General features: G+C 51.8%; 5 protein-coding genes across 7 annotated transcripts; all 5 read right to left on the reverse strand.

Annotated features, from left to right (window-relative positions):
* Positions 1-2,642: 2,642 nt before the first annotated feature.
* Positions 2,643-26,530, reverse strand: LOC309601549 (transitional endoplasmic reticulum ATPase-like). 3 transcript variants are annotated; one of them, XM_082334610.1, is made up of 17 exons: positions 26,403-26,530; positions 19,578-19,689; positions 19,024-19,196; positions 16,683-16,825; positions 15,567-15,697; positions 13,702-13,833; positions 13,190-13,292; positions 11,241-11,374; positions 10,836-10,971; positions 9,658-9,770; positions 8,848-9,012; positions 8,615-8,737; positions 7,326-7,538; positions 5,656-5,964; positions 4,013-4,168; positions 3,491-3,645; positions 2,643-3,073 (listed from the first exon to the last, which is right to left on the reverse strand). In XM_082334610.1, exons 1-17 carry the CDS (start codon positions 26,417-26,419, stop codon positions 2,968-2,970), a joined length of 2,421 nt encoding a protein of 806 aa, XP_082190736.1. In that variant the 5' UTR covers positions 26,420-26,530; the 3' UTR covers positions 2,643-2,967. The 3 variants fall into 3 exon arrangements, with proteins under 3 accessions (XP_082190736.1, XP_082190738.1, XP_082190737.1); XM_082334612.1 differs by lacking the exon at positions 26,403-26,530 and adding an exon at positions 22,950-22,970; XM_082334611.1 differs by lacking the exons at positions 16,683-16,825; positions 19,578-19,689; positions 26,403-26,530 and having other exon boundaries at positions 19,024-19,150.
* Positions 26,531-43,094: 16,564 nt separating this feature from the next.
* Positions 43,095-52,544, reverse strand: LOC309601710 (Fanconi anemia group G protein-like; the record flags this gene model as incomplete). The annotated part of the gene is given in 6 exon segments (XM_082334875.1): positions 43,095-43,414; positions 45,488-45,641; positions 46,725-46,892; positions 46,898-46,917; positions 47,592-47,723; positions 52,340-52,544. Coding segments are annotated over 6 exon segments (999 nt in total).
* Positions 52,545-52,897: 353 nt separating this feature from the next.
* Positions 52,898-69,879, reverse strand: LOC309601712 (GPI ethanolamine phosphate transferase 3-like; the record flags this gene model as incomplete). Its single annotated transcript, XM_082334876.1, is given in 11 exon segments — positions 52,898-52,904; positions 60,911-61,027; positions 61,109-61,185; positions 61,187-61,450; positions 64,416-64,589; positions 65,044-65,200; positions 67,792-67,834; positions 67,837-67,914; positions 68,283-68,492; positions 69,446-69,484; positions 69,487-69,879. Coding segments are annotated over 11 exon segments (1,506 nt in total). The 5' UTR covers positions 69,827-69,879.
* A 1,578-nt stretch (positions 69,880-71,457) lies between these two features.
* Positions 71,458-78,314, reverse strand: LOC309601553 (stomatin-like protein 2, mitochondrial). The gene is made up of 9 exons (XM_082334615.1): positions 78,171-78,314; positions 77,731-77,830; positions 76,992-77,050; positions 76,488-76,589; positions 75,720-75,854; positions 75,027-75,171; positions 74,622-74,701; positions 74,250-74,378; positions 71,458-71,676 (listed from the first exon to the last, which is right to left on the reverse strand). Exons 1-9 carry the CDS (start codon positions 78,198-78,200, stop codon positions 71,545-71,547), a joined length of 912 nt encoding a protein of 303 aa, XP_082190741.1. The 5' UTR covers positions 78,201-78,314; the 3' UTR covers positions 71,458-71,544.
* A 2,946-nt stretch (positions 78,315-81,260) lies between these two features.
* LOC309601538 (atos homolog protein B-like) lies at positions 81,261-86,751 on the reverse strand (the record flags this gene model as incomplete). The annotated part of the gene is made up of 7 exons (XM_082334587.1): positions 81,261-81,414; positions 81,759-81,964; positions 82,434-82,502; positions 82,929-83,087; positions 83,580-83,676; positions 84,017-84,075; positions 85,681-86,751. The coding sequence occupies 7 exons, from the start codon at positions 86,749-86,751 to the stop codon at positions 81,261-81,263; spliced, it is 1,815 nt and encodes a 604-aa protein (XP_082190713.1).
* Positions 86,752-141,866: the final 55,115 nt, after the last annotated feature.

Raw genomic sequence — 141,866 nt, forward strand, 5'->3', positions numbered from 1 at the left:
ACTGGGATAGGGGACATACTGAGCATGGCTACTGCCTTGCCCTCTGCCCAGAGAGTTTTGGGGTGCTGCAGGGCCCCAATCTCTTGGGTCAGGGACCAGCCTCTAATGCCAATGCCATGGCTAGGCTGCACACGGTCCTCTGTGGGGCCTGGCTGTAGGGCTGGGGGCACATGGCTCTGGGGCCACATGGGGAACCCCAGGGGGGCACAAGATCCCAACTGTGGCAGCAATGAAAGGGCTGGCCACCTCGCTAATCCTGCTCCATCCAGGGCAAACCCTAGCTGACAGCACCTTCCTCCCACCAGCACCTTTAGAGCTGCCCAGTCCCCCCAGCAAGGTGCTGGACAGGGGAGGAGTGTACTGCAGGAAGGCTCTTGCCCATGCAGCTACCAGAGGTCTCTGCTGCGGGAGAAGCCCCTGGAAAAGGGCGGGGGCCAAACCCAGTCCCTGGTGGTGCCTGCTCTCCTGGGGCTGCTGGGGGTGGAGGTTCATGGGGTTGGAAGGGGCCCAGCCAAGCTGCTTCAGGTGCTGATGTGGGGGATACCCTCAGCCCCCCCAGCAGGTTTACACAGCTCCAGCACAGGGCAGATGCTCTTAGCACTCCCTTGGGTGCTGTCCCCACCAGGAACCACATCCCAGAGGCGGCAGGGAAAAGAGATGAGGGTTTCCAGCCCTCGTGATGGATTTAATTAGCATTTGCAATTAGGAGAGGTGGCAGGGAAGACTTTGGGCTGCTGGGACACACACACACACCCTACCATCCCCTTCCCTGCTTGCCCCAGCCTCCACAGCACACAGAGACACCAGGGTGGACGCGCTGGGGGCTTGCTGAGTGGCCACAGCCCCAAACTGGCCAGGAGGAAGAAATCCAGAGCTGGGGAAGGCTTTTAGGAGTACTGGAGAGCTCCCAGCATGGGTGCAGAACCTTCCTGGGTGGCTGAAAGTAGCTGGTTCCTGGTTTCCTCGCTGGCTGGAGCTGCCTCTCTCAGGATTGCACTGATGAACAGGTAAGACATGATGAAAGCAAAGCCAGCATCTGCATCCACCCTGCTTAGAGGAGCACAGAGCAGCAGGGAGAAGTGCAGGCAGGGAAGCAGCCCTGGAGTAAAAGGTTTCCAGTTGCCGGTTATCCCCAAAAAGGGCTGGTGTCAGGCAGGGGAAGTGTCAGCCCTCCCTGCTTGGCTCTCCTGGCCCCTGGAAGTCTGCCTACAAGAGGGACAGGCCATCCTCCACCCTGCTGCCATAGGAGGAGACAATGGCCAGCATTTTCTCTGCAGCACAGAACAGAGGTGGCACAAGGACAGGGCAAGAGCGGTGCTAGCAGGCAGACGGCTCTGAAGTAGGACAGAGCACCTGAGCAGGTGCTACCCACCCTCCCCAGGGGCTTACATGGCCTCCTACCACAGCAGGAGGTTGTGCTATTTAAACACAGTGCTCCTAATTTCAGTGTTTTTCTCCCCATTGCTATGCACAAGCCCCCCTCTCATGGATAGTCCCACCTTCTGCCATTTTGAGATGAGACTCACCTCACCTGTCTCTCCTCTCCCCTTAAATCTAGCCAGGTTGATGGATCCCTCCTAGATCTACCAGGCTTTGGGGCTGAAACTCCCACCACCCAGGCCCCGCACAACGGCCGCAGGAGAGGTTGCCCTCTCCAGCATGGCTCAGCCCCAAAGGCCTGGGGCACCCTTGTGCCACACAATCTACATTTAAGCATCTTTCTTTGCAGAAATCCTTAGTTCCTGCACCCTCTCCTAAAAGCCAATAGCACGTGGCCACTCTGCATTCTATGGCCATTGCCTCAAACAGGCTCTCCCCTTCAGTTCAGGGCTGGGCCATATCCAGCCTGACACACCGCTCCTGTGTGCATGATAGGACCAGACCCAGGGCTTCTCTCATATAAAACACTGAAGTACAGCAGTAGCACATTTTTCAGTTCAGAGAAGGGAAAATAAACCAAGGAGCAAGGCAGCAACCTGTAAGTGGAAAGGAAGGATAAGAACCATGATCAGAACCCAACTACTGAGTATGAGGCACAACAAGGGGCAGGCTGGCAGCAGAGAGCCAAGCCTGTTGTCAGAAACCTAAAGGGATGCATGAAACATTGCAGGGGAAGGGGAAAATCTCTCCACAGAGCCTGATGAACAGTGCTGCTGCAGCACCAGAAGAGGAAGTTCCCCTCTCCCCTAATCATAGTGGGGTCACACCGTACCACAAACTCCAGAGACAGCCCAAGAGCCCCCTTGTGCCTGCCTTCAGGCAGAGCAGATGAAACAGGGATTACTGGAGAAGTCCTTTGCTGCAGAGGAGCCAGAGCAGCAGGAGACCCAACAGCTCAGGGCCAGCATGGGAGAAGTAAGAGATACCTGCTACCAGGCTCTCTTACTTGGTGCTTCCTGCCAAACTAGGGCAGGGGAGAGAGACTGCCAAAACAATTTCTGCTGTTAACTTGGGCTAAGAGGCATAAGAATGAAGAGCAACCTCGAACAGACCAGGGAAGCATGCATACAGATGGGCTCCACCAGACTGAGTGCTCAAGATAGCATGTGAGACACAGGGTTTACAGAGACAGCACAAGCTACGCTGCCCCAGTCCCACACAAAGGAATTGCCAGGGCCTGGCTAGAGTTTTGTGGGATTTTTATTAATTTTTTTTATTATTTTTGTGGGATATTTTTTATACAGGCTAGCATTGTACTCTTTGCTAAAGCTGCTGATTCTGCCACATAAACTAGAACAGAAATTTCTCAGAAATTAAGTCAGTTCCCCTCCTTGTTAATTCACGGTCTGCCTCTCAACTGAATAGCGGTCTGGATTTGTGTTTGCAGAAAACATTCCCTGTACAAAGTCTGACGTGCAGCTACACTGTTCTGACTGAGGACTAAAGAAGCTGAGAGTCCATTGAACATTGGATTTTTCCCTGTACAATGTGGCCTGATTTGGAGTTTGGTCCACAGAGGACAGTGAGTTAACCATAGAGATCATCGTCATTGTCTTCACTGTACACATTGCCCCCGCTGCCACCTCCTGTGCCTTGACTCGGACTGGCGCCGCTCTGGTTACCCGATGGGAACCTGCATGCAGTGGTGCAGAAGGGGAGAGAAGAGATGCTGTTCAAATGCCTCCTCACAGCTCAGCATGATCCCCTCCCTCCACACCAACACCCTGGTGCCAAGTAGGACACACAGGAGAAATGGGATGAAGCCTTACAGCAGGTAATGCAAAAGGCTTATACAACTGCTGGATGTCACTTGTGTTAAAGGAAAAAAGGGTTGATGGAATTCAGGAGCACTAACAGAGCAGCTACAACTGACCTGCAGCACAGCCTACACCCGCCACATGCTCAGCTGGCTGCTATACACACTGGGGAGAATGGGAAAATGTGGTGGAAGAGGGAATTTGTTACCCAGAATCCAGCAGAAAGCTGCCTCGGTGATCTGTTCTGGGGCTGGCTGAGCCACGCTGCCCTCCCCCCACTCCCCCACAGTTACCTGAAGCTGCCAAAGCCACGGCTCTGCTGTAGAGTCTGTGCAAACATCTCGTATTTCCTGATGTCATTGTCACTGACAGAGCGTCGAGCAAAGCGCATGGCCTCCTCAAAGTGATCCCTGCGTATCTCGGGAACTGGGTCGTCCTCCTCCACTTCCTGCAGCAGGACAGAGGGCCCAGGTGAGCTGTGTGCCCAAGCTCCACGGCCTGACAGCTGCCCATGGCCTCCCTCTAGGCCAGGATGCTCCAATGCCTGCCAAAGTAGGGGCTGGAGAGGGACACTGTGGCAGACTGTGAGTTACAGCTGCAGCAGGGGCCTTCTGAGCAATGCTGACAATGAGGCACCCCAGGAGGGCCTCGGCCTCCCACAAGATGAGAACAAAGTGCTCCAGCTCCACGCTCTGTGCTGAGAGCCCACTCATCCCCATCCAAGGATTATGGAGAGGAACGCATCCCGCCTCACCCACGGGCAGAGGCGGGCTGCCCATCTCACAAGCGGGGAAAGCTCAGAGTGCCCCACTCACCATAGCGGAAGGGTTGGTCTGCCTCTCACGTTCTCGCCTGATCTCACTCTCGATGGACTCACGGATGGCCAGTTTGCAGGCACGCTGGCAAATTTCTGTCAGGTCAGCCCCCGAAAAGCCATTGGTCATCTTAGCTAGGAAATCCAGGTCGACATCCTAGTGAAAAAACAAACAAACAAACCAACCAACCAACCAAGAGAGGCCTGTCCTTTACACCTTACACCCTCAGGTGACAAAGATGTGTCTTTAGATCCCATGGTATCAAGGTGCTGCCTTAACTTTGGCCAATTTTGAAAAGATGAGCTGTTAAGGTTCTTGTTTTTGGGAAAAGTTAACCACATACAAAGGCAGGCCACACTCCCCACACACCCAGCAAGACCCTGCAAAGCAGCTGTAAATCATAGAATGGTTTGGGTTGGAAGGGACCTTAAAGATCATCTGGTTCCAACCCCCCTGCCACAGGCAGGGATCAGGTTGCTCAAAGCCCCATCCAACCTGGCCTTGAACACTTCCAGTGAGGAGGCATCCACAACTTCTCTGTTCCAGTGTCTCACCACCCTCATCATAAAGAATTTCTTCCTAATAGCTAATCTAAATCTACCCTCTTTCAGTTTAAAACCGTTATCCCTTGTCCTATCACTACACTCCCTGATAAAGAGTCCCTCCCCATCTTTCCTGTAGTCCCCCCTTAAGTACTGGAAGGCTGCAATAAGGTCTCCCTGGAGCCTTCTATTCTCCAGGCTGAACAACCCCAACTCTCTCAGCCTGTCCTCATAGGAGAGGTGCTCCAGCCCCCTGATCATCTTCATGGCCCTCCTCTGGACCCGCTCCAACAGGTCCATGTCTGTCTTATGCTGGAGGCCCCAGAGCTAAACACAGTACTCCAGGTGGGGCCTCACGAGAGCGGAATAGAGGGGGAGAATGCCTCTGCACTGTTCACCCTCAAGAAGAGGCAGGTTGACTTGTAGATTTAGGATATGTTTTGCTCAGGTCTCAGCATTAGGAGTCAAATGAAACACTGTCAGACTGGAAATGGAGATGGGGCACAGGCAGACCAAGACAACCAACCTCCTCCTCCCTCTCAACTGAGGGAGCAGTACTGCAACCTCCTTTGAAGCTTTCCTTCCCAACAGCACCTAAAAAGGTAAGCTTGGCATAAAATAGCTTGAGCTCTCACTTGACATCTGCTTTTCTCTGATTAACTATCAATCAATCAGTTGCATTATTGCCTGCTCCCCAGGCAAGGGGCATAGCTCTTGCCTATGATAGAGTTCAGCAACAATTAACTGCAGTAGTTCCTCTTCAGTTTCCATTTCCCACCCCTGTTTTCTACATTTACTTTTCTTTCAGAGTATAAGAATCTTTTCCATCTTGCCATAACAGGCTTTCCTGGTCTCACGCAGTGGGCAGAACTCCACTATGTGATAAAGACCTGCTATGCTTACACACCAACACCTAGCTTCGTTGATACCTAGTCTCAAGCCTCCCCCTACCTCTTCATTTCAATCCTTCAGGGACTGAAGGTTTCCCAGCTCTGTACTGCATGGAGCAGTCACCAGCCCTCTGCTCTATCCCCAGCTTGTGAGGAGCACATGCAGCACATAGCAAACCCAAGTCAGACACAGTCAGGGTGCAGATCCTACCTTGGCAACTGGTGATTTCCTCAAGTTGGCCTTAAGAATAGCAACCCGGGACTTCTCATCAGGCAGGGGGATGTAGATGAGTTGATCCAGGCGGCCGGGGCGCAAGATGGCTGGGTCGATGATGTCTGGCCTGTTGGTGGCACCGATGATGAAGACGTTTTTCTTGGTGGACATGCCATCCATCTCTGTCAGGATCTGGTTGATGACACGGTCTGCAGCACCACCACCATCACCGATATTCCCACCTCGAGCCTTTGCAATGGAGTCCAGCTCATCAAAGAAGAGCACGCAAGGGGCTGCTTGGCGGGCCTTCAAAAAGCAAATGGGAACAATTACTCCATGTTAATACCACCAGGCGAGGAGCACGCCAATTTCGCACTAAGCCTACCCTACAATTAAAGCAGCTCAGAGGAGTACCAGAGCACTGCTGCTGCAAGGAGAGCTTGGAGGAGCTGCTCCGGAACAGTCTCCTGCCACACAAACCCTCAATTAAATTCTCCTGAACAACAAGCTGAATTTCCCCAAAGCTAGGAGCACTGTGAACCAAGCAGAAGGGTGGTAACTCCAGTGCCTAGAGGAAAAGCTGGAGCCAATTTGCCAGGACCAGAACTCTCCCTGCAAGATCTGGGGATGTCAATTGGTTTTTTAGGCACTCAAGTATCAGTAGGCAAGATATATCAAATGGAAGGGAGAAATCCAATCACTGTCTTCAGCTACCTAATGGGTAGTTATAGGGAAAAGGGAGCCAGATCCTTCTTTGAGGTATGCAGTGAAAGGATGAAAGACCACAGGCACAAATGGCTGCAAAGAAAATTCCAGTTAGAAATAAGGAAAAAAATATTTCTTCACAATGAGAGAGCTCAAACACTAGCACAATGCCCAGAGAGGTCAGGTATTCTCCATCCTTAGCACATGTTCAGAACACGAGGCCCTGAGCAACCTGGTTGAATTTCTAAGTTATCTCCCTACTCTGGACAAACAGCTGGCCTCTGAGGTTCCCTCTCAACCTAAATTTTTCTCTCTCACTCTCCTTCCAACTTTGCTCTTTCAGCACCTTCCCTGACCACAGGAGTGAGGATTCCCAAGATAATCCATGCAGATACCTCCTGTCCCAGGAGGTCACGCTATCTACAGGGGAACTAGGTAGTAGGAGTGAGCTCCTTTCTAAGCCATATATATTGCAGGACAAGAATAGAATAGAATAGAATAGAATAGAATAGAATAGAATAGAATAGAATAGAATAGAATAGAATAGAATAGAATATTTCAGTTGGAAGGGACCTACAATGATCATCTAGTCCAACTGCAGAAGAAAAATCCGTAGCATGTTTTGAAAATCTGTAGAAGGTGATGGCTAATGAGGTATCAAAGTAAATTTTGCAGAGAATATCTATGCCATCCTAATGCTAGCCTCACTGCTAAGACACTGGGGCATTTATCATCCTGTAACAACAGATACAAATTGCAGCAGGAGAAAACCATTTAAATAACTATGTTGCCAAAGAGAATTAATTCCCTAACATCAGGAAAGCAGCCTCTGCTCTCAGTGCAAGTGGGGAAAACACAAAACACACAAACAAGAACCAGGCCAGTAAGACAAGTGCAGTGAAGACAATGTTTTGGGGGTATCTCAGCACAAACATAGCACAAGGAGTAGAAGATACACTTACCTTGTCAAAGATCTCACGCACGTTAGCTTCAGACTCACCAAACCACATGGTGAGCAATTCTGGCCCCTTAATGGAAATGAAGTTTGCCTGGCATTCATTGGCAATGGCTTTGGCCAACAGTGTCTTACCACAACCGGGTGGCCCATAGAACAGAACCCCTTTCGATGGGGTCATGCCAAATTTGAGGAACTTGTCTGGGTGCTCCACAGGATACTGAAGGAGAACAAAACAAACAAAAACCTCTCGTGATGACCCAGAACAGGTCTGTACCTTAGAATCACAGAACGGTTTGGGTTGGAAGGGACCTTCAAAGATCATCTAATCCAACCTCCCTGCCATGGACAGGGACATCTTTCACTAGATCAGTTTTTGTTCTGCTCCTACCAGAAACACTACCTGAAACTTCTGGTGGGTTAAACACAAGATTCTGCCTGCTTGGCGCCACTGGAGTTTTTAAATGGGTGCTGGTTTGAAAAGCACCACAGCTAAATTGTAAAGCTGCCTTAAACAGTCTATTTCTACCTATGAACTAAGTACCAGTTCAGGTAGTTTTCCAGCACACTTAACCCCAGCTTCACTCTGCCCTGCAGAAGCAAAAGGGAACAGCTCATTATCTAACCTATTTGCTCTGCCCTCCAGAGACAGGCAAGGTGTCCGATGTGAGCATTTATCCTCCACAACAAGGTCATAGGTGATGATTTTAACGCCAGAAAATTAGACTGAAAAGTAGATTCTTTTATTCAGACAAGCTGTTTCTACAGTGCCAACTGAAAGCAGGGACATATCAAACCCAAACCACCCCAACGCAGGCAGGCACCAGAAGTTTCCAGAGACCATTCATGACTTTGTTCCAGCCTCTCCTTTCATAGAAGGCTTCACAATTACTTCTCACCTATCCCTATGCTAATGCTTCAGAGGCTCTCTGTATGAGAATCTTCATCCACTTTCTGTCATATAAAGCCACCACGTAACAGGATTCTCAGCAGTGATCCCACTGCTGGTCTCCACTTAAGAGAAGCAGAACTGCTGCTGTTTCTGTATGTAGCAAAACATTCACCCAAGATGTCACTGTAGACTCAGCTAAGGAAAGCCTGATGCTGCTTCCCAGCATCTTCCTCTCCCTAAGTTCACTAAGATGGAACAGCATGGTATTTTCAGTCCATTGCAAGAAAATACCATAAAAACTCTGCATTTACCCTGTTCACAGCCCAAACAGGAATGTGAAGAGGTTCTGGATTTTATTATTATTTTTCAAGCTGACTAGGCAAAAATCTGTTGGAAACCTTTACCTGTACAAGCTCCTGGAGTTCTCTCTTTACATCTTCTAGACCACCAATATCTTCCCAGGTAACTTGTGGCACCTCCACCACAGTCTCCCGAAGAGCAGAAGGATTGCTCTGGCTCAGAGCCCACTATCGTTAGAAGAAACAGCATTATATGAATTCTAACATGTTATGTTCACATGCTTCAGATAAGCAATTAGACATTGCACCCAAAAGAAAGAGGGACACTCCTGCATTACCCTGAAGTCATCCATGGTCACAGCCAGTGAGTTCATCACTTCAGCATCAATGGTTTCATCTTCTAGGTCTATGAGATCCATCTTCTTTCTGATAGCCTGAAGAGCAGCTTCTGAGCAAAGAGCAGCCAAGTCAGCACCAACATGGCCATGGGTCTCGTTTGCCACCTGAAAGCAGAGCACTGACTATGACTCACAGGGATATAAGCAAGCACTCTGCAAGGGCAATGCATGCTCTGGTCACTCACTCAGAGGTGCAACAAAACTCTGCAGGACAAGAACATCAGTGCTCTGCTGCAAATTCAAGATGAGTGCTATCACATATTTAACAGATAAAGACACTGCTGTTCCACCTCCTACTTGAGATCAAAGCTGCAACTGGAATTCAGATGGTGTGCAGAAAGATAACTCTGAGGACTGCAGTTCTTCATTCAGGACAGAGATTACAGTAACCATCCAGTATCACCACAACGTTCACCCAGCTCTGTGAGCACTGTTTCAGGCTTGCTTTATTTTTAAAGAGAATACCACAGCAAACAAACCCAGGAGGACAGTGGCAAGGCACTTCCAGACTGGACTGATACACGTTTGTTTCATTTAGTCATGCCATTCTTCACTAGCGAGTGAAGATTTTTGGTCACTGGTAAACTAGTTAGAAGGAAGCCCAGAGATCACACATTCGCCCAGTTTCATGCTGTCCTAAACGAGCAACTACATTTACACAATCAAGCCATAACAACTCTTCCACTACAAAACAGAGCATCAGGAACGTATGCCTGCAGAGACAAGCTTTCCTAATAGCATGCTACTCACCTGTTCCAGATCCACATCATCAGCCAGTTTCATATTTTTTGTGTGGATCTGCAGGATCTCCAGGCGCCCAGTGGCATCTGGGATACCAATATCTACCTCTCTGTCAAAACGACCTGGGGAGTACAAAACATACGTTGAGCTGCTGATTCTGTGAACTAAAGGAGCTGCAGTTGCCACCTTCCTCTGACAGAGGAACATGATGATGAGCCACAAACACATACAATTTCAGAAAATGCCAGAGCTTTGGGTTTCTCTGCAGCATCTATCAGCACAGTAGTAGAGTCAGATCAGAGAAGGAGGAAAGGCTTTAGCCATTTAGGGAAATTGAGACTACTGTATTAACTAGAGTTCAAGATTATATAAACACAGAGGATTTCTGTTTTTTTTTTTCCAAGCCTCATTTATAGGAAAATATGCTTCCCCTAACCGACACACCATAAGACATTTTTGCTTATTCCTACCTTTATGTCCTCAGCACAGGAGTCCACAAATACCGAAAGATTTAATTTTTCAGAACTTTCATAGCAGTACCCAAGTGGTGAAAAACATGAACTGCCCCAATATCTGGAGAGGCAGGAAACCTACGTATTACTGCAATATTAACTAAGGTATGTATACTATCATTTTCCTCTAGCCATAGCTGTGCATTCAAATGCCTCACCACACATTTAAGAGGCCGTTTTTTCCTGCAAACTTGACTGGTTTGCTATTATAGACTTTACCAACTGGTCATACAACAGACATTCATTCACACTGCAAAGTTTTGAAAACCTGAATCTCAGAAACTATCAGACTTCTCATCAATAAAAGTAAGAGAAATTGGACAATTCAGAGCCTTCTGCAACCTGAGGCATGAACAACCCCTTAAGTGTTTAGTCCTGAAATAGCCTCACCTAACTGATGAAGTGAAAAAGCGTGCTACCCTTTAAGTATTTCATTATTTCTACAAGTTCTAACCTAATAAAGCACAGAAAGTGATACCAAAGGCTGGAAGCCTAGAAATGAATTTCAAACAAGTAGCTGGAGACAAGTTAATAGTTTATGTAACACACAGATGTCCAATATTAATTTCTGCTCAATCTTTCCAAGGCCCCTGAAGCATAGCCCATAACAAAGTATCTGATACACACACACACACACAAAAAAAAAAAAAAAAAAAAGATAGCAATCATGGTTACCAAATCGCCTGAGTGCTGGGTCAATGCTATTAGGTCTGTTGGTAGCTGCCATAACGATCACATGTGCTCTCTGTTTCAGTCCATCCATAAGAGTCAACAGCTGAGACACTATGCGACGTTCCACCTCTCCATGTGTCTATGGAGAGAGAAAGTAATGATTAGACCAAAAGCTCTACAACACAGCACAGGAGCTAGTACTGCACCAGAGCAGACAGATACAACAGATGCGAGCTGTTAAGAAACATCGTGAACTATACTGGATTCTTCTGATATCCAACTTCTGACATCCAACTGAATTCAAGCATTAAGTTAAATGCTGCTTTACCCTGTAGTCAAATGCAGATATTCACACCAGCTGCTACCAAAAAAAGATGTACTCCTTTACCTTCTACAGGCTTTCTTTACCTTCTCTCTCTTAGGAGCAATGGCATCCAGTTCATCAATGAAGATGATGGCAGGAGCATTCTTCTCTGCTTCTTCAAAGGCTTTCCTCAGGTTGCTCTCAGACTCACCAGCCAGCTTGCTCATGATCTCAGGACCTGAAAAAATAATGGCACTGTGGCACCCAGAAGAGAGGCAGCTAGCCCCAAGGCATGCAGCTGAATTCTTTTAGTACAATGTTCACATGGGAGTATCTATATTTCAAGCCAAAGCAAATACCACCAACCAAGTTCATTAAATTTGCAGCTGAACAGGCAAGAACAGCATGCAGAATTACTTTCTATCATTATTCTGGTGTTTTCAGTTTACTCTAACAGAATGCAGCATTAGTCAATGAGCTACCTTTAGCTGCCTCTTTCCTTACCCTATTTCACATTTGGTGAGCTTCTCTGTAATGTGCCACCACACACAGTTAATGCCAGTCCTAGCTTGCAAGAGAAGCAATCAAATTATATGGTGATGAATTATCAGGGTAGGGAAGGAAAAAGCTGTAAGATATTGAAGCTGTCTTTAGCTTGCATTACACAGGTATACATTTACCTCTGTAAGATCCTATAAATGAGTTCCAAAAAACAAAACAAAACAAAAACACCAACACCCCAAAATCCCCAAAATCTATCTCCTCTCAAAGAATAAATAAATAAATGTGTAAGCACATCAATCCCAGAAGGAAGGACAGCATTCCCCTGAGATCTCCTACAATTGCTGAACGCTAGCGCAGGCTCACAAATTTATTCTGTTTTTACAGATTTTTCCATCATGCTGATGGGAGTGGTAATGAAGAGAAAAGTATGCTTCTAAGAGATCCAAGAAAAAGAAACCTGACCCTCAGGAGTGCAAAGCTGCTAGCTGACTGAAGTGCACCAGCTGCAGAGCCACTGGTGCAGGCAGGTACTAAGAGTGTTTCATTACAAGTAACTCATCAATTCATACCAGCTCTGTCTACAACACTGCCTGCAGCTCCAGGCTTGGGACTAGCAGACAGAGAATGCATCACTAATTCTGACAATGTTATTTTTATTACGCAATAGAAGTACAAGTGTCTAAAGAAACGTCTGGCTTATTAGCATGCAGTGACACCTTCCACACACTTAGGAAGTATATGACAAGGGTGACATATGGTTAAAAACAGTCAATTTACAGCTGATATCTTGAGATACAAAGCTAGTCACTTCCCTACCGCTGCTCACTGCTATGCTGTGCTATACGCTCACTCCTTTGCTTTCACCTTCATGGGTCTAAGTGATTGAAATCAGAAAAGAAAAGCAGCACTCCTTAAGTACAAATGTTCAGTTATTCCAGCACTGACTGTAAAATGGGACAGAAGAACAGTGAGGAAAATCTGGTCCATAAACCAGTATCCATCTCAACTGCTACAGGTAAAGAGTGATCAATAGGAGGTTCTGTCACTTGTAGCTAAGTTCCAAGGTACTCATTATAACTTCAGGACAGTTCCTCTCAGTTAATGTTATGTGAAACAGAACAGGTCTTGTGCTTTACTTGGGGGGGGGGGGGGGGGGGGAAGATCTACAGCAGACCAGCTTCTTTTCTGAATGGAACATGCTGGCAGCAACAGAAACAAGTGTCCCATATACATAGAATAATCTCACCACTCCCAGCTCTACCCTCACCAACATAAATTAACACTCAGCCAGATAGACTCCAAGTCCCTGCATTGCAAAGCTGTCTTTCCAACCATCCTGCTACAAAACAATGAAGCTTAAGGGAAGTGCCACTACAGACGCTTCCACACAAATGGCCTCTAAGCGTCCCCAGAGGCACACTTCAAAGAGGTAAGGAGGGATGTCAGGGAGACAACATGGCTCTATAAGCCCTATTAATACCATTCATTATCATGAGATGGACGAATGAGCACACAGCAGATCTGGGGCCAAAGCAGCCACAAAACTTACCATTGATCAGAAAGAAGAAAGCCCCTGTTTCATTGGCCACCGCTCGGGCAATCAGTGTTTTACCAGTGCCAGGAGGACCGTACAGCAGGATCCCACGTGGAGGCTGAGGACAAAGGCAAGGGACTTAGGTGGTGAGCTAGTATCCGAATGCCTAAGTAGCTTCACAGTGAAGCTGTAAGCATTTGATAAAGCCAGTCCGAAGTTGTGATGCAAACTCATGCAACAGCTGCCATTCCAGCATTGCTATCAACACCCTTACTACTTTGCATGACACACAAACAAAAACCTTGCTAGTAACTGACAGTGCTGATTCAAAGCATCCTCCTGCTTTGCAAGTTGCCAATACTTTAATCTGTGTCCAAAACATGTAAGGAAATACTTTCTTAACACCAGCATTAAAAAAAAAACCCACAAATTACTTATTCCCCTCCCAATACCTCATAAACCTCTGACATCAAGAGTCATCCGCAAGGGCAAGCCCACTCATCCACCTGGTGCACTCGGAGACTTACCTTCACTCCTATGGCCTTGAAGAGCGCAGGATGTCGGAGAGGAAGTTCCACCATCTCCTTGATTTGAGCCAGCTGCTTCCGGCAGCCACCAATGTCATCATAACCCACTTCATTCAGTGACTCTTCTTCATCCTACCCAAAAGGAAATACATTAAACATTTGAGTGAAAACAATAGTTCAACAATCCCTCCCGGTCTACAGAACCCAGGAATCCAGGTTTTTGCTCGTTGCCATTTTCTGCTGTCTTAAGGCTCTCACTTTCAAGTCTTCCTGGTGTCTTCTACAATTGTTAGCTCTCTCTTCCCAGACATGCAAAGGGAAATGCCTGCACATACCTAGACATCACTGAAGCCCACCCTCTTGAATGACAGCCTCTGCTGCCAGGACCCCTACAGACTCTAGCGCAAAACAAGTTGCGTGACCCTCTGATGTGGCTAACAAAGATAACAATAAACAATGAAGCCCAGTATAAAATATACTTATTCCTTAAACTGTAAGTGATATTTCTAACTACTTGACATACCCTAGCTACCATACAGTTCTCCAATATAGTGTTTTCTTTTGGGATTGACTCAAATTAACAGAGAATGTTAAGATCCAGATGTGCAGATAAGACCAACCGTAACCAACTCTTTCAGTATAGCTCTACAGCATCCATTCATTTGGCTGTCCAAATCTCTACTGGCCTTAGTTATCTGTAACATTAGGCCACACTAAAATAATAACATAACACAGCCTGGAATCTCAGAGGGGCTCAGTCCAAGCCCTACAAACAGGAACTTCAAGCACTGAAGGTCTCCAGGTCTGGAGATTTCTGCCCTCTCCGGGCCTTGCTCCAGGGTTTGGGGAAACCTTTTTCCTAATATCTATTGGGAATTTTCCTTGATCCAGCTTGTGCCATTGCCTCTAGTCCTGTCCCTGGGTGCAGCTCTCAGAAGAACCTGGTTATCCACCCCTTCCCATCAGGCAGTTGCCAGCAAGCCTGCCTCTTTGCCTTCCCTTCTCCATGCTACATCAACCCACTCTCCCAGCTGCTCCTCATTCATTCTGACCTCCAGCTCCTCATCATTTTGGTGGCCTTGGCTGAACTTGCTCCTACCTGTCTCTGCTGTGTCCTGAAGAGCCCAAACTGGACTCATCCAGTGCCCAGACAGAGTCTCACAAGTGTCAAATAGAGGTGAATTTTTCAGAAGGCAGCTAACTACAAACCAGCACTCACCCTGATTTGCAGATAGTAAAAAGGCACTTACTTTATGAAGTATACAACCACCTTAGCTCATTTCTCTGAGATTTCCTACTCTGTAACAGTAAGGTGGCCAAGACCTGACAGGCAATCCACTCAGGCTGCCTCAAGCTTGGGACGCTCAAGGCTAGATACCTTAAGGGACTGGGGAACAAAAAAATAATAATAAAAAAAAAAAAAAAAAAATCAACCATTTGGAGATTTCAAATTTCTCACTGAAAAAGCACTAATTGCTTTCTTTTCATGTGGCATGAAATTTAGCAACATTGTAAGCCCTCCCTGCTATGGATCAAGGGAACTTTGGACTTAGATGCATCTTTTAAGTCCAGCATGAGATATCTGGAAGCAGATGCAAAAACAGCTGCTGCCAAAGTATGGCACCTCATCAGCAAACCTAAGCATTGGTGCTATCTCAGCATCTGAGGAAGGATACTGGAAGCACATTTTTCTGACTACCTTCAGCAGCAGCTCATCTCCTGAAACCAGAGGTTTTAATCATTACATTCAATACACAAAATGTCAAAACAGGAACTGCAAACACTGCTTGCTCTCAAGGACTGTCACCAAAACAGATTTTGGACAGAGGGGATTCAGTAGAACCGCATGGCAGGATTCTGCTCACCTCTCGTTTGATGGGCTCTCCTTCACAATGGATCACTGTGTCCGGAGCCACTATGCAGTAAGGACTTGGATCTGTCTCCACCACTTTGAACTCCACTGCACGCATCCCTCCACGCACCAAGAAGATGTCACCTGTAAAACCCCACATTTCAGTAGCCTGCTGCAACAGATGTCTGCAAAATGTCAACCCTTGTACTACCAGCAGCCCCAGAGGACAAGGAAGTGGGTTACATAGGCATACACTGTTGGCATTTTTAACACTGCTCTGCATTTTAAACTCAAGAAGTGCATGTACTGTGACTACCCAAGCACCATTTAGATCTGTAGCAGTTGAAGTTCTCCAATTTCATCTAGAAACAAACAGCAAACAAAACCAGCAAACAACAGAAAAGAATACTCTGCCTAAATACAAAACACAAAGAATCACATTTCTTTTCCATTCAGTTTCAATTTAACATTTCTAAAACAGGCAAAAAGCCCTAACTTAATAAAAATTCATTTTGAAGTTGTTATAACTAGTTGTTACTAGTTATAACTGGTTGTCTCCAGAAGGAGAATAATATATAATACTGCACTATGACTCCTGGCTAAACTGGGCTACAGAAGCTGGATAACTTCAACTTGTGTTTATACTGTATTAGGACCTATTTGTTCCAGCAGAAGTGCTACTAGCACAACTCTAAAAGTATATTTGTGTTTTATGCACTCTCCCAGTTATTAATTAAATTACTTGGAAAAAGTGAATTTAGTCAGGGTGCCAGCTAGTATATCCAACCGATTAATATGCGGGCAACTCCCCAATCCCATCAAGTGGTAGCAACTCAGGAGAAAATCTCATTAAACTGAGTTCTACCTGAGCCTTTTCTGATGCTCTCCCATCCCATATAGCAAAAAACCACAGGAGAACTATCAAGCTGCTCTGCCAACCAGCAAGAGATATCACCCTTTCTTCTGAAGATTAGGAAAAAATTAAATCAGCACCAGCAAAATCTCACTCTACAGATGTCAGTCTAATGCTTCGTGGAGATCCGTGCAAGCTTCTAGAAATTCTCTTTATTCAGTCTCAGGACTAGCTCACACTTGCTGCCATCAGGACTTCAATAACAGGTGCTATTACCTTTCCTGATGGGTCTGTATGCTTCCAGGAAGTACGGCTTGAGATAGACCTCAAACAGATTCCCTGTTATCCCTTCTACCGTGTCATCAATTGGCAGCACATGGATACGTTTGCCATATTTCACATCTGGGCAAGGCTGGATGCTGCAACAGAAGAAAACTCCAGTTAGCCATATCATCCTGGACTTACACCCAAGTCCGGAAAAGGCAGTGATGTCCCTTCCCAGGCCAGTACAAATGCCAGAAAGGACCCTCCAAAGCCCTGGTGAGACTTCCCACCTGCATAAGAATGCTGACAAGGCAAAAATCATGCCCATCAGAGAGCTAGTCTTCACAACACATGCTTTCCTTCACTCCTCTCAGCCCTATCCAAAACTGCTGGGGAGTTTCATACTTTCTTCCTACCCCCTGCTCTTCTGTAGCCCCCCTTACCATCCCCAATGCACATTCACAAGTTACTAATGCAGCCTAAAGACCTGCGAGAGTCACGAGCTAACTTTTGTTTCAACAAGGAGCTACTGCTGAACCAACTGTAAGGGAAAGAGAGCTGGGGGAAACTCTTTGTTTCTTTCTCTCTCTCATAACTTACTACAGAGAATAGAGCTCCTGTTGCTGATAACCCTGATTCTGAGCAAAGGCTCTCACAGTACCAACCAGGGGTAGCCAGGTGTCTGTCAATCCTCCTTTGTGGAGACTGACATTTAGGTTAAAGTCTGAAGGCCCCTTCCCCCTTTTTAAATAAACATTTCAGCTATTATTTTACAGTGTAGGCCAACAGCCTACTGTAGCGACAGCTCAGAGTATCAAGCTGTGGCAGAGAGGCAGAAAGCTCAAATTGGCTTTGCCAGCTAAGAAAAGCCTATGTGGAACTGCAGCTGAGCATGCAACTTTTCATACGCTGCTCTGTTAGAGACTCTTAATAGATTCTTTTACCACGTGCTTTACAGAGAGGATATAGCAGAAGGGTAAAGGAAAAGACAGACTGTGCCAGAAGGAAAACAGTTGACAGACTACAAGCAGGAAGTGATTAGTGCATGAATCTGGATTTTGGCAGAAACCAGGCCACAGAAAGTAACACAATAAGTACTTAAAGATCAGCAAGAGGAACTTTGAGAGCAAGAGGTGTGAAAATTCTCTGACCCTTGCAACAAAGCTAAGACAATCAGTAACACATCTGGAAGGCTGAGAACCACTACAGACACAGTCCCAGCAGAGAAGGGGAGAGCACAGGCTGAACTGTCACACTAGAAATTACTCCAACAGTAACCTCACATCAGGTTAAAGTAAGGATTCACCTTTATTTTAAACCCACAGACTGGCTCAAAGCACTGTTCTGTTCCAACTACAGTCGTGTTTAAAACTTGCGTTTTCTAGTGGTAGAGAGATGGGTGGAACAGACTCATTCCTCTCCTCTACAAAGTTCGTATGAAACACATTTTGCATTTAAAGATTATTCCAGATATCACTCCAGGAAGTCTAGTGTCAGAAACCAGGCTCCAATTTTCCCAGAACATGCACGATATTCCAGATTAGGAAGATACTCAGAAGGAAGAGCTGTCAACCCTCACATATTTAAGCCTGCAAATTAGCATTTTTATGTTTAAGAAATGCTCACACGTTTTTCCCCCCACTCCCATCATAGAATGGAACCTGCCTCCTGTAAGCCAAGATGTATACATGTATACATTCAATGCTTTCCCACTGCCTTCTGCAAGTGGTGTACAAAATTCCTGCAACACTGTTAAAGCATTCCTAATTTTAAAATTATGTTATAACAAAAATCGGAACATAAACAACCTTTGAGGATTTTTAATTTTGCTATCTGGCTGCTTCATGGTTTTTTTCACTCATTTCTAGCAAGTTTTAACTTCTGTTTGTCATAGGGCAGCTCAGTGCTTGAGCTAGCCATACTATGAGATCAATTACAATGTTGCTTACTGCTTTCCACAGTTAACTTTGTAGACATTAAAAATTTAGACAGGAAAGACTCGTGAATTCATCTGACTGTAAATTTGGGAAGAAGACTATGACAACAGTGGGGTAATTGAACTACTTAATGACAGGACCTGGGCTTGTGAAGGTCCTGAAGAGACTTCAAGAATCTTTAGCATCATTTTTTAGTATTAATCTGAATATGCATACAGCCAGAAATACATGCAAAAGCAAACGGAGATCCCTGATGTAGGGGACACACTTGAAAACATTTCTGTGATCTCCTCTGGAAGATGTAAGAATACTTCCTGCAGACTCTGTCTCTGCTACAGACTGAATCAATTCAGAGCCAGTGCACAAGTTATTTAGGCGACCCAGGGATATGCAACAGTTCGCAAACTAGTCCTCACCTGATCACGTCACCCAGGCGCACTCTCAGGTTGTTGCGAACAACCCTATTCATGCGAATCTTCTCATCTGAGCAGGTATCATCTGACAGAACAATGCAGACCGCTTCTCTCCTCTTCTTTCCTTTTAGCAGAACAGTGTCTCCTCTGAACAGTTGCAATTCATCCATTTTTGCCTGTAAACAATAACAGCATTAGAACAAGCTTTTGACAAAACAAGAATTCAAGTGTTTGAAGGAGAGTTACTTGACTTAGGAGAATTACATCTTGGAAGCAATATACTAGATCTACAAAGACTCCCACTACACCGGTCAAGAGCTAATCCTGAAGCCAGACTAAGGGCACAAGCTCAACTGAATCCTAGAAGCTGAGAATCAAAATATATTTTATCATGGAAGAGCATTAGAAAACAAGACAACCCACCTCCCTCACTTGTAACTGCTGCAGCTTCTGACACAAATACTTAGATTCATGTTGCAAAGTTACATTTCAAGTTAATAGACAGCAACAGCTTGCATATTACCAGATTAAATGCTTTGCTTTTATAGATGACGCACCTGGGACAGTGACACAACACTGTTGTCTTCATTGATGGCTTCATCAACAATTAACCGATTGGGCCTGTTCTTCTGCTTCAGAATAGCAGTCGATAAGTCATCCACTTTAGAACTGGCAAAGAAAACAGAAGTTAATGAGTCCAAGCGATATTGCTCCCCCTTTTCCAGCCACCCCCCTGTTTTGGTCTCCATTTTCTACAGGTTTCTTTGTTGCCTTGTCTTTTAGAAACCATACTTGTTTATAAGACAAAGGAGAATATTATTCCTAGGCACCAGTTTCAGGAGTTCAAAGCAGAATGTATTCTGTCACTAAATATAACTACTTTACTAGCCTCAAATGGAAATAGCTATGAAGCTATCTATGAAAAGAAGTGATCAGTGAGATGTTGCTGACTGTAAGATGTTTTGCCTAAAAGAATTAGTCAGACTCATCTGAAATCATATGTAACCACTGCCACCGAAACAAAAGTTCAAGTCTATTTGGTGTCAAATCCCAGATAAATAGGGGAATTAAAGGACAATGCTGCAGCTCCCCTGACAGGAAGAGTTGCAAGAGTTTAGCCTGTCAAGGCCTATTAGTTAAATCTAGCAAACCAGTAGAAATATTCAAGTGCTCATGAAAAATGGGTTGGTTTGTTTGGGTTTTTTTTAGGATATAAGCACCTTTCCATAATACCTTCACAGGAGTCACGGCAGCTCTAGCCCACTACACCACAAGAAATATGACAGATAATTCATTTGCCTTGACAAAATGGAGCACATAAAACAGCAAGGAAACAGAAGAAAGGCAGATGAAATTATTTCCTTCAATATCTAATACAGCAAATAATTCACTTCACGAAAGAAATATGAACTTGAACCAACTGATTCCCGAGGAGCTCTTGGAAGCTGTACATTAGCCAGCCACAACAGTAGCAGACCATTGTAACTCCCCTTGGTGGGCATCTGACTACTCTCTCAAAGTAGTCCAGATGTGACAGTGACTAAGGTCGGAATAGAAAACTGTGCACAGTTTGGTTTGATTCTCACCAAAAAGAAAAAATAAAGTCTTCCTTTGTCCTAAGCAAGTGGCAAGCACCAGCAAAGAGTAGGAAGCTTTGTAGACAACTGTGTTGGCCATACACTTTGGCTCCATTTCACTGTTTTAAGGACAAAATAACCAGAAGAAATCAAACCTTGAGGGGAAGTGGCAGAGCAAGCAGCTATACAGCACAAAAACAGACCATGGCAGCAGTGCATCACTTGGCATACTCACTGCATTTTTAAAAGTACATCAGAGAGAGGTGACATACCCGAGGTCCCCCCACCCCTCAAGATAGAGGTTTTTCCAAGACAGACTATGTGGTATTGGCTCCTTTCTCTGACATGTAAAAGGGGGAACACCACCAAGCAAGCCTATGAGGGCAGCCAGATTGTTTCCAAAAGGTTTTAAAGCTTTGCATAAGCCCTGGTAGCATAGGAAACATGTTGGAAATGAGAGGCAACATTATTTTAAGTGAACAAAAGGAGGAGTTGCAAAACATGTCTTTCCTGGACTGCTAGCACTGGGAAAGTCGCCTTTTTCCTCTCTTCATTAAAGAATGCAAGAGGTAAGAAATCGACATCCATCCCTTTCAATGATCTTCTCCCACAGTATCCTCCTGGACAAAATGTCCAGCATACAGCTGGATAAACACATAATGCAATGGGCGTGCAATTGGCTGACAGGTTGGGCTCAAAGGGTTATAGTAAATGGGGTTACATCAGGCTGGCAACCAGTCACTAGCAGGATTCTGCACGGATCCATCTTGGGGCCAGTGCTCTTCAATACCTTCATAAACGACTTGGATGCAGGACTGGATGGTTTGTTATCAAAGTTTGCTGATGACACAAAATTGGGAGGAGCCGTTGACACTCTTGAGGGCAGAGAGGCCCTGCAGAGAGATCTGGACAAATCAGAGAGCTGGGCAATCACCAACCGTATGAAGTTTAACAAGGGCAAGTGCCGGATTTTGCACCTGGGACAGGGCAACCCTGGATGTACATACAGACTGGGGAACGAGAGGCTGGAGAGCAGCCCCGCGGAGAGGGATCTGGGGGTTCTGGTCGACGGCAAGTTGAACATGAGCCAACAGTGTGCCCTGGCAGCCAGGAGGGCCAACCGTGTCCTGGGGTGCATCAAGCACTGTATGGCCAGCCGGTCGAGGGAGGGGATTGTCCCGCTCTACTCTGCACTGGTGCGGCCTCACCTTGAGCTCTGTGTGCAGTTTTGGGCCCCACAGTACAAAAAGGGTACAAAGCTACTAGAGAGTGTCCAGAGGAGAGCCACGAAGATGGTGAAGGGTTTAGAGGGGAAGCCGGATGAGGAGCAGCTGAAGTCACTTGGTCTGTTCAGCCTGGAGAAGAGGGGACTGAGGGGAGACCTCGTTGCGGTCTACAGCTTCCTCACAAGGGAAGGAGGAGGGGCAGGCGCTGATCTCTTCTCCCTGACGACCAATGATAGGACCCAAGGGAACGGCAGGAAGATCTGCTGGGGGAGGTTTAGGCTGGACATTAGGAAAAGGTTCTTCACCCAGAGGGTGGTGGAGCACTGGAACAGCCTCCCCCGGGAGGCAGTCACGGTGCCAAGCCTGACAACATTCAAGAAGCATTTGGACAATGCCCTCAGACATATGGTGTGAATTTTGGGGTTGTCCTATGCAGGGACAGGAGTTGGACTCGATGATCCTTGTGGGTCCCTTCCAACTCAGGACATTCTATGATTCTATGATCAGGTGAGATGTTACAGATCCATTCTCTAAACCCAAAAAGACACAAGAAAGGCTGCTGGATACATCCAGGAAGGGGCTCATGAATTCCATCTTCAGACTAAAATGTGGTCTTGGTAGAGTCCTAAAAGGTCTGGGATTTCCAGGAAAACTGAGAGCACAATAAGAAAACTGAAATCAATACATCATCAGGCCAGACAGGATCATGTGGTTAAAACAGTGAATAAAAACAACCACCTACTTGTAAGGACCTTGCCTCAGCATTAGTTCCTGGACACTGGAAATTAATTTAGCAAGTAGATTTTAAAACTTGAGCTAAGGGACACCAGAAAGAAACAATTTTAGCCTGTTCAAAGTGTGAATTTAAATCATACCCCTCTGCACATGAGATGTGGATCCAAAGGCCTTTTGATAAGAAACCACTGCCAGACTTTGACTACATAAACTGTCACTGAAACTGAGTGGCTGTCCCTCAGGATGCAGAGACTGCTGTGCAGCCTAAAAAATAGTCTGGGATATGAGATAAAAATAAATGGAAGAGGAACTGGGCAGCAAGTGGAAGCTTTTGAACCAAACCTTTCAATAAAACAAAAGCTGTATCAATCTGGAAAAAAAGTTCAGATACCTTCCGACACGCAGCAGTGCTGAACAGCACAGCAGGAGGTCCACTTAGTTCTGCTAAATGTGAGAAAAAAAAGTTTTAGTACTAAAGAACTGAATCTGCACTTTCCTAAGTAAGAAACGAGAGCTGGATCAATGTTGTCAGTACATTACTGCACTTAAAGCAATTTAAAAGCTTGGAGGCATTAAAAATGGAATAAAGATCTCCAAGAAACAGCATGCAGACATCTAAACGCATGGGGTCAGCTTTAGTTATCTGACCTGACAGTTCTGCAGACAAAGAAACAAAAGTGTTAAGAAATTACATGACAGCTACACAGGAGAGTGATGTTATTTCTCCTACAGACAGGGGTAAGGACTTTGACAGACAAGCACTACCCATCTTCCAGTAGCAATTCAGAATATTATTATCACCATTTGCCCTCATTGCATCTCTCCTGGGGGTTCCTCATGCTGTAACTGAGATGACGGATGCACTTCAACCACGATCAGACAATCCCCGACATCTATGCATCAGGGAAGGAGAGCCTGAACTGAAAATACTAAGCAGGAAAGCCTAAGGCATGGGTTGGGGTTCTCTCCTGCCAACTTTCCTACGTGTGCTGGCAAAATTCAGCAAAGGGCAGGACAGACAGCTAACCTAGGTAATTTTTAAAGCTCCTCAATGAGTTTCCCATCAGAGAGAGCCTGGTGCAAATCCTCTAGATCATCTCCCCTACTCACCCCTTTTGTCAGCTTCCTCACACACTTTCCCTCTCGCTCCTTTCTTTCACTAACTCAACAAAGAGATAAACTGAACACAAAATGTAGCTTTAGAGCTGTTTTGGAATTAAAAGGAAATTCAAAGCCTGCATCAAGCCTGCCCCTAGACAGAGGCCAGAAGCAGGACATAAAGGCACAGCTAATGGCCAAACTTGCATATAAAGTGCAAGACATCAATAAAATTGAAGCAAATATGTACTAGCCCTAATGACCAACAATAATGGGTACCCAGTTTCCATCCTTAGCCCCCTTTTCTCTCTCAGTAAAGCAGTCCAGTAGCCCCATTTGACACAGGGAAGAGGTGGGGGGGGAACACGGACAACTTTTTATAACTTACTTCACTTGATCCTTTTTCTCTGTGTCAGAGCTCCCCTTGTTCAGCATGTGATAACGCCCAGAGGCTATGCATTGTGGTGGACAGTATGAAGAGTGAGAGCAGAAAGTAATTACTGATTACTGATTCTTCTGAAAATGACTACTAATCTCCAAAGCTCCACATAAAGTAGGGAACTAAGGTGTTCCTGCAAGTCTGTGATAAATATACAACGAAAAGTCACTGACTCAAAGCGATTCCAGCTTCAGTAATGAAAGTGAACACAGTCATGCCTTCTGTATGCTGGTGTGCCTTTTTATCAATGCCCTCATGAACTTGCTTCCAAGATAAAACCTGTCAGCAGTTTCTTACCACCTTGAACCTGAACATCCATGTTACAGACTGAACTACTTTTCCCAGGTAAGTATAAAAAAAAAAAAAAAAAAAAAAAAAAATCCATAAAACATTTTATCCATTGAAGCAAATGAGTGAAATATCTGATGAATTGTTTATTTTCTGTAAGAGGCTATAAATATGAATGTTTTTAAGAGTAAATTATTTAAATCTCTATTTTGATATCAGTATTCAACCCACAAATTTTCTTCTAACTGCTACTCAAAAGGATTGGAGTCCTAGACAATTTGCACAATGTGCGGTATTGCCAGTTCTGAGAAAGACATCTGTACGTTCTCCATACTACTATAGGAGTCCCAGTGTATGGTAGCAGTTGTGAAACCGCATTTTTGTAGTGAATTTGTAGTGAATCATGAAAATTTTGTATTTTTTTGTAGTGAATTATGAAAATACATTGAATTGCAAGTCTGCAAAAACGTGCGTATTTTTAATATACACAAATATTGCCAGACAGATCATCCCAGATTGACTATCATTGCCAGACAGATCAAGGCAAGAAAACACCTGAGGCTTAGTTTTGAGGGTATGTGGGGGATGAAAGGGATGGGAAGGATTGGTTTAGTATTGTGATGCACCATCAGTGAGCGTGACGGTAGGAGGCTGCTGATCGCATGGTGTCAGGGAGGCAGGAGCTGGGCACAGGGAAGCTGATATCCAGCCACTTACTGGAACAGCACATGACAACCAAGCAGGGAGTTCATACCCATGCTCAAGATGCCAAGTTCTCAAATACTGTTTCAGACAGGTATGCACACGAAAAACAAGAATCTCTATTAGCTCTTGCAATGCTACTTTCTGTGCTAAAGCTCAGTTCAGCAAGATGGCTGCCAACAGCATTGACCCAAAAATTGCAACTAAAAAGTAACTGTTTCCCAGTTGCAGAGTAACTTTTGTTGATTCCTATGTGGAGAGAACAACTTTGCAAAAGTAGAAATTTCTTTTTAAAGATGCCGTTCACCTCACTCAGACTCAAAATATGCCTTTGAGACCATCACTTCCATCACAAGCTCTACCACGGACACTAAATTCTTGGTACACCTTGCTGGAACTGATTTAGTAGGACCAAGTAGGTCTAAATTGCAGGAGTTGCAAAAGAAAAGAAGAAGATAAACCATGGACACTAAAGGGACTGAAAGTACCTCTGGCAAGGCCATCACTTAAAGTATTCTTGGATTTGGGAAATTATCTTTAGGTTCTATTTTTACTCCTCTCAAGGGGCAATGAAGTGGCTTGCACACGTGGGCTGGGAGCTGAGAGACCAGTATTACTCAACTCATTTTTGAGGAGCACAAAAGATGACCCTCAGCCTTGAACCAAAACCAGAGTGAGGCAAGACACCAGAGATGAAAATATAGCCGATTGCCTCAGCTGCTACAGAGGCCAGCCCGGCACAACATATCTGCCCCTTCTACTCCCAAGTTACTTCTAGTCCCGACCCGAGGGCCGCTGCGGGCCTGCGGGAGGAGGCCGGAACATGCCTCTCCCCGCTCGCTGCCCCGCCAGCCGCTCCACTGCTTTCCCCGGCGCTCCAGGGCCTGGAAGACAAAGCCCTCCCTGGCTGAGGCCTAGCCCAGGCGGGACGGCCCCGGGCGGGGGCACGGCCAGAGCCCAGCGGGAGGCCCAGCCTGGCCAGGCCTCGCCTCGCCTCGCCCCTCCATGACTCGACACTTCCCGGGGAGGCCCAGCTGGGAGGAGGCTGGGGAGAGGGGCGGCGGCGCGCGGGGCCCCCCTGCGGGCACGCGCCTGGCCGGGCGCGCGCGAGGAGCGGCCCATCCCCTTCCCAGCCCCGCCCCCACCTCCTCAGAGCCTGCATGACACAGCGGGATCGGGGGCCGGATCGGGCCCGCCGCCGGGCCCGGCCCGGGCAGTGCCGCGCGGAGGCGAAGTAAGGAGAGGTAGGCCGAGCCGGGCCCAGCACCGCCGCGGCCAGAGCTAGGCCACGGCCCGCCGCGGGCGGCTCACACTTACTCTGATCCTGAGGCCATGGCGCTAAGGGGGGGGAAAGGGGCGAGGGGAAGCGGCCGGCGGCGGCTCCTCAAGACGGGCGGCGACGGCGGGTCTCGGACAAGCTAGCGGCAGGTCGGGACGCTTCACGCTGACTGAACCTCAGAGCCGACTCATCGGAAGGAAAAGCTCCGCCCCGTGCTGCCTCGCCTGCCTAGCAACAGCGCGCGCTGACCAATCGAAAACTCTACCCGGTCAGCGCCTCAGCCAATCGGGAAGGCGGAAACGAGGGGACGAAGAAAAAAAAGAACGAGCGCTCTCCCTCCTCCGCCCCGCCCTCTCCTTTCCCTTCCCAATCGTCACGAGCCAAGCGCAACACCCGTCAGCCAATCGCAGCACCGCCCCTGCCGTCGCTGTTCTACAGGGCAACACGGGTCGGGCAGCCAATGGCAAAAATCCACCAATGGGAAAATCCAGGCGGAAAGTCCCACCACGACGGCCATCCAGGCTAGCCTCGCCTCGCGATTGGCTAGCGCCCGAGGAAAGGGAAACGCGCGGGGAAAGTTGCAGCCAATCAGGAGGGTGAGGGAGGCGGGTGCTAGGGGAGCAGTCGGGAGTGCGCTGAGCGCACCTGGGCTTAGCCGACGGGGTCGCACGCGTGGGCGCGGGCAGCGGGGTGGGTTTGGTCCTGTTGGGGGTGGTCCCGGGACGGCCTCGGCGAGGCTTTAGGGGGACGCGCTCCAGAGGCTTCATTTCCCCCCGGGTGAAAAGGTGTGTGTAGGGGTCTGATTTTTCCTCTCTGCCCAAAGGTACCCGCGGGGCTCCTTTCCCCGTTTTTTTTTTTTTTTTTTGCAGGTTTTCTTTTCCCTGATTATGTTTTTTGGCGGGGCTGGACTGCCCCGCCAGGTCCCACTGCCACTCATCCCAGCGCAGACCCTGCCCCATCAGGGGTTTGAAGCTCTAGCTCCCCTTGAACCACCCAAAACAGCCCTCCCGCAGCTCTTTCACCATCACTGGCCACCCCTCCATGACCCGCTGCCCTCCAAGTACCACTTCCCTGTCCGTTTGGGCACTCACATCCCCACCTGGGTGGTGTTTCCTTAGAGCCAGAAACATTGCTGGAGCCAAGTGGCATTGCACCCACAGCCCTGGCCCTGCTCACATCAGGGGGGAATCAGATGTGTCCAATGCCTGTTCTCAACCATCCAGTGCTGGCAGGCACTCCCTTGTTTTCTCCTAGTGTTATCCCAAAAGCAGGGTCATTAGCCTGGTGTGCAGATGCCAAGTAACACACAGAGCCAAGGTATTTTATTCCCTTCATATTTGCACAAAGATGGGTGCTAGGTGGCAGTTCCACAAATCTAGCACACCTTTGTACAAAACTACAGCATATTTATCCTGCTACATGATTAGTATAAACCTGCCCAAATTTACACTTATTGGTTAGTGATTAACATTTCATCCACTATTGGTTTACTGTATTTAAATTAGCCTTGTTTGCTATGTAATTTAGCATGCATGCTCCTTTCAGGTGTGTGTGGGGGGGGGTGGGCCGTGTAAGTCTTTTTGGTCTTGAATTGAGTCAGTGGTTGCGATCTCCCCTCGCCGCATTTACCTTTCACCCAGTTTCTGCAGTTTTATCAGACTTCATGCTTCTCTGGCCCACCGTCCAGTCTTTGGCGACAAAATGTTCCCTTTTATCAGCTTGTTAGCTCTTCTTCAAGGTTAGAGCTGTTAGTTTTCCACTGTTCGTTAATTAAACAAATATTTTTTTATCTTTTAGCTCCTTCCTAGATTCCTTTCTCAGAGCACAGGTGGTTTGTAGTTTTGCTCAGTGGAAAATTCCACTTTCTGCAGGATAGCACTAGGTGCTTATGAATAATTTAATTACTTGGTGCTCTGTTCCAAGGAGCCAACTAGTACTTAATCCCTGCCTCCTCTCTTCTGCCCTCCTTTTTTTAAAGCCCAGGCAGTAAGGTGAGACTGAAGAAGAGCAGCTGTGGGGCTCTCCCAGCCCGGAGGAGTCTGGCTCTGCTGAATTTAACCTCTCCCAGCAAAGTGGTGTCCCCCAACATCTGTGTTTTCAATCCCCTCTGTTCATCCCTCGCTTTCCAAGATATTTTTTTCTGAAGGAACTGCAGGGCAAAGCTCACTCAAGACCCCTCCAGCATTCAGAGGAGGCCGCAGCAGCTCCTACCTCATGCTTTGCCTGAGCTTTTTCAGGTCCTGTTTCTTCTTCCTCAACTCACCCGTTGCCTTGCAGTTCCCAACCATTTCTTCCCTCTTGTGGGAGGCAAGGATTGCCAAAAGCTTGGCTAATGTGGTTGTGGGACTTTCCTCACCCAAAATTAGCTGCACCAAACAAACACCAGGCAGGAGCCCCTTCACCCCTGCTCACTGTCACACAAAGGGGCCCAGAGCCACTTAGTGCGGTTGGCACAGACTCCCCCCCAGGGATGCAGGGGACGCACAGGCACGAGTCTCAACACTGCCACCTTCCCTGGCTAGTGCAGGATGGTAGAAGTCAGACCTAGAGCTGCATGCTTCAGCCAAAACTACTTCTCTGGGCTCCAAACTATGGTGACTGAGTAAAGCGCCAGTATACAAAGCACAGGTAGGACAGACGATCTGACAAACCCGTTGCCTTATGAGACTGTCTGGCTCTGACACCACTTCCCCGGAACAGGGAGTGCAGAGCTGGCCCCGCTGTGTACAGCAGCACAGCCGATGCCAACTTCAAAGGAATGAGGAGATATCTTCCATTGATCTCCCACAAACCCAGGGCATAGCCCACAGGCTGACAGCAGCTCCAGGCAGCATCAAGGCCATGACTGCAAAGGTTCACTCTGGAAAAAGGACACAGTGAAACTTCTTAAACTAAATAAAAGCCTCAGCTCTATTAGAAAAGGAGATCTATTCTGTTTCAGTCCTTTGGGAATCCAGCTTTATCCAAGAGTAATTTTGAGTCTTGGAGGAGTCCTTAAAGGCCTCATGCCAGCCTGGTGCAGGGAGACTTCAGCAGGTGGGGATGGGGAGACTACTGGGTTAGCTTGAGGGGTCCCGTCTTGTAATCCCGAGGTAATCCTGTATGCTTCTGGCAAGAGATTCACTGTGTGGGAAGGTCGCCTGCTTCAGACACGAAACCAGGTACAAAGGGAAGGGCCTGAAAGAGAAGAGAGTGTTGCAGCATTAAGGACTGCAGCATTCCCTTGCCATGGTCTGACTAGGAAGTTCATTCTCCATGCACTACACAGAGCCCCTAGCTCTGCCCCCAGCTTCTGCCGTCCCATTCGCCATCACAGAACCAGGCTTTGGCTCCATGTCAGCTCTTTTGTGCCCTGGGGAGTCCTGCAGAGACACAGCCTGTGGTCTCTCAGAGCAGACATGGGGGAAGCTCCTCAGACACATTTGAGCTGTGGGTGCAGGCTAGTAAGAGCTGAGCTAAACTGTCCACACAGCTTGAAACACGTGCTATGCTGCTGGATCTCTCGTGTGTGGCCAGCTGAGATCCCACCCATCCCTCTACACACCTTCCCTGCCCTTCCTGCTGCCCGTCCTCCCCAGCAGGGCTCTGGGAGAACTTCTGCCAGTGAGCAGCTGCCTCCTACTTTCAGTTCAGTTTCCACAGGGCCTGTACCAGGTAGGAGACAGCAGCTGGATCACTTGCAAGACACAAAGAGGGATTCAGCCCTTAGCAGGGGAGGAGCAGGTCCCCAGCACTGCTGTGGATTGCAGGGTGTTGCAAAAGAAGCTTAGAAGCTAGATGAGGGAGCTGAGCATGAGGAGAGGTGGTGTAATGGGGAGGAGACCATCCCAGCTGTGTCACAGGCTCTAAGGCAGCCAAGGCAGATGGCATCAGCCCTGCAGCACAGCCAGCCACGCCTCTGTTTGGACACAGGTTGGGGTTTTCCTTGCAGGCAGGTCCTCACTCCTGAAGGGAGGGAGCCTCGGTCAGGACTGGGACCAGCAGGTTTGGCAGATCCTGGCAAAGCTCACACCCCTACAGTGTGTCAGCACAGCTGGAGCACTGAACAGGGGAGGCTGGCCCAAGTGCCCAGGGGTCACCCCTGGGAGCAGCACTAGCCATGCCTGGGCTGTGCTCAGGATACATACAGCCCTCCACTCTACTCCCCTCTCCCCTGACAGGCCTCCGTACTTGGCCTCTGGACTGCTAGGTATGGACATACCACTCCCTGGGATGAAGCAAGACTCCATCTCTCCAGCACCTCTGTTCTGGGAAAGTAGACCCTCTTTGTGAAAAAGCTGGCTATACCAGGCTTGAGTTTGGGCAGGAAGAAGAGAAACCTCCAAGATGTCTCAGGGCACGGGTTGTGGGCAGGGTTCTGATATACTCCTCTGACAATAGTTTTGATCTGCTTCTCCAGGGCAGTGAGTTGACCAGGCCCCAGAGGAACATCTCAAGTATGTGACATTGCTAGTAGCCCTACTGTACTCCTTGGCATTCAAATAAGCGTGGTCTAAAACATGAGACCTTTCTGCTGAAGAGAGCAAAGCAACCCAGGAAAAAGTTGTGGAAATCCTCTCTATTCCTGTTATGGGTTTACGCATGCTGGCCACCATAACAGGGTCCGACCCTAGGATCCCGCTGATTAATGTAAGGTCTGAGTGAAGGTTTCTGATTCCTCTTTTATTAGTTCTCAGGTTACAGCTCGAGCTGGGTGCCTCCAGAGAGGGACCCCTACCCCAGATCGTGCCCCCCAATTATACCTGTACCACCCAGCACCTGATCCCCAAGTCCAATCACTTAATTCTGGTCGGCGGTCTCTTGATTTCTTATTGGTTTTCTTTGTCGCTGGGCCGGCCGCCTTCTGAAGTTACCTCATTCTCTTGGAATTGTTTCCTTGGTCTTTATCTTCTTCATTCTGCTTGCATCTGCTGGATTCAGCTAGTTCTGTGTTAGCAGCATTAGTTTTATCAAAAAGTTTACTCTTGGTCAGCTCTTGCGGCCTAAGGCTTCAACTACTTTAGCTACTAGTGCTAAGCTACTAATGCTAAACAAGACTATTCAGAGAGAAGAGTACAGTTAATCAAACGCCTCCCTTTGTTTTTTTCGGGCATCCCTGCTCATCTATAGTTGGTCTTGTATGAGGACTCTTCGATACCCTTGTATAGATTTCATAAGCATATTCTGTAAGCAATCCCGAATACAAGTAAAAGCACAGCAGGCTATCAGAAGCATAACAACCACAGGTAAAAGACTTCTTAGCAATGAACTAAAACTACTAAACCACAATGATAATCCCCATCCAGAGAACAAGCTTTGTAACCGCTTTCAGGGGGGTTGTATGCACTTTGGGGTCCTTTGTGGATAGTTAGGTTGGCCACATGATGGGCCAACGACACAAAGGAATTGTGTTCCTTATAACTAAGAGTGGGGGGTATTAGTAAAAGCAGTAAAGGTATTGTACTAACACAGTTTTGAGAATAACTCTCACAGAATGGGGTTGTCGACGGATGGTTGAGCCCATTTTGGCGATGGTTTGCCCACTGTTTTCAACCAAATGTATAAAAGAAAAAGAACCAAAACACCTATACAAAGAAGGGTTAATACCAGAACTAGGGTAATCCACTCTACTCCTATCTTAAGAGGGTATAGAAGATAATCTTAATCCAATAATAAAACATTGAGTCTCACGGCTAACTCTTCTTCATTGGGCAGTTGGTGCCACCTGCATGCACAGCACCAATTTATGTATCCGGCTGCACCTTTTAATCATAGAATCATAGAATCGTTAAGGTTGGAAAAGACCCTTAAGATCATCGAGTCCAACCGTTAACCCAGCACTGCCAAGTCCATCACTATACCATGTCCTCGAGCACCGTATCTATCCGTTCTTTAAATACCTCCAGGGATGGGGACTCAACCACCTCCCTGGGCAGCCTGTGCCAATGCTTGACCACCCTTTCGGTGAAGAAGTTTTTCCTAATGTCTAACCTAAACCTCCCCTGGCGCAGCTTGAGGCCCTTTCCTCTCGTCCTATCGCTTGTTACTTGGGAGAAGAGACCAACCCCCACCTCACTACAACCTCCTTTCAGGGAGTTGTAGAGAGCAATGAGGTCTCCCCTCAGCCTCCTCTTCTCCAGACTAAACAACCCCAGCTCCCTCAGCCGCTCCTCACCAGACTTGTGCTCCAGACCCTTCCCCAGCTTCGTTGCCCTTCTCTGGACACGCTCCAGCACCTCCATGTCCTTCTTGTAGTGAGGGGCCCAAAACCGAACACAGGACTCGAGGTGCGGCCTCACCAGTGCCAAGTACAGGGGCACTGTCACTTCCCTGGTCCTGCTGGCCACACTATTCCTGATACAAGCCAGGATGCCATTGGCCCTCTTGGCCACCTGGGCACACTGCTGGCTCATGTTCAGGTGGCTGTCAACCAACACCCCCAGGTCCTTTTCTGCCAGGCAGCTCTCCAGCCACTCCTCCCCCAGCCTGTAGCGTTGCATGGGGTTGTTGTGACCTAAGTGCAGGACCCGGCACTGAGCCTTGTTGAATCTCATGCAGTTGGCCCCGGCCCAACAATCCTTTTCTGGTTATATTTCCCCAGCCCCAACCTCGATGATGATTTTCCCAACAACCTTTATAACAGTTATTAATACACTACCCAGGATGACACAGGCCACAATTATTGCAGGATAACTAAAGCCAACTGTGCTGATGCCATCTCAAACCTTCCCCTCTTGGAACTGAGCCTGGAGTGACTGCCACTCTATAAGGATGGTGAATACACTAAATAGGACACTGTCCTTGATTTACAGTCTCTGATGGTCCACTTGGCCAAGCAGCGGGTGACTCCCTGGTCCAGGTGGCTCTAGAAAGAAAACAAAAACGACATGGTTCTGGGATTCCTTCAGCCTTTGTAAGCTCAAACAGTCCCTATTTCAATCTCCAAGGTAGGATTGACAGAGTCCCGCAAGGTCGACAGTGGTTCATCTAACTGATGTTCTTTGGGCAGTCGTTTAACGAGAGTGGTGAATCCAGTTATCCTTTTCTGCAACCTTTACAGCAAAGTAAGAAGTTAATAACACATTATACAGACCCTCCCATTTAGGGTCCAACTTTGTTTTGCGAGAGTGGACTTTTATCATTACTGCATCTCCAAACTGGATATCATGTACTTGCATTCCAGCTGGTACTGGTTGAAACCATCTGGCTTGTGCCCTATTTTCTAGTAGATGTTTTTGTATCCCCAATACAAATTTGGTAACTTATTCATCTCTATCTAAGAGGCTGGTCCTAGTGGGGACAAAGGTCCCAGGTACAGCTAAGTGCCTGCCAAACACCATTTCTGCTGGTGACAACCCTAGAGGTTGGCGAGGGGTATTTCTAATATCCCATAGCACTAATCCTAAAACTTCAGGTCATTTCAAACCTACCTGACTACAAGTTTGAGCAATTTTAAGAGTCCTATTCATTCTTTCCACCTATCCTGAGGACTGCGGATGATATGAAACATGTAGCTGTCACTGTATTCCTAAACTTTTAGAGATATTGTTTAGCATTCCCGCTGAAAAATGAGAACCCTTATCAGATTCTATGGTTTCAGGTATTCTGTATCTGGGAATGATTTTCCACAAGAGTGCTTTGACCACTCCCACAGTATCAGCTTTCCTGGTAGGAAAAGCTTCTACCCATCCTGAGAGCTGATCCATGATTACCAGCAGGTGCTTAAGTCCACACATGGGAGGCATGTCAGCATAATCAATTTGCAGTCTTTGGAATGGGAAGTACACCCATGGTAGTCCTCCAACCTCCTGTTTGGGTTTTGCATCAGAAAACTTCCATCATGTGGGACAAGAACTCACAATCCTTTTTACTGACATACGTATTCCAGGGGCTGCCCACATTTTCTCAATCTGGTTAACAACTGCTGTCATCCCTCCATGTGTTTTATCGTGAAACCGCCTTGCCAAAGTCATTAAATATTTTCTTGGTAAAATGGGTTTGCCCCCAATAGTCCAAATTCCAGTTTCATCTTTCACAGCCTCCCAACTTTCCCATCGATTAACATTCTTCCTGAGTAACCTCTGCATATATTTTGGCTGGATTATTGATATCTGGCCAATCATCAGCAGAGGGATTTGTTATGGCGGTACACTCATGTATAGGTTGGCGGGCAGCAGCTTTAGCTGCTTTATCTGCCAATTCATTATTTCTTTCAATTTCACTGGATCCTTTGGTATGAGCTGGACAGTGTACTACAGCAATTTCCCTTGGAAGCTTAATAGCTTCCAACAGCATTTGGATTTCAGTTCCATTAGAAATATTTTTTCCTGACGAGGTAAGGAACCCTTGTTCTTTCCATAGCATACCCATTGCATGACACACGCCAAAAGCATATTTAGAATCAGTATAAATAGTTACCCACTGATTATGTCCCCACCAGGCTGCTCTTGCTAATGCAGTTAATTCAGCCCCTTGGGCACCCACTGAGGGTTGTAGAGGTTCTGCTTCAAGTACTTCTAAGTTTCTCACCACTGCATAGCCTGTGTGTCATTTTCCATTCACACAGTACAAAGATCCATCAGTGAAAAGGGTTAGATCAGAGTTCTCTAGAGGTTGATTCTGCAGATCTTTACGCAGGTGGCTGGAGTGAAACACTACCTTAGCACAATCATGATGCAGCTCACCATTGGAGGGAACAAGCAGTAAAGCTGCTGGATTCAAAACGTTACATCTTTTTAAAGTAATATTACCCGCATTTAAAATCGTTAATTTGTAGCGATGCGCTCTTTGTGGGGACAATGCTTGTGTAGCATGTTGCTTAAGAATCAGTTCTACTTCATGCGGGACATGCACGGTTGTTGGGTGACCTAGGACTATTGGTCTGCTGCTTTCTATGATAGTCGTTATCGCTTTAACACAGGAATTATTCCCTGCCACTACAGGATCCAGCTGAGTTGAGTAATAAGCCACAGTGTTGAGGGTTGAGTTAGTGAAAGAAAGGAGCGAGAGGGAAAGTGTGTGAGGAAGCTGACAAAAGGGGTGAGTAGGGGAGATGATCTAGAGGATTTGCACCAGGCTCTCTCTGATGGGAAACTCATTGAGGAGCTTTAAAAATTACCTAGGTTAGCTGTCTGTCCTGCCCTTTGCTGAATTTTGCCAGCACACGTAGGAAAGTTGGCAGGAGAGAACCCCAACCCATGCCTTAGGCTTTCCTGCTTAGTATTTTCAGTTCAGGCTCTCCTTCCCTGATGCATAGATGTCGGGGATTGTCTGATCGTGGTTGAAGTGCATCCGTCATCTCAGTTACAGCATGAGGAACCCCCAGGAGAGATGCAATGAGGGCAAATGGTGATAATAATATTCTGAATTGCTACTGGAAGATGGGTAGTGCTTGTCTGTCAAAGTCCTTACCCCTGTCTGTAGGAGAAATAACATCACTCTCCTGTGTAGCTGTCATGTAATTTCTTAACACTTTTGTTTCTTTGTCTGCAGAACTGTCAGGTCAGATAACTAAAGCTGACCCCATGCGTTTAGATGTCTGCATGCTGTTTCTTGGAGATCTTTATTCCATTTTTAATGCCTCCAAGCTTTTAAATTGCTTTAAGTGCAGTAATGTACTGACAACATTGATCCAGCTCTCGTTTCTTACTTAGGAAAGTGCAGATTCAGTTCTTTAGTACTAAAACTTTTTTTTCTCACATTTAGCAGAACTAAGTGGACCTCCTGCTGTGCTGTTCAGCACTGCTGCGTGTCGGAAGGTATCTGAACTTTTTTTCCAGATTGATACAGCTTTTGTTTTATTGAAAGGTTTGGTTCAAAAGCTTCCACTTGCTGCCCAGTTCCTCTTCCATTTATTTTTATCTCATATCCCAGACTATTTTTTAGGCTGCACAGCAGTCTCTGCATCCTGAGGGACAGCCACTCAGTTTCAGTGACAGTTTATGTAGTCAAAGTCTGGCAGTGGTTTCTTATCAAAAGGCCTTTGGATCCACATCTCATGTGCAGAGGGGTATGATTTAAATTCACACTTTGAACAGGCTAAAATTGTTTCTTTCTGGTGTCCCTTAGCTCAAGTTTTAAAATCTACTTGCTAAATTAATTTCCAGTGTCCAGGAACTAATGCTGAGGCAAGGTCCTTACAAGTAGGTGGTTGTTTTTATTCACTGTTTTAACCACATGATCCTGTCTGGCCTGATGATGTATTGATTTCAGTTTTCTTATTGTGCTCTCAGTTTTCCTGGAAATCCCAGACCTTTTAGGACTCTACCAAGACCACATTTTAGTCTGAAGATGGAATTCATGAGCCCCTTCCTGGATGTATCCAGCAGCCTTTCTTGTGTCTTTTTGGGTTTAGAGAATGGATCTGTAACATCTCACCTGATCATAGAATCATAGAATGTCCTGAGTTGGAAGGGACCCACAAGGATCATCGAGTCCAACTCCTGTCCCTGCATAGGACAACCCCAAAATTCACACCATATGTCTGAGGGCATTGTCCAAATGCTTCTTGAATGTTGTCAGGCTTGGCACCGTGACTGCCTCCCGGGGGAGGCTGTTCCAGTGCTCCACCACCCTCTGGGTGAAGAACCTTTTCCTAATGTCCAGCCTAAACCTCCCCCAGCAGATCTTCCTGCCGTTCCCTTGGGTCCTATCATTGGTCGTCAGGGAGAAGAGATCAGCGCCTGCCCCTCCTCCTTCCCTTGTGAGGAAGCTGTAGACCGCAACGAGGTCTCCCCTCAGTCCCCTCTTCTCCAGGCTGAACAGACCAAGTGACTTCAGCTGCTCCTCATCCGGCTTCCCCTCTAAACCCTTCACCATCTTCGTGGCTCTCCTCTGGACACTCTCTAGTAGCTTTGTACCCTTTTTGTACTGTGGGGCCCAAAACTGCACACAGAGCTCAAGGTGAGGCCGCACCAGTGCAGAGTAGAGCGGGACAATCCCCTCCCTCGACCGGCTGGCCATACAGTGCTTGATGCACCCCAGGACACGGTTGGCCCTCCTGGCTGCCAGGGCACACTGTTGGCTCATGTTCAACTTGCCGTCGACCAGAACCCCCAGATCCCTCTCCGCGGGGCTGCTCTCCAGCCTCTCGTTCCCCAGTCTGTATGTACATCCAGGGTTGCCCTGTCCCAGGTGCAAAATCCGGCACTTGCCCTTGTTAAACTTCATACGGTTGGTGATTGCCCAGCTCTCTGATTTGTCCAGATCTCTCTGCAGGGCCTCTCTGCCCTCAAGAGTGTCAACGGCTCCTCTCAATTTTGTGTCATCAGCAAACTTTGATAACAAACCATCCAGTCCTGCATCCAAGTCGTTTATGAAGGTATTGAAGAGCACTGGCCCCAAGATGGATCCCTGCAGAATCCCGCTAGTGACTGGTCGCCAGCCCGATGTAACCCCATTTACTATAACCCTTTGAGCCCAACCCGTCAGCCAATTGCACGCCCATTGCATTATGTGTTTATCCAGCTGTATGCTGGACATTTTGTCCAGGAGGATACTGCGAGAGACAGTATCGAAGGCTTTACTGAAGTCCAAAAAGATTACATCGACTGGCTTCCCTTGGTCAACTAGGTGGGTAACCTTGTCATAGAAGGAAATCAAGTTGGTCAAGCAGGACTTTCCCCTCGTGAACCCGTGCTGGCTGGGGCCAATGACTGCATTGTCTTTCAGGTGTTTTTCAGTAACTCCCAGAATAATCTTCTCCATAATTTTGCCAGGCACAGAGGTGAGACTGACAGGCCTGTAGTTACCAGGGTCATCCCTGTTGCCCTTCTTGAAGATTGGGACAACGTTTGCCAGCTTCCAGTCAACTGGGACCTCCCCAGATTCCCAAGGGCATTGAAAAATCATTGAGAGAGGTCTCGCTATGACATCAGCCAGCTCTTTCAGTACCCTCGGATGAATCCCATCGGGCCCCATTGACTTATAAGGATCCAGCTGGAGCAGCAAATCCCGCACAAGTTCGGGGTTGGTTGGGAGTTTGTCGTTCTCGCAGTCATGGTTCTCTAGCCCAGGGCTCTGGGGGTCCCAGAGCCCATCATCGGTGTTTAAGACCAAGGCGAAGAAAGCATTAAACGTCTTTGTCTATGTCCCTGTTTGTGAGGTGACCATGCTCATCAAGTAATGGGCCAATGTTATTTCTCGCCTGCCTTTTGCTATTAACATATTTAAAAAAGCCCTTTTTATTGTCCTTCACAGTACTGGCCAGCTTCAGCTCCAGTTGAGCTTTGGCCATGCGTATTTCCTCCCTACAGTGGTGAACAGCATCTCTGTAGTCCTCCCATGTCGCCTGACCTTGCTTCCACTGCTCATACATTTTCTTTTTTTGTCTTAGTTCTAGCATAAGATCCCTACTCAGCCAAGCCGGCCTTCTACCTCGCCTGCTTGACTTCCGACATTCTGGAATTGCCTGTTCCTGTGCTCTTAGGAGGTGGTACTTAAAAAGTGACCAGCACTGATGGACCCCAGCACCTTCAAAAGCTTTTTCCTACAGGACCTTACTAAGTAGTTCCCTGAGCAGCCTGAAGTCAGCTCTCCTCATATCCAGAGTTGAGGTCCTGCTGGCAGTTTTCCTCCTGTTACCACAGATTTTAAACTTCACTGCTTCGTGGTCGCTGTGGCCAAGGCAGCCACCAATCGCCACGTCACCCACAAGACCCTCTCTGTTAATAAGCAGCAAGTCGAGGAAGGCACCTTTCCTGGTCGGTTCTCTTAGTACTTGGACCAAGAAGGTATCATCCAGATGCTTTAAGAATCTTCTGGACCTGCTTGTACCAGCTGTGTGGTATTCCCAGTTGACATCTGGCAAGTTGAAGTCCCCCATAAGGGCAAGGGCAGATGACTTGGAAGCATCCCTTAGTTCCTTAAAGAATAACTCATCCGTGTCGTCATCCTGGCTGGGTGGCCTATAGTAGACTCCCACAACGACATCCGCTTTATTTGTCTGTCCCTTAATCCTTACCCAGAGGATCTCAGCTGTGCCATCGCCAACTGCTAGCTCCATGCATTCCAGCCCCTCCACTACATACGCTGCCACCCCCCCCACCTCGCCTGCCCTGCCTGTCCCTCCTGAAGAGCCTGTAACCATCCATCATGGCACACCAGTCACAGGACTCATCCCACCAGGTTTTGCGTATAACTATGACGTCATATCTCAGGGACTGGGCCAAGGCATCTAGCTCCTCTTGCTTGTTCCTCAGGCTGCGTGCATTTGTGTAAAAACACTTCAAGTGTGGTTCATTGTGCCCGTTGCCTCATGGAGCAGCCTGAGGAATCTCACTAGCACTTAGCTCCTTGAACTTTGGCGTGCCATCCCATTGCTCATCGCTGACTAGCCAGGTATTGTCCCTTTCCCCCTTCCAATCTAGTTTAAAGCTCTATCAATCAGCCCTGCTAGCTCCTGGGGAAAAACCCTTTCCCCCCTCTGAGAGAGGTGCATCCCATCGGATGTCAGTAGACTTGGGGATGAATAGACCATCCCATGATCGAAGAACCCAAAGTTCTGCTGATGACACCAGCCTCGTAGCCACGTGTTGATCAGCTGGGTCTGCCTGTTCCATTTGTTGTTCTTCCCTGCTACCCGAAGGATCGAAGAGAACACCACCTGAACACCTGATCCTTCAACTAACCACCCCAAGTCTCTGAAATCCCTTTTGATTGACTTAGGATTTTTCTTTGTTATCTCTTTGCTGCTGACATGGAGAACTAATAGCGGGTAGTAGTCTGAGGACCTTACCAGACTGGGGAGTTTTCTAGTGACGTCTCTTATCCTTGCCCCGGGGAGGCAGCAGACTTCCCTGTGGGTTGGGTCCAGTCAGCATATGGGACCCTCCGTTCCCCTCAGAAGGGAGTCACCTATGACAACTACCTTTCTTTTTTTCTTGACACGGGTGGTTGTGATGCAGGGGGGAGGCTGCCTAGACGACCCCTCCATCCCAGAAGGACCTACATCTGCATCATCGCTTGTCTGCCCATCCAATTCCAGGGCCTCATACCTGTTGTGTACGGGCACCTGGGAAGGTGAGGCAGGCTGAGAGCAGATTCGCCTGCCACCCCGAGCAGTAACCTGCTTCCATTCTTGCCCGTCACCTGGGTCTCCTTCTTCTGCCTGGTGGCAGGGGTCCTTTGCCTCTTGTGCTGCAGCTGGCTGGTGCATCTGTCTCAGGGATGGTAGAGTATGATTCCACCAGTCAATCTCCTTCTCTGACTCCCTGATACTCCTCAGCCTGGACACCTCCTCTCGAAGCTCCGTCACCAGGCTGAGCAGCTCCTTTACTTGGGCACATCTCTCGCAGGTGAGCTCACTGCTGCCATCACCTACCGACCTGAAACTCGGGCACTCCCTGCAACCCGGGACCTGGATGGCTGCATGTTCCCTCGAAGGCTCTGTTTGGGTGGCTGCATCAGTTCTTGCAGCTGGAGGGGCTGCGAGGGACCCTGAGAGTGCAGCTTTTTGCCAGGTGGATACCATGGCTTCTGCTGTTCTTAGCTCCTTATAAGTGGGTTGCAGCCTCCGTTTGAAGTGGCAGGGCCCTGCCTGCTTGCCCTCCCTGCGCGAACTGCCATGCCCTATTTGCCCGTCCTGATCGCTCGCGCTCCTTAGGGGCCCTTTAAATCTCCCGCGGTTGCTCCTGGCAACGCCTCCTCCGCGTCACCCCCGCGGGTTTCCCTGGCTCCAGGAACCCCCCTTTCCTCCTCAACACGAGCTGGGCCACGGAACTTACCGTTGCCGCCGCCATGCTCCTTGCCGACTAAAGGAGCTAAAGCTCCTTTCATAGCTTGGAAAGCCTTTTCTTTCTCTGGATCCCAACCTATAGGTTCCACTTCCTCTGCCTTGGTAGCTTCTGTCAATGGCTTACTTAACTCCCCTAGCTCCGGTACCCAGGGTCTGCGGTATCCTATTGCGCCTAAAAATCCTCGCAATTGTTTTCTTTGTTACCGGTCGAGGTATTTCTACAATAGCCTGGACCTGTTCTGGGTCTACTAATCTTTGTCCTTCTTTTAATTATGAATTCTAAATATTTTACTTCCTGCTGACACAGCTGAAGCTTAGAAAGAGATGCACGGTGACCTTTTTCCGCTAAAGCAGTACAAAGACAAATAGTATCTTTCAAGCAATCTTCATATGTCTTACTGGCAAGTAACAAATCATCTACATATTGTACAAGTACAGAACCTCCAGGGAATATAATATCTTTCAAATTTTCTCCTTGCCACCTCAGCATGTGATCCTTAAAATAGCTGTGGATGTCAGAGGTGGTTTGGTCCATAAACACACTTGCTGCCAATTAATTATTAAAATTCTGGAGAGTCATTCCCCCATACATCAACAAAGCCTGTTACAATCTTTCCCAGTAGTCGCTGGGGTGTTCCCATGGCCTCTGTCTACATTCCTGTGCTTTAGTTCAATTTACTCTTATCTCCTCACAATCTCTAATCACATTTATCAGATTTCACACCCACCCACCCCAACCCCACCCCCTTCAGCAATTATCTCTATTTGTTTGATTATTAGGATCAAACTGAGGTCAGGCAGTCTGATTTCCTCCTGCCTGTAGGGTTAATTCCATTCTTTTTAATTATCTTATCTTTCTCATCTGGATGGAACAACTCAATAACAGGTTAACATCAGCCCAGGATGGATTATATCCTGAACAAATATTAGAAAATAATGGTGCACATCGACTCGCATCTTCCCTTAACCTGGGCATTTGATTTTCCCACATGACCAAATCCCTGGGGTTCCAGGGGTGATGTGTGTATACATGTAACACTGGAGGTGGGGGAGGAACGTTTTACACCCACCCCACACACCCCCACCCCCAGCATTGCAAGAGGATTAGGGATAACATTAGAAACCACAGGGCAAAGCCCAGCAGAAGCAGTGGGGACAGCAGAGGCAATCAACAAGCGATACAGAGGGAGGAGTATAGGGTGGTGCAGAGACCAGCTCTGCAGGTGCCTCGATTAAATTACTTGCAACTGCTGCAGCTAAAGTTCCTCCTTGAGGTTTTCATACTCCTTTTCGACCATCCTCTTTATAGCGGTCATATGCCCAATTATCCCATACATACCAATAATCCAATTGCTGAGGTTTTTCATTTTTCAAAATTTTCCAGAGCATAGCCAATTTCTTTAATTCAAAGGATCCTTCACGGGGCTATACCCCCGCTCCTGTAAGTGCTGGCCAGTCGTCTTTACATAGCGTTACCATCCTTTTTTTCTTTTTAGATAGACCTTTAATACCATCTATTTTTTTCCAGTTTTCTAAAACCTTGGCTAAGGGCATTCCCTTCTCTATGCTGCGTTTATTTCTCATTCTAAAATTTTACGTCTTATGCTGATCAGGCCACGCAATCCTCCTTTAGTGTGCTATTTTACCAGAATTTAAAATTTTGAAGTGGGAATTTAAGACTCACCAGGTTCAGTGCCTCCCAACACAGCCAAGCCCCACACAGGTCCCAGCTGCTCAGCGTCCTACCTATCGGTTCAATGCCAGACCCATAAAGCTGGACTTGCAAGAGACCGCCAAGAAACCTGCGGGTGGGAGGACAGAGGAGCCACCCAGAGTACCACCCCCAGGCTGGGAAGTCAGCTGCAAGTTGTCAGGCCAGCTGCCACATAGCGCTACGCTCTGCTCTGGCCCACACCAGCCATTGCTGCCTGCTGGGGAGGCCCCTTCTCCCAGCAAGGCTTCGTCACCTGCTGAATTGCACTATGGCTTCTTTGCTCTCACCCAGCTTGGCCCATGCCTAGCCCTGGTGCAGGTATCCAGCTGCTCTCCACGTGAGGCAGCACAGACTCTCCTTCTGGGACAGGAGTCCACCCGCCAGCCCTGCCCTGGGCGATGGGCATTCTGGCTGCTCCAGCCTCTCCTCCACTCGTAACATCCGTGGGATCAGGTCAGTCATCTGGCTGATGACCTCATACACAGTTATGGCATCCTGGTGCCTCCTGGCCTGCTCCAAGGTGGACACTGCTTCCAGGAACACCTTGGGGATCCTGGGCAGAGCTGAGCCACCATCTAGAGGCACCTGGGGAGCAAGAGCTATAGCAGTGCTCAGATGCAGAACTGCAGAGCACCCAGCCAAGCAGAATGACCCTGTGCTTACTGGGAACCCAGAGATGCTGCCCACCAAAGCTCAGACCCACTCCCACAGCCAGGTGGAACCTGAATCGCCAGCCTACACCACACTCGCTCTGGTTGTGATACCCATGACTTGAGCAGACCTACAACAGCAGTACTGAACCAGGCAATTTCCAGGAGCACAGAGAAAACCACAGATCCCAAACAAGCAGCATGTTGCAAGCAGACCAGAGGCGCTGTTACCTCCCGTCCTGGAGACACCGCTGTGCCAGCAGGTACTTCACTTCAGAGGGGTGGCAATGGCAAAGGAGAGAAGCTAGTATTGGTGTGTGGACAAGGAGCTCTGTTTGGATTAGGAAATATGGACTAGAGAAAGCAGCTGCTGGAGGTTTTTTTTCCCCAGAACCTGTGAAACAGGAACAGACAATATGGTCAACACAACTCTGGTCAAGTCCCAAGCAGCTGCAATCACTTGCCATTTCTGGCATCTGGAGATGCACCCAGATGAGCAGAAGCAATGCACTTCAGAAGCACAGCTATGCTGTTCTCACTCGCTACAGAACAGTTGCTTCCAGGAAGAAGAAGAGCAACCAGGATCACACAGGGACAGGCAGACTTCTGCTCGCCATGCAGTATCAGGAGATATGCAAGATCACCCAGAGCACACGGTGCCTCAGGTTTTCAGTTCAAGGTGCTCTGAGCTGCCTGGAACAGCACCTCCCATCACAGCCGCAGACCTAGTTAGACCAGATCTTGGGCCGTTCACTATGAGAGAGATCCCTCTCCACAGCTGTGTTTGTATATCTTAGGGATTTTGAAAAGCTGAAGAGCTAACTCAGTGTCTACTGCTGTGACCTGCTCCTCCCAGGCAGACCAAGGTTGCTATGGCTAATGCACACCTCACAGCCACAATCTGTCTTTTAAAGGCCTCTTTACTAGATACTTTATTAAGAGACTGATGATACTCTCTGACACAAGAGTGTAACCTCTTCTCCCAAGCTACCAAGAACATGAACTCAAAGGTCTTGCCACATCCAACAGCCAGGTGCTGAGCAGGATACTTGGATCTAGCTGGGCTCCTTCCTGCCTGCTGCTGAAGGCAGCATCACAGCTGGATCACTGTAGTCTACTTTGGGGACCCCTCCAGGGTAAAACAGGCCCCCAGAAGGCAGGAGCCTGCTTGAAGCTCTGTGCAGGCTCTGCCAGGAAAAAATCAACCCAGAACTACAGGAAGCAGACAAACCTCGTAGAGCAGAGCCAGGGCCTGCAGCTTCACATCAGTCTCTAGTATACTTGGGATATTAATTCATGAATATTTATTGTGAATGGTATTTGCTTTTCTTTCAATCCCCATTTCAAGCTTCCCTCTAAGGACACCCTCACATGCCTCACATTTGCCACCTCCCCGCTGGAAGCACTATCGCTACCCTAGAGGCTTTTGAGAGGCCTGTGGGCATGAGCTCCTGCTCTCCCTCCTCGCAGGAAGGCCCTGCATCAGCCTGAGCACAGCAAGGCAGCGCTGGCTGCCCCTGGAGCTGCAGGGGTTATCAAGACAGTGAGCGAGGGAAAACCATGAGCAGGACAGAATGCAGCAGTCGGATGAGATCAATCATCTGTGCTGCGATACCAGGCTACAAAGCTGCACAACAGCTTTGTGTGGCTCCTGCAGCACTGTAATCCAGTGGGAACAACGTGCTTGCAACAAGGCAGGTGCCAGAAGAAAGGAAAATCCTCATAAGCCCCCTGCCAGCCTTCCACTTTATACAAGATCACTGCAGGGCCCAGACACCTACCTAAAGCCACAGACAGGCAGAGGAACCCTGTGACAGTGCAGAGAAAGGCTTAGCTGGGGAAAAAGCAGAGAAGCTCTTTGAATACTGAATGGCAAAGTTGAGACCCAGAGGCTCAGCCCAGGCCCTCTTCCAAAGGAAGAGCCCAGAGAACCTCAAGGGCTGGTTTGCTTGGGAAGAGCAATCAGGATAAGGGCAGGGAGAGGGGGCCCTGGGATGGGAGAGCAGTAGGAGGCCATGCCAAGATGAGTTCCTCCTCCACACAAACCTTGCAGGAAGGCTGCTGCAATGCACAGGATCTCCTTCAAGTCCTCGGCGCTCTGTACAAGGGGCATGGAGGCTCCCTTGGCAGGCACTCGCCATGCCTCGAGCAGGGAGAGGAGTTCATTCTCCCCACTGCCGCAGCAAGCTCTCGCTGGGTCCTGTGAATACACAGAGGAAAGAGAGCAGGGAATGCTGAAGGGAAGCAGGAAACACCAGTCCCAGGGCACGGGGAAACAGAGGTCCCACCAAACCCTTTGACAGTGCTCTCTGAGCTGGGGAGCAATGTCCTACCACCCTCTCACTTCAACTACAACCCACTTGCTACAGTGATTCCTGCCTGGCCCAGGGCAGCACCTCCCCACCTCAGAGTGAGGTGCACCTCGAGGGGTTCCTGGCAAGGCAGATCCAAGTGCTGTCAGAGGGCATTCAAAAAGGTGGGACCCCTCAGCAGCCTTCATGCAACCTGGCCCTCCCGATCAGCAGTGAAAGTTCTTCTACATCCCACTGCTCTCAGCTTAGTCCCTACAGAGGCTGCAAAAGTCTACTTGCAGCCCCCTTCCAGCCTGCCCAAGTTGCCTGTCTGGCACCTTGAGGTCCAGGGCCCTGGCAGGCAAGAGATATTCTGGGACCCATTAACGCACTCAGGGCCATTAGGCTATGCTGGGACACCAGGGAGAGGATTACTCATGCTAACTGGGAAGCACTGATGGGTTCAGGTCTCCAAATGTCACAGCGACATTATGCAGAGTTGGTTTTACGACAAGCACGGTATTTATGCCAGCTCTGCCTCCTTTAGCAAACCTGTGGGTATTTATATCTGTGCAGATATAGCTAGGGCACACACTGTGGCTACTTGGAAACTCCCAGTGACAGCAAGAAAGCAAAATACAAGCCCCTCTCAGACAACAGGCTAAACAGAGCTCCTGGCACCAGCTAGTAGTTCAGACACTCTCCCTTCAAGGCAGAGCACACAAGCTGGCTCATGCCCACCCAAACAACTCACCCCACACGTGGCTTGGGTGCAAAACACCTGACTTGCCCAGAAAAGCCTTCAAGTGCCAGCTATGGAGTGAATCAGGCTACAAGACTAGCAGGAAAAGAGGGATAGCTGGCTTAAGGATCTCCCAAGACTAAGAGAAGACAGCTAATGCACACTCCAGAGTTGTAGGGGTGGTACCAGCAGGCAGATACTCCAGTGCAGGTAACTGGGAGCTGCGCAGCATCCACCTGTGCCCAGTTACCTCAGCATTGCTCAGGAGCCTGAAGAGGCCAGCGATGCTTCCCAGGCAGCTGGCTGCCAGCCACCACACTCCTTGCAGGCCCCCCAGTTGGTGCAAAGGTGCCTGCAGCTCCTCCACAGTTAACTCCTGCATCACCTTCTGCCAGAACTCCTCAGTGCTAAGATCCTGCTGCAGGCCCCAGGAGCCTCCAGAACTGAAAAAATAAACAAATAAAGAAAAAAAACAAAACAAAAAAAACAGCCATGAGACAACAGGTTGGTGCCCTGTAGCAGACACCCTCCCAAGAGGGAGGGAAAACCTCAAGCAAGCATGGGCTCCTCTTAGCAAGGGAAGGAACAGGTTACAGGGCTTGCCTGGCCTCAGTGGCATGGAAACCAAGCACTCAGACAGTGGAGTTAATGGCATCAGGTGCAGGAGACAACACACAGTTCAGAGCTATGACTCCAGCTCTGCCAAGTCCTCCTGAGGTCACTTGCCCAGGAGCAAGTATGTGCTAACACTGCAGATCCCCCTCTGACTTGCAGCCTATTTCAGTGAGTTTTCTTTGAAGCCAGCACATCATAATTAAAGAAAACACTCATTTTATACTGTCACTAAAACGTTGCTAGAGAATCGGCACCTTACGCCTTGAAAACTCCCGTTTCCCTTAAAACCTTCAGCCCATCCCTGCAGGCTGCAGCAGGCAGACAGCCACACAGCTGCACATCATCCCTGGCTGCAAGCCACCCCACCTCCTGCCCTTCCCAGCAGAGCCAGGCTTCCTTGCTCACAGCCCCCCCTCCTCCAGGCTGTCACTGCACATCTCCAAAGCATATAGAACGCTCTCCTCGCCCCGAGGAGCTCCCATACAGAGAATGATCTCCTTACCCCTGAGGAGCCCCTGGCATATTCCTTCTGCTTCTCCTTCGATGGCAGACTCAGATGTTACCGTAGTAAAAAGCAGGAAGTTGTAGAGGACAGTAAGCTCCAGAGGCAGGGCAGGGAGGGCAGCAGGCAGCCCTGTGATCACAGCCAACCCAACAATAAATTGAGCTGGCTAGGAAAAACCCAACAATCATCCATGCTAAGGTGTCATCATCCGGCTTTGTGACAACAGAAGTTTCCTGTTGATGTCCTGCAGAAAGTGAAATTTTCCACTTAGCAAAACTATGAACCACCTGTGCCTTGGGAAAGGAATTTGGGAGGGAGCTAAAAGATATGAAAGTATTTGTTTAAGTAACGAACAGTGGAAAACTAACAAACAGCTCTAACCTTGAAGAAAAGCTAACAAGCTGATAAAAGGGCACATCTTGGCACCAAAGAGTGGATGGTGGCCAGAGAAGCATGAAGTTTGATAAAACTGCAGAAACTGGGTGAAAGGTAAATGCGGCGAGGGGAGATCGCGACCACCAACTCGATTCAGGACCAAAAAGACTTACTTACTTACTTACTTACTTACACACCCCCCACCCCCCCCGAAAGGAGCATGCGTGCTAATTTACATAGCAAGCAAGGCTAATTTAAATACAGTTAACCAATAGCGTATGAAATGTTAATCACTAACCAATAAGTGTAAATTTGGGTGGGTTTATACTAATCATGTAGCAGGATAAATATGCTGTAGTTTTGTACAACAGCATGCTTGATTTGTGGAACTGCCACCGAGCACCCTGCGCAGAATAAAGCAATGTCAGCTCTCTAAACTAGACTTTTAGTCTTTCGTTTGGAGGGTTTTCTCAATTATGTGCAACAGTTTTGGTGACCCAGATAGGACTCTGAATTCGGTCTGGATCTCGACTAGGACGTTGCCACCACTGGAGGGAATCGCAGATCAGACTCCAGCCAGCACCAGAGGACTTTCCTCAGGGTCTCCTGTCTTGTGATCCCTCGGTGGGTGGTGAATACCTAGGAGACATCCAAAACTAAGACATTGCTAATTTATTTTGGGTTCATTCCCCAAGTAACTCGTATCTGCTCGAGGTACGGATCGGTGGAGTATTTACGTAAAGGTCTTGTGAATTCGAATATCCCGGGTTATCCCCGTGCGATATTACAGTGATGACCGGAGCACGAGGATTTGGTTGCGGAGTACTCCTAGGTGTTTTTGTGATTGTAAAAGATATCTTATTGTGTGGGTATTATAAAATGGGCAACTTGTCATCTACTGAAGGGGGAATCACCAAGAATTCACCATTAGGATGTATTTTAAGTCATTGGAAGAGATATGGTGGTGACTCCCTAACTAAAAAAAAAAAAAAAAAAGTAATTATGTATTGCAATCAATGGTGGCCTTTATATATTTCGGAAGATCAGGAGAAATGGCCTAAAAATGGAACTCTGAGTTATAATACTATTTTGGAACTCATGTTATTCTGTAAAAGGCAGGATAAATGGGATGAAATCCCATATGTGGATTTGTTCTTTTCTTTAAGAAATGATTATGAAACAAGAAAGAAGTGTAAATTATTGGTATCTGTTTCAAATGTTTTAATGATGATGGAAGGGAAAAAGAAGCTACCTTGTTGTTGTTCTGCTTGTAGCATTAGGAAAAGATGCATGATGTACAATTGTTGGTTTCTTCTGGTAATGAACAGGATAATGGTTCTCGGGAGAGGGGTGATGAAGGATTTAGCCCTATCGCAGGCAGGACTCGTGCCCAGCAAAATCCGGTGCTACAAGCCCCACTGCGTGAGGCAGTGGAACCAGACAGAATACCGGTACATGTAAAAGTGCCGTTTTCTACCCCAGATTTGATGAATTAGAAAGAATCTGCCGGGTCGTACTGGGATAATCCAGGGAAAGTGTATCGGGCTTTCCAGATGATAGTTGAAAATCATAACCCGGATTGGAAAGATATGCAGGTGTTGCTTAATACTTTATTTCTCCCTGAGGAGAAGAAAATGGTGTTAGAAAAAGCTCCAGAGGACAATATGAGGTTAAATACCAGGGATGGTCTGGATCGTTTTATGCCTGCACAAGAACCTGATTGGCATCCAAATACGGGAGCAGGGTGACTGATGATTAAACAATATCAGCAGTTAATTTTGTATGGGGTAAAGCATGGGGTACCTAGACCTAAAAATCTTGCAAAGTTATATCAGGTGGTACAGAGTAAAAATGAGGACCCCTCTACTTTCTATGAGAGGCTGTGTGAAACTGCTAGAAAATGGATGGATTTGAATCCAGATGATGAAGCAAATCGGAGGATGTTCAATATGTTGTTTATTGGGCAGTAGGCGCAGGATATAAGGAGAATGTTACAGAAAGTCGACTGGGACAGGGGTATGTCGATAATTGGGATGAGAGAGAAAGAAAAGAGAAATGGAATAGAATGAAGTTGCAAGCATCTTTGCCGGCAGCAGCAACAAATGGGAATAATATTAGAAGGAAAGGTAGGGGTGGAAGTAGAGTAAGAGGGGGATGAGGCGGAATGATGCAGGGAAGAGGTTCACAAAACCTAACCCTATTGGGGCCAAACCAATGTGCGGCCTGTAAACAGGAGGGACACTGAAAAAATGAATGCCTGAACCAAAAGGGGCTAGAGGAGCAAGATCATGTAAGCAATGCCAACCTTATTATGTTAGGGGATTCAGACAATGAATGAAGGGGACCAGGAGAAAACATTAAGGTCTCCCCAGCTGATCCCCTGGTTTCAGTTAAGCTAGGGAATGAGACAGTTAAATTTTTAGTTGACACAGGAGCAACATATTCTGTATTAAATAGTTGTAAAGGACCTATGAGTAAATTCTCTATGTCAGTAATTGGTGCCATGGGAAAATGAGGAATTAGGCCTTTCTTTCAACCGATTAAGTGTGAAATTGGAAACAAAACACACATGAATTTTTGTATATGCCAGAATGTCCCCTACCTCTGATGAGAAGGGATTTATTAAATAAATTGGGAGCACGGACAACATTTTTGATCAGAATGAAGTTCGAGTACATATTCTGCAAAATAATGCCTGGGAGGCACAAGTATATGTTACAGGAATTGTCAGAAATGAAGAATGCTGAAAATAAGGAAGAACAAATTGAAGCCCCCTCTGAAATCATGAATGCAGTGATTCCCTTTGTGTGGGCAACTGAGAAACCTGGAAGAGCCAAATCGGCAGAACCGGTAAAAGTGGAACTGAAACCGGGAGCGAAGCCGGTAAGACCAAAACAATGTTTTATGAAATTGGAAGCTCGGGTTGGACTGGAGCCTATAATTAATAATATTCTAAAACATGGACTGTTGCGAGAGTGTCAATATGAATATAATACCCCGATTTTGCCTGATAAAAAGCCACATTCATCGGAATATTGGTTAGTACAGGATGTAAGAGCTATTAATCAAATAGTGATTGATGTACACCCAGTGGTGCCTAATCCTTACACTCTGCTGACAACAATAGTTGATTCAAATGTTTATTTTACAGTGTTGGACTTAAAAGATGCTTTCATTTGCATTCCATTGGACGAACAAAGTCAGAAACTGCCTTTGAATGGGAGAGCCCTGCAACGGGACGCAAAATGCAGTTATGCTGGACAGTGCTTCCTCAGGGATTCAAGAATAGTCCTACAGTCTTCGGTAATGTATTGGCAAAAGAACTGGAGCAATGGCAAGGTAAGAAGCCTATCACTACCTTGTTACAATATGTAGATGATATCTTGTTGGGGGCAGACATGGCTGAAGAATGTAAAGAGGCAACTATTAATCTATTGAACTTTCTGGGGTTGGCAGGATACAGAGTGTCACAAAAGAAAGCACAGATTATGCAGAAAAATGTAATTTATCTTGGATTTGAAATATCCCAAGGAAAAAGGAAACTGGGAGTTGAGAGAAAAGAGGCAATCTGCCAAATCATGTAACCTGATAAATATGTTGTAGTTTTGTATGAAGGTGTGCTTGATTTGTGGAATTACCACCGAGCACCCTGCGCAGAATAAAGCAATGTCAGCTCTCTAAACTAGACTTTTAGTCTTTCGTTTGGAGGGTTTTCTCAATTACGTGCAACACTGTCAAGTATTTTTGCTGCTGTTGCAGTGAGATTTAACAGCTTGGGAACTGCACTACCTCGACTGACAGCAGATGTCACCTCCCCAGAGGCTGACACTGCTTTAGACATCCATTCCTCAGCTATCCAGGTGCTGCAGTCCTCCAGGACTGAGACCTTTCATCTCTCCCAAGAGAGCATCAATAGCCTACCCTCTTCCAGTACACATCTATCCTTTTGCACAGGTTTCCCATGCTGTGTCTCCTTAAGTGTGTTTCTCTCCCTATCCCTTACATCAGGCTTCCTCTATAGCATAGCTGTGGCAGGGAGCACCTTCCCCAGCTTCTCAGGAAAGGTTGCCTCATTATTTCTAGAAACCCCAGAGCTCAGCCCCATCCCCCTGCAAGATTAGGTAGAGGTCGAGGCTGGGCCTTAATCCCTTTGCAGGCCCAGTTCAGCTAAGAAATGTTTCATCCCCCTCCCTTCAAAAGTTTTTTTTTTTCCAGCACTGGGACACCAGAGCTGCAGCCCAGTAAACATCAGTACCCGGGAAGTGGTACTTCCCCCCTCACACTCTTCGGGTCCATGGGAGGAAGAGGACAAGGCACGGGGCAGGGCAACCTGAGCCAGTGCCCGGTGCAGTGACTGGGCTGCCATTCACCCCGCATCCTCAGGAGCAGCTCCCCAAAGCCGCCTCGCTGCTGTCGCACCACCGCTCCGCCGGGCCCTGAGCACTGCGCTGCCTGCAAGAGAGACTCACCCACCGGCCGGGCGAGGGGGCCGGCCCAGGCCACGGCACCCCTTCCCCTCCCGGTCCCGCGACAACGGGCAGGCTGCAGCCTAGCCCCGGGCGGCGGCGTTCCCATGGCAACCAGCACCGGAGGCAGCGCGGCCCCGGGATGGGCAGACCCAAAGCTCAGGGAACGGGGAATGAGGGGAGAGGGGATCCGTCGCACCTGCCAGGGCCTAGTTCTCAGCAACCCAGGCTCGCAGGCAGCCCAACTCCGGTGGGGGCGGCACCGGCGCGCGCCACTCTCATCCCGCCTTTCCCCTGATTGGCCGGCGCCCGCCGCCGCGATTGGCGGGCGGGGCAGGCCAGACCGGAAGCGGCGGTCGCCGAGACAACAGCCAAGCGTGGGGAGAAGGGGCGGAGCCGGCCGTCGTCCCGCCGGAAAGGCGGTGACCGAGGAGGACCAAATTTCAGCGCTAGGCGAAGCCGCTAGCCGCTGCAGGGGAGACCCGGGGCAGGGCCTAGGGGGTCCCGCCTGCCCGCGGCCCGCACCGGGGGCATGAAGGAGGAGACCACCACCGCCCGCCTTGGATGTCATAGGTTTATTTGCAGACATCCATTTTGCAGTCATCCGGAGCGCACCACCCTCCAGCTTGGAGGCTCGTGTTCTCCAGGGTGGCAAATTTCCCCCACAACTGGTTACTTAATTAGTCATTTAATAACGAAGTGACCCCTTCCTGGCTGCCTCCCGTGTGCTAGGTATGGCGCAGTCCCCAGCCACCATGGCGAGGTAGGTCAGCGGTAGCCCAGTGCCACAAATGGAGACACATGGGGTGACAGCAGCGGGACGTGGGGTACTGACCCCAAGGACCACAGCAGTCTGGAGCCAAAGCTGTTGGGTGAATGAGTGCTGCCAACTTGCCTGTTTGTTGGTTTTTTTTGGGTTTTTTGTTTGTTTGTTTGTTTGTTTTGAAGGAAAAAGGGCTCTACTTCCTAGCAGAGACTCAAGCATCACTTCCACCTTCTGGGTGTAGCTGCTGAATGGGAACAAAAGCAGTAAAAGCGAGATATGTAGAGATACCCAGGAAAGCATAGCACCACAGTGCATGCAGAGCTCTCAAACTGCTTTCCAGAACTGGGTCCGTTGCCCCTTTTTTTCTTTTTTTTTTTTTTTTCCCAAATAGGGTATTGAAGCACAGAGAGGTTAATAACAAAAAATAAAACAACAATCTCACTTTAAGCCACATAATGAGTCAAGTCAGACCTAGGAGGAGAGGGCAGTGCTCTCCAGCCCCGCTCCCCACATGCCAACACCGCTGCTTCCTGAGGGGAAGGGGAGATGCACACTAAGAACATGACCATGCCTTGGCATAAATAGGTGGCTTGAAGTGTTGCAGGAAGAATAGACAGAGATGGGATGGCGAAATGGGTGTGGGAACTGATGCTAATTGCTGGGAACTGAGATACACCAAGCCCTGACCTCCCCAAAGCAGTGCCATCCCTTGGGATGGCAGCGCAGGCAATGCCAGCCCCACGGATCAGAGGGGAGAGGTACTCCAAACAGCCGCAACCTTTTGCAGTGGTGGTGGCTTTCAGTCATCTTTTTCCAGGTGGTACAAACTGGACACAATTCCACCCCTGCCCCATGCCAGGACCACGGGACACACCGTCCCGCCACTGGCCTGAGGCTAGGGAAGTTTCCCAGCAGAGCTCTCCCCCTGCACAGAGGGACAGGGTGCTGGGCAGGAGCCACTACCACAGAGCGCACACACAACACTTAAAAAAGCCCAAAGAGCAGCAGCTTTGCAGAGTGCAGGATGAAACCGCTCTGCAGAGCATGCTGAGGATGACATGTCCCCTGTCATGCTTAGCCAAGGGACACATGGACCTGTCCTGGTTTCAGCTGGGACAGAGTTAATTTCCTTCCTAGTAGCTGGCATAGTGCTGTTTTGGATTTAGGATGAGAATAATGTTGATAACACACTGATGTTTTAGTTGTTGCTAAGCAGTGCTTACACCAGTCAAGGACTTTTCAGCTTCCCCTGCTCTGCCCAGTGCACAAGCAGCTGGGAGGGGGCACAGCCAGGACAGCTGGCCCAGACTGGCCAAAGGGCTATGCCATACCGTATGGCGTCATGGCCAGTATAGAAACTGGGGAGTTGGCCGGGGGGCAGCGATTGCTGCTCGGGGATGTGCTGGGCATCGGTTGGCAGGCGGTGAGCAATTGTATAGTCTATCACTTGCTTTGTATATTATTATTGTATTTTTATACTATTACTACTACTACTACTACTATTACTACTATTCTATTTTATTTTACTTCAATTATTAAACTGTTCTTATCTCAACCCACGAGTTTTCTCAATTTCACCCTTCCAATTCTCTTCCTCATCCCACCAGGATGAGGGGAGTGAGCGAGCGGCTGTGTGGTGCTTAGTTGCTGGCTGGGGTTAAACCATGACAGCTAGAAATAATCCACCCTTATGGTGCCAGTCCAGGTCCACCTGAGCCACTTCAATCTTAGCAGCCTGATCCACCTGCTGGTTGTTTTGATGTTCTTCAGTGGCCTGACTCTTGGGTACGTGAGCATCTACGTGACGTACTTTTACAACCAGGTTCTCTACCCGGGCAGCAATATCTTGCCATAATGCGGCAGACCAGATGGGTTTGCCTCTGCACGGCCAGTTGCTCTGCTTCCATTGCTGCAACCACCCCCACCGGGCATTTGCCACCATCCATGAGTCAGTATAGAGATAGACCACTGGCCACTTTTCTCCTTCAGCAATATCCAAAGCCAGCTGGATGGCTTTCACCTCTGCAAACTGACTCGATTCACCTTCTCCTTCAGCAGTTTCTGCGACTTGTCGTATAGGGCTCCACACAGCAGCCTTCCACCTCCGATGCTTCCCCACAAGGCGACAGGACCCATCAGTGAACAGGGCATATTGCTTCTCATTTTCTGGTAGTTTATTATACAGTGGGGCCTCCTCAGCATGCGTCACCTCCTCCTCTGGCGATAATCCAAAATCTTTGCCTTCTGGCCAGTCCATGATCACTTCCAAGATTCCTGGGCGACTGGGGTTTCCTATTCGAGCCCATCCGTTGGGATCTGACGACGTCCATCTTGCCATTTTATTCCTAAGAACTGGATCTCCTGTGCAGGTCCCTTGACCTTACTTTGTTTTATGGCAAAGCCAGTCTCCAGAAGGATTTGGACTATTTGCTTCCCTTTCTCAAAAACCTCTTCTGCTGTGTTGCCCCACACGATGACGTCATCAATGTATTGCAGGTGTTCCGGAGCCCCACCCTGTTCCAGTGCAGCCTGGATCAGTCCATGGCAAATGGTGGGGCTGTGTTTCCGCCCCTGGGGCAGTCGATTCCAGGTGTACTGGACGCCCCTCCAAGTGAAAGCAAACTGTGGCCTGCACTCTGCTGCCAAAGGGATTGAGAAAAATGCATTAGCGATGTCAATGGTGGCACACCACTTGGCTGCCTTTGACTCCAGTTCGTATTGAAGTTCTAGCATGTCCGGCACGGCAGCGCTCAGTGGCGGCGTGACTTCGTTCAGTCCGGGATAGTCTACTGTTAGTCTCCACTCTCCATTAGACTTTCGCACTGGCCATATGGGACTGTTAAAAGGTGAGGGAGTCTTGCTGATCACTCCTTGGCTCTGCAGTCGACGAATCAGCTTATGGACGGGAATCAGGGAGTCTCGGTTGGTGCGATATTGCTGCCGGTGCGCTGTTGTGGTAGCGATTGGCACCTGTTGTTCTTCGGCCCTCAGCAACCCCACAATAGACGGGTCCTCTGAGAGACCAACCAGGGTAGACAGCTGTTTAATTTCCTCCGTCTCCAAGGCAGCTGTACCAAAAACCCACCGGTACCCTCTTGGGTCCTTGAAATACCCTCTCCTGAGGTGGTCTATGCCAAGGATGCACGGGGCCTCTGGGCCAGTCATAATGGGGTGCTTTTGCCACTCTTTCCCAGTTAGGCTCACTTCAGCCTGCAACACAGTCAGCTGTTGGGATCCCCCTGTCACTCCAGAAATATGGATGGGTTCTGCCCCTTCATAGCTTGATGGCATGAGGATACACTGTGCATCGGAGCCTTATACTCCCATGGGGCTGATGTGCCAGGCCATCAAATCCACACAGTCCAGTACACCCGGTTGTCCCTTTCCTCCACCTGGCTGGAGGCAGGGCCCCTCTAGTCCTGGTCATAGCATTCGTTACTCACTTCTTGTAAATGCAAATCAAAAATCCCTTTATTAAGATCGGAAGCAAAATCAGCCCTTCTACTCTGTCTGGGGAACTGCTCGCTGGAAACTGGAGCAGCAATTTTCCTGGGAGAACCCCCTTTTGTAGTTGTTTTTCCTTGCAACTCACGTACTCATGCCTCTAGGGTCGAGGTAGATTTTCCATCCCACTTCCTCATATCCTCTCCATGGTCACACAGATAAAACCACAGGGTGCCCCGTGGTGTGTATCCACTATATCTTCTCTCTTGAGCAGAGGGACGCTTACTCCTGATGGCTGAGATACTGGTCCGTACAGGTGAGGAGTAGGACATGTCCTCTTTGAATCGCTGGAACTCCCGGGATAATTTCTCAGCTAGCACATCAGGCAGTTTCTCCACAGCCGAGATGCAGGCCCGTAGGGAGGAAGAGAGACTTTCTTCGTATTGTCGGAGTTGGCCAGCCAATTCATCCACCACTGGTCCCTCTTCATCTTTCCAGGTCATTATTGCCAAAGAGTTTGCATATGATGATGGTGCGCTCCATACAAGCCACATGGGTCGTGTGCACTGGACTTCATCTGGATCTTTGGATAACTGCTCGTTGTCCAGGTCATTATGAATCACCTCCAGCACGGCTAATTCCCTCAGGTACTGGATACCTCTCTCCATGGTGGTCCACTTGCCTGGGTGACATATAACATCTTCCTTGAAGGGCTACCTTTCCTTCACACCTGACAGGAGTTGCCTCCAGAGGCTGAGGGCTTTTGCCCCTTTTCCAATTGCTTTGTCAGTGTCCCCTTCCCTAGAAAGGGATCCCAGCTGCTTGGCTTCCCTACCCTCTAATTCCAGGCTACTGGCCCCATTATCCCAGCATCGGAGCAGCCAGGTGACGATGTGCTCGCCTGGACGACAACTAAAATCTTTTCGCATATCTCGCAGCTCACTCAGGGACAGGGCTCGGGTGGTTACCATCTCATTTGTGGGTTCTGCCTCTTCCTCCTCCTGTTCTCTTGATGGCCCTGGTTCATCATCAGCCCTTACTAAACGAGTTGATTTTCTCGTGTATTTTTTCTTCTGTATAGGGGCAACTGATACTGGCACGGGTTGGTTCTCTGGCATAGCCGCAGTGCCTGTCACAGGGGCTGGTGTAGCTGCAGCACCTGTCACAGGCACTGGCGTAGCCGTAGCACCTGTCACGGGGGTTGGCATAGCCACAGTGCCTGTTGCCGGGGCTGGCATAGCCGCAGCGCCTGTCATTTTGTCGTCCGATCCAGAGACCCTCTCTTCCCCTTGAGGGTTCTGAATGGTGTTGAATAGGGCTCGGTAGGCATGGGCCAGGCCCCAGCACATTGCGGTGATTTGTGTCTCTCTGGAGTTGCCAGGGTGACAGCATACTTTCTCCAAATGTTCTACTAATTTTTCAGGATTCTGCACTTGTTCAGGGGTGAAGTTCCAAAACACTGGAGGGGCCCACCGTCCTAGGTACTTGCCCATGCTCTCCCACACACCCTGCCACTCATAACTATCCAGCCTTGGGGCAGATCTCTGGATGATATTCTTAAAATGCTTATTAACCTTAGACAAAACCGAAACAATATTCCCAAGAACTACCAATCTACTATCTTAACTACCCAAGGATGTTCAAGATACAGAAAAGTTGTTATAATGAAGGAGGAAACAGTGATACACTCTGCAATTGCTCACCACCCGCCGACCGATGCCCAGCCTGTCCCCGAGCAGCGATCACTGCCCCCTGGGCAACTCCCCCCAGTTTATATACTGAGCATGACGCCATACGGTATGGCATAGCCCTTTGGCCAGTCTGGGCCAGCTGTCCTGGCTGTGCTCCCTCCCAGCTTCTTGTGCACCGGGCAGAGCATGGGAAGCTGAAAAGTCCTTGACCAGTGTGAGCACTGCTTAGCAACAACTAAAACATCAGTGTGTTATCGACATTATTCTTATCCTAAATCCAAAACACAGCACTCTACCAGCTACTAGGAAGAAAATTAACTCTATCCCAGCTGAAACCAGGACAACAGTCAGGCAGCAAGCTCCTGACCAGGTTACGAGGTTACAACAAGACCTATTTGGGCCCCAGCCTTGGAGGTTAGCAACATGTGTTATCTAGACTTTTGACGTCAAATGAAAATTCAATGGGTAGCTGCTACCTCCATCCCTTTCCTCCTCTCCACACCAATGCACCCCTCACCCATCAGCATGGCCCCCTCAGCACTGAAAACCATCTGGCCACCAAGGAGTCACAGTATACAGCAAATAACCTATTTTTAAGGGTGGGACTGTTTAAGCCCATCTAATTGTGGGCTGACACATTCCTGCCCCCCACAGCTCCCTTCTGCATGCTGCTACCCCTTGCCTTGCACCAGCACTGGTGTGCATGCAACCAGGCAGTGAGGCAGCCCAGGGAGTCATGCCAGCTACAAACCAGTCCCTGGTTGTGTCGGGTGAAATTAAGCAGGACATGCCCACAGGGCATGGGATATGCAAGGCTGAGGTGGGAGAGCACGGCCAGCAGGTCAGGAGGTGGCCACGCAATGGAAACCCCAAATTAGAGCAGTTTAAGCCTCCCTGGAATTGCACCCTAACATCTAAGCAAGCATTACCCTCCTGCAGGGGCAAAATACAAAACTAAACCTGCCCTCAAGAGCCATTTTCCACAGCTACTGGGCACTTGGGCATAACAGTAAGAACTGAAATGCTCAACAAGGTAACAAAACACTTTCCCTGGGACTCTCCAGGGCAGAGGAGAGGAAAAGCCTGGAGTTACACTAGCAGTATGCAGTGAGGAACTCAAACAGGGGCAGTCATGGTGCATGAGTTAAAAACCAAATGGGACCAGAACAAAAATCAAAGCAAGAATTCCAGGCAAGCAGTCCTCAGCTCTTTCCAGAGGGGAAAGAGACGAAAGGTTTCATAGCACCAAGTAATGCCACACAGTGGTTCAGGGCAGTAAGGAATCCCAGCTCCCGTCAAAACTGCAGGGGAAATTTAGCTGGGATGTGGCCAGGCACCATGGTCACTGTCCTCTACCTCTGCCCATAAAGAAAGAAATATGACGTCTCCTGACTGCAAGCAGTCAAGGGCGGGTTTGGGGTAGCTCACTTGCTGCACAAAGTCCCATGCAGAAATCCAAGGTCAAGAGGGAGATAAGCACCAAATATGGGATCACAGATGCCATCAGCTGCAGTGCCTGGGGTCCCTTCAAGGTGACATAACCCCCAGCACATACACAGATACCAGTGGGTTAAGCCACCTCCCAGAAGAGTTGTCACTTTCAAGCAGCTGTTCCCAGGCACCAGAGCTCACACCAAGGCCACTCTTGCAATTGGGACAGGTACTCCAGACTACCCTTTCCTCCTGACCAGACCCAATATGGGGGTGAGTCAATGCTCTGTCACTACATTGTGCTGCAACTCAACCATTCCCAATCAACAGCCTGCATCTGGCAGCACATGCTCAGGAAGAGATTGGGAGCCCTGACTGCTACAGCCCAGCCCACAGGGGCACCAACAGGCCGAGACCACGAGTGGAGAGTTTCTTGGTCGTGGACACAGTTCTTCCTGCTACCACCCCCAACAAGCTAAGCCTGCCTCAGGCTGTACGAGGCAGCCCAGCCTGCTCGACGACCAGGAAAATGGGAGTGAGTGTAGGGCAGGAGGGGCCTCACTACAGAGCAACCAACTGACTTTACAGCAGAGCAGCTGCCACTGAGACCCCAGGAACCATCTGCATGCATAACGTGCAGCATAAAAACCGAGCACACAAAGAGAAGTGGCTGAAGGACTTTCCCTCTCCTCCTCCCCTCCCCTCCCCTCCCCAGCAGGCCCCTTCCTGTGAGTCACTGTCTCTGCACAGGCAAGGTGACACCTTGCCGGTCACTGAAGCCGACCAGCTGCACAGTGGGGACAGTTGTCAGGAAAGTAGCAGCAAGACCCCCAGTTAGTGTTCCTCCAGAGGAGCACTTCAGGACTCTTGCTTCTTGGGCTCCTGCAGCAGACTCCTCCCGCTGCCAACAAATGCCCAGCAAGAGCTCTAACCTCAACTGCTGAGAAACACCATCACAATGAGTGGGGAACAGCTGGCTCTGGTCCTTTTGTGCAGTGCTGAGGCAGGGAGCTGGGGATAATACCTGACTGCTGTCAGCAGACACTTGTTGCTGGTGGCTCATGTATTCCTCCCGGTAAGGCAGGGAGACAACCACAGCCTCAGCCAACGAGCAGGTCAGGTTCCCCACATCTCCAACACTACCTGAGCTGAAGCTGGCTGAACCAGGTGCTGATGGCACAGTCCACACTCATCACCAAGGAGATCCCCAGCAGGAGGCACATTCTGCTCACCAAGAAGCCCAGCGACTCAAAGAGGAATCTGCAGGCATAACAGACATGGTAAGGATATCATGGCCAGCATGTCTGCAAGGACAGGCTGCTACCCTCAGTCCCAGCAGACTGATTTTCCTGACAGTGAGAGGCTGTGGCCAGCTCTGAGGCCATGTAGCAGAGCAAGCAGGAAGCAGCGATGAGGGTGTAGCCCCCCCACCATATGCAGGGGATGGAAGCAGGCCCAGGAGTGGGTGCACACAGCCTGTGCCTCCTGCAGGTAGAGCTGGAAGCAACCGATGAGGCTTCCCAGCCTGGACTCCAGATCCGGAGGCACCAGTGTCGCCTCCTGCACCTGGGCCAAGACCCGAGCGTGCTCCTCCACAGCACTGAAGAGCTCCTGCAGGCGCTGGAGCTGCTCTGCTGGCAGGTCATGAGACACCAGCAAGTAGGAGTGCAGGAAGCGGTCCACCTACAGGAGAGGGGACACAGGGTCAGACAGCGGCACTGGGACCACTGGGAATGGGATTCACTGCCATCTTCCTCACTCGGCCCCTTCAGAATGGGAACAGCCCCAATCTGCCAACCCCTGCCAGGACAGACCTGTCCCCAGCTGCATCACCTGGGGCTGGTCACCCAAATACAGGATGTGACCGGCAGGAAACACAGTCCTTCTGCCAAAGTGACATCACTCTCAAGTGACATATCCATCCCAACAGCCACACTGACTCCTCTCAGTCACTCAGTTCTTCACCTGCAGGTGCACCTCTGTTAACATCGTGCATCACTAAGAGCTTTTGTGCAGTCTTTGGTAAGAATAAGGCAAATGTCCCCCAGAAGTTCAAGTCATTACTAGCTATTAATCTGAACCCAATGTAAAATTTTACATTGTTTGTCTGAGGACAGACATCGAATTAAAGAGCTTATAGTGGATCAAATCAAACTGCTCCCTCTTCTTGAATACAGGCACATTGACCCACTGTACCATAGGCTAAGGAGGGTTCATTTTGCCTCTTACTTCAAGAGGACAGGAGCAGAGGCAGCTATGATCTCAAAGTTGTAAAAAAAGTCTTACGAGGGCATTACCAGGGCAGGGCACCTGTGCAAACATTCAGCTGCTCAGCAGCGTAGCTCTGCTCAAGCCCTGAAACACACTGATACCTTCATGTGGCTTCCAGTTGCCTCAGAGCACAGGCAGAATCAGCCTGCCCCTGCCCACGAATGGCAAACATACACACCAGCTCTCTCTCAGGCCTGCATGACCTCCCTGGTATGGCAAAGTTTCTTCAAAACCAATGTGATCAAGCCAGAAACCTCCTCAGACAACTGAGTGCAAATATTTAAACAGGCAGGACTGGATAACGCTAATTACTAATAGATGATGATTGATATCCTCAGTGACTAATGGACAGTAAAGTACATTATCATCTTTAAATGACAAAGCACTCTGCTTCTCTATAAATACACAACAGAGAGGCTGAACACTTCTGCCTTCCCATCAGCAATCATATGAGGGGAACAGAGGGTCCAGTATGCTGGACAGACCCTCCTCTTAGGGAAGTCTGCTGCCTCCCTGGGGTTAAGGACATCACTAGGAAACTTCCTAGCCTGGTACAGTCCTTGGACTATTACCCATTGCTGCTCTTCCATGTGGGTGGTGATGAAGCCGCAACATGTAGTCCAAGGGCAATCAAAAGAGACTTCAGGGCCTTGGGATGGTTGGTGAGGGAATTGGGAGCACAGGTTATTTTTTCCTCCCTCCTTCCAGTTGCAGGTAGTGACATTGGAAGAAACAGACGGACCCAGTCTATTTATACATGGCTCCGTGGCTGGTGTCACCACCACAATTTTGGGTTTTTCAATAATACACCAACCATATCCTGGGCTGCATCAAAAGAACCATGGCCAGCAGGTCGAGGGAGGTGATTCTCCCCCTCTACTCTGCTCTGGTGAGACCCCACCTGGAGTACTGCATCCAGCTCTGGGGTCTCCAGCACAGGAAGGACATGGACCTGTTGGAGAGGGTCCAGAGGAGGGCCACAAAAATGATCAGAGGGCTGGAACACCTCTCCTATGAGGAAAGGCTGAGAGAGTTGGGGTTGTTCAGCCTGGAGAAGAGAAGGCTGCGGAGACACCTTATTGCAGCCTTCCAGTACCTGAAGGGGACTTATAAGAAAGATGGGGACAAACTTTTTAGCAAGGCCTGTAGCGATAGGACAAGGGGTAATGGTTTTAAACTAAAAGAGGGGAGATTCAGACTAGATATAAGGAAGAAATTTTTCACGATGAGGGTGGTGAAACACTGGCACAGGTTGCCCAGAGAGGTGGTAGATGCCCCATCCTTGGAAACATTCAAGGCCAGGCTGGATGGGGCTCTGAGCAACCTGATCTGGTTGTAGATGTCCCTGCCCATTGCAGGGGGGTTGGACTAGGTGACCTTTAAAGGTCCCTTCCATCCCAAAGCATTCTATGATTCTATATCCTCTCCAGCTCCTCACTGACTTGCACCAATGGTGTCCAATTGGTACATCATGGGTTGTTTCCAGGCAACTGGGCCCAAAACAGGACCTGATCTGGTTTGGTTTTTTTCTTGAGAACCCCAGGAGTACAGCAGGGAGCTGGAGGAGTTATTCTTGTGCTCCTAGCAATCCAGGTGTCCCTCAAAGGCAGGCAGGCACTTAGCTGAGACACATACCTTGTAACACGTGGCAAATCTGGTTCTGTAACATGCTAAGAGTCACAACTTACAGCCCTCACATCCTCCATAGAGGCTCTGGCTTGCCCTGGCACATGGCCTGCTCCATTGCTTGGGCTTCTTCTACGCCTGGTATAGTCACTCTCATTCAAATTTTGTCATTCAGCTGTTGGGGTTCTGTATTTCGTTGCACTTGGTGTAAACTGTTCCTTCTCTATCCCACTTTACTGTCACCTGTTACATGGTGTTTCTTTTATTTAGTCCTTTGTTACTGTTTTCCTTCTGTCACTGATCTAGAATAGCTTGTTAGCTAACACTGTTTCTCCTCCAAAACTGAAGCAGCATCAAAACACCCATTTGTATTCTTGCATCTCCATTAACAAAACTTGCCCCTAGCTGTCTTCAGCCTTGAGGAAACAGCCTTCCCAGTAACCAAATCCACCTCTGACCATCTATGACCAATTCTCATCCTGAAGCGAATGCCACCTTCCAGGCCAGTATTTTCCACACCACAGCACTTACCACCAAGTACTAAACAGGTATCTCCTGTTTCTCTTTTGGGAAAATGATGCTGCCTTTTACTGGAGCAAACACTGCAAGGAGGTAACTCTCTTCAAAATAAGTTCCCTGCAAAGATAATACCATGTCACCTCCCCACCTCCACCAAACAGAAGAGGTATGTGTTTAAAAAGCCATTCCTTCTCCTCTCTAGTTCAATGGGGAGGCCTACCATAGGCCCTACCTGCTTGGCGTTGATGTGATAGACCGAGAGCTGCTGCAAGGCTGCAGACACAGCGTCGCCATCCCCAGAGAAAAGCTCAGCCATCACCTCCCCGATCTTACTGTAGGGGATGGGCGCATCCAGCAGCAGGGCCACAGTGGGCACGAGGTTCACCTGGGGAACAGCCTCAGGCTCCTGGAGAGACAGGGGAGGAATCGGAAATTCAGAAAGAACACAGCAATGTGGCTTTTCACTCGGGCTAGAGGACGGTGGGGGAGGCATCCCTGTTAAGAGGAGAATCTGGGAAAGCCGGGGGGAAAAAACACAGGGGAAAGCAGATGCACAGCTAAGCCCTCCCTGAGTGCCCTGCGTAGGGGAGGATGCCTGCTGGGAGCCACAGGTCCTTAGGTCTGGCCCTGGCTCACCTGGCCCAACTCACCCCTCACAGCTGGAGGGGCCTGAACATGGGTCCCCAAACACTTCAGTCACCTGCATCCTGTGTCAGCCTTTCCACTGTTCTCTCAGGAAAGGTGACAGACTCCCAGGCCCTCTCAATCTAAACAACAGTTACTTTCTGTAACCCCAGGATGCAGTTTTTGTCCTGGATACCACTTCAGGCAGTGGCAGCTAAGGATCAGCTTCTTCTGACCTCAGGAGGGCCAGTGCCAAATAGGGGTGTTTTGCTGTACACAAACAGTGCTGCATTCACTTTCTTCTCGCTGTCGCTGCCATGGTCTCTGGTCTCTGTCATGCCATAGTCCCCAGCCACCAGAAGGGCATCATTCCCCAGGTGATCCACCAAGGACCTGTCACTGGGATAAGGAAGGTCAACCTCTACCTGGGCAGGGTCCCAGGTAGCACAGGTGGGAGAGGATGTGTTCCCACCAAGCCTGCCTGTTACCACAGAGGTGAAGCCCACAAAAGAATCTGAGCAAAACTAAGTGCTGATGCAGAGCTGTAACAACTGAGCCAGGGACCAGGGCAATGGATGCTTCAAAACTGAACTGAAAATTCAGAGTCCTGAGACAGAGCGGAATGATCCTGCCTAGGTCCCCTGTGAACAGTAGCTAGTCCCTCAAGGCCTTCAGGGATCTCAACAAAATGCAATTCAGAAGGAAGGTTCCCAACAGGAACAAATTTCAGGCTGCTTCTATTTGGGACTTGTCTATCGCATCATGTTGTGTGAACAATCTCCTACTTTTAAGGAAAAAAGAGAGGATATGTCCCTGAAGGATGCAGTAAGTATGACACAATGTACACTGCACTCTCAGATGCAGCAGGGCAAGTTACTCGCTCCTTCCAGCAGCAAAAATTAAAGCAGTCCTAAGAGTCAAAAGCCACAGCATTTGGTACTGAGGCACGGCTGTGTGATCAGGATTTCTGAATCCCATTCTGCCCTCTGACACAAAGGCACAACTTATGGATCTACGGCACAGTAAATGTAGCATTTCCTTGTTAAGGGAGCAGCAGCCGCCCAAGCATTCACACACCATTCAGGGAGTCGCACACACACCACCTGAGACTTTAACTGCTAGGACCAGAGTCCCTTCGCAGCAGGCAGCTCCGTTGAGCTGATGTGCCCCTTTTCGACTCCTTGCTCACACACACACTCACCCTCGGGCACTTCCTCTCCCTTCAGGCTCGACCCTAGGTCTCCCCGAAGCAGAGTCTCCGACACGACGTATGCCAGGTGAATTTATTGAGTGGTACAGCGGGGAAGAGCAGCTCGAGCTGGGTGCCTCCGGAGAGGGACCCCGAACAAAGAAATCCCTGGGCAATTATACCCTTACAGTCTATGTTCCCCTCCCCTCATGCGACGGTTCAGTCCAATAGTAATATTTGGGTCTGGGGTCTTCTTGTTCCTTATTGGATCCTTTCCCAGTCTCCGGGCAGGTCATTCTTTTTATTATCTTGAATAGTTGCAGCTTCTGCTGATGGTTTCGGCTACCTTATCTTCCTGGTTTGCACTGGTTTCAGGGCCTTCCTTCATGTAGCTAGGTAGGAGTTCAGCATACGGTCAGCGTATCTAGGTGAAAGTTCACAGCTTGCAGTCTAAGGCTTCAACAGGCCTTTGGATCCTTATTTGAGCTAAAAAGTGACTTCTACAACATCCTAGCCAGGGTCCTCCAAGTGACACCATTTCCCACAGCATTCTCCTGGAGAAACTGGCTGCTCATGGCTTGGACAGACGTACTCTTTGCTGGGTAAAAAACTGGCTGGCTGGCTGGGCCCAAAGAGTGGTGGTGAATGGAGTTAAATCCAGTTGGCGGCCGGTCACAAGTGGTGTTCCCCAGGGCTCAGTACTGGGGCCAGTTCTGTTTAATATCTTTATCACTGATCTGGACGAGGGGATCGAGTGCACCCTCAGTGAGTTTGCAGATGACACCAAGTTGGGAGGGAGTGTTGATCTGCTGGAGGGTAGGAAGGCCCTGCAGAGGGACCTGGACAGGCTGGATCGATGGGCCGAGGCCAACTGTATGAGATTCAACAAGGCCAAGTGCCAGGTCCTGCACTTGGGTCACAACAACCCCAGGCAACGCTACAGGCTGGGGGAGGAGTGGCTGGAGAGCTGCCTGGCAGAAAAGGACCTGGGGGTGTTGGTCAACAGCTGGCTGAATATGAGCCAGCAGTGTGCCCAGGTGACCAAGAGGGCCAATGGCATCCTGGCTTGTATCAGGAATAGTGTGGCCAGCAGAACTAGGGAAGTGATTGTCCCCTTATACTCGGCACTGGTGAGGCCACACCTCGAATCCTGTGTTCAGTTTTGGGCCCCTCACTACAAGAAGGACATGGAGGTGCTGGAGCGTGTCCAAAGAAGGGCAATGAGGCTGGTGAAGGGTCTGGAGCACAAGTCTTATGAGGAGCGGCTGAGGGAACTGGGGTTGTTTAGTCTGGAGAAGAGGAGGCTGAGGGGAGACCTCATTGCTCTCTACAACTCCCTGAAAGGAGGTTGTAGTGAGGTGGGGGTTGGTCTCTTCTCCCAAGTAACAAGGGATAGGACAAGAGGAAAGGGCCTCAAGTTGTGCCAGGGGAGGTTTAGGTTGGATATTAGTGTCATTAGCCAAAGTCTCAGACTGAGAGAGTGAGGCTCAGCTATACTCTAGCTGCACCATCACCTGGGGGTTTGGTTGAGAACCAAGGCTCTAAGACCTGAAGACAGTCTTACCTCTGAAACCAAACCCTGTTCTCTACCATTCCCCCATGAACATGTCTACACAACTGAGACTGCCCCATAGCTGGGGTTTCAGCTGCTGCTGGCCAAAGCCATTCTCCATGATAACAGGCACAGTAAGTGTTCCCTGTTGCCCTCTGCATCTGTAAATGCCTTGGGAAGACCTCACCAGGCTGGCTGAAGGAAGAGGCCAGCTGGCACCCCGCCCCCCACCACACTAATCACCTGAGCATCTCATTCATCTGGGTGAGCTTCTTAGTCATTTCAGATGATCAGGTCCATGTTTGTGCCCACAGTGGTCCATGCCAAGGAAGTGAGCAATCAGCATGTCCCATTCACCACTGTCCACTGCAGAACAAGAGCAGCCTTGTCACATACTAGCCTGGGATTCAGGCACGGGCTCTACTCCAGGATCCTCCTGCCAGAGCTTTCTGGTTGCCTCTGGAAACTGCCATTTCTTCCCCTCCTACCATCTGCCCAGGCAGCCACACAGTTAAAGCTAAGCATGAAGAAAGAGCTGCTCCTCCTGCTCCATCCTGGCAGGGTATTTCTAGGACAGATGTGGAAGTCTAACCTGTAGCCTCATCCCGTCAAGCTGCACTCTCTCCCAAACAAAGGAAAGGTATTTACAGAAGCAGTTTACAGGCCCCGAAAGCTGGCTTATCTGTGGAAATCCAGCTAGAGCACTGTAATCCCTGGGTGTGACTGTCCAGTGCCATTCCATAACAGAAAAAACTCTTCAGCCCTACCCCAAACTTGCAGTAGGACCTCCACATCACATAAAGGATTATCCAGGCCCTGGGGAAAGAGCTGCTTAGCAGTTGGATAGAGATGCTGCAGGATCCCATCGTCCACAGTGTGAAGATCCTTCACGTTAAAAGAAGGGAAGAAATATGAGCAGAAAAACTTCTTTGGTGTCGTGGTTTAACCGCAGCCAGCAACTAAGCACCACACAGCCGCTTGCTCACTCCCGCCCCAGCAGGATCGAGGGAAGAGAATCAGAGGGTAAAAGTGAGAACACTTGTGGGTTGAGATAAGAACAGTTTACTAATTGAAATATAATAAATTAAAAAAAATGTAACAAAAAGGAAAATAACAGAGAGAGACATAAAACCCAAGAAAGACAAGTGACACAAATGAAAACAATTGCTCACCACCAACTGACTGATGCCCAGTCAGTCCCCGAGCAGTGGCCCCCCCTGCCAACCTCCCCCCAGTTTTATTGCTGAGCATGACGTCACATGGCATGGAATAGCCCTTTGGTCAGTTGGGGTCAGCTGTCCCGGCTGTGTCCCCTCCCAAGATCTTGCCCACCCCCAGCCTCCTCGCTGGTGGGGTGGGGTGAGAAGCAGAAGAGGCCTTGACTCTATGTAAGCACTGCTCAGCAGTAACTAAACCATCCCTGTATTATCAACACTGTTTTCAGCACAAATCCAAAACACAGCCCCATACCAGCTACTGTGAAGAAAATTAAGTCTATCCCAGCCAAAACCAGCAAATTCAGGAAGAATCTTTCCCAAGTGTCATCACCCAGTGGCCAGCCCTGTTTCTAAGCCTACAAGTGCCCCTACACTAAATCCACCAGCACAACCTCATTACTTATCGCTGACCTCTAAGGCATCACCGCAGCAGAAAGACCTGGTTGAACAAGCCAAAAAGCAGACAGGTACCCATTCGTACTACTGCAGCACTTAAGAAGGTGCAGCGCAAAGCAGACAAACCCTCACCAAAGGCCCTGCAACCCCACTGTAAAACACAAGGCGGTAGATGGCTGCTGACAGACAGAGGCTAAGTGGAAGCCATGAGTCCTGGACTCTGAATTTAAACACAACGCTGGTGGGTTTTCATATGCAGAAAAGAGAAGGCAAAAATGTGATGCGCTGCATGGTGGCAGTGGGGGGATTGGCTTGGAAGCGGTAAGGCGGGCATGGTGGGGCTGGGAGATTGTGAGGTGGTGCAGGAAACTCAGCTTGTTCTCATAGGGCAGTGGACTGACCTTAGCTGGGTTAAACCAGGCAAACTCAAAATGGAGGGCATCGATGATGACAAGCACGGCCTTGGAAAAGCGCTGGGGCACCCAACAGGAGCCCAGCAGGAGGCTCTGCCTCTCCCACAGTGGTGGCATGAGTGGGTCTGAGCAGGAACTGTTGTTGGCAAGCTCATTCCAGGTGAGCAGGAAGCCACTCATGAAGAGCCTGATACCAGCAAAAAAGAGAAAGCAGACCCAGGCTAGGAAGAGCAGCACTGGCCACTGCTGCATCCTAGGGGGAAGGACAGGTAAGCTCAGACTCCTATGGCTCTACCTGGGCCAATGTCCTGGTTTCAGCTGGGATAGAGTTAATTTTCTTCTTAGTAGCTGGCATAGTGCTGTGTTTTGGATTTAGGATGAGAATAATGTTGATAACACACTGATGTTTTAGTTGTTGCTAAGCAGTGCTTACACCAGTCAAGGACTTTTCAGCTTCCCATGCTCTGCCAGGTGCACGAGAAGCTGGGAGGGGGCACAGCCAGGACAGCTGACCCAGACTGGCCAAAGGGCTATTCCATACCGTATGGCGTCATGCCCAGTGTATAAACTGGGGGGAGTTGGCTGGGAGGCAGCGATCACTGCTCGGGGACTGGCTTGGCCTGTTCGGTCGGTGGGTGGTGAGTGGTTGGATCACTTGTTTTTCCTGGGTTTTGTTTCTCTCTCTCTTTCTTGTTGTTTTTCCTTTTCATTACAATTTATTATTATTTTATTTTATTCTATTTCCATTATTAAACTGTTCTTATCTCAACCCATGAGTTTTCTTACTTTTGCCCTTCCGATTCTCTCCCCCATCCCACCGGGAGGGGGAGGGTGAGCGAGCAGCTGTGTGGTGCTTGGTTGCTGGCTGGAGCTAAACCACAACAGCCAAGTACCCGCCCCCCCCCCCCCCCCGGCCGGTACCCATCCCTGGCCACTGCCACCCCAACACCCCTCACACCCGCCTGTCCCCTGATACTCCCCAGACCCCCCCAGCCACTACCCTGTGACTTGAGTTACTATTACCACCCCGTACCCTGGTAACCGCCCTGTGCACAGCACTTCCTTGTACCCCCCACCACGCCACGCCGCGCCCCGATCCCCCTCCTACTTCCCAGCGCTGCCCAGCCGCTCTCTGGCACCCCAGCATCTCTCATGCACTCCCAGCTGCCACGTAGCACCCTGACCCCCGGCTCCCGAGCCACTACCTTACACCTGAGCCCCCCTCGTACTCCCAGCATCCCTCGTACCCCACAGACACCGCCTGGCACCCTGACTCCCCTCCTGCCCCCCAGCACCTCAGCTTCCTTCACACCTCCCGCCCTTTGTGTCCCCTCAGCACCCCCATCCCGACCCCCCCCCCCCCCCGCTCCTCTCACCCCCCCGGCCCCACCGCCCCTCTCCCCAGAAGCGCCGCGCGGCCGCCCAAGAGCGGCAGCGCCCCCCGCTGGTCGGGTGCCGCCCGGCTCCCTCGGGGTGGGGGACCCCGAGCACCCTCATCTCAAGCGAGACGTTGCTTTAATTGCCACAGTCGTTCCCCTCCCCGTGGTGCACACTACAAGGAGCACGCTATAGGGAACGGCCCCTACACACCCCAGGGGCAGGGGCACTGTTGTGAGGCACCAGGTGGGGGCTGCACATGACTGTAGGGGGTGGGACAGGGAGCCCGCAGCCCCGGAGAGTGGGGCCCCAGGCTCCTCTTGCAGATCATCACACCTTCCTGCAGGTCAGCAGGAGCTCCCAGCAGAAGCCTGCTTAGGAGGGATGCCCCCCCCCCAGTGGCACATGGCAGGTTGCACTCCTGAGTGCCAGGGGACGTGCTGCAGCACCAGTACCATTTATTATGTTATTTAAATCCAAATACAAAAAAAAGGATCAAGGGAAGAACAACATCTGACTGTGGAGAGCAGTAGGACAGGACTGCCTGCAGTCTGGCAGGCACCAGGCAAGGGTCCAGGATCTTTCTAGCTCCACTAGCTGGAGTTGGCCTGTTCTGCCTTAAGCACCTCCATGGTGGGAGGCTGGGGGTCCTTACAGGCTGGAGGCATCTCATCCTGGGTCTTCACAGCTTGTGGCTTGGTCAGCATAGTGCAGATGCCCAGGGCCTGGAAGGAACAAGAGCGCCATGGGGGAGGAGAGGGGAAACTGCACGCTCTAGGGCTGTGGCAGAAGACACTGTGTTGGAGCAGGCAGTTCCACTGTGTCGAAAGTCAAGCAAGCAGGGCAGAAGACCAGCTTGGCTGAACAAGGAACTCCTCTTCGAACTCAGGTGGAAAAAGAAATTGTATGATCTCTGGAAGCAAGGTCAAGCTTCACAGGAAGATTACAGAGCTGTGGTTCGTATATGCAGGGAGAAGACACAAAAGGCCAAAGCTCAATTAGGGTTAACACTGGCCAGTTTCGTGTCAGGCAACAAGGCAGGCTTTTTTAAGTATGTTAATAGCAAGAGGAGGTCTAAAGAAAATATTGGACTGATACTTGTTGAAGATGGTCACCTGACTAATAGGGATGAAGAAAAAGCAGAGGCATTCAATGCATTTTTTGCCTCAGTCTTTAATAATACTGATAGACCTTAGGCTGCCCGGTCCCCTGAGTCGGAGGACCACGAGTGTGGGAACAGTGACTTTCCATTTGTGGACACTGAAATTGTAAGGGACCAGCTGTATCAGCTGAATGTTCACAAGTCCATGGGGCCTGATGGGATTCATCCCAGCGTACTGAAGGAGCTAGCGGATGTTATGGCAGGACCCCTCTCGATCATCTACCAGAGGTCTTGGGAGTCTGGGGAGGTCCCTGCTGACTGGAAGCTAGCCAGTGTTATTCCAATTTACAAGAAGGGCGTGAGGGAGGACCCAGGGAACTACAGACCTATTAGTCTAACCTCAGTGCCTGGAAAAATTATGGAGAAGGGTATCATACTGGGTACTACTGAAAGGCATTTAAAGGACAATGCAATCATCAGGCACAGTCAACACAGGTTCACAAAGGGAAAAAGTCCTGTCTAACTAACAATATCCTTCTATGATAAGGTCACCTGCCTAGTGGATGAAGGGAAGGCTGTGGATGTAGTTTTTATAGATTTTAGTAAAGCTTTTGATACTCTCCCTCACAGCATCCTTCTGGACAAGTTGTCCAACTGTGAGATGAGCAGGTTCACGGCGCACTGGGTGAAGAACTGGCTGAAGGGCAGAGCTCAAAGGGTTGTAGTGAACGGGGCTACATCTGGCTGGCGCCCGGTCACCAGCGATGTTCCTCAGGGCTCAATTCTAGGGCCAGTCCTGTTCAATATTTTTACCAACGATCTGGACACAGGAGTTGAATGCACCATTAGCAAGTTTGCTGATGATACCAAACTGGGAGGTGCTGTTGACTCTCTTGAGGGACAAGAGGCCTTGCAGAGGGATCTAGATAGATTGGAGCATTGGGCAGTGATTAATGGGATGAAATTTAACAAGTCTGAATCCCAGATTCTGCACCTAGGATGGAGTAATGCCAGGCACAAGTATAGACTGGGAGAGGAGTGGCTGGAGAGCAGCCCTGCAGAAAGGGATCTGGGGCTGCTGGTCGACAGCAGGCTCAATAGGAGTCAGCAGCGTGCCCTGGCAGCCAGGAGGGCAAACTGCGTTCTGGGGTGCATCAAACACAGCATAACGAGCCGGTCAAAAGAGGTGATGATCCCTCTGTATTTAGCATTGGCGCGGCCTCACCTTGAGTACTGTGTGCAGTTCTGGGCCCCACAATTTAAAAAGGATGTGAAGGTCCTTGATTGTGTCCAGAGGAGGGCAACAAAGCTGGTGACAGGGCTGGAAGGCATGTCCTGTGAGGAGCAGCTAAGGACTCTTGGTTTGTCTAGTTTGGAGAAAAGGAGGGCAACCTCATTGCTCTCTACAGCTTCCTGAGGAGGGGAAGTGGAGAGGGAGGTGCTGATCTCTTCTCCCTGGTATCCGGTGATAGGACGCGTGGGAATGGTTCAAAGCTGCGTCAGGGGAGGTTCAGACTGGACATTAGGAAGCATTTCTTTACCGAGAGGGTGGTCAAACCCTGGAACAGGCTTCCTGGAGAGGTGGTCGATGCCCCAAGCCTGTCAGAGGCATTTGGACAGTGCCCTTAATAACATGCTTTAACTTTTGGTCAGCCCTGAATTGGTCAGGCAGTTGGACTAGATGATCGTTGTAGGTCCCTTCCAACTGAACTATTCTATTCTATTCTAAGACTGGACATGCAATAGGAATGGGACAGGGCAGGCAGGGCCATGAGACGGTGGCTTCAGGAGCTGACCTGAACCCCTGCTCCATGTTCAGCCCCATTGGGAGCACAGGGGTGGACAGGGAAGAGGCAAACTTCCACCCCAAAGAGACAGTGAGAAAGTCAGCGCTTGCCTTGTATTTTTGCCAGCTTATTCTGGCACGGAGAGAAGGGTCCTGGCTCCTACAGCCACAAGGCAGCTCAGGCCAGTCCCTGAGCCAGGGATTGCTGTAGTGGGGACCCTCCTGTTTCCAAAGGACACTGTAAAGCAGATTTCCCAGCCCACAGCTGCTATTTCGGACCCACCCGCCAGGCCAAATTCCTCATCTCCCCTTTCCCAGTACAACCACCCCCTCCACAAGGGCCAGGCCCTGCTGGGCTGCCACCTTCACTTCCCTCAGGCAAGAGACAGGGTCCCTCCGACCACACTGACCTGTGTGACCATGTTGGTGACATCACCAGTGTTGGCGGGCAGCAGGACGGTGTTGGAGTCTTTGGCAAGCTTGGAGAAGGCGCTCACGTACTGCTCTGCCACAGAGAGAGAGGCAGCGGCGTTTCCATGCTGGGGAGAGAGGGCCAAGGCTCAGCAGCGAAGAAGCGAGTCATGTACCACCAAGAGCTCATCCGTGCCCCTACCCCCAGCCCACCCTGGGCTGGTAGTTGCCCCCAAGACAACAAAACTCCTCACTGCTGCTGAAGACGCTAGGGAACATCCGAGAGAAAGCCAGGTGCCACCCTGGCCTTGGTTTCATCTCCCCCAGTGCTAGCACCAAAGCTGTGGCTGCCCCAAGGAGCCATCGCTCACCTGCTGTGCCAGAACAGCCGCCAGGAGCTGAATAGCCTCAGCCTTGGCCCTAGCCTTGACCAGCATAGCACTGGCTTCTCCTGCAATGAACCACAGCAAAATGCATATCAGAACTGCAACAAAGTGCTTCTAAGGAGCAAATCAAGACCACATCATGCATGCAAAGCCTCCTCTTCCACAACAACAGCATGGTGATACTCCTGCAACACACCTCCTGCCACCCCAGGCTGCAGGGCAGCAACGTGAGCTGAAGCTCAGCCCAAGGGCGCCAGCAAGGAAGGATCATTGTGTCTGCGGAAGCCTGGCCCACAGACAGTGATGTGGTCTGCTCCTCGGGAGCATCACCCCTCAGTGCAGAGGGCTACAGATTCCCCAGGCCCCACGTGTTCTAGCCCAAGGCACTACCAGCAGCTTTGTTGATTTGTTCGGCCTTCTCAGCTTCTGATGCCAAGATCTGGGCCTGCTTCTGCCCCTCAGCCACGTTGATAGCCGATTCCCGTGTCCCCTCTGACTCCAGCACTGTCACCCGCTTCCGTCGCTCTGCCTCCACCTGCAAACACAGGTCAGATGCCAACCTGCCACGGCCACGCTGAGGAAATCCCATCCACAGGGAAAGAGCAGCGAGGACATGCTCCTATGTCCTGCTTGGGCAAGCATGGCTTAGCAGAGGATAAGAACACAGCTACAAAACACCAAGCAATCCCTGGTGAGGGCTGGTTCTGCTTCTCATGCTGCACAGCCCTCCCCAACCTGGTCCACACCTAACTGGCCACTTCCCCCTCCTCCCCTTCCAGCCCGGAGATCTGGCACTCCGTTTTTCTCAAGGGGAAACCTTCAGCTCTGTTTTTCCTCCTACAGAGCCCAGTAAGGATTTTAAAGGGAGCTGTCAGGGCTTGTGTGTACCAGGCAGGAGCCACCACTGCCAAAATAAGGATGGAAATTATTTATTCAATAGCTGTATGCTTGCAGCCAAAGTGTCAATGGGCTTCCCTCACCACAGGAGGGCCCAGTGCTGCCAGCTCTGGACAGAGAACAACTGTGCTGCATAGAAGGGGAGATTTCCCTCTCGTTCCAGACTGCCCACCCAGAGAACCAAACCTGCATCTGCATGGATTCCTTCACGCGCAGGGGCACGTGGATGTCCTTGATCTCGTAGCGCAGGCACCGGATGCCCCAGCAGTCTGAGGCCTGGTTGATGGCATCCACAATGTTAGCATTGAGGGACTCCCGCTCCTGGGAGGCACAAAAGAAATGGCAGAGAGCAAAGAATAGGCGTTTAGCATGAGACAGGGGTCAGAAGGGAAACCTCCCCTCACAGGCCAAGGTCAGCCAGAAAACCCCAACTCCACAGGCTTAAGGCAGGGCCAAACGCTTCCCACATCTCTTGAAGGGGTTACCTTCTCCTAGGGAGGGCAGTGCCCAAAACTGAAATTGCTGAGATATACAAACATCTGGTGTACATCTGGATACAAACATCATCCAGGAATGCTAACAGCTCCTGTTTCTGCCCAACAAATGCAGCATGAGGGTTACAGCCCCCCTGAACCAGGTCAGCCTCATCACTGGGCCTGAGCAAAGAGTTACCAACTCAAGAGAAACACAGCTGGACCAGCCAGGTCTGGGCATGCATCACCCATCACCCTTTCCGACTAACCCAGGGCAGGGGAAAAAATAGCTCCTGTTAAAAAAAAATAACTGAAACAAGACCCATCTTCAAGGATTCACTAGTAGGTCAACTGAAACAGAAGCCCTCTAAGCAAAGGGCATTTTGCTGTTAAGCACATCAGCCTGGCAGTGCAGACCTCCCAGGGTTTCAAGAAATGCTGCTAGATGCTGGCAGCTCCATGATCCGCCTCCCCAGCTCACCCGGAAGACTCTGTCGAGGGAGAGTTTGCCAAGTTCAGATCTCATAGTGGTCTGGGCCAGCTGGGTCACTGCATACTCGGGATCTTCCACCCCATAGCTGGCCTGGGGAGCAGAAGAAAAAACAGTCGATGGCAGTGCCGAGAGGGACCCCGAACAAGGCAGGATGGGCAAATGCTAAGCACTGAGAAACCCGCCACAGACACCCCTGCCAAAGAAAAGTGGGGTCCAGAGCTGAAATCTGCCTTCCCCTCCTCCTCCCATTCCCTCGGGAGGGAACAGGGTGCTCAGCCCACCTGCCTCACAGAGCACAGCAAGCCAGGCAGAGGCTGAAGCACGTGTCATGGAGAGAAGTGAGCCAGCAGAGCCAGGCGAGCAGTGCCTGAGGGGCTGCCAAGGCGGCCAGCTGGGCGACACGGCATATGCAGACCGCGCTGACTGCAGCCAGAGACACTAGGAGGCTGCCAGTTTGACTCATGCCGAGTGTCAGTGCAACAGGGACAGTACCTTGTAGGGGTCCATAACCCGCAGATAGAGCACACCGTCAATCTGCAGGGTGACATTATCTGCCAGGAGAGAACGACACGTTCTGTTTAGTGAAGCAGCAAAGTGAAGCAGCAAAGTAAAGCCATGGCAACCCCCTCTCTCCCGACAGAATTAGCAGAGCTGGGCAGGGTCGTCCCTTTCCTTCCTGGTGTCAACAGCGTGGCATGGAAGAGGGATCGACTGAAACGTACCTCCTTATGCAAAGGGCTTTGTAAAAAGGACCCTGACATTCCCTACAAAATGTCTCATTTTGATGTTTTAATACACAAGAAGTCTCAGGTCTCCAGATCAAAATGTTTCATACTGTAGTTATTTTAAAAAACAAAATATTTAAGGGAATAAAAAAATAAAAAGCTTTATACTAAAATTGTAACAGAGCTGTCCACTAACTTGATCCGAAATCTTTTTTACAGAAACACAGGGGAGATTTTTCCTGGTTCAAGACAGGAAAACATCTGAAAAATGGATTCCTGCCCAGGTGCATTCAACCCAACAAGAAGGGGCAGCCACAGCCCACAGAGAGCAGACAGGACCTCCTGGGGTTCTCCCACTCACAACACCACAAGGACAGTCAAGCCCAGGTACCCAGGGACAGGGCTGAGTATGGAGTCTGGGACATTTCCACTCTTCCCCGCACTGTCCCTTGCTCACCCTGGATGCAGTGGAAGGAAAAGGGCAGGACGCAGAAGCTGTTCCTTACCTAGAGTGACAGCTGACTGCTCTGGAACGTTAATAACAATTTCTTTGAGACTCTGCACATAACGAATCCGATCCAGCAGAGGGATGAGGAAGTTCAAACCCTGGGAAAAGGGTGGGATTAGATGGCTGAGCCCTCTAATCTGGGGTTTCACACCCCCCTGAGAGCTCAGCCAGGCTAGAGAGGGCTGTGCAAACAAAGCTCAAGTACACTACATGCTGTAGATGCTGCAGGCAGAGCAAACGTGCTTCCCATACAGAGGAAACTTCGGTTTCTCAGTGCTTTTAACACCCCACCAAAGGAAATTAGTCTAACAAGCAACCAAAAGGATCACGATCTGGAAGAATAAGCACACCATCCCCCAAATCCTCACGCAAAGGACATGCCTCGCTACAGCTTTAGGAACCTGCTGAATCCAGAAGGGATGAAAAGCAGCTCCTTACAGGCTCAAGGATTCGGTGGAACTTGCCCATCCTCTCCACCACCCAAGCCTCCTGCTGCGGCACAAAGAGCACCCCAATATTCACAGGCAGGCCAGAGTTCAAGCAGTGTGGTGCTGGGGCTAGCCACGCTGAACACTTCAGCTGTTGGGAGCGCTGAAGAAAGGAAGAGGAACAGGATGGAGACTGGTTGCTGGCACCTCGGAGCCCAGCGCCATCCCTGCACGAGCACAGACACACCTGTGTGCTGTGCTGGGCAGCCGTGCCCCAGCCCCTTGCATGTGACAACCCTCCTCCTCCAGGCCCTGCTCTCCCATCTGGGATTGCTGCTCATGGCCCCAGTACACCAGGGCAGGAAACATCACTGACACCCCGAACAAGCACACGCTGTGAGGGGACATGGGCTGTCCCCACAGGGATGAGTCAGGGCCTTCCCTGCAGGTGTGTGTGGGGGGTTCACCCCAGTGTTGGAGCTTTCTCCACATCTTCCCTTCCCTCACATCCCTGCATGACACATCCCTCCCTCCCTCTCTGACACTGTAAGGGAAAGGAAGGTGTGGGATAGGGGTCTCTTCTGTCCCACTCAGCCCCCTGTAATCTGGTCAGACTCCTTCCTCCCACCCCTCTCCACCCCCCACTTCGGTCCCAGGCCCCCCTTGCCAGCCTGTCCCTCCCCAGCTGGGCTGCCTTCCGGCTCCCCCTGAGGACCTGCGCCCCCTGGGCACTCTCTCACCCTCCTCCCCACAGCCCCAGCCCCTCATTCCCCCCAGCTCTTCTCACTACCTCCCATGCCCAGCTCCCCACAGCCTCCTCACTAACCCTCATGCCTGCCCCCCAGCACCACAATCCGCACCCAGGCCTCCACAGCCCCTCACATCCATTTCTCCTACACTCATTTCCTCCCCAGCTCCACATCCCCCAACCCACCCCCCCAGTCCCCCAACACCACTCCCCCAACCAAACTCCCACCCAGCCCCCTCAGTACTACCATACCCATTTGCCCCCAGGCCTCCTCTGAGCACCCCAATACCCCTATCCCTACCCAACTCCCCCCAGCCGAGCCCCCATGAGTCTCTTCCATCCCACCCTCTACCCATCTCCCCAGGGCTTCCTCAGAGCACCAACACCAGCCCCCCAAGGCCTCCCCCAGCCCCACCTGCAGCAGGCGCAGGCCCAGTTCCAGGCCGAGCCCAGCCCGGCGCCCCGCCCGCGCCAGCATCGCACCGCCGCTGCTCCCCCCACCGCCCCGGAAGGACTCCTGGGACACCCCGCCTCTTCCGGGCGAGCCGCCCGGGGTACCCCGTCCCGCCGCGGCGGCTGCTGCCCCTGGTTCCGCCGTACCCGGGAGCGGCGAGATGTGGGGGTCGGGCTCGGTTTTCAAACGGGCGTTTATTAAATTAAAAACAAACACGAAAAGTACCGGTGCAGCCTCTCCGGGCAGCTGCCAGCCTCCCTGCCCCGGCTGGGCCACGGCGAGCGGCGCTCGGGGCCGTGGGGCGAGGGGGAACCCCGGTGCCGTGGGGGGAGCAGGCCCCCACTGTGTGTGGGACCCCGCCCCCCCCCCCAGCCCAGCAGGGCCAGAGCCTCTCAGCCTCCCCATGCCAGGGGAGAGTGGGACCTTGCCTCCCCAAGTGTGGCAGAGGCCTGTCCTGTCCCATCCCCATGCCCCAGCTCTGCCAGCCAGAGCTCTGGGGAGAGCAATGTGAACACGGGGTGGGCTTTGGTTAAAATGACGGCTGTCCCAGGGAGCCCCCAGTCCCAGGGTCATGCCCACCCCAGCGAGGTTGCAGCCTGGCAGTCCTCCCTGCATGAGCCTAGCAGAGACTCCAGGTCATGGGGATTACACAGATGGGGTACATGCAAGCTCATTTTTCCTTTGTCCCCTGCTCCTCTCACCTCTCTGATCCACCCAGGGCTCCTGAGGCTGCAGCAGGGATGGGCAGTGCTCCAGATCACCCCCAAACACCCTTCTGAAGGTCCAGCCTGACTTCCATTTGATGCCCTCTGCTGCTTCCCCTCTTCCCAAGGACTAAACCAGGGCTCCTGCCCATCCTCCAGCACCTGATCATGCTGCCAGCAGCCCCCTGCCCAAAGCCATCTCCTGGATGGAATTCACCCCACACACATGCAGACGGTGCAAGGCTCTGATTTTTTGGCAATCTCCACCTTCTCTCAGATCCACAGCACACATGGGCTCCAGAGGCTCCTGCTGGGAGGGCTGTCCCCGTGCTCCTGAAGAGAGCCCCAGGTCCCCATCCATGGGACAGCCACGTCTCTTAGCCCCAGGAGCCATGGCAACAGCCAGTTCCCTGCCAGCCACAGATTTCTTGGGGTCTGGCTTGCCCTAAAGCGGTGGAAGGGCAAGTCCAGGCCTCCCCAAGCTGTCTGAAGTGGGGCTGGCCCCACAGAGCTGGTGCCCAGCAAGTCTTGGCCTCTCCTGGGGCTTTTAACACAGCCCCGGCACGGGAGCTACACCCTGGCCGAGAGGTGGGTCACCCTCTCCTTCCACAGCCTGACATGTCCCCGTCCCCAGTCACCCTCACAGCCCGCACAGCCCTGCCGCAACCCAGGCAGCCCCGCACTGCTGAGCGCAGCCTCCCTGCTGCCAGGGGCCTCATCCAGCACCAAGAGGGTGGGGGGAAGAACAGCACAGCACCTCCGATCCTCCGCACAAGCCTCCTCTGCGCTCTCAGTGACAATAAATACTAATAAATACAAATTCTTCCACACATTTTGCTCCCAACCCTGGGACCATTGTGGGCAGCCTTGCCCAGAGTCCCCAGCCCAACTCTTCACTCCCCCCTGGCTCCAGCCACATCTCCGAGCTGGGAGCAGTGCTGGCACTGGCAAAAGGCTTGGGCATGTCCCTGGAGCTCTGGGGATGCTCCCCAGCCCCTGCTCCTCCTGGTGAAGCCCTCTTGGTGATCTCAGCCCTGCTGCAGGGCACGGGCATGGTGTTTGTGCTGCTCAGGAGGATGGGGGCACACAGGGAGGGTGATACTTCAAGGTGGTGCTTGCTTGCTGGCCCTTTACTCATCTCTCCCCGAGATGCTGGGCTGGAGGCTTCCCAGTGGCTCCGGGGGATGGAGAAGGTCAGGCTCGGGGCGAGTAGCAGGGGTTCCTCGGCATCTCCGTAAAAGATTTCAGTTCATAGGGGATCCCTGAGTCGACCTCGATCGACTTGCGGGAGAAAAGCAGCCGGATGTCATCGTGAAGGTAGATCTTCCCCGACTTGGAGCTGTGAAACCTGAGTGGAGACAAGAGCAGGGCAGAGGGACCTCAGGCTTCCAGGCAAGGGCAGGACAGCCTCGGCGGGGGGCACGACCCCCTCGCCTACTTTGGCCCCTGGTCAAGGTGGCCATGCTCTGGTTGCCTTCAGAGGGACAGAGACTTCTGCCCTCAGGCAGGGCGGCAGCTCCGACCTCCCCAAAAAAGCAGCCGGTCCCTGCTCCTCCTCAGAGCCAGGGGGTCAGGCTGCCATCCTCCCACTCTGGCAGGAGGGCCTGCAGGTTTGGGGGAGGCAGGGACACATGGGAGAGGAGCCCAGGGGTGACCCTGGGGCAGGTGCCCATCCCTCCCGGCATGCCCTACCTTAGGTGCATCAGGTAGCAGAGGACCCTGCGGGGTGGGCCGGTGCCCGGTGGGTTGCTGGGGACCACAGTGGCCCTTTCCTCCTCCCCCACGGGCACCAGGAAGATGCGGTGGCGTAGGAAGGTCATGTGGTTGGCCGGCATGTCCTGGAAGTCGTATGTCACCAAGAACATCTTCACCACAGTCTTGTTGGGGTTAAATAAGGTCTGGGGGTAAAGGGGTAGGAGGTGAGACTGGGAAGGGCACAGGAATGGGCAGGGCTGGGGCATCTGGGGGCAGTGCCAGTGGGCCCAAGGGCCCTGAAAGCCCCATACCAGCCCCAGAGGGCTTAGCCTGAGGCCCACAGGTCAGTCCTTTCCACAAACCTCCACTCCCATGCTCCCATCTCATCCCATCCCCATTGCACATACTTGCTTTCCTGCCAAGACCCTTGTCCCTCCCCACCAACCTCTTCCTTCCCTGCATCTCCCATCACCTTGTCTCCCTGCTAGCACCCCGGGGACCCTGTGCTCCCCTCCTCTGTACTTTCTCAGCAGCCACGTACCCCCTCTGCACAGAGCTTTCTGGCTGCTGCCCCTGCCAAACAACGTAATGGAGTGTATCCACTTTGGGGAGCCACTGGAGCCCACCCAGCCCCCTCCCCATGGTGCTGCCAGAGGCCAGGGGATGACTCACCACTTGGATGGTTCCAGCTTTGGGGACACTGTAACCCTTCTTTCCCAAGGCCTCCAAGTCAATCACTCCCTGGGGCAAAAGAAAGCACATGAGAGAGAGAGAGAAAGCCCATGGAGAGCCCAGCTGGGACCTGGCACGGGGCCACAAGCCCCTCTCGCCAGGAATGCCTGGCACAAGGCGGCAAGACAATGCCCAGCTCAGTCCCTCTCCAGATGGAAGGATGAACAAGCAGCAATACAGAGGTGACAGCGAAGCAGCAGCCATGAGATGGCTGGACAGCAGCCTGCCTGTTTATAACACCTGCAAGGGTTCCTGCTTCTTTCCCTCTTCACTTTGTGGGTTAAATATTGCTCACAGCACAGCTAGCGGTCTCCTCAGGTAGGTGGTTGCTTGAGCTGCACTCTCTGGAGAGGGGCAACCCCCAAGGATGCGCAGTGCCTGGGTACAGCCCCCACTCACCTCCCCCACGGTCCCAGCCCTCCCTCGTCTGCGTACCAGGAAAGGCGAGGGTGCACTATGTTCGGAGATGTCGAAGTAGGTGACATCAACGGGCAGGGTGGCATGCTGGGGGCAGTAGGAGCCACTGGCACCGATCTCTGCCGTGAACCCCTCGATCCTCCCTGATGGTGCAAAGCGCCCTTTCAGGATGGACTCCTGAGAGAGGAGGGAAGCGTTAGGGACCTTCAAACACCAGTCCTGCCCCTCACCTCTAAGCTGCAGGTGAGATCACCCCCATCTCCACCACAACCACGTCTGCTTGCCCTCGTGTGTCTCCCAGCTCTCCGAAGACTGCTCATGAGTGGCCCTGGCTGCTCACTCCAAGACAGACCCATCCTGAATTGGTGGGCTGAAACCAGCCATCTAACACAGAGAAGCAGCGAGAGTGCCTCGGCTCAGCCGCTCAGCTCCAAGGCAGCCATCTCAGTAGGGTCTAGGGTCCTAGCATGTCACCCAAAGATCTGCTGGCTGAGCCATTCCGCTGGCGGATGGTGGCTGCACGAATGGCCACTGCACACCAGGCCCTTGGGGACAATCAGCCCAGCCCCACGCTGGGGCTCCCGTCGGGCTCAGCCTCTCATGCCCGTCACCAGTCCAGCCCAGAGCCCACAGGACCCACCTCCCTCCCTGGCAGGTGGGTGCTGTTACCTCAAAGTTGCCCAGCAGAGCATGGCTGATGGTGGTGGTGGCCCAGGGTGCTGTGGAGGACCTGGTACCCCTCCGGAGGCTGCTCCAGAGATGTCGCCTTTGAGAGAGGAGAGAAGATCAGTGTCAGACCGGAGAGCACGCAGCCCTGGGCTGCCCATGTCCCTGGGGGTGAGGATCCCTCTCCAGGTCCCCCCATTCCTTTTTTTGGTGGAGGTTGAACCCACTTTCCTACCCCCCAGGGGCAGAAGAAACCTCCCTCCACCCCACAGCCTGGGGTCTTATGGAGGAGAGATGCCTGGGGCCTTATGGAGGAGAGATGCCTGGGGCAGGGAAGGGAAGAGGATTCATCCCAACCTTCCCACAGGGCTGCAGGGTGCTGGGGTGGCTGGGCATCCCGGGCCCCCACGGCTGGCCCCCGGGGCTGCTGAGACACTCACGATTTGAGGCGCAGCCTGCTCTTCAGCCTCCTCCCGACTGCAGTACAATCCGCAGAGCTCTGGAGGGGGCATGAAATCGAGAACCATGTTAGGGCAGCAACCAGGGACTGTGCACCCCCAGGAGGTGCCATCACCCCTTGCCCTGCCCCACAGCCCCATGAGGGTCCCAGCAGATCGGACAGGCAATCAGTGGCCTCCGTGGGGGCAGCTGGCAGGGCAGCATGAGGGCTAGGGACGTGGGGCTGCCAAAACCGAGACCTGGCTGCAAGGGCAGGTCTTTACCCTCCCAAAGTGGCTCTGCTGGGGAATGGGGTGTTGGTACCCAGCCTGAGGGTGCAGTGCACAGCTCCCACCCTGCAAAGCAGGTCTCAGGGACAGCCCCAGTGAGCAAGACACCCCCAGACAGAGCCATGCACCAACACCCCCTTGCACTTCCCAGGGAAAAAAAGTCCCGTCCCCAGGTGATTCATGCAAAGTCCTTGGTAATGCCGCCGGGCAGAGGGGCGTGCTGCCCACCCCTGCCCACCCCTGCCCACAGCCAGGCTCCTCCAGCTGTAGGGTGGGGGGTTAAAGCCAGGGCCACACTGCAGCTTCATTTTAAAGATGTCCCCTTTTCAGGGGGGACACCTTCCTTTCTGGAAGCCACACAAAAAGATGATGGAGCTGGCTGGCATGACTGGGCAGGAAAACTAAGGGAAGCTGCTGGAGGGCTTCACTCTGCAAAGGCAGTGCTGAGGGCAGCCAGGCTGGGGGACAGTCACCAAAAAGGGCACGTGGGCAGAGATGGAGCTGTGCCCCATGGATAGTGCATCCTGGCTCCAAGCAGCAAGAAGCCAGGGTAGCTCTGCCATTGGTCCCTGCGGGTCCCTGCACCATGGGATGCCCCAGGGAAGGAGAGGAGCATGCCAGCTGTGGCATGAGCCTGCTGCAGACTCGGCCGGCAGGACATGGTGAAGACAGGGAGCTGGTTAGGAGGGGCTGGTAAGCAGGGAGGAATCGCAGGTAGCTCCTGAGCTGCCAGGGTGGTTGCAAACCTCCAGAGTCTGCCCCATTTCTGAGAGCTTGTGGCACTCTGGGGACATGCCACGGGCACCCCAGAACTGCAGAAAAGCCAGTGGCATCTCTGCACGCAGCACTGGGGCTCCCACTCCCTGGCCAGAGCATGTCCAGTCCTGCTCCCTGCCACCAAAACCCTTGCCCAGCAGGCAGAGTGCCCTGATGGATATCACAGCCAGGGACCCAAGCCATCCCACCCCTCTGCCTTCTTCTCCCCCAGGCAGGCAGAGGACAGCCGCTCTTCCCAAGCCTGCCAGTAAGTCTGGCTTAACGTGAAGCTGTCAGACACTGACTGTGGCAACTCTTGCTGTCACGGAGAGGTTGTGTCCCATTCGAACAAGGCTCTCCAGGCCAGAGAGCTGGTTGCAAGCAGCGGATCCAGTGACTACAAGGTGTCAAGAGCCGGTGACAACCTACAGACAGTGTGTCCCAGGGCTGGCTGTCAGCCACTGCCCTGCTTACACCAGTGCTGTGGCACTGGGACAGAACAGGGCGCTGTGCCACTATGGACCATGTGCCCACGAGGACCACGTTTTGCCCACAAGGACAGCCCTGAGCTCTGGGTGTCCCTGGGCCATTCCCTGCCTCCCCCCGTGAGTGACGCTCACCTTGGCTGTGGGAAGCAGGTGATTCCAGAAAGGTGCCCCCTTGGCATCAGTGCTGCGGCAGGCCGTGGGCACATGATGGCATGGTAGGGCCCTCTTCTTCCTCACTGGCAGGGACAGGCTCTCGTCCTCAGAGCAGGAGTCAGCCACAGCCTCACCAGTGGGCAGCAGCTTCCTTTTGGCCAGGCAGCTGCTGCCGCCGAGCCAGCTGCTCCCACAGGGCGTCTTCTCCAGGGAGCTCAGGTTGCTGGGCTCGGGGCTGAGCACTGTCTGCGGAGCTGGGGGCTCCTTGCACCCGTTGGCCACCACTGGCCATTCCTCTTCTCCGCTAGCCTTGCTGCTGTGAGCCAGGCTGCTCCCTGGCTTCTCTCTCTTCCCACCAGAGTCCAACTGGGGAGTTTGTGCAATATTGTGCAAATCAAGGTAAAGTAGGTTGTGGCCACTTGCCTGCTCCCTGTTATCCCTGTAGTCTGTGGGCTGATCCCCCAGCGGGACAGGGCAACCATCTCTCATGTGCAAAGTACTGCAAGCAACGTGCCAGGAGGAGGAGACATCCTGTGACTTGTCCTCTCTGCTGGCCTTGGGGCTGTGGCTAGGGCTGCCCTCACACCGGTGCTCCACCACCCGCAGCCCGCTGTGGGAGAAGTGCTGGGCAGAGCCGCACAGGGATAGTTCTTCCACCAGCAGACCGTCCTCAAAGGTATCATCATTGTCCAGGGAAGACTGCCCAGGGCCCCCATCGCACTTGCCGTCCACCCCCCCGCCACCCCAGTGAGTTCGTTTGGGATCTCGCCCCCCCCCCGAAGTTTGCTGCTCAGGGTAACCCCTCTTGATGGCTAGCTGGCTGCCTGCCCGCTGCTCCGTGCTCTCAGAGGAGCTGGAGAGATGGGAGAAGATGGAGACCTGGTAAACCTTCTGGCGCTTGATCTCTGTCTCGTTGTAGCCCATGAGGATGCCGCGGTGGGTGCAGCGCTGCGAGGAAGGCTCCAAGGGTGCCTCTCCACTGGGCCGGGACAGGCTGGGGTCCGTGCTGTGCTCCGGGGGCAGGGACGTCTCTGCGTGGATGTGCCGCATGGAGCCTTACTTGCCTGGACTTCAAGTGGAGCCGGAGTCAGAACAGCTCATGCAGCAGCAGAAGAGGGACCATAAAGTGCCACAGGTCACAGTATGAGGACAGGGGGTGGGAGCTGGACCCCACCTCGCTCAGGATGTCCAGGTGAGCCCTCCGCTATGGGGTGCACTGCAGTGCAACATCTGGAAAGAGAGAGCAGGGGGATGGAGATCAGCCCGGGATCCCCGTCCTCGTCCAGCATTTTGGCTGCAAAGGACCTGCCAGGACGCGGGCAGCTCCCCGTGCAGCCCCGCTCGGACCTTCCTGTCCAGGGACGGGAAGAGGAACCAGGCTGGTGTGGCTCCCTGGGGAACCCTGCGGCATCACCCACCTGCAGGATCAGCACTTCCTTCCCAGCCTGGGCATGGAGAGGAGTCTCAAGGCTACTGGGGCCAAGTCCAGACAAGTGGGGAGAAGGGGGTCTGTCCTCTGCCAGGGACTTGACGTGCTTGTGCTGTTCTGGAGCACAGGAGTCAGGCAGATCAGACCAGTCCCAGGGGCTCAGGCCTGTAATCACCCCTTTGGGCAACAGCAACAAGATCTCCCAGTGCTCGCCAAGAAGACCTGCCCTGGCCACATGTGCTGAATGGAGGCTGTGCTGGTGCCCTACGCTGCCAGCCCCACGGTGGGGATGGGAACCTGACCTAACTTCACAGTTAGCTCTGCCAGCTTGGACCAGAGACCTCCACCACCTCAATTAGCAGCTGGGTGGTACCAGGGGCTGCAGAGCCCACCATGGGCTCCTGCACCATCCACCTACTCCTGTACCATCCATATATCATCCACTCGTACCTGCCCCAAGGGCCTAACCTCCTTGCTGCATGGGGCCTCGCTTTTGATTTTCAGCCCAGTTTCAGAGCTGTGAGAATCCTGGCCATGAGTTTTTCTGGCATGATAAATACTGAAATGGCTGCGAGAGCCGAGGAGATGCAGGAAAAGCCACTGGAAGGCTGAGGAGCTTCAGAGCCTGACAAACAGCCCGTGCCTGGCAGCTCTGCCCTTTGCCTGTCCCTGCAGCTCTGCCTGCTCCTGCGGAGCAAAGGCTTAGGGGCAAGCATGCAATAGGGGAAGCAATTCTCCAAGAGGGTCAAGGCCATCTGGAGAGCAAGGCTGCACGTGGTATTTTGACCCCCGCCGTGATGGGGATGAGAAGGTGGCAGGTCAGGGTGGTTGAGCCCAGGGATTTCATTTAAAAGGAGTAATCATAGAATCATAGAATCGTCAAGGCTGGAAAAGGCGAGTCCAACTGTTAACCTAGCACTGCCAAGTCCATCTATACCATGTCCTCGAGCACCACATCTATCCGTTTTAAATACCTCCAGGGATGGGGACTCAACCACCTCCCTGGGCAGCCTGTTCCAGTGCTTGACCACCCTTTCGGTGAAGAAGTTTTTCCTAATATCCAATCTAAACCTCCCCTGGTGCAACTTGAGGTCCTTTCCTCTCGTCCTGTCACTTGTTACTCGGGAGAAGAGACCGACCCCCACCTCGCTACAACCTCCTTTCAGGCAGTTGTAGAGAGCAATAAGGTCTCCCCTCAGCCTCCTCTTCTCCAGGCTAAACAACCCCAGCTCCCTCAGCCGCTCCTCATAAGACTTTTGTGCTCTAGACCCTTCCCCAGCTTCGTTGCCCTTCTCTGGCCACGCTCCAGCCCCTCCATGTCCTTCTTGTAGTGAGGGGCCCAAAACTGAACACAGGATTCGAGGTGCGGCCTCACCAGTGCCCAGTACAGGGGCACTATCACCTCCCTGGTCCTGCTGGCCACACTATCCCTGATACAAGCCAGGATGCCATTGGCCTTCTTGGCCACCTGGGCACACTGCTGGCTCATGTTCAGGCAGCTGTCAACCAACACCCCCAGGTCCTTTTCTGCCAGGCAGCTCTCCAGCCACTCCTCCCCCAGCCTGTAGCGTTGCCTGGGGTTGTTGTGACCCAAGTGCAGGACCCAGCACTGAGCCTTGTTGAACCTCATACAGCTGGCCCCGGCCCAACGATCCAGCCTGTCCAGGTCCCTCTGCAGGGCCTTCCTACCCTCCAGCAGATCAACACTTCCACCCAACTTGGTGTCATCTGCAAACTTACTGAGGGTGCACTCAATCCCCTCATCCAGATCATCAATGAAGATGTTGAACAGGACCAGCCCCAACACTGAGCCCTGGGGAACACCACTCGTGACCGGCTGCCAACTGGATTTGACTCCGTTCACCACCACTCTCTGGGCTCGGCCGTCCAGCCAGTTTTTAACCCAGCGCAGAGTGCACCCATCCAAGCCGTGTGCAGCCAGCTTCTCCAGGAGAATGCTGTGGGAGACAGTGTCAAAGGCCTTACTAAAGTCCAGGTAGACAACATCCACAGCCTTCCCCTCATCCACTAAGTGGGTCACCTTGTCATAGAAGGAGGCCAGGTTAGTGAAACAGGATCTCCCTTTCATAAACCCATGCTGACTGGGCCTGATCCCTTGGTTGTCCCGCACTTGCTGCATAATGGCACTCAAGATGATCTGCTCCATGACCTTCCCCGGCACCGAGGTCAGGCTGACAGGCCTGTAGTTCCCCGGATCCTCCTTCTGACCCTTCTTGTAGAGGGGCATCACGTTTGCTAGCTTCCAGTCATCCGGGACCTCCCCGGTTGACCAGGACTGCTGATAAATGATGGAGAGTGGCTTGGCCAGCTCCTCTGCCAGCTCCCTCAGTATCCTCGGGTGGATCCCATCTGGCCCCATGGACTTGTGCACATCCAGGTGGAGGAGCAGGTCAGTGACTGCCACCTCTTCAACAACTGGGACTTCACTCTGCGTCCTATCTCCATCTCCCAGCTCAGGGGCCTGAAAAACCTGAGGATGACTAGCTTGACTATTAAAGACTGAGGCAAAGAAGGCATTAAGTACCTCTGCCTTCTCCTCTTCCTTCGTGGCAAGGTTACCTTCTGCATCCAACAAAGGATGGAGATTCTCCCTGGCCCTCCTTTTGTCATTGATATATTTATAAAAACTTTTTTTGTTGTCTTTAACGGCGGTGGCCAGTTTAAGTTCCAGCTGCGCCTTTGCCTTTCTGATCTTCTCCCTGCATATCCTCACAACATCCTTGTAATCCTCCTGAGTCACCTGCCCCTTCTTCCAAAGGCGGTAGGCTCTCCTTTTTTTCCTGAGTCCCAGCCAAAGCTCTCTGTTCAGCCAGGCCGGTCTTCTCCCCTGCCTGCTCGACTTGCAGCACATGGGGACGGCCTGCTCCTGCGCCTTTGAGATTTCCTCCTTGAATAACGTCCAGCCTTCCTGGACTCCTTTGCCCTTCAGGACTGCGTCCCAAGGGACTCTGTTAACCAGACTCCTGAACAGCCCAAAGTCTGCCCTTCTAAAGTTCAGGGTAGCGGTCTTGCTGACCCCCTTCCTTACCTCTCCTAGAATTGAAAACTATCATTTCATGGTCACTGAGCCCAAGACAGCCTCCAACCACCACATCACCCACCAGGCCTTCTCTGTTCGTGAACAGCAGGTCCCGCGGGGCACCTCCCCTGGTTGGCTCCCTCACCAGCTGTGTCAGGAAGTTATCATTTCCCACACACTCCAGGAACCTCCGAGACTGCTTCCTCTCTGCTGTGTTGTATTTCCAGCAGACATCTGGTAAATTGAAGTCTCCCATGAGAACAAGGGCTAGGGATTGTGAGACTTCAGCCAACCGCTTGTAGAATGCTTCATCTGTTTCTTCGTCCTGGTTGGGTGGTCTGTAACAGACTCCCACCAGGATATCTGCCTTGTTAGCCTTCCCTCTGATCTTTACCCATAAGCACTCAACCTTATCATTACTGTCGTTAAGCTCTAGACAGTCAAAACACTCCCTAACATACAGGGCTGAAAGGTATACCGTATATGAAAGGTATAACCATGCAGCAGCACATGCTGGGGGCTGACTGGCTAGAAAGCGGCTTGGCAGGAAAGGACCTGGGGGTCCTGGTAGACACCAAGTTGACCATGAGCCAGCAATGTGCCCTTGCCACAAAGGCGGCCAACGGTATTCTGGGCTGCATTAGACAAAGTATTGCCAGCAGGTCAAGGGAGGTGATCCTTCCCCTCTGTTCAGCACTGGTGAGGCCACACCTGAGAGCGTGCAGAAAAGGGCCACTAAGATAATTAAGGGATTGAAGCATCTCTCCTATGAGGAAAGGCTGGGAGAGCTGGGACTGTTTAACCTGGAGATCTGAAGGCTCGGGGGGGAACTTATCGATGTATATAAATACCTGAAGGGAGGGTGCAAAGAAGATGGAGCCGAGCTCTTTCCAGTGGTGTCCAGTGACAGGACCAGAGGCAATGGGCACAAACTGGAACACAGGAGGTTCTGTCTGAACATCAGGAAAAACTTTTTTTACTGCAAGGGTGACCAAGCACTGGAACAGGTTGCCCAGAGAGGCTGTGGAGTCTCCATCCTTGGAGATATTCAAAAGCCACCTGGACATGGTCCTGGGCAATGGCTCCAAGTGGCCCTGCTTGAGCAGGGGGGTTGGACAAGATGACCTCCAGAGGTCCCTTCCAACCTCAACCCCTCTGTGATTCTGTGTAACCTACCATGCTGCAGCCTGTCCTGGCTGCCCCCCCCGCCCCCCCGCAGCAGAACTCCACTCTACTCTGGATTAACTTCCCAGTCCCGCAGTAGGCAGTCGTTGGCACAACTAGCTGAAGACACCTGCCAGCCAGGCACCCCCCAGAAGCAGCGTGGCTGCCGTGGAATGGCTCCCACCATCACGGTGTGCCTCCGAACCTCTGCACCATCCTCTCCAGCTCTTCAGTCTGCACAGTGGCTCTGAGGGGAAGGAAAGGGGGAGATGCAGGGCTGGAGTGATTCAGATGCTTACCAGAAGAAGGGCAGGAGGGTACTGCCTGCCTGCGGGGTCGCACAGGCAGAGAAGGCAGCATTGAGGCTTAGCCTCTCCCAGCCTCCCAAACCCAAAGGCCACATATATCTAGGCCATCTCAGGCAGTGTTATCACCTTGATTTCCATTTAAACCACAAATACTTTAAGCTAAGCTGTGAACTCTCATACCTTGTTCATATTTTACTCCCCTTTTGCGTGCCTTCCTGTATGAAAACCTGTGCATACAAACAGATCCCTGCTGCTTTTTGGTGACCATTTCATGGCTTGCTTTCCAAGACGCTGCAGATCACCAGTAACCTCTGAGCCTCCAGCTAGCCGCTGGTCTCATGTCCACCTCCCGCCCCTTTCACCCACAGCACAGGACGCTTTCTGGCCCTGCAGACAAGGAGAAGAGCTTGCAATTGCTTTCTTCCAATAAGAGATGCCCAGCAGGGAAGGCAGAAACTGGGAGCCTGACAGCCCTGAACCATGATGGCCCCCCATCAGCTTCCCCCAGCACAAAGACCTTTCATGTGCACAGCACTCACCTGCTCAGAGGTGCCCTTGATGTATGAAGGAGATTTGCAGATGCAATGCAGCTCCCCTGCGGTCATAATCCACCAGCACCGCAGCTTTGATGCCTGGAAGGGGAAAAGGAGAGTCAGCCTGGGCAGCAGCTCATGGTGCAACACCTTCAGAGTGGGCAGGAGCCCTCGGGCACCTCCACCCTCAGCCCATCTGTTGCAGGGGCAGCCTGTGAGCTTTTCTGGCCTAGGAACCTCCAGGTGAAGGAGGAAACACTGCCCATCCCTGGGGACCATGCCCTCCCCACCTCCCTCCCCATGCAGCCCTCGGCTGGGGGCTCACTGCAGTGGCCGTCCAGAGGAAAGCTGCCATCTGTCCTGCTGGGCATCCTGACCACAAGCACTACTCTGAATCTGGAAACAGCAGGGCCAGGCAGATGAACAAAATCCCTGAAGAGATGCTCAGAGGCACCAAACACCCAAGTGCACCCCCTTTCTGGCACCCTGCAAGTTCTGCATCCCGTCATCTTGCAGATGGGAAGCCAGCTTCAGCAGGTCACTCATTGTGCTCGCCTCCTGACCTCGCCTGCCCCAGGAAATGGGCTGTTCTTTCATTCCATTTCCAATAAGATTTGTAATTAACAGGCACTTGTGGCCAGTCCCTGAGAGCTGGCCAGCCCAAAAGCCACTGCCAGCAGTGCCGGGGAAGGGCACTGCCAGCAACCAGCCAGAACAGAGATGCAACACGCCAGCTCCCAAGGAGCACTTGCAGCAGGGCAAAACAATGCCATAGCATAACAAACCTCTGGTCCAAAGCCTCAACAAAAGCTCTTTGTAAAGATCAGCTCCTCCTGGCACCCCACATGGGGCTTACATGAAGGCAGGCAGAAAAGCAGGTGAATGCCTGCAGTTGTGGGCAGACGCCGAGGTGGTAACATGCTGTGCTCTGCCTGCCTAGAAGGTGGAGAGCTCTTCCTCCAGGCTGCTGCTTCCCTCCTCCATCCCTGGGGGAGATTTGTACCACAACTTGCATGGCACAGTCAACCACTGGGAAGCAAAATCAGCAACTGGCAGCAAGAGTCAGCATGGTGGCAGGAGAAAGCCATATCCTTCCTGCATGTGTCCGTGCCGGGACAAATATGCAGTTTCCTTTATTTCTCCTTCCCATGTCCCTCTGCAGTCACAGCCCTTCCCGAATCCTCATGCAGGCAGTCTGAGCCCTTTGCTACCCAGGCAGCTGCCTTTCAGGAGAATGGGTCCATCAGGAGAGGCTGACATGCTGACACCACAAATCCATCCCTGCCGAGACCTCAATGCCAGTCACCAGGTGATGCCAGCACTAGCTAGTAGTGCACACGCCTAGCACAAGGGGCTGCACCTCATTTTGCCAACTCAGATACTGTCACCTGAAGCATTGTGCTGGAAAATGCCAGGATTCCCCAGCCCACCCCAAAAGTGTCTCCAAGTACACCTTGGGACCTCCTTGTACATCCTCCCAGAGGGCTGCCTGGCAGCCTGGGATGGGGAGCAGCTGGAGCACAGCACTGCTCCTCACGCTCTTGCAAGGCACCATGGTCAGGGGAAGTTCCGGTCCCCCTTCCCCTAGCCTTTGGGGTTTCTCTTGGCTGTGTTTAGCTCTGCCTCCCAGGGCAGCTCCTCCCTGCTGAGAGCCCAGCCAGCTCGCAGCAGGACTCAGCCTCTTACAGCACCCAGCAGGAGCCCACCATCCCCCTATAGAGCCAGAGAGCAACATGGGGACTGGGGACCAGGGACTCCTGCACCCACAGCAGGGATGGGGAAACAGCACCTGGTCACCTCTAACTTCTCCTCCCCCTGAGCTGGGCATCTCTGGAGCCCTGCTTCTGGCCACCTGGATGGGACAGAGACAGGTCCAGGTCCTCACCAGCTCAGCTGAGCAGCACATGTACCATCCCCTGGACACAGCACATGGGGCTCCATGTGCCCAAACCAATGATTCGTCCCCTCCTAAGCCCAAGTGATAGTGATTTTGTCAGTGTTTCAGCCTGTGCCGGTGCTCTAAGATAGGACTTAAAGGGCTTTGCCTGTGGGGGAAAGCCCAGCAAGAGCTCCTCCTGCTCTCTGCCCTGCTTCTGCCAAGCTCCCAGGCCCCCTTGATGGTCAAAGGGCAGGAGGGGGCCTGTGGTTTTGCCAGGGTCTCCCAGCACCTGGGTCCAGAGCTATGCCAGGCACAGCTTTCCTCTCTTCCTCCAGCCCAGCAAGACCTGGGGAAGGGCACTACACTTCAATGGCCACGATACACCCAGTGCCAAAGGACCTGCAGGGAAGGAGCATGTCCCAGGTGCTGGGGCAGAGACACTGCGTTCCCCAGGGACACTGAGCCACCAGACCCTGATGCAGGATAACACAGCCAGGCCTGGGGGGGGGGGGGGGGGGTCAGGGACTTGGCTTACCTGCTGGTTTCATTCCTATTAGCACATCCAGGGGGACCTGGGATTAACAGACCGTGGTCTCAGTCTGGTGGCAACAGAGCAGGATGGCAGGTGAGGAAGGGTCCCTGGCTGGGCGATGCAGCAGCTGTACCACATGCTGGGCTGCAGCCTGCAAAAGGATCTGTTGCTGTTTTAACTGTACTGACCAGAAAGGAAGTGGTATGGGTGTGGGGGCAGCTCTGCCAGCCAGGGGGGCATTTGCGAAGGGGCAGGACAGGCAGAGCCCTCAGAAAGGGGAGCCTGGCAGGGCTGGCAGCACAGCACTGCTGCAAGGAGGAGAGCAAGAGCTGTACCCAAAGGGGCCACACTCACCCAGTGGGGATCCATGCAGCTTCCCAGAACAGCACTGCCAGCCAGTCAAGGGGACACAGATGGGGAACAAGAGACTTTGGTCTGGGCATTGCTGCCTGGGGCAGAGTGCCACGCCTGGGGGCTGGCAGCGTTGAGAGGTGTCCTTGCACCATTTAGACCACAAAAAACCTCAAACCAACCCCAAACTGGCTTTTGCTGCATTCCTCCCTTCTGCTCCCTCTCCTGGGAAATGCTAAGGAGACCTTCACAGCCTCACTGGGGGTGAAGCAGGAACCACACAGCCAGGAAAGAGGGGCTGTCATTACAGTAATCATCCTCAGTACGAGCAGAGCACAAGGCAAGAGAAGAGGCAACAGAAACTGCTGGAAATGGACTGCCTGGAGGATAAGTCACAGCTCCATCAGTCCTATCTGAACCCAAGGAGAAGGAAGGAAATCTAACCAGTGGAAGTGCAAACCCACAAGCTCCCTGGCACAGGCTAAGAGCAGAGCTTGAGAAGCACCTGCAGGCAGAAAGTTTCCATCACACCCCTGAAGGACAGTGGCCCCAGCAGTGATGCTGCCACCAGAGAAGGGTTTCTCCACACCCTGAGAGATCAGGTGTACCACCATCAGGAGAGAGACAGACATGTGAGGCTGGGGACCACTTCTGCACCATCCCTAGGAGAGGTGGCAATCCTGGAGCCGGTTAGAGAGATGCTACAGGAGCAAACTGTGCCTGAAGGGAAAGACGACCAGTGTGGATGTGGCTCTGGCACTCCCTTGGGATTCAGGTCAGGGAGGAAGGAGCTCACACTTGGTGGAAACAAGGGAGAGGGAAGGAGGGAGGATGCAGAGGGAGGGAGCATCCTTGCCCCACTACAAGGGCAAGTGCTGCTCTCAGGGGTCTTCAGGAGGCCTCCTGCCATGCCAGATTTATACAGGTGCAGAGCCTCACTCAGTGCTGGTCCCTGTGCTGATAACGGGGAGGAAGCCCGAGCCCAGAGGGGAAGGATGGGGCAAGAGTCAGTGCCCATGTTAGGAGTACGAGCTCCTAGAAACCACCAGAGACAGCTTCTACAGAGACAGACCCAACATCTCCCTCTGCCCTGCAGCACCCATGTCCAGGAGGCGCTGCTGCTGCCCTTCCTCCCATCCTGCAGGAGGGGACACTGACCGGGTGCAGAAGCCCCCAGGGACAGAGCAGCCCTCCCTTCAGGGAGCCTTGCTGGGGCTCCAGAGTGCCTGGCTGCCCCGCAGCTCCCCAGGGGCTGAGGTCTGCTCAGCCGTGTGCAGTGCCTCCCCAGGCCCATGCGCAGGTGCCATAAGAGGTGATGTGGGGACTGAGCCTTTCTGCTCAGCCGTCCCAGGATAACACAATGAAATCTCTCCCAGGAGCTCAGGGAGCCGGAGTAGAGCTCCCAGCCCTGGGGGCTTACCCCTGCTCTGTCTGATGTCCCATGTCTTGGCATGGATCACTTCCGCACACCTTGCCTGGGTGCCTCGCGTGCAGGCAGCGATGCTGACAATAGCCTGCGGCTGGGAAGGGGGCTCGCAGGGTCTGCAGGCAGATCCTACTATCCAACGGCCACCTGTGTATGGCTTTCCCCCATGTCCAACCCCCCCACCAGCCTCCCCTCCATGCACGGCTGCCCCTCTCCCCAGGAAAGCAGAGTCAAAGAATGAAAAGCAGCTTAAAATCTGGCAGGACAATCAGGCAGCTCTCTAAAGCCAGCAGCACCCCCTGCCCACCCAGCACCAGCAGGCTCAAACCTCAGCGATACAGCCCACGGCCGCCCAGCTCCAGCCTTCGACCGGGAGCCCAGGAAACCTGCAGTAGGCAGGGCAGGGAAATCCCATGCAGCAGCCGCTCACAGTAAAGACAGCCCAGGTTGAGGACAGACCTTTGTTTTTGCCTGTCTCACTCGCTGCCGGAGGAGGAAGAGAGGAGGGGTGGGGGACAGCGAGCAACGATAACACCCCTAGGAGGGATATCACAGCCACGTTAATCACTTGGAATTCCAGCCAGCATGGTCCCAGGCACTGCAAATATGGGCAGCAAATGGAGATGCTCAAAGCTCTGAAATGGATCCTTTCACAAGAGCCAAGCCCAGAATCCAGCACAGGAATTCAGTCTCCACTGGAAGTCGAGAGATCAAATACATGGAGAGGCAGGCGCAGCACAAGCAATCCTCAGCCACCGCCGTATCCGGCTGCTCTAATCTCAGGTGCCTTCTCAGTGGGAGTGACGGCGTGGGAGGACCTCAACGGAGAGCCCGAGCCCGCAGCAGAGCCGAGCTGAGGACCGGCCCCTTCCCATCGAACTTATTCCACTTATGGCAAGGTGCAGAAACGCTGCCAACGCGAAAGAAGATTTCGCAGAGGAAACCAGTGGCCTCAAAGCCCTGCTCAACTGGAGGAACAGCCCACAGAAAGGAGACTCCTGAAGCTGCCGGCTGGCCTCCGCAGCCCCGCGAGGGAGATGCCCGGCCCAGCAGGCTTACCAGCCTGCATCACATTCCCGGCAAGACACACACACGGCACGTGTAGGCTCCTGCTCGGCACCTCAACGGCAATGAAAAGGCACGGAGGCTTCTGCCAGAAAACAAAGAGGCGGCGGCAGAGCTGGGGGTGGGGAAAACTCTCCACTGCCCAAGAGGATCCCTGCAGAAACAGCAGGATGCTGCTGGGCTCCACCATGACTACTCACCCCTGCAAGCCCGAGGTGGCGCCCACTCGCCCGGCGCAGGGATTCCAGAGGGTGGGCCAGCCCCCACTCCCCTCCCCAAGGCAGCATGGGTTGGGAAGTGCTGGAAGACGCAAGCCAGACCCAGGACAACAGCTGGCCACAAGGGGAAAATTCCTCCGGGCTGGCTCCGCTTCATAAAAAGCTGCGTCTTTTCACTTCGGGGTAGCTGCCGCGCACTACCGCTCCCAGGGGGGAAGGCGCAGATGACACCGCGCCTGCAAGCTTTACCGCCAGGGGAATTTGTGGAGCCCAATGGCATTGACCTTGCAGCGGCATGGCGTCTGCGGCAGTCACCCCGGGGCAACAAAGAAAGCACCCACAGCTTCGTCGCAGCGAAAGCAAGCCCCTGGCTGCCCGGGCACAGGGACATGTCAGCCAGCTCCCTTCCAGTCCTCCCATCCCTCTCCAGGGTGGGGTGGCCCAAGGGACGGGGACCTCACCACTGGATGACCACATGGACCAGCTGCTCCATTCCAGACCTCGCTGCCAACTGCAACTGATGGAAAATTTTCCACTGTTAGGGATTACAAAGTCACGTGTATGTGCAGCCGATCACAGGATGGCCGCGAGAAGCCAAATGGGTCCTGATGGAGGGGCAAGGACCACTTCTGCTCTGCATTTGCACAACGCCTGGGGTCTCCAGCCGTGACCGGGTCACCAATGCATTGCCATGTTTCAATTTCAATAAGGACATTTGTCCAAGGGAGGCATCCCCCAGGTCCAAGCAGGACTAGACCCTCACCATACTAAGTGGTGCATAGATGTTAGCATTAACAGTCCTTTTTATCTGATGTCCCAAGGAGTGATGCCCTGGGGTTGGTGTCTGCATCAGAAGCCCTGGGGAACCCTATCCTGATCCGTTTAACTCAACCCCAATGGAAAGGCAATCGCTTACTGTTAACTCCCATCCTGTCAGCTCCCTGTCCCAGGCCATGCACCAAGTGAAGTGCGATCTAACTGTGCAGTGTGAACAGCCCAGCCCACTCTCCATCACTACAAGCAGGGTACAGAAACATGAGCCCCTGAAAAGGGGCTCTGTGGGGGCTGATGCTTTGCGAGTCAGGAGAAGACAGCACGGCAATCAGCGGGTGATAGGACCCTTTTTGCTCCCACCTCTGCTGTCTCCTCTCTTCTCCCCCTGGCTACCACCACATACAGCCACAGCCATCCACAGCCCCATCTTCCCTCCTTACTGGGCCAGCTCCTTCTGTACCCTGATGCCCTGTAGCCATGCACACTGCCTGATCCTGGATGCACAATCCTTCACCTTCCCCACATCCTTCACATGGCAGCCAGGCTCTGCATCCCCTAAAGCGTGCTCCTCTTCACTCCCACCCCAACCCCATCCTCCTCCACCATCAGACCCTGCCCTGTTTACATGCACCCCTGTGCATGTCCCCAATGCCCCCAGCTCTTTACCTGTGCTCTGTTGCCTCCTGATCGCTGCAGCTCATACCATAACTTACCCCAGTCTCCCCCCATCCCCGACTGCCACCCGCCTTCAGCCCTGCCAGCCTGAGCCTCCTTGCACACACCCCACTGATGAGTCCCCAACACCCATCTGGGAGAGCCACAGCAACATCACCTTTCCCTACCTCCCCTGAATGGTCACCAGGGCACTGCAGAGCAGCGGAGGAGGTCCTGTGGATGCTGCATTACCCCGAGCAGCTCCGGACACAGGCATCAAAGCTACACATGGGAAGAGGGAGCAGGCAAAGTGCCTGTGGTGGGGAGGGCAGCAAGGATTGTGCATGCAGCATTTACCCCGTGGGAACTGCCCATCCCCACCGCAACCCCTCTTGCGATACACTTCCTTTTATCGTAAGAGCCCTCCAAGGGAGGTGCTTGGGCACAGGCACTCAGGCCTCCGGCTCAGCGTTACCAAGCTGCAGCCTGCAGATAAGGCTGCAGCATCTGTGAGGAAATTCAGCATCTTTTCCATCCCCGTGCTAGACATCTACGTGGCACAGGGGGAGGAGATACCACACACACATGTGGCCATGCACACCCACCCAACTCACCCCTTTCTGGCTGTGATTTAGAAAGTCTCAAGTCTAGCACAGGCCAGAGTGGTGACATGGGCTGGCCAGGGATTTGGGCTGTAAAGGTGAGACTTTGTACATAGAATCATAGAATGCTTTGGGATGGAAGGGACCTTTAAAGGTCACCTAGTCCAACCCCCCTGCAATGGGCAGGGACATCTACAACCAGATCAGGTTGCTCAGAGCCCCATCCAGCCTGGCCTTGAATGTTTCCAAGGATGGGGCATCTACCACCTCTCTGGGCAACCCATTCCAGTGTTTCACCACCCTCATTGTAAAAAATTTCTTCCTTATATCTAGTCTGAATCTCCCCTCTTTTAGTTTAAAACCATTACCCCTTGTCCTATCGCTACAGGCCTTGCTAAAAAGTTTGTCCCCATCTTTCTTATAAGTCCCCTTCAGGTACTGGAAGGCTGCAATAAGGTGTCTCCGCAGCCTTCTCTTCTCCAGGCTGAACAACCCCAACTCTCTCAGCCTTTCCTCATAGGAGAGGTGTTCCAGCCCTCTGATCATTTTTGTGGCCCTCCTCTGGACCCGCTCCAACAGGTCCATGTCCTTCCTGTGCTGAGGACCCCAGAGCTGGATGCAGTACTCCAGGTGGGGTCTCACCAGAGCAGAGTAGAGGGGCAGAATCCCCTCCCTTGACCTGCTGGCCACGCTGCTTTTGATGCAGCCCAGGATACGGTTGGCTTTCTGGGCTGCGAGAGCACATTGCCGGCTCATGTCCAGCTTTTCATCTACCAGTACCCCAAGTCCTTCTCCTCAGGGCTGCTCTCAATCCCTTCATCCCCCAGCCTGTACTGATACCGGGGATTGCCCTGACCCAGGTGCAGGACCTTGCACTTGGCCTTGTTGAACCTCATGAGGTTCACACAGGCCCATTTTTCCAGCTTGTCCAGGTCCCTCTGGATGGCATCCCATCGTCAGGCGTGTCAACTGCACCACTCAGCTTGGTGTCATCTGCAAACTTGCTGAGGGTGCACTCGATCCTGCTATGTCGTTGATGAAGATATAAAACAGCACTGGCCCCAGTACGGACCCCTGAGGGACACCACTTGTCACTGGTCTCCATCTGGACATCGAGCCATTTACCACTACCCTCTGGATGCGACCATCCAGCCAATTCCTTATCCACCAAACAGTCCGCCCATCAAATCCATATCCTTCCAAATTAGAGAGGAGGATGTTGTGGGGGACTGTGTCAAAGGCCTTACAGAAGTCTGGATAGATGACATCCATAGCTCTTCCCTCATCCACTGATGCAGTCACTCCATCATAGAAGGCCACTAGGTTGGTCAGGCAGGACTTGCCCTTGGTGAAGCCGTGCTGGCTGTCTCGAATCCCCTCCCTCTCCTCCATGTGCCTTAGCATAGCTTCTAGGAGGATCTGTTCCATGATCTTCCCAGGCACAGAGGTGAGGCTGACAGGTCGGTAGTTCCCAGGGTCCTCCTTTTTACCCTTTTTAAAAATGGGTGCAATGTTTCCCTTTTTCCAGTCCCCAGGGACTTCACCTGACTGCCATGACTGTTCAAATATCATGGAGAGTGGCTTGGCACTTTGATTGTAAAGAGATGGACACATCCAGGGCTACTGGAGAGAAAGAGCATTTCCACCATGAAATCAATGATGTCCTGTGCCTTGTCAGGGAAAGGGAAAGTCTCTCCTTCCCGTGGGACTGAAGGTGAGAGAGAAACACCCTGCTGGCATTAGGAAAAGGGTGTCACAGCTGTCACCTGAACACTCATACTGTTGCCTGTAATGGAGGCAAACACACAAGCACACAAGCCCCTTTGAAGGGAAACAAGGGGGTAGGAGGGACTGGTGTGTCCAACTGCAGGTGTACCCATACGCAGGGCAGCAGGAGGCACAGCCCAGCAGCCCAGCAGCCCAGCTCCTATTTCTCTCTGTGGAACCAGCAAACATCCTAGTCCACATGCCCTGTGTGCCCACCACCTGTGGGGTCCTGCTGACAGCAGAGCCCTCTGCCCAGTGCATCCGCCACCCCCTCCGCAGAGGCTGGGCTCCTGCAGGGCTGCCAGGGCTCTGAGCAATGCACACGGCCGGGGATGCCCTTGGGATGGAAGGGGGCACCCACCTGGCCCCTGGACGTTGCACAGAGATGGTGGCATCGAGGAAGCCAAGGCTTGACTGGTGCTTCACGTCAGGTGGAGGCTGGAGAGGACCTGCCCTTGGGGCTATATCTGGCAGATGCAGTCTGCAGGGACTACAGAGCACTGGGGCACCAGCATATCAGCATCCTCCATCTTCACACAAGCGATAGTGAACAGAGACGGGCTCAAGACGCAGTTGTGTCCCCAGACAACCCTCCTGCGCAGGACACAAGCCCCCACATCAGTCCCTGCAAGACACCAAAGGCCCCTGTGCAAACTCTGCTTGCTGCTGCTGCTGCAGCCTGTGTTTTGCTGCGCTGCTTCCGCGGGAACACACAAAGCTCAGAGATCTCAGAAACCAGCTTAACCACAGCAGCCAGGTCCAAAACACCTTCAACCCTGGTGGCAGCCATGCCACTGGGGACACAGATGTCCCCCCAGATCTAACCTTCCTAGGGAGACGGAGCCCACGAGAGACCCGAGAGCTCTCCATGGTCTATCAGGAACCAGCTCATCCCCGGCCATGCAGTGATTTACCCGTGCAGCTGGGAACAGACCCCAGGGGCCTCTTGGCTCAGACCACCGGACCCTGCTGCTCTCGATGTGCACGAGTGTTGTAACGGGGATGCAACAGTGCTCAGAGTGGTATTGAGTAACGAGCGGACTGATGGGGGAAGGGAGAGCGCACAGCACTCTGACCGAGACAGCAGCCCAGCATCAATGAGCCCAAGGGAAAGGCTGAGAGGAGCAACCTGAGAAGGGATCTGGGAACAAACACAAGCTCATGGGAACATCCTAGACCTTGAAAACCCACATAAAAGCCTGAACATCCTCCCAGCCTCTGCTGGATGGGAAGGCAGACATAGCTACCGCTGCGGGTCAGCTCTGACCAGGCGCCGTGGTTACACGCAGCCCCCTTTGCTCTGGTTCATTACTCTTGCAGATGGGATGGGGCAAACACTAAAAACCCTTTGAGCACTTACACACCGGACATGGACTTCTGCAGCATCAGGCACTAGGGTCAAAGCTTGGAGACTCAATAAATCGCAGAGTGAAGTTGTTTCTGAAGACAAGGTTGATGAGGCTGCCAGCAGCCAGCCTTGCAGAAGGACAGGATCAGGAAAAGAGCAGCCATGAGAATAAAAGGCTGGCAAAGAAACAGAAAATACTGGAAGCAAGTAATTCTTTCCAGACAGTCCTTTGGGCTCATCTCAGCCTCCATCTGCTCGGGATGGTCAGGCAGCTGGAGCCTTTAAAAAGGCTACTGGTGACTTGCTCCGCAATCGCCACTGTCTGGGACAGACACTACAGGGAAGATAAACCTGCAGCCCTTCCAGCCGGAGGGCTGGGGGCCAGTGTCCTCCCCAGCCTCCCAACAACGTGAGCACCCCCCTACAAATCACAGCTCTGCACTGCTAGCAGAGCAGGTTTATCACCCTGTGCTTTACTGAAGATGGGCTTTTTGTGCTCACGCAGGGAGGGGATAACACGGTCCTCTGGAAAGATGGCTAAAAGATAGGTAGGGGCAAAGCAATGAGCCGGGCAATGCTAAGGCAGCGCCTCCGTCCCCTGGCACTGCTAATACCATACAGATGAGAGACAAACCAAGCCAGGAGAAGGGGATGGACACAGCAACCCCCCAAGCCCTCCATTCACCTACAAGCCAGTCAGTCCAACAGGCCATGAGCTGCTGCATTGCCAAGCGCCCCGAGAACTGCAGAACAACGCGTGTAGGAAGGGACCTCAGGGGGTTTCGATCCAATCCTGCTCATAGCGGGGCCAACCTCGAGCAGGTTGCTCAGGGCCTGCCCCTGGAGGTCTCCAAATGTGGAGCCTGGCTACAGCTTCTCTCCAAACCTGCATCAGGCAGCTGCAGGCAGTAGTGAGAGCCCCCTTTGCTGCCTTTCCTTTCCCAGGCTGTACAAACCCACCACTCTCAGCCTCTGCCCCTGACGTGCTGCAGCACACCAGCAGCCCCACGGCAGGGCCAGAGCTCCAGGGCATCTCTGGAGAGTGCTGGAGCCCGTTAGTCTCCATCCTGCCCAGCCAAGGGTGCCACCAGGGAGGACAGGAGGTACCTGCAGCCAGCCCCGAGCAGCAAACACCTGCACACCTTAGGGGTGTTGAATAAAAGAGACTCACCACAACACTGAGACCAGTGGGGGCTGGTTTTGTTCAAGTATTTGATTCTTGCTCTGGTTGGTAGCAATACCAAGTACCTACTTTGGTGCCTGCTGCAACATACTGAGGTTATCCTGAGCCAGGAGTCCCAACTGCCTGCTCCAAGAAGTTTGGCCCTAAATACAGAGAGCTTTGGATTCACTGCTGTGGCACTGATAACAGGCCTACCTCCATCACGCCCATGGGGGACCTGCCCTCAGAAGCGACGAGCAGGATCATCAGGAGTCAAACTCAGCAGAGACCAGCTGGGCTAGATGGAAACTCAACAGCCCAGAGCAGGTTCCTGGATGAGGGAAGCAGCCATCCGCGATCCCCCCAAGCACCCCCCAGGATCTGCAGCAGAGCCCAGATCACACAAGGGATTTCAGAGCCAACAATCAACCGTGCCCCCAGATCTGCGCATCGTCCCTGTCCCAGCTCTTCCCCTATGCTGTGTTCCCTCAATCCAGAGGTATCTGTTTATCCCTCTCTGCTCCAGCAGGGATCGTTCATTTTTCCATCCTCTTCCTGCTCTCTCAGAGCAGAGGGGAAGGTTACTGGACAGGATCCGACCAGGACAGAGACCTGCTCAGCTTGCCCAGGGCTGGCTGGACACCCCACTGCCTCCTGGAGACAAGGATCCACCCCATGCACCAGAGGCTGGGATACCTGGTCACCGCTGTCGTGGTTTAACCCCAGCCAGCAACTAAGCACCACCCAGCCGCTTGCTCACTCCCCCCCGGTGGGATGGGGGAGAGAATCGGAAGAGTAAAAGTGAGAAAACTCATGGGTTGAGGTAAAGACAGTTTAATAGGCAAAGCAAAAGCCGCACGCACAAGCAAAGCAAAACAAGGAATTCATTCACTACTTCCCATCGGCAGGCAGGTGCTCAGCCATCCCCAGGAAAGCAGGGCTCCATCACACATAATGGTTACTTGGGAAGACAAACGCCATCACGCCGAACGTCTCCCCCCTTCCTTCTTCTTCCCCCAGTTTATATACTGGGCATGACGCCATACGGTATGGCATAGCCCTTGGGCCAGTCTGGGCCAGCTGTCCTGGCTGTGCCCCCTCCCAGCTTCTCGTGCACCTGGCAGAGCATGGGAAGCTGAAAAGTCCTTGACTGGTGTAAGCACTACTCAGCAAGAACCAAAACATCAGTGTGTTATCAACATTATTCTCATCCTAAATCCAAAACACAGCACTATGCCAGCTACTAGGAAGAAAATTAACTCTATCCCAGCTGAAACCAGGACAACCACACTGCTCCCTTGTGGCCTTGTGGTGCTTGTCTTCAGTCCCTCCTGAGAAAGCCTCAGCACTGAGGATGCCCCAGTCCCCTCCGGGACAGAAACGTACCCACGGCTGGAGGAGACGCAGGCAGAGAACAAGTTCGGCACGTGGCCGAGATGGATCCTGGCCCATTCCCACTGCTCTTCTGCCCAAGCCACAGGCACTGCCTCCACCTGCTAAGCCCTGCAGCTTTCCTAGCTCTCCTCCAGCACCCTCACCCCATCGCCCGGGGGGACCCGGCACAGGCTGCCAGGCCCTTGGGCTCCCTTAAAGCCCAGTTCTGGGAGAGCACCTGCCCTCTGCTTCCTGCTGACTCATTCCCCTGTGATTCACCCCCTGCCTGACTCACCCATTTCTGCCACAGCCACGTGCATGTGAGTGTGTGTATGTGAGTGTGTGTGTGCAACCCGGCCGCAGTCATCGGGGCAATGCCACAAACTCTGCAAAGCAGAAACTGGGCAGGGACCAGGCCAGGCTGTGCCAAAGACCTTGTCTCCTGCAGCACCCAGCGGCAGGAGGGGCAGAGATGACGCTGCTGGTTCAAGTCCATGGTGAGGAGATGGGGTAGAAAGGCAGGCCGGGAGCGCTGCTGTGTGCCAGTGCTGCTGAGATAAGGAGCGATGCCAGAGGAGGTCTTCCTCCGGGCTCCAAGGCTGCCTTCCAGGCAAACCCGTTTGCTTTATCAGCCCTCTGGCAGCCTGACCCCCACTGCTGGCTGTGGGAGGGTTACCTGGCATTACCGCAGCTCAGATCCACAGGCAAGCTGTCTGTCTTTGGGTACAGCCAAACATGCCCCTCCAGATTGCCCCTGGCTGTGCCTCTTTCCAATTTGACTCTCTAGGGTGGAGAGCTTCCTGGAAGCCAGGAAGGGATTTCTTCTAAGAATGGTCACTCGGAATCAGCTAGTGCCACTGCCCTTGCAGGGCCCACAGGCTTGGCCAGTTCCTGAATGTGGACAGTATAAGCTACGCACATGATGCTATGTATACATGTCCTCTGCAGGCTGCTTCTCAGACTAGCAATTCCCCTAATGCTAGGGGCTGAAGCTCAAACAGGCTTTGCCCCATGTCCTTTCCCTTCACCTTCCCGCTGGCATCACCCCTTTCCGAGGGCTCTCCGGGTAAACTCAGCCTCCTTCTTGGAGGGGACCAGAGCAGACAGAGGTGACAAGAGGAAGATCACACACCGTGGCTGTGCTGGAGCCCGGCAAGAGCTGTGGTGCAACCCTCCCAGCCAGCGAGTGGCTCTGCATACCAGAGTACATCCATCTGTGTCAAGGAGCATGCAAGAGCGCCATTGTGCACAGACGCTGCACAGCACACCTGGGCATGGACCTGCGCCTCTCCCTGCAGCAGCCTTGTGGCTGGAGGATCCATTTCCTGTTGACTACAGGAGAAAATTACTGGGATCAGACACAGGCTCTTCTCTCACCCTTTCCTCTCCACATCCCATGGGTCAGTGTCATGCTGACAAGGGGCTCGTGCTTTCCACCCAGGAGTGCTTGGCCAGCTGCAGTGTTTTTGCCTATAGTCACGTGCAGGTTACTCAAGACAAGCCTTGCTGGTGCTGCAACAGGACAAGTCAGTCGAGCATCACATCCCCAGCAGGGACACACAGCACCAGCTGGATCAGGAAGCCCTGCCACTCAGGAATTAAGGCCAGACTAAACCATCCTTTGACCAGGGAGGGAGGGATAATGTTTTGGGCTGGGATGTCACATATTTAATAGGGACAAAGAATGATTTTCTGACAAAGCTCAGGACTGTACGTCAGAGCTGCTGGTTCTCCCTGGATTTTTACACTCCTGATCCTCACCATCTACGCACAGAGCCTTTCTCCCTTCTCAGGGCAAAGAAAACCAAGACGTGAGTCACACGGGGTCCTGTGGGTACCAGCAGCTTCCCCTACATGTCACCCCTCCTCTCATCAGGATGCTTCAGTCCCCAGGGTCCCTTCTAGGGAGGCAGGGTGGGAGATCCGTAGTGCTCACTGCGTGTCATCAGCAAGGTCAAAGGCAGAGCCAACACTGTGGTCACAGTGTCACCGAGGTCACAGCACTGGGCAAGCATCTGAACAAAACTCAGCAGCCACCAGCAGGACAGGCCCAGCAATTAAATGCACATGCTTAAATCAGCCTGTCACCACTGAAAAGATGGGCTTCCCTACAAGCTCTGGGATCCCCTGAGAGAGCAGCAATAACCTATGTGAGCTCTTAGACAAGGCCGGCTCCCTGCTGTAGCCCCCAGGCAAAGGGGAAGCTGAGGGGTGTGCCCTACAGCCCCCCATTTGTGACTAACAGAGGGGTAACACCCCATCTGCAACACCCCCCTCCAGCCAGGCTGGGGGGAAGAGCAGGGAGGAGACAGCTAAGTTGCTCTTGCTTCTGACACCTCTCCCACACCAAGGGGATCCCTTGCAACTGCCTTGTGTTCCCCTTCTGCAGCCCAGGTGGCTAAGAGGGGCAGAGTATCCCTCCAAAGTACAGTGCCAAGACCTTGCTACCTTCAAATAGCATGTTTCAGGTCGGCAAGCTGGGAACTGTCATCAGAGAGGTGCCAGTTTATTCACCCACCTTTACATCAGTGGCATGCTTCTGCAGCAGAGGTGATGCCAGAAGGCAGGGTAAGAAGAGAGGATTTGGGGCAACAACAGATGGAGAAGTTCAGGCTTTCTCAATGTGGATGCTAAGCAGCAAGAAGTACACAAAGTTGACACTTTTGCTGAAATGGTTCCTGGTTACAAGAGCAGATACACAGAGCATGACTCTCAGAATGGGCCATCTACCAAGGTGAACAGAGGATGTTACGGTTCTCTTTCTCACAGTGGCTCTGTGCTCCCTACAGTTCTCCCTTCGTGGTGCTTGAAAAAGCAGAGCAGCCTCAAGGCTGCTAACTTAGGTGGTGGCTGCAGTGACCCAGTGGGAGTCCTGGTGCCCAGGACTCATGGAGTATTCCCTGGGACCAGCTTTCATCTCCTAGACAGAGCCCAATGAGGCATCAGCCCTTTGTTCCAAAAATCACATCCAAGGTCATCTGATCCAATGTAAGGACCAGATGTGGAATTTCTTTAAATAAAAGCTTAGATGGGGGAGCATGCCCATGCCAGGGGATCGAGCTGAATAGCCAAGTGCCTGCTAACCCAGCCTGAAAGTTTTAAGGACTAAACTGCCTTTTCTGGTTGGTAACACAAATGCAAGTTTGCTAAAATTGGAAAGCCCAATGTGTGGTTTGCAGCTGGCACTCACCCTTCCTGCAAGCTGGAAACCCCTACTGTCTTGGCAGCCCTGATCAGCCCCCTGTCGTCGGCAGGGGGATGCTCTTGTTGACTCAGCACATCCTGCAGCCCTCCATACACATCCTGGGTGGGCTAGCCGGCTGGCTCACGCCATCCAAAGCTCAGGATGGAAACTATCTGTGTCCTCTTTTCACCTTGCTATGGGAAGGGAAACAGAGGTTTCTGCCATCCATCCCTTCCCTAGCTCCTTTTGCTGGCCCCTCTGGTGCTGTGCCCCATGAGGCACCCTGAGCAGACAACACTAAGCAGAGGGGACAGGAAAGCAGCTAGACTTGGGCTTTCCTGCTTAACTACACATAAAAAATCCAGTTTTACCTGGGCAGGCATTGAAAAGCCAACTTCCCTCTTCTGTCAAGGCAAAATGTGTCTGCAGGCACCCGGGACTGTCTCCTCTTCTGCATTTTGGAGAGATTCTCCCTTACAGGCGTTGCCTTTTACTCTCTGCAGCCTTCACCAGCTCAGAGCAGGTCGGAGAGGCCCAAGTGCTGGCTATACCAGTGATGCTGCAAATTCAGGTGTCATGTGTTGGGGTAGCTGCAAGTGTGATATGGAGGGAAAAAAACAAAGCCAAACCACTCAAAAATCCCAGGGCAGAAGGCCTGCACAAAGCCTACAGTCCTGGCCTCCTGTCTCCCAGCCTTGCGTTAACATACGTTCACCTCAGGATACAGTTCCAGTTTTCACTCTGGTCTTAAAGCTCCCCATGAAGTTGCTCTCACTGACTTTCACAATCTCTTTTCTCTTTGCCTCACTTCCAACAGGAACCTCAATTGCTGCTGCCTCTCAGCAAAAGGATCTCCATGACCTTTGTAATTCAATACACTGGGAAAGGCTCAATCCATCCCCTCTATTCCTATCCCAACACAGACCTTAAAATCCCTCTTTGTTCCTGCTACAAACCCTATCCCACGACTGTGGCTTAACTCTTGGGGCACTGCCTCAAATAAAAAGTGCTTCACAGAAGCAAGGCAGGTTACAACATCCATGGGAAGGTGGACCTACCCTCTACCTACAAAAGAGCTGTGCTGACAATCTGCTGGCGGCTTGCAGGAGGCATTGGATATACACAAGGGGGAGATGTCTTTGACTGTCCTCATTGTCAGTACAAACTGCTACCAAGCTACGTGGGGACCCTGTGCCCCACACTGCTGCAGCGACGTGGGCATGGGTAGGGCTTGCAACTCTTTATAGTCTCCTGGTCTCACTCTGCCTGCCCCCAGTTCAGCAGGTTTATTACAAAATATGCTCCATGCAGGCAGATTCAGGGCTGCAAGGAAGGAAGAGGGGTGAGGAAGGAAGCAGGTGGGAACGAGGACTCCCCTCACCACGCCTTCAAGGACTCCTCTGCTCCTGCCCCCAGGTACAGCCATTGCTCCATGCCCAGATGCATGGAGACAGCAAGGGATGCCACACAATTCCCACCACAGCCTGCGCATAGGCGAGAGCGTGGCAACAGCACTCCTGACTCTTGCCTTGTTTAAGATAAGCTCAGACCCACATCCCAAGCAGCAGCCCATAAGTCACGCGTTGGAGGAAGCAGGGCCATGGGACTGTCCATAATCATAGAATCATAGAATTGTTTAGGTTGGAAAAGACCCTTAAGATCAGCAAATCCAACCGTTAACCTAGTACTGCCAAGTCCCACTAAACCATGTCCCTAAGCACCACATCTACCCGTCTTTTAAATACCTCCAGGGATGGGGACTCAACCACTTCCCTGGGCAGCCTGTTCCAGTGCCTGACCACCCTTTTGGTGAAGAAGTTTTTCCTAATATCCAACCTAAACCTCCCCTGGCGCAACTTGAGGCTGTTTCCTCTCATCCTAGCACTTGTTATCTGGGAAAAGAGACCAACACCCACCATACACCCTGCATGGAAGGCGCAGCCAGCCCTCCCTGCCCTAGCAGGATCCCTGGCACAGGAGAAGGCAGTATGGAGCAGGGTTGCTTTGCGGCACCCAAAAATGCCAGCTCTGCAGCTGGGATGGAGCAGGGCTGCCCTGCAGCACCCCGAAATGCCAGCTCCATGGCAGACAGAGCAGGCTTGTACTGCTGCACCCCAAAACGCCACCTTGCAGCACCCTAAAATGACATTTCCTACCAGCTACTTCAACTTTCCCTCTGCCCCTTACTGGTCCTGCTCTGCCCCTCCCTGTTCCCCAGGCCACAGGGAAACTGAGTCATGGTGTGCTGTCCCTGCCCCAGGGAAGGGGAGCAGGTGAGCAGCCCCCGGCACCAGAAAGAGTGTGGGGAGTAGGGCAAGGGCAGTACTGCCACCTCTGAAAACTTCAGTAATGGGGAGATGGTGTCTTTATTTCTCCCCATCGCTGGAGTTTTCAGAGGTGTCCTGCACTAAGCAGCTATCTGAATCATGATCCTCCTCTGTTCCCACCTCTCTTGAAGCAGAAGTTGGCCCCGCTCTGCTGCCAGCCATATGGACTGCACCCAGCTCTCCTGAGCTACATCTGGCCCGCAGACTGACCCACACACCCTCTGGCACCAGAGGGGACAGGGACATGCAGGGCTCTGCACCAGATGCACGTAACTTAGCAGGGCCCAGAAAAGAAAGGTAATACCACATAGGAACCAAATTAAAGACCCAGATACAGCATTATAAAACAAAAAAAGAACGCCCTGGCTCCCAAAAGGCTGGTAGGGGACTGGACTTTTCCTTGAGAGCAGAACGTTGCAGTCTTTACTTTAAAAGATTTGTGTGTTTGAGTAAAGACTTGGATTCTCCAGTCCAGCTCTAGGAGCTAATAGGTTTCCAGGTACTGCCCTCAGCCTCTCTGTTTTTACCACATCCCTCCAAAAGCCCTTTGGGGCCCTGCTCACCAGTTAAGCCTTCCGAGGACCAGGTCCTACCTACAGCCCCTGCTCTAGCTGGGCACAGCAGTGCTCACCCATGCCAGCATCCTTTAAAATCCCTAGGTCTGGTGCAGTAGCAAATCACCACCCTTGTAGGCAGAGAAGCTAATGATAAAGATTTGTTCATTCAAGGCTCCAGTTCAGACATCTCACTAATGTTATTAAAGTTACCATTTCTTTACTGAATTTCTCAAGATCACAATGAGGTTAAGAGCCCAGCATTGTCCAGTTCAACTGGGCCACTGAATGGGAAAGCAGAGCTCATGCTGCAGGAAGATGCACAGCTGTCATGCACTGCTCATCTGCAAATCTCCTGGCATCTTTCCTCAGGCTCACGTCTCTTGATTGCCTCACTCCACCTTCCTGGGGACTCTCTGAAAACAGACCCTTTCACCCTTCCCCAGGGAAGCATATTCAGGTGGTATTTGCTGCTGTTGTCATACAAAGTATAACATTATTGCCAATATCCTTGCCCCAACTCTATCTCCCAGGACAACATAATAGTAGATTAAATTCGTTATCCCCTATCACTTTATGGCACAATCTTTTAATTTCTCTCTTAACACACATCTGAGATGTATCAAGTTTCAGGCAGGCTCACTACAAAGGCAATTCCCTGCTCTTTCCTTACAAGGATTTGTACAAGCAATACCTTTTTTTGGTAGCAAAAAAGCCCAAACGAAACCAATTATTTAAAAAAAAAAACAAACACAAAAGCCAAAACCAAACAAAACATACAAAAAAGCACTTGGAGGTTCACTTAAAGACAGAATTTGACTTTTCTTTCCAGACCACCACTTTGGTCAGACCTTTCCCAGGCTCTGGAGGGCAGTATTCTCACTACTGCTCGCACTGGTGCAGCTCCATCAGCAACATTTGGAGTTGTGTAGTAAGGAAGCTTTCAAGGGTGAGATGCCTTTTCCTTCCCAAAAGCAACCAGCACATGAACACAGGCATTTCCTGGTAAACTGCTCTTCCTTGCTTCCAGGCTCTGCTACAAGGCTGGCCTCTGATAGCAGCCTTCCTACCAGAAGCACCACTGCATTTTGCTCAGTTACTCTAATGGTATGATATTGTAGGGAAACAGAATTAAACATAGCTGTAATCTATAATAAATCATTCCTACTGAGCTGCCAGGGAAATAGCTGCACAGGAGAAAGAGGGGAGCTGTTTCAGATCTGGTCTGTTTCCTAAACAAATCTAAGCCATGAAACAGCCCTTCTGTTACAGGGAAAAGGCACAGCAGCAAGAAGAGCAACTTCCAGGGTGGCAGCTTGATGCCACTGATTTCTGTGTTCTCTCTATCAAGATTTATCACATGGCCAGGACAGATCATTGCAAATACCTTAAGATCCCAGACTGTCAGCCCATGGGAGAGGTCGGCAGCCCAGCCCCAGACAAAAAGCCTGAGAATATTCTAGTTCCTCAGAAACTGCTTGTATTTTTAGCTGTTGTTGGCTCCTAGAAGATGAATTGAAAGCAAAGCTCAGACCTGCTACTTGATGCCACAACTGCTTTGTTTTGCTGGCAGCCACAGCAGAGAGGACCTTGAGAATTACCCTCTTTGTCCACCACTGGCCAAGATATACGTTAATCTCATCAGCAATGCAAACACTGGTATAGAAAGGACTGGAGTGACTGTGCTAACCTGTCTATGTGTGCTGCTTTTGGCTGGGATAGAGTTAATTTTCTTCACAGTAGCTGATATGGGGCTGTGTTTTAGATTTGTGTTGAAAACAGTGTTGATGATAACACAGGGATGTTTTTGTTATTGCTGAGCAGTGCTTACACAGAGTCAAGGCCTCTTCTGCTTCTCACCCCACCCCACCAGCGAGGAGGCTGGGGGTGCACAAGAAGCTGGGAGGGGACACAGCCAGGACAGCTGACCCCAACTGACCAAAGGGGTATCCCACACCATGTGACGTCATGCTCAGCAATGAAACTAGGGGGGAGGTTGGTGGTGGGGGCCACTGCTCGGGGACAGGCTGGGCATCAGTTGGTTGGTGGTGAGCAATTGTTTTCATTTGTGTCACTTGTCGTCTTGGGTTTTATTTCTCTCTCTGTTATTTTCCTTTTCATTATGATTTATTATTAATATTTTTATTATTATTTTCTTTTATTTCCATTATTAAACTATTCTTATCTCAACCCATGAGTTTTCTCACTTTTACCCTTACAATTCTCTCCCCCATCCCACCGGGGGGGGAGGGGGAGCGAGCGGCTGTGTGGTGCTTAGTTGCTGGCTGGAGCTAAACCACCACAGTCCTTTTTGGCGCCCAACATGGGGCACGAAGGGGTTGAGATAATAACAGATTGACCAGAGCATATTAGAAGGGATTGATATCTGTTAGCTGTTGCGGGTCACGATATTGATTCATCTGTTCTCAATATTAGTTTATCATCTGAGCTGTGCCATGGTCTTGCTTTTTGCTGTATGTGTTAAAGATTGCTGTTGGGTTTTGCAGTTTGCTGTGCTCTGCAGTGATTGGTGATGTTTTGCCTGGGAGATTTGTTATTAAAACAAACACTTGCCTTGAGCTTAATCTGGTATTTGGGTTCTGTAGTGAAGCCATTACTGTACTTCGGGTACCACCTCATGGAGACAATTAGCAATTATACCTCTTCCTCTGAGAGGTTTTTTATGGAGGAAATACAGAATGGCACCTTCGCTGCCTTCTTCTGTGATGTTTTCTTCCTCATTACAATAACTTCTCAGTATCTTGAACATCCTTGGGTAGTTAAGATACTTCTATTGGTATTTCTTAGGAATATTGCTTCGTTTTTGTCTAAGGTTAACAAGCAATTTAGGAATATGACCCAGGCTCCGCAACAGTATGGTCATGGGTGGCAAGGCATGTGGGAGAATATGGGCAGGTAACTATAGAACTTCTCACCTCCAGTGGTCTGGGACTTCACTCCCGAACAACTGCAGGATCCTGATGAAGTGATAGAATGTTGGAAAAAAAAAAATGCCGTGGCTATTCCAAAGAGGCACAACTTACTGCACTGTGCTGGGCCCTGGCCAGCATCTACCAAACATTGCTCGATATTATGCAGCACCCTCAAGGAGAAGAGAGGGTCTCTGGATCTGAAAACAAACCAACAGACACTATGGCTAAACCAGACACTATATCAGTTGCCCCTATAACTAAAAAGAAACAATGGAAGCAGAAGTCAACTCATTTAGTAAGGGATGAGGAAGCTTCTCCTAAGAGGAAGCAGGAGGAAGAATCAGAAGAGGCAGCCTGTTCTGCAGCAGAGCAGTCACAAGAACAGGAGGAGGAAGGGACTGAAATCATAAATGAGACAGAAACCACCCGATCCCTATCCCTAAGTGAGCTGCGAGATATGCAAAAAGATTTTAGCCGTCAACCAGGTGAGCTAATTCTCAGCTGGTTACTCCGATGCTGGGATACTGGGGCCAATAGTCAGGAATTAAAGGGTAAGGAAGCCCAGCAGCTGGGATCCCTTGCTAAGGATAAGGCCATTGACAAAGGGATTGGAGAAAAGGGCAGGAGTCCTCAGTCTTTGGCGGCGACTCCTGTCAAGTATGAAGGACAGGTATCCCTTCAAGGAAGAAATTGCAAATTCCCAAAGCAAATGGACCACCACTGAAGGAGGTATCCATTATCTGAGGGAAACAGCCATTGTAGAGGTGATCTATAACAACCTGGATGATGACCAGGTATCCAAAGACCCAGATGAAATCCAGTGCACGCGGTCCATGTGGTGAAAGTTTATACAAAATGCACCAACATCATATGCCAACACCCTGGTGATAATGAGCTGGACAGACATGGAGGCACCAACTATAGATGGACTGGCCAGACAACTCCGAGAATATGAAGATAATCTCGCTTCCTCCATGTGGGCCTGCATCTTGGCTGTGAAGGAACTGACCCAAAAATTGTCCGAGCAATCCAAGAAGGATAGGTCTTCCTCATGCACTCCAACCAAGGTCTCAGCTATTAAGAGTCAGCCTTTTTCTGTTCAAGGGAGAGGGTACCGGTGGCGCACACCATGTGCAACCCTGTGGTTCTTCCTGCGTGACCGAGGGAGGACATGCGAAGTGGGATGGTGAACCTACCTGGAGACTAGAAACTCGGGTACAGGAACTGCAAGGAAAAACAACAGCCAAAAAGCATCCATCCAGGAAAATTACTGCTCCAGTGTCTGCTAGGCAAAGTAGAAGGGCTGATGATACTTTTGACCCTGATTAAGGGACTTCTGTTTTGCAGTTACAAAAATTAAGTAATGAAGACTCCGTCCAGGAACAGAGGGACCCTGCCTTTGGCCAGGCAGAGGAAAGGGAGAACCAGGTTTACTGGACTGTGTGGATTTGATGGCCTGGCACATCAGCCCCACGGGAGTATAAGGCTCTAGTGGACACCAGTGCACAGAGTACCCTCATGCCATCAAGCTATGAAGGGGCAGAACCCATCCGTATTTCTGGAGTGACAGGGGGATCCCAACAGCTGACTGTATTGGAGGCCAAAGTGAGCCTAACTGGGAAAGAGTGGCAAAAGCATCCTATTGTGACTGGTCCAGAGGCTCCGTGCACTGTTGCACAACAGTGCACCGGCGGCAATATTGCACCAATTTGGACTCCCTGATTCCCATCCATAAGCTGATTTGTTGACTGGAGAGCCAAGGAGTGATCCGCAAGACTCACTCACCTTTTAACAGTCCCATATGGCCAGTGTGAAAATCTAATGGAGAGTGGAGGCTAACAGTGGACTATCCCGGACTGAACGAAGTCACACTGCCACTGACTGCTGCCGTGCCGGACATGCTAGAACTTCAATACGAATTGGAGTCAAAGGCAGCCAAGTGGTGTGCCACCATTGACATCGCTAATGCGTTTTTCTCAATCCCTTTGGCAGCAGAGTGCAGGCCACAGTTTTTGCTTTCACTTGGAGGGGCGTCCAGTACACCTGGAATCGACTGCCCCAGGGGTGGAAACACAGCCCCACCATTTGCCATGGACTGATCCAGGCTGCACTGGAACAGGGTGGGGCTCCGGAACACCTGCAATATATTGATGACGTCATCGTGTGGGGCAATGCAGTGGAGGAAGTGTTTGAGAAGGGGAAAATAAATCAGATTCTTCTGAAAGCTGGTTTTGCCATAAAACAAAGGTCAAGGGACCTGCACAGGAGATCCAGTTCTTAGGAATAAAATGGCAAGATGGGCGTCGTCAGATCCCAATGGATGTGATCAACAAAATAACCATGTCTCCACCAACCAGCAAAAAGGAAACACAAGCTTTCTTAGGTGTCATGGGTTTTTGGAGAAGGCATATTCCAAATTACAGTCTCATCCTAAGCCCTCTCTATCAAGTGACCCGGAAGAAGAACGATTTCAAATGGGGCCCTGAGCAACGACAAGCCTTTGAACAAATTAAACAGGAGAGAGTTCGTGCAGTAGCCCTTGGGCCAGTCCAGGCAGGACAAGATGTGAAAAATGTGCTTTACACTGCAGCCGGGGAGAATGGTCCTACCTGGAGCCTCTGGCAGAAAGCACCAGGGGAGATTCGAGGTCGACCCTTAGGGTTTTGGAGTCAGGGATACAGAGGATCCGAGGCTGGCTATACTCCAACTGAAAAAGAGCTATTGGCAGCATATGAAGGGGTTTGAGCTGCTTCGGAAGTGGTTGGTACTGAAGCACAGCTCCTCCTGGCACCCCGACTGCCAGTGCTGGGCTGGATGTTCAAAGGGAGGGTCCCCTCTATACATCATGCAACTGATGCTACGTGGAGTAAGTGGGTCACACTGATCACACAACGGGCTCGAATAGGAAACCCCAGTCGCCCAGGAATCTTGGAAGTGATCATGGACTGGCCAGAAGGCAAGGATTTCGGAATATCGCCAGAGGAGGAGGTGACGCGTGCTGAGGAGGCCCCACTGTATAATAAACTACCAGAAAATGAGAAGCAATATGCCCTGTTCACTGATGGGTCCTGTCGCCTTGTGGGGAAGCATCGGAGGTGGAAGGCTGCTGTGTGGAGCCCTATACGACAAGTCGCAGAAACTGCTGAAGGAGAAGGTGAATCGAGTCAGTTTGCAGAGGTGAAAGCCATCCAGCTGGCTTTGGATATTGCTGAAGGAGAAAAGTGGCCAGTGGTCTATCTCTATACTGACTCATGGATGGTGGCAAATGCCCGGTGGGGGTGGTTGCAGCAATGGAAGCAGAGCAACTGGCAGTGCAGAGGCAAACCCATCTGGGCTGCCGCATTGTGGCAAGATATCACTGCCCGGGTAGAGAACCTGGTTGCAAAATTACGTCACGTAGATGCTCACGTACCCAAGAGTCAGGCCACTGAAGAACATCAAAACAACCAGCAGGTGGATCAGGCTGCTAAGATTGAAGTGGCTCAGGTGGACCTGGACTGGCACCATAAGGATGGATTATTTCTAGCTTGGTGGGCCCATGACACCTCAGGCCATCAAGGAAGAGATGCAACATATAGATGGGCTCGTGATCGAGGGGTGGACCTGACCATGGGCACTATTGCACAGGCTATCCATGAATGCGAAATATGCGCCGCCATCAAGCGAGCCAAGCGGTTCAAGCCTCTCTGGTATGGAGGACGATGGCTGAAATATCAATATGGGGAGGCCTGGCAGATTGATTATATCACACTCCCACAAACCCGCCAAGGCAAGCGCCATGTGCTTACGATAGTGGAAGCAACCACCGGATGGCTGGAAACATATCCCGTGCCCCATGCCACTGCCTGGAACTCTGTCCTGGGCCTTGAAAAGCAAGTCCTATGGCGACATGGCACCCCAGAAAGAATTGAGTCAGACAACGGGACTCATTTCCAAAGCAACCTCATAGACACCTGGGCCAAAGAGCATGGCATTGAGTGGGTACATCACATCCCCTATCACACACCAGCCTCGGGGAAAATCAAACGCTACAATGGACTGTTAAAGACTACACTGAGAGCAATGGGCGGTGGGACATTCAAACACTGGGATACACATTCAGCAAAGGCCACCTGGTTAGTCAACACTAGGGGATCTGCCAATCGAGCTGGCCCTGCCCAGTCAAAACTTTTACATACTCTAGAAGGGGATAAAGTCCCTGTAGTGCACATAAAAAATATGCTGGGAAAGACAGTCTGGGTTACTCCTGCCTCAGGCAGAGGTAAACGCATTCGTGGGATTGCTTTTGCTCAAGGACCTGGGTGCACTTGGTGGGTGATGCGGAAGGATGGGGGAGTCCAATGTGTACCTCAAGGGGATTTGATTTTGGGTGAAAATAGCCAATGAACTGAATTGTATGATGTTAATTGCTATATAATACCATATGTCATCACTAATATGGTCTCTATATGCCATATCAATGGTATTACAGTAAAAATCACCCAGATTAATGAAGAATGAATTTTGATGGAACCAAGCAAAGTGCAGTGATGATAGAACTGGACAAGCACAGCAGTGGTGGAACCAGAACTGACTTCAGCATGCAACAATCCAACACCACACACCATCTCTCCTGCCCTGAAGGACTGTTTTGAGAGATGGAGCCCAAAGTCATGGACTAAATGAACTCAATGGACATTTTAGAGGGATGGCCCATAGACTAAGGGAATGATATCTGTGTATATATATCAAAATACAGGAAAAGTGGTTGTTATTAATTGGGATGTATTGGAAAGTGCGGGACCTGGGCATGATGTAGATGGTATAGAATAAGGGGTGGACCTGTCCTGGTTTCAGCTGGGATAGAGTTAATTTTCTTCCTAGTAGCTGGCATAGTGCTGTGTTTTGGATTTAGGATGAGAATAATGTTGATAACACACTGATGTTTTAGTTGTTGCTAAGTAGTGCTTACACTGGTCAAGGACTTTGCAGCTTCCCATGCTCTGCCAGGTGCACAAGAAGCTGGGAGGGGGCACAGCCAGGACAGCTGGCCCAGACTGGCCAAAGGGCTATTCCATACCATATGACGTCATGCTCAGTATATAAGCTGGGGGAAATCTGGCTGGGGGGGCCACTGCTCAGGGACAGGCTGGGCATCGGTCAGTTGGTGGTGAGCAATTGTTTTCATTTGCATCACTTGTCTTTCTTGGGTTTTATTTCTCTCTCTGTTACTTTCCTTTTCATTACAATTTTTTTTTATTTATTATATTTCAATTAGTAAACCGTTCTTATCTCAACCCACGAGTTTTCTCCCTTTTACCCTTCCGATTCTCTTCCCCCCATCCTGCTGGGGGGGGAGTGAGCAAGCAGCTGTGTGCTTAGTTGCTGGCTGGGGTTAAACCATGACACACATACATCCGATATGGAAAGGATTTGGCTTAGAGACTTTAGGTAAGTGAGGAATTCAAAGTTCCTTCTAATCCCTGGGACGCTATGCCCCTGCAAAATCTTTGCACACGAGGATACAGGACTCTCACATAGCTCTTAGCAGGGAGCCGCAGGATCGCACACGCATAGGAGCTCAGAGGGACACCAGCAATGTTCAGAGGCCTAAAATTAGCCCCAGCAGATGTTCCTCTGCTCCATTCTTGGTAGCAGCGAGAACTGAACAAGGATCAAGCTGTCCCAACACTCCCATGAACAGGATCTTTGAATGCCCAACCTATCGCAACAGAGGAGGTAGGGTAAAAAGGGGATTCCTCACGTAACTCCAGTGCCAATACTCACAAGGAACCCAGGGCCCCATCTCTGAAGGGGGAGCAGAATTTCCTTGGGGTTTCCAGTAGAAAGAAGACCTACTCCTAGATCAGCTGGTAAGACCAAGGGGCAATGGCAGCCCGCACATGCTAAGAGCAGGCTGAAGGACGTTAGGCTGACCACTTTCTGTTGAAGATATAACCCCCGCTTTGCCAGGTCTTTGAGTTTGCCAGCAGAGCATCACATCCCATTCCTGACAGAGGCAAGTCTATCCAAGGGTCTGCAAGCTGTACTGGCTTTCAGATTACTGCCAGCTGCACTAAACTGAACATGGTTAATTCAGCCTGAATATAAGCTCACAGATATCACCTGGGTTAGGTGATATCCAAATCAGAGAAGAGAGGTTCATGCTATAACCAGGTAAAGGGAAAATCTGCTGCATTACACATATACAGGAGATTTGCTCTCCCTGGAGTTATCAAGCTATTTGTTCAGCAAGGGGGGGAGTGGATCCAACATGGTGAGCCTTGTGTTAAAATGCCTCTTGTCAAAAGGCAGGGGAGCCCTGAGAGGATGCTGTGAGCTTGGTGGATTGGGATCTGCAAGCAGCTCCAGCAGAACAGAGGACAAACCTTTTTTCTGGTCTTAGCCACATAATATGTCTCTTTTCCATCACTAAGGGAGATGCAAGATCCCAGCACGGAGCAGGTATTACTGATTGATTGCCACAACTCAGCCAGGTAAAGAGGCTGCTCTGCTGCTGCCCCAGCATGTGGTTGGGAGTTTGCAATGCACATCAAACCACTAACATGAGTGAAGGACTTCTTCCTTCTTTCCTTTTAACTTTCCAGGTAAATCTACCCCTGCCTCACTCCTTGAGCTACGAAATCCTGGGAAAATGCAGGCAGAGCTCAACTGGTTCTGATAGAAAGCAGGATCATGTCTGACACAAGCTCTGGGTGAAGTCTCAGCTCTGTTTGTTCAGGTGAAGGACAGTGAGCAGCAGAGACTAGCAACTGGGAAACGCTCCTGTTCAATACTGCCACTGCACAGAAGGACGAGTGCAGCAAGTAGCACAGGCGGCGAGTTTCCAAGGGCTTAAAACACACTGCTCTTGAGCTCTTGACGACTGCGTTCAGGGTTCAATGGTCTTAACAGCACCAGTTGTACACATCCGGGCTGCCTTCACCACACTGCCAGCAAGATGGGAGGCAGGAACATCCAGCAAGCCTGGGCTGTGGGAGCATCTCACCTGGGTGATGCCTACTCCACAGAGCTGTCCCTACGGGCCAAGGGGAGGAGAGGATGGGGTTCCCCAGCTTCTTCACACAGCCCTGGTGAAAGACGAGAAAGCAGTAGTGATTGAATGAGTGCTAACCTTGGTGTAGGGCTGAAGCAGATGGGAAAGGCAGCGCTCGACTGTCAGCACCTGCAGGGTGGTCTTGGGGTTGCTTGTTCTGGCTGTGTTGGGTCACCTGGAAAGACAAGCACACAGATACATGTTCAGCTCAGCTGGGAAATACCCTGCCCACACAAGAAGACCTTCCAAATGCTGGGCAGGCAGTAATTGCTCATCCAAGTCAAGCAAGTTTGTGGCATATGGACAGAACCAAGGGACCCTGAGCATCCCAGCACCTTGAAGATCCCGCCATGTCTTTTACCAGTGCTGAGGCTGCTCCTCTGACTACAGCCCACTCTCCCTCCCTCCTAGGGTTCCAGTTATTACCCTGGTTTCCTGCATGACTCCAGGTGGGTGCATGGTTGGTTCCCCAGAGAGGGCTGCTATGGTTGCTGCCACTGTTCCCCTTCCCCAGATTTCAGTGGGAAGTAAAGTCCTTTCTGCACCCTCAGCTTTGTTCTTCTCCACCCATCACAGCTATACATTGCTCCACCACACAGGCTTTGCCAGTACTTGAGTGGGTACGCTGGCATATGGTTTAGCTGCAAGAACAGGCTCTGGCTGTGGTCTCCACAGGCCACCCACTAAACCACCTCGGGGGAACACAGAGCCAAGTCAAGAAGGGCCAAACTCCGCTGCTGGGGAGACACTGCTCCCAACAACGCAAACAGACCAAGCCAAATCCAATGCTGTAGCATTTCCCAGGCTCCACCAAAGGGGGAAAACAACTGCTTAATAGAAATCTCCAAGAGGTCTGCCAAAACCGTCACAAAGACATTGTTTAAGAAAGATTCCTCCCCAGCCTCCCAGTGCTGTAATTACAGACTACTGGAGATCGAACTGTGTGGGGGCTAGGTCCTCATGCATAGCAGGTCCTGAAAAACAGGACAATATTAGCCTCCCCAAAACCAGGTCTGACATTCCCCCAGCTGCAGGCACAATCAGCAAAAGCAGCAGCATGTGGAGTGCTGCAGGTGGCTGATCAGCCACACTGCTGGTCCCCCAGAAGCACAGCCTTTACATCGCGATGCAGGGAGGCATCTCCACGCTAGCTTACTGGTGCACTGGTCCTTAAAACAATTGTGAATGCACCCAGAATGTTTCTGCTTAATGTCACCTGCACCTACACAGCTAGCAGGTCAACCTGCGCTGGTATCCCAGGAGAGGTCCCACCTGGAAGATCTACCAGTTGCACCTGCTAGTCACCAGGGCTATGTCTTTGGAGAGCTTACAAGCAGAACAAGCTCCAGTAAGTGTAGCATGTGTATATGTAAATATACATATATTTAAAACCCTCCACCAATTCCCTGCTCTACCACACTACCTTTCAGAGAAGGCTCTCAAAAGGCTCTAAGCCTGAGCAGTGATAAAAATTGCTTCAGACATGGCTCAAGTACTGCCACCCACATACTGCTGCAGCACAGGAAGTGACAGTGATCATAGAATCATAGAATCGTTAAGGTTGGAAAAGACCCTTAAGATCATCGAGTCCAACCGTTAACCCAGCACTGCCAAGTCCATCACTATACCATGTCCTCGAGCACCACATCTATCCGTTCTTTAAATACCTCCAGGGATGGGGACTCAACCACCTCCCTGGGCAGCCTGTTCCAATGCTTGACCACCCTTTCGGTGAAGAAGTTTTTCCTAATGTCTAACCTAAACCTCCCCTGGCGCAGCTTGAGGCCCTTTCCTCTCGTCCTATCGCTTGTTACTGGGGAGAAGAGACCGACCCCCACCTCGCTACAACCTCCTTTCAGGTAGTTGTAGAGAGCAATAAGGTCTCCCCTCAGCCTCCTCTTCTCCAGACTAAACAACCCCAGCTCCCTCAGCCGCTCCTCATAAGACTTGTGCTCCAGACCCTTCACCAGCTTCGTTGCCCTTCTCTGGACACGCTCCAGCACCTCCATGTCCTTCTTGTAGTGAGGGGCCCAAAACTGAACACAGGACTCGAGGTGCGGCCTCACCAGTGCCAAGTACAGGGGCACTGTCACCTCCCTGGTCCTGCTGGCCACACTATTCCTGATACAAGCCAGGATGCCATTGGCCCTCTTGGCCACCTGAGCACACTGCTGGCTCATGTTCAGGCATCTGTCAACCAACACCCCCAGGTCCTTTTCTGCCAGGCAGCTCTCTAGCCACTCCTCCCCCAGCCTATAGCGTTGCCTGGGGTTGTTGTGACCCAAGTGCAGGACTTGGCACTGAGCCTTGTTGAACCTCATGCAGTTGGCCCCGGCCCATCGATCCAGCCTGTCCAGGTCCCTCTGCAGGGCCTTCCTACCCTCCAGCAGATCAACACTTCCACCCAACTTGGTGTCATCTGCAAACTTACTGAGGGTGCACTCCATCCCCTCATCCAGATCATCAATGAAGATGTTGAACAGGACCAGCCCCAGTACTGAGCCCTGGGGAACACCACTCGTGACCGGCCGCCAACTGGATTTGACTCCATTCACCACCACTGTCTGGGCTCGGCCATCCAGACAGTTTTTAACCCAGCGTAGAGTGCACCCATCCAAGCCGTGTGCAGCCAGCTTCTCCAGGAGAATGCTGTGGGAGACAGTGTCAAAGGCCTTACTAAAGTCCAGGTAGACAACATCCACAGCCTTCCCCTCATCCACTAAGCGGGTCACCTTGTCATAGAAGGAGACCAGGTTAGTGAAACAGGACCTCCCTTTCATAAACCCATGCTGACTGGGCCTGATCCCTCGGTTGTCCCGCACTTGCTGCATAATGGCACTCGAGATGATCTGCTCCATGACCTTCCCCAGCACTGAGGTCAGGCTGACAGGCCTGTAGTTCCCCGGATCCTCCTTCCGACCCTTCTTGTAGAGGGGCGTCACGTTTGCTAGCGATGCATCTGACAGGGACGGGTTGAAAACACTCCCCAAGAAGAATGCAATTACCCCAAATGGACTGAGGCCAGGAGATCTGGATTATCACCTCAGCTCTTGCATAAAGGGCTTTGCATCTTTGTTCACTTCCAACAAGAAGAATCACAGGGCTGACATCAGCCCTGGCCTGGGACATGGATTTGTTACTAAAAAGCACTTCCAGCTGAATCACTAACTGCACATTTTGCAGCACACAGGACTCCTTTGGAGGCTTCCCATTCAAGTATTGTTCTACCATCATGCTGCTTAGCTAGGGGGGTTGTCCAGGCCACAACACAGGAGAGTATGAATGCAAACCACTGGCCAGTCCTGAAAAACCTCTCTGAAATGCAGCGCATGTGAGCTCAGCTGCTCTTCATTCAGGATTCACAACCAGCTGAGGACACTGACAGAAATAGGGGGAAAACATATTAATTGGCAGCTGGGCACTCACAAGGCCAAGCAAGTGAGACTATGAAAGAGAGGAGCAAAGGCAAAGGGAGGATGAAGATTTGCAAGGAAAATTCCCAGTCAAAGAAAATAAGTTTTAAAGCAAACCTCAAACTTTGCAAGACCGAGATCTCTGGAGGTTACAGTCACCTGGCTCACTTGCTCACAAGCAAAAGCAAAAAGGAAAAACAAAGGAAGAGATCTGGGCAGAAAACAGACTCCAGGGAGCAGAGCTGCCAGGCGTTGCAGACAGAAGGAAGGACCAGAAACATGCAATAGCGTTACCAGGATGCAGGGACCCACACAACCCACTGGAGGAAGGGGGTCCCTGGGAGTGATGTGTGGTGGAGAGGCATCAGGAAAAACCCTCCCACAGAAGACTCCCACTGCCAAGTAACCCACAATGACACCCTCCACAAGCCATCTGTTAACAAACAAATGGCTCCCTTTGGGATTTCTCCCATGTTGCCCTTCACACCTGTCCTGCTTCAAACCTGACTCATTAATTCCTCCAGCCATGGAAGCCTCCGATAATTTGATTACAGCTCCATTGACAGCATGCTGAGGATACCACTTTTCTAACGAATACGGCTTCACTTTTTCCTTTCACATCTGTGGTCGCATACCTACCAATGATTCATTTTCTTGTTCTGCATCCAGGAAGTGTCCTAGCCCCCAGGCACTGTGCATTTCCACACAGCACATGATGGTGCCTACCAAATCTAAAAGGGGACAAGCGTGAGCAGGCCCAGAGCAGTAAGGGCAGGTAAAGGACTGGGGAAGAGTCGAGAGTCATTGACTTTCAAGAGTTGGATCAATAACTATCATAGAATCGTTTAGGTTGGAAAAGACCCTTAAGATCAGCAAGTCCAACCATTAACCTATCACTGCTAAGTCCACCACTAAACCATGTCCTCAAGCACCACGTCTACCCGTCTTTTAAATACCTCCAGGGATGGGGACTCAACCACTGCCCTGGGCAGCCTGTGCCAGTGCCTGACTGCCCTTTCGGTGAAGAAGTTTTTCCTAATATCCAATCTAAACCTCCCCTGGTGCAACTTGAGGCCATTTCCTCTTGTCCTATCGCTTGTTACTGGGGAGAAGAGACCAACCCCCACCTCGCTACAGCCTCCTTTCAGGCAGTTGTAGAGAGGGATGAGGTCTCCCCTCAGCCTCCTTTTCTCCAGGCTAAACAACCCCAGTTCCCTCAGCCGCTCCTCACAAGACTTGTGCTCTAGACCCTTCACCAACTTCGTTGCCCTTCTTTGGACATGCTCCAGCACCTCAATGTCTTTCTTGTAGCGAGGGGCCCAAAGGCACTAAGCCTTGTTGAACCTCATACAGTTGGCCTCGGCCCATCGATCCAGCCTGTCCAGGTCCCTCTGCAGAGCCTTCCTACCCTCCAGCAGATCAACACTCCTGCCCAATTTGGTGTCATCTGTAAACTCACTGAGGGTGCACTCGATCCCCTCGTCCAGATCATTGATAAGGATATTAAACAGGACCGGCCCCAGTACTGAGCCCTGGGGAACACCACTTGTGACCGGCCACCAACTGGATTTAACTCCATTCACCACAACTCTTTGGGCCCAGCCAGCCAGTTTTTTACCCAGCAAAGAGTACATCTGTTCAAGCCATGAGCAGTCAGTTTCTCCAGGAGAATGCTGTGGGAAATGGTGTCAAAGGCCTTACTAAAGTCCAGGTAGACAACATCCACAGCCTTTCCCTCATCCGTGTGCTGTGTGATGGCACTCAGGATGATCTGCTCCATGACCTTCCCCGGCACCGAGGTCAGGCTGACAGGCCTGTAGTTCCCCGGATCCTCCTTCCGGCCCTTCTTGTAGATGGGCATCACATTTGCTAACCTCCAGTCAACTGGGACCTCCCCGGTTAGCCAGGACTGCTGATAGATGACGGAAAGTGGCTTGGTGAGCACCTCTGACAGCTCCCTCAGTACCCTTGGGTGGATCCCATCCGGCCCCATAGACTTGTGTGTGTCTACGTGGTGTAGCAGGTCACTAACCATTTCCCCTTGGATTACGGGGGCTTCATTCTGCTCCCTGTCCCTGTCTTCCAGTTCAGGGGGCTGGGTACCATGAGAACAACTGGTCTGACTATTAAAGACTGAGGCAAAGAAGGCATTAAGTACCTCAGCCTTTTCCTCAGTCTTTGTCACTATGTTCCCCCCCGCATCCAATAAAGGATGGAGATTCTCCTTAGCCCTCCTTTTGTTGCTATCCCCTTGAACCACCCTCAGACTCAGAAACAGTGGGGAAGGTCTGGGTGTCTCTGCCCTCTGCTACTCAGCGTGGCCATGCAGAAACGTGACAGGGCAAGCAGCTGGTAGCAGACAGCAAGGAGGAAGACCAGCAGCGCAGATGTGCTTCCCTGCCCTCAGAGGTCCACATAGAGGGAACTTCCTTTCCTCCTCTTGCTCTGCATGCTCAGAAGACTTGAAACTGCTGAGGGAACAGGGGCTGGGAAAGCTCAGCACCACAGCAGAGGGAGGGTGTACAGACTAGGGGCTTCATCTGCCTTAGAGGAAGCCACCAGGAGTGAAACAGCAACCCTACCAGTAAAATTAAAATGATACGTTATTCTCTAAAGTCCATTTCTGCAAAGAGGGCAGACGTGAAGAACAGAGCATTGAGAGCTGCTCTGCCCAGCTTGCTGCAAAGGCAGGGGAGTGGGTGAGCCCCTCAGCAAGCCACACCTCGAACAGCAGGGTCCCCAAAGTCAGTGCAGGGTGAGCCCCCCAGCTTTCCTTCTGGTGGTGGGTAAGAAGCCTCTCACGTAGGGAACAGAAACAAGGAGAGTGGCAGTGCTGAAATGGCCCCAGCCCTGCCCCACTTGCGGGCCAGACCTCAGTCCACGTGCCCAGCTTCCCGAGGACAGCCAGCTTTACGGCTGGGGCAACAAGAGGGCTCTGTGGTCCCTGCACATCCTGGCCACCCTGGGGTCCATGGAAAGGGACGCATTCAGGGCCCACAAGAGTCAGCAGGAACCTGGCAAAACGTCATGGGAGCAGCTGCCGCAGATGAAGTGAAGGCAGGTGCGGCCTCCTCTGCAAGAGACGTCGCAGTGGCAACGTCCCACTCTGATCCAAACCCTGTACCTACCTCCCTGCCCATCCAGCTTCCACTGCTGCCCTGCCCTCAGCTCAGGCAGAGCTGCCAGAGGGCTGCAGATCCCAGCCTGCCAAGATACACAAACCAGCAGCTGGGCTGCACGGAGGAAGCTGCATGCTGGGACATGTAGTCCCTACCAGGGCCCCACAGCTCGCTCACACCGACCTGCACAATGTGAATTGCTGCTATGAAATAAGGCGGCAGTGAGGCTTTACAGGATTAATTAATTCTCCAGGTCCTCAACCCCTTTCTAAAGCAGAGCCCAGCCAAAAGCAGCTCTAGTACTGTCACATTGGGAATTTTCTCCTGTTTCACCTGCCAGACCTTGTTCACCTTCTGCATATGTTACCAAGTTCGCCAAGACTCTCCTTTGCATCAGGTTTCAATCCTGCTACACTCTTCACAAGGTCCCAACTTCCCCTCTTTGCTAAGGCTAACGGAAAGAATTCAAGCAGATGAGGACAGGGCCATAACCAGATCTTTGCTTGCACGATGCTTTTCAAAAAGGCACTGAGTGGAAGTGACTTTTAAAATACCCTAAGACGCAGCGTGGCATTCCTCTACCATACACTTTCCACAGCAACACCAAACTCCACACTCCTTAAAAAATAAAAAAGTCTGGAAACCCTGGAGATAAGTCTATGCCCCTTGTACACATCATCAGATAGGTCATGTTCACAGGTGGGTTGCAAGCAAGCCCACAGCCCCCATCATGCAGCCATCCCCTCTGTCTTCCCTAATGCACAGCAGCTCCGCTCGTGCTTTCTAAATGTAACATCTGGGACTGCCAAGAATACGCTGCGCACCACCCATGTGATTTCTGTAGAAATCGGGAGCCTCAGCCACAGCAAAATGCTTGAAAACCCCACCAGGTCTGTAGCTGCTCATTTTGGGTGAGTAAATGTCCCCCCAAACCGTCCTTCCGCCCGTGGTGGCTGTCACCAGAGGGCAGCAGGCCTCTCGTCGCGGATGCTGGGGATTTATATCCGTTCTAGCACTGTTTTCGCAGCCCCATGCTGAAGGCTGTGATTTACCCACGGGGCAGGTGCCGGCCAAGCAGGCACTGGATGAGCCGCATCTCCCGCTCCCCGCCTCGGCGGGCTGCGCGGCAGGGTCACGGCGCGGCAGCTCTGGCCCTCCGGCATGGCCCCACCGGCACGGGTCCCTCAGGCATGGGCCGTCCAGCAGGGACAAGAACAACCAGTGAGTCCCAGCCGGGGCTGGGTTTGAGCTGATGCCCTGGAGGAGGAAGAGGCCCCATCCTGTCCGCAGAGCTGTGGACAGGCTGTCCCTGCCCACATCATGGAGGAGAGGACGTAGCCTCGGTGGGCGAAACCGGGGACAGCACAGCCTCCCTGAGCTGCCGGGGGCCGTGGTGGGGGGCTGGGAGCCAGGATGGGGGGCACCCCTCAAGCACAGCCTGCACCACCCCAGCCACAGCGCACCCCTCCTGGGCAGCGGCCCTGTTCACAGCCCCGCCGTGTCCCCCCCCAAACTCCCCTCAGACCTGCCTCTGCCAGACCTTCCTGACACAGCCCTCCCTGCCACAGCCCTCCCGGGCACCGAAACCCCCCAGAAGAGGGGGAAAGGGGGGCACAGCCCCCCCGACACAGCCTCCCCCCAAAGCCCTTCTCTGGTCACACTGCCGCCTGCCGCCTCCCCCGGCACCTCCTGCCACAGCTTCCCCCGGTCCTAGGCCCCCATGCCAGTCCCAGCACGCCCGGCCACAGCCACCCCGGTTCTGCCCGGTCACGGCCCCCCTCAGCTCACAGCCCCCCATCCCGGTCACGGCCCCCCTCGCCCGCAGCCCCCCCAGCTCTCGCCCCCCCTGGTCAGGGCTCCCGGGCTGTGGGCCCCCCTCGCCGCAGCTGCCCCTGAACCTTCTGGAGCCAGAGGGGGAGGGGTGATGGGGACGAGGTGCATTAACCCCTCCCGCGCCAGGCAGGCGGCGCGGCGCGGCGCAGCCGGGCCTCCCCGCCGGACCCACCAGCAACACTGCTGCGACCCCAACTACTGCGCGGCTCCGGCCGTTCCGTTCCTTCCGTGTGCCGGCGAGGACACGCCCCCCTCGCCCGCTTCCCCCGCGCTGATTGGTGCGCTGGGCAGGGAACGGCGAGGGGCGAGGCGAGCGGTGAGGCCGCGCGGCCAATGGATGTGCGGGGAGGTGGTGACGCGCGGCTCCTAGATCCCGCCCCCGGCCCGCCCCCTCCACGTGCGGGTGTGTGATGACAGCGGGGAAGGGGCGGTCTCAGGCGAAGCGTCTCCTCATTGGCCGCCGGCGGCAGGGGCGGGGCCTGACTTAGCGCTGGGTGGGCTGCCATCGCCGTGACCCTTCGCCTCTGCCCCGCGGCCAGGCTGACCTTTAACCTCTGACCCGACACCGGCCCCCCCGGACAGCTCTGGGCCCGGACACGGCCTCATGGGCGTGGCGTGTCCCAGTCCCACAGCCATGGCCCCCTCGGATCCACCAGCACATCGTGTCCCACCCCACAGACACTATCCCTCCCAGCCCCACGGGCATAGCCCCCCAACCCCATGGGTGTGGTGTGTCCCACCCCACCGACACATCCATGGGTGCAGTATGTCCCAGCCCCGCGGACATGGCCCCCCCAGCCCCATGGGCATGGCATCCCCCAGGTGGGATCACCAGGGCATCACCTGCTCCACAGACATGGCCCAAGCGGGACCACCAGGATGTCCCCTGCCCCCACGTGGTGCTGGTGCCCCATGGGATCAGCCTGCTAGCAACCCACGCAGCCGGGCTGGGAAATGGCAGTGCCAGGCTGTGCCAGAGCCAGCTGGTGGCACAGGAACCACAGGGGCAACAGCCCCCGGGAAATGGTTGCTCAGAATGCAGCCCCTGGGAAATGGTGCTCAGCACCAAGCAACTGTGGGGCACCAGGGGCTCTGCCACCCACTGGCAGGGACCCGGGCCAGACCCCGCTGCCCCAAGGGGCAGCAGCCTGGAGCTCACTAGCCTGACCGCAGGCCATTCGGGTCAGGGAAAAGACTCTTTGACTTCAGCAAGTTTGGGTGAAACTCCACAAAAACCAGCCCCCCCCCCAGCTGACTCACCTCTCTCCTCAGTGAGCTGCAGCTGCAACGCCACGCTAAAAATAGTGGGGACCATTACTGTCAAATGATAAATATAACCAAGATCTCATTTTCTGATGGTGCTAGCGTGCAGCAATCTGGATGCGAACCGGCAGTGCACCGGCTGCCAAGCCCAACACCCTGCTCAGCTTACTGCCAGTCTGGGGGCATTATTTTCAGAGGCACTGTCATGGACAAAGCTGCGCTGGGCACTCCAGGAATAGCCGTGTGCAGGGGGGCAGCAGGACGGCCAGTCATTTCCTGCCCTTGGCCTACACATGCTTTTCTGGAGGGAGACGTGGCAGCTTGATACACTGCTGTGGAGCATGTAGCTGTGGAGCGGCTGCCAACACAGGACCTCGTCTCTTTCTTGGGCCTCAGCCTGTTGTTGTAGGGGATTTCTCATTAAATATCCCCTGGCTGGTCCCAGATTCGGATTGTGGGTCGTTAAAGGGTATTTAATATATGGACCATTTTAATTTCTGAGTGCGATGACAGGAACATGTGATCCTCCAGTGCTCCTGGTGGTTTAGGAGCCACTGCCTTAAACCGTGCGTGTGCAGGTGCCGGTTTCAGGGAGGAAGAGCCTGGGAGATTCAGTTCCCCTGTGCTCCTGTTTGTCCCTCACAGCACAGGTTTCCTACATGCTCCCAGGGAAATATTTAGCTTTTCTGCCCTTTGGCCTCGTGTGTCAGCTCTGCCGAGCTGGTGAAAAGCTCTGGTGTCCAACTGGGACAGGAGCAGAGGCCATGGAAACCAGAGATGGGCTGAAAATGGCTTGGTCCCTATCACATGGCCACTTGTACGGGCTGTGTTTTCCAGCTTAAACTGGCTGAAATGAGTTCAGGGCTAACAAATGGTTAATGAACCATCATTGGCCTGAACAGGAACTGAACTGGAACAACTTCAGCCGCAGCTGAACCCGCCATGGAGCTGAATCCAAAAGATTTGCTGGTTCAGCTCCTCGGCTGCGGGGAAATATGGGCTCCTTTGTCCTTGACAAGAATAATACATTTCTGTTTATTGTGTGGGCAGCGAAGGATTAATAATATCCCAAGTTATTTACCTCCCACTTCTGAGTGCTGAGGGTTTGCAAGTGATGTCCCTGCTGAGCACACTGTCCCTTAGCAACCTCCCCTGATTATTAAAACATGTTCTCATTCCAGAAACAGGATTAAGGAGCAGGACATAAAAGCTCCTTTTAATAGGCTGGGTGGGGTGAGGGTGCTCCTGCTCCTCCTGGGCATGGGACAGGACCTCAACCATGGCCATTTGATGGGGAATGGTAATGCAGACAAGACGGTGGCAGTTCAGTGAACAGCTGGAAAACCCCCAGAGGCTTGGAGGGGATGGGGCCAGGTTACTGCACGAGCCGTACCGCCACCTGGCAGAGGGACAGCCCACCCAGGACTTGCCAGGAGTGGGTTTCATCCCCTCTCTGCAAACCCTGGGGACCTGCAAAGGACTTCACAAGGGTCCATGAAGGCAAGCAGGGAGGTTTAAACACATTACACAGGGCTCTGCACCATGGCTGGCCACCTTCCAGAGGCTCGCTTGCTGGGAGGGCCGGGAGGAGGTTGTTTCCCCAGGAAGACGAGGTGTCCTGGGCAGTGTGCAGTGGAACAACGTCCTTCTGTAATGAGCTCTGCTGCCTGCAGGGCTTCCCTTTGAAGGGTGTGCTGGAAAGGTGACTGGGTGCTGGTGAGTTCATCACTGGGTTAGCTCCCTCCTGGAGCTGCCAGCACTGCCCTGACTGGCCAGCTCGCAGGCTGGGGCCACTCAGCCTGTTTGCCAGGTTGGCTGCTCCCGCCAGAGAGGCTGTTGGGTGCGGAGCTCCAGCAGGCTGAGGAGCTGACACCAACAAAGTTCCTGCCATAGTTTTAGTTTAATTTAATAGTTTTCATCATGGAAGGGTGATGTCCCCATGCACATGCTCATTTTGCAACCACAAAAGTGCCTTTGAAAAGTACGCACATCATCTCCCAGAGCTGATGGGGCAAGATGTGCCTCCGTAGGGGTGATGCCACCCCTGCATCGCCCGCATGCTGCCCACGATGGCAGGCTGGCCCATGCTATGCATGCCCAATCCAAGTCTGCATTGGTAAAGCAATAAAGGATCTGAGTGCAGAAACGAGCCTGGAAAGACCTGGAGCCCTGCCAGGGAGAGATTGCAGGGAATTTTAAAAGGCCCTTGGAGGAAGCTGGTGGGAATCAGCTGTCACATTGCTTGGGGGCTCCTTTGGAGCCATGCTGGGCTGGCAGGGTGTGGACCAGGCACCCTGTGGTGACTCATGGCCTTGTCCCAGCTGGCAGAGGAGAAGGAGAAAGCCCAAGGGGCAGGTGTGCAAGAGGAGTGTTGGGTGTCACTTCCCCTCTTAATGGTGTGCCATGCTGTGAAAGATGGAGCTGATATCACTTTAACAAGCAATGGTGGTAGGGTCAGACTGGGCTGCTCTCTTCCTCCCAAATCCCAGATGACCCTCATAGCACCAGTATTGCCTCTCTCCCATCAGCTGTCTCCCAGCACCTTGCAGAGGAGGGCAGCGTCGTGACCCCTATGGGACCATGGGGGGACTTAGGCACTGAGGAGCAAAGGGCACCTTTTAGGCTACGCAGTGGAAAGCAAGTCATTAATCCTGTGCTTTAGCCACTGCACTTCACTGCTGCTTTGTGTCGGAAATGCACATGGGGCTTTCCAGAGCCAAACAGGAGTCTTGGCTGTGGGCAACACTCAAGAGGTTCATCCTGCAGCTGCTGTCCCAGAGCAGTTTGGCAGATGATGTAATGAGGGGTGACCGCTGCAGGTTGCAGCTCGGCAGGCTCAGGATGCCCAGCAGGAAGAATTTCTGCAAGGCAGATGTGCAGCCCCAGGCAGGCACCCAGAGGAGGGATCTCCAGCCTTGAGGGCTTGCAGTACAAAGCCACAGCAGATCTGATGTCGTGTTGGTTACATCCTGCTCTGAGCAGGAGGTCAGGCTGGGGATGTCCCTGCCAGTGGTGCTTGGGGGGGGTGCCCAGCTGCCACCCCCATACCCAATGCTGGAACAACACCTGGGGACAGCATGTGCTAGCTCAGCACCAGGGAATTAATCTCCTCTCACCCCTCGCTGTTGGGGCACACAAACTCCCCACCTGCAGCCCCACAGACACCTTGTCCCTTCACACCAGGCCCTGAGTCTCTGAGCAGGCAGCAGCACGTGCAACCAAGAGCCTGACCCCACACCTGCCCCTGGCCCTGCCTCCCTGCCAGCCCCTCTCCACCATCACCCATAGGTGCTGCCACTAGTGCTGTCCCAGTCTGACCAGTCTGCTGCTGCAGCACAGTGAGGCGATGTGATCTTTCTGCTGCCACTTCACCCCTTGGGGTCACCCATTGCCCCGGCCAATTTGACTTCATTTAACAGCCCTCTGCCTGACCTGCAGCTGGGGAGTTGGGGGATGGGCTGTGGGTTTAGGATGGTACCAGTGATGGCCTCCAGAGAGGGTGCTGCTGGTCTGGGTGGGCCCCAGGGAGAGATGTGCCCTGCCCTGGCATTGGGTGCGGGAATGGATCGCTCCCTCATTCTCCCACGCCTGAATTTCTCCTGCTGCAGCTTCCCTGCAGAAATGTTTCCTTTCCTTTGTACCTGCCTTGAAAAAAAAAAGAAAAAAAAAAAAGGGAAGAACTGATAAACTCTGTTTGCCAATCCAGATAGCATTGGTCCCAAGCAGCTGGACAATGTGGGCTGTGCCAGGGCTGGTGCATGCCAGGGCTGCCTTGAGCTATGCAGTGACGCCTCAGGCCCACTGCCACCTGCGCAGCTGTGCTGGCAGCCTCCGCTGATGCCAAATGTGTGAGTGAACATCCCCTTGATGGAATGGCGGAGGCTGGGGTCACCCGGAAATGCCTCCCACTGCTGCAGGCTGCCCCAGGGCCCAAGGCTGCCTGCTCACTCCCAGCATGGCTGCCGGTGCCTGCCTGCATTTTGGCATTTCTCCCTTGCCATGCTTGGCGTTCAGGGCTGAGCCCTTCCACTGAGCTCTGTGACTCAGAGCACTCACAGGGATCCTGCACCCCATGCAGCCCTGGCACCCTCGGGTGCTGCATCTGGCTGTACCTCATCTTCCACCACCTGGGCATTTCCCTGAGGACATGGCTGCTGGATGGCAGAGCCAAGCTTTGCACAAATACAGGATTTTTGAACCCTGGGTTGTGGGTGAAGACAGCTCCAGGGCTGTGCTGTGGGGAGGGACAGCAAAGCCCCTTCCTTGCTTCCTGCTGCCTGCTGCCACAGAAGTGCTGAGCTCTGTGGGCTTCATCTGGAAACTGAGGCCCTGGGGTATATCCCCATTTCAGTCACTGAAAATTTGGGGTGATGATAGAAAATCCCTTCCCATGCCTGCCTTGGTCAGTGGATGCTGCATGTTGGCACAAGGTGGCAGCCCAGCCCATCTTATTTTCAGCAGGGCCATGTCTGCCGCCTTGGTGGGGGGAGCTGGGCTCTGTCCTGCCCTGCCAGGGTGGCCTTGGTCCCCGCAGATTTGAGGTGAGTGTCCTCCCCTCAGGGTGCTGTCCTCGCCGTGCTTGGCTCAGCATTACGGGACGGACAAGCCCTGCTGCAGGAGACAGCCCCACCGGGCATGGGGGGCAGCGGGAGGGCACCACCTCGGGTCACTTGGCCAAACTGGCCATGGTGGCACAAATCAGCACTTGCTACTGTTGCAGAGCCTGTCCTCTGTGAGCACCATGAAGCCTTGCAGAGTGCATCCTCTGTGAGCACACACCCAGCAGGTTGGTGCAGGACCCAGGCAAGTACCCATCTCGTACCAGACCTGGCATGTCCATGGAGGAGGGCTGCGAGGGCAACTGGGCAGCAGCCCCAGGGGTTGCACCTAATATCACCCACCCTCGGGAGGAAGGAAGGCCCCTGGGTATTGAGGTGTCTCTGCTCAGATGTGCGGTGGCAAGGCCCCCCAAGGCATGCAGCAGCCCCGCCTGTGGGCACCCATGGGTTGCACTTCAGCTGTCCTGGCTCTGCTGCACCTTCCCTCTGCAAGGGGATCTGGGGACAAGGGACATGCTGGTGGGCTCCAGCCCTGCAGCTCCTGGGCTACAGAGGTCTTGGTGTGAGGGCACACCAGTTACATGGTTGCAACCAGGACCTTCTTTCTGGGCCTTTCTGAGCAAGAAGGAGCAATGTAGGCATGGGGGAAATGAGCCAGCACAGTAATGGGGAATGATGGGCTCTTCTCTGTCCCTCACAGGGAGCAGGGACACCCTAGGGTCTGCGATAACCAGTCCAAGGTGGGGGTGTTAGGATGCATTAAAAGTGTTCAAGAGTGTCTCACCCTGGCATAGCCATGCACCTCCAGCAAAGGGACGGAGAGAGGCATTTTTACAAAATCATGATGCTGCGGGGGCTCCAGTTCTTTGGTATCAGCTCTCACTTCTTGGGTTTCACCTTATTCCTGTGTCCTGTGGTTTCCCTCTGCCTGTTGCAGGTTGGAGGCTGGTTTGTGCCTGAGATTCCCTGCGGATGTGTTCAATGAGACAGCCATGGAGGCATGGCAGGCTCCCATTTCTTCCCTCCCTCCCTCCATGCTCTGCAGGTGCATTTTTGTAAGAATAAGAGCAGCTACGGAGCTCCTGCTGTGGGATAATTCAGTGGCATCTTCCTGATGGTGCCCAGCTCAGGCCTGGGATTTACCCATGTCTCTGGAGCAGCCAAAGCTGCTGCGTGTGCCTGCATTGCTGGACTGGCTCCATCTTGATGTGCTCCCTTTCCCATCTTTCATTTTCTCATCTCTAACAGGGACACATGAGAACGCTGCTGATGTGTTAGACCTTGTTAACAAGTCTGCACCAGCTAGCATCTCCTTTGGATTTATAGTTGAATCTCATGCTGGACCTGTTTACCCCCTCGTTCTGTTGCCATAACCTGAGCCTTGACTACCTAAGGCTGAGAGCTGGGCATCCCTGACCTTTCCCATCATGGTAGGACCCTGCTTTCCAGGCACTGCACCTTTGTCTTAAAACCAATTTTTTTGGGTAGGGGCTACTCCCAGCTTCTGTAGGAAACTCTGGTGGAAAGACGCCTCACTGAACAGTTGATCTACCCCTCTCTGCATCTTAAGCATGTCTGCTTCTCCATCTATAGAGGAAACAAGGTCAGAAGGAGTCCATGGAGCAGGGGGGCAGATTTGAAGGAGGGGCTGCACTAGCTGCCAGCATTATCAAGCAGGGCTGGGCAGCACGAGCAAGCTGCTGCACTGTCAGTGTGCCTGTTGGCATCCAGGAAAAAAAACCCATCTGAGCATCCACCTGCACACATCTGCTCTCCATGCCCAGATGTGCAAACACACCTGGGACCACAGACATGGCACGAGCATCTCTACGCTCAGGGAGCAGCAGCGAGGATAAACCTTCCTGCCCTGAATCACAGCTGCATGTGGCCTTTCGCCTGTGCTTGCACTGGGCTGGGACCCTCCCTGCAGTTTCCGGTGTGCTGCTCCCAGGCAGGATGGGAGCTGCTACGTCTGGCTGTGCCACTGGTTTGCTGGCCAGAGAAATGCCCACTCTGGCCATGATTTCTGTCTTAGCTTCTCCCACTCATAGAGACATCTGGGAACAAACTGCTCTCGCTGGGCCCCTTCAGCTCCCAGTGTCTGTCTCTGCCCCCCCCTCCATGCCTGCCCTTCATTTCGGTGAACACACTCAATCCCTCACCAGGCTCTCAGGAGGACTGAGAATTAAACGACACAAAAATCCCTGCCAGCTGCCCACATGGGGCTCCCCAAATGAGTCTCACTGGCTCTGCACAGGTGGGTGCACAAGCAAATGAGGTCGCGGCCACAGGGGAGGCAGGCATGTTGGCCCCTGGCTCCAAGCACTGTGGCTGTCCCCATCCCAGGGAAGCATCCACCGGGTTGCAGATCCCCGGTGCCATGCTAGAAAGGCACAAGGGTGGCTGGGGGCTCAGCAAAACCCTCTCACCTATGGGCTTTGCACTACACTGGTGGAGGATGCCACAGCAACGCTGGTAGTGAAAGCAATGGATGGGAAGTGTTTTCGGGCTCCCTGCAGCAATTTCCAGCCCAGAGGACCTGCCTCTGTGTCTTTCACACTTAGATCCACAAAAAAAAAAAAAAAAAAGCCCCACTAGCAAAGCTGGTTTGATTTTAGTTCAGAGGGGAAAAAAAATACACCCCAAATGTGACCTAGTGCTGATAAATGTCACCTGCTGATGCAGCTTATGCCATTGAGTCCTTTGGCCACCATATCCATGCTGTGGAGGCAAAAGGGTGCTCTTAATGGCACAAACAGGGCAGCTTTCATCAGCAAAGCTCTCTGGTGTGAAAGCCCAAGGGCCAGGTCAGGAAAAGATCACAGCTATCTTGTTCTGGGTGCAGGTGGCTGTGCTGTGGTGGGAGGTCCTTGGCTACTTTTGGTGTACCCGTCCCCAGGCTGTGCTATCTGAACATGCTCTACAGGGACGAGCTATTTCCAGAAGCTGGCTTCTCGCCCTGACAGGGCTGTCTCTGGAGTTTCATCTCCACCGGCTGCAGCTGGAATAAACACACAGGGGAGCACGGGGGTGCGTGTATCTCTCATAAAAGTGCTATTCCACAGCCATGCATCCAATTTGCTGCTAAATAGGTAAGGGAAGGAAAGAGGATAATGTTCATGAATTAAAGTTGCAGCCCTTTCCTCCTCCATTACTAATCCCCATTCAGATTTAATCAGACAAATCAGGCAAAAAAAGGCAGTCCTTGCAGTCTGAGTTGTTGCAGCAACAACCCGCTCCAGAGGGGCTGTACTTCACCGGCTGTTGTGCAAGCTCACAATAAAAAGACAAACCTGTCTCAGAGAGGTTGTGATCTGAAGCACAGCAGGAGGTAGAGACAACGTCAAGGGGCACCAGGGAGAAACGAAAATAAGTCAGTCAATGCTGCATGGATCTGAGCAAGCTAGCTGAGCTAACCAGTCAGCTCACATTTTGGGAGCATTGCAAGATGAATGTGGAGGGATGCTGAAGACCTTAGAGATGAAGACAAGCAGACAGTGAAGAACTGGGAGAACTGGATGACAAACACAGCAGATTCATGTCCTTTCTCTTTAGGACTGTGTCAGCCAGATGGGTCCAACATTTGGCTGGGAAAAGGGCCTTTGCTGCACAGTTCAAAATGGCTCTGATAGGAGCTTTGATGAGACTCCTTCTTATGAGGGAGTGGGGAAAGATCAGTGGTGTTATGCTGAAAGGCTCTGCAAGACCTTGGTGTGGAGATAGACCTGGTCTGAAGATGACATATCGGTTATGGCCTGAAAAACTGGCAGGATAATGATTTTATATCCCATGATGGAAGAACTTGATGAACGTGAAGAGCTCTGTTCTGGCCAGGTTGAGCTTGAGGCCATGGGATGCATCTGTGAGGAGAAAATTGTGGCAGACTGAGGTTAATTTTGGACAAAGAAAGCTAGGTCTGGGACAGAGAGGCAGATCTGAGTCCCCAGCATGGAGCTGTACGAGCCGGTGCCCATATTCAGAGATAAAGTGTTGGATTCATCTCATCTGACATTTTCCTTCCTCTGAGCTAAGGACCCCAGGCTCCCTTTACAGTCAGTAGAGAAAAAGAGGTACTTTTGGGGGATCTAACCTACTTCAAATATGTATTTGAGGGTGAAGGGAACTGTTCCCAAGAAGCGTTTCCATTGATTATAAAGAGGGACACAGTGGGAAGAGCTCAGACACCCATGCTGTGAACACCTGCATTTACCCTGCTAAATCTTGACCCAGAGGGAATCTCACAGAAAGCCCAGGGCAATGCCCGCTCTGAAGGACACTCCGAAGAAATGACCAGCGAGGACACAGGACAGAATCCGAAGGAAAACGGGATCTCAAGGAGAAAAATGGGGTCAATGACCCAGTGGTGACAAAACAGGGAGGACAAAGTATCTGCTTTTACCCTCTAACACTGCATTGGGACAGCAGCAGGACCAAGAAGGGACTAGAAAATGTCCTCGGGAGCTTTGCAGGAGAGTGGAGCAGTTGTATAGGCTTGCACAAACTCAGTGTCAGGAGAAAACAACCCCTCCTGCTTTTGCTTTGTAGCCAAGGCACTGGCACATCCCACCTGTGCGAAACAGCTAAAGCTGCCTGTGGCCATATGAACACACAAAAATGTAGAAATGATGAGGCTGAGAGTGTTCAGCACCGATGGCCTTGGAGGAAAGTGCAAGGATGAGTTTTGAGAAACTCCTGTGTGCAAAGGGAAAGTTTCTTTGGCTCGGTTTGCTTCTGCAAGAGACCTGCCAGCTTTCAGCCATACTACCTGCTCGGTTCTTGGCCAGAGACTCCATCATGCATCTCAACCCCATTTTCCCTGCTGTTGGGAAGGGCTCATGGTTTAGCTGATGGTCCAACACACACCTAAAGCACTAGGAAAGCTCTGCTCTTCCTTCCAGAAAGCTGAGACAGGGTAGAGATGCTGGTCTTTCCATCCCCACATGCAGATGTGATTAGTACTAAAGCTTACTACCTAAAGGAGTGCTCATGCTGCCTTCACAGCATTCTACAGTTAGAGATTTTGGTCTGTACAAACTGACTCTGTCAGTGATAAACTGACAAGGCCACAGGGAGAAACTCTCCCTAAATAACACCAAAACTGGGCAGTTTTCTGGTCAATTCTCAGTTTACAAGCAACCCCCAAGAAACACATTAGGTTTGACCTATGGCTCTGCGGCCTTCTACAAGGCTCCTCAGTACTTCCAGCCTCTGCACTAAAACTTCCAGATCCTGCAGGGAAACACACACTTTATTGCTGCTGGATGCTGTCTTAGCAGGTCTTTGCACACAAAAGCAGGACTTGGGCTGCTTGGTAGTTTCACAGGAGACCTCTAGAGAAATTTGGCTGCCTTATAGTTGATTCAGATATGGATGCTTTTCTTTTACATCTGCCATGGATGCTACAGGCTGTAATCAGCCTGAGGAATTGGGCTTTTCCCTGTGGGTGTGTCAGCCAATGCTTGGCTTTAAGGGACTTCTGAATGCAGAAGACAGCACCAGTATCACCAGATGGGAACAGGAGGTGATAGTTGGCTGGATGAGAGCTGCAAACTAGAGGGGAATTGCTGGGTAGGGGAAGAGGCAGATGATGGATAAAAGATCCCGTGACAGAAGCAAAAAATCTCTTTACCCTGTATCTTTGTGAGCTGTCAGCAGTTTTGTATGTGTGTACACAAATATCCCATGGGGGATAAATGGCTAGCAATTAAGGATCAAAAGACAGGGCAAAATGATGGTATCTGCCTAAAATTTCCTGCTGACTTTTTCTAGATTTGTGCAGTTGCCAGTACTCAACATTTTTCCAAGCAGAATTTTCTATGTTAACGTGTGTAACTCTGAACATGAAAGCAAACAGCATCTGGAAGCAAACAACTTGTAATGAGTGCCATTAAGAATTTCAATCTGCAAACCACAAAGTGATCCCTAGCACGTTTAAATGACTCTGCCAATCTGTTTCTTTCCTAGCCACTAAGCATAACAAAGACACTGGGTTCATTTTCCCAGTTTGGGGTCTTACTGCTCATACCTCAGCTCTATGAGCAGGCTCGCATCAGCATCTCCCCAAATGGCAGGAGGACCTCTGACTACCTGTCCCGATCCAATGTTGGGAGAGGTTTCGATACGATCCCAAGGACAAGATTAAGGCGCAAATGAGGTCAAATGCCATACAACCTTTTGACTTTATTTTGGCGAACAAAGGGGTGAGGACTGGGTGGGGAGACAGACAGACAGAGACAGACACAGAGACAGACACAGAGACAGACACAGAGACAGAGAGCGAGAGGTGGGTTCTACCCGGTGAACGGCACGGATTTGTTT

Source organism: Platalea leucorodia (assembly GCF_965183815.1).
Source record: "Platalea leucorodia genome assembly, chromosome: W".
Taxonomy (NCBI): Eukaryota; Metazoa; Chordata; class Aves; order Pelecaniformes; family Threskiornithidae; genus Platalea; species Platalea leucorodia.

Excerpts from the sequence above, each read along its gene's own strand:
- LOC309601549 (XM_082334610.1), bottom strand. Across the intron at positions 16,826-19,023 it reads CGCCTGGGTGACGTGATCAG|CATCCAGCCTTGCCCAGATG; the intron begins GTGAGGACTAGT and ends CTTCTGTTGCAG. Across the intron at positions 8,738-8,847 it reads TGACCATGGATGACTTCAGG|TGGGCTCTGAGCCAGAGCAA; the intron begins GTAATGCAGGAG and ends TTCTAACGATAG.
- LOC309601553 (XM_082334615.1), bottom strand. The coding sequence starts at position 78,200 with ATGGGCAAGTTCCACCGAATCCTTGAGCCT. Across the intron at positions 77,051-77,730 it reads GCAGTCAGCTGTCACTCTAG|ATAATGTCACCCTGCAGATT; the intron begins GTAAGGAACAGC and ends CTCTCCTGGCAG. Across the intron at positions 76,590-76,991 it reads GGGTTATGGACCCCTACAAG|GCCAGCTATGGGGTGGAAGA; the intron begins GTACTGTCCCTG and ends TCTGCTCCCCAG.